At 39.7% G+C, this 144,179-nt stretch overlaps 2 protein-coding genes and 1 non-coding gene across 3 annotated transcripts; 2 read left to right on the top strand and 1 right to left on the bottom strand.

The window, feature by feature from the left end:
- Nucleotides 1–25,202: 25,202 nt before the first annotated feature.
- Nucleotides 25,203–25,330, bottom strand: LOC127674248 (small nucleolar RNA SNORA17). The gene has a single exon (XR_007975309.1). It is a non-coding gene; the product is annotated as a small nucleolar RNA SNORA17 (small nucleolar RNA).
- A 39,154-nt stretch (nucleotides 25,331–64,484) lies between these two features.
- Nucleotides 64,485–106,025, top strand: Soga3 (SOGA family member 3). The gene is made up of 6 exons (XM_052169575.1): nucleotides 64,485–65,582; nucleotides 66,046–66,270; nucleotides 68,112–68,270; nucleotides 99,243–99,314; nucleotides 103,259–104,434; nucleotides 105,915–106,025. The coding sequence occupies exons 1-6, from the start codon at nucleotides 64,485–64,487 to the stop codon at nucleotides 106,023–106,025; spliced, it is 2,841 nt and encodes a 946-aa protein (XP_052025535.1).
- An 11,524-nt stretch (nucleotides 106,026–117,549) lies between these two features.
- Kiaa0408 (KIAA0408 ortholog) lies at nucleotides 117,550–134,577 on the top strand. The gene is made up of 6 exons (XM_052169576.1): nucleotides 117,550–117,674; nucleotides 124,117–124,369; nucleotides 127,962–128,306; nucleotides 128,403–128,482; nucleotides 130,341–131,523; nucleotides 133,585–134,577. Exons 2-6 carry the CDS (start codon nucleotides 124,196–124,198, stop codon nucleotides 133,747–133,749), a joined length of 1,947 nt encoding a protein of 648 aa, XP_052025536.1. The 5' UTR covers nucleotides 117,550–117,674; nucleotides 124,117–124,195; the 3' UTR covers nucleotides 133,750–134,577.
- The last annotated feature ends 9,602 nt before the right edge of the window (nucleotides 134,578–144,179 follow it).

The following is a 144,179-nucleotide window of genomic DNA, read 5'->3' as shown; positions in this document are numbered from 1 at the left end:
CAGTGGCTTGAACAACCACTAACCATTACTCACATTCTTAGGCATTTGTATATTTGGTGCCCAGTTACTAACACTCTTTGGGGAGGCTCTATGGATATGGCCGTGCTGGAGGGCATGCAGCACCAGAGGCAAGCGTTGAGCTTTCAAAGCTTCCTACCATCTCCACTCCATTCTTTCATGTTGGTGGCTTGATATGTGAGCCCTCAGCCTCTGGTCTCAGCTTCCAGCTCCTGGCTCCACCTGCCTGCTGCCATGCTTTCTAGCTGTCATGGTGACAGAGTCTTATCCCTCTATAACCATGAGTCACCAAGTAAACTCTGCCTTTTATTGGATGCCTTGGTCATGATGTTTTATTTACAGCAATACAAAAGTAATTAAGGCAGTTATATGCATGACTTATTTTTTATAATATAGGCAGGAATAACTATAGGGTTCCCTCTAGGACTATTTTTATCGTATGAAAAAGGTCTTGCTATATTGTACTCCATTTCTGTTTGAATTTAGGAGCTTTTAAAATGCGCCACATATTGCTAACTTGGCCCAGTATATTGGTAATCACCATGTTTTTGTATCATTCCTCTTGTTCTTGATTTTTGGTTTCATTCTCTTGTAATTTTACTATTTTTAGTTTATTAAGATATGCTCTATGGCTAACAATTTGATATATTTGTGAAAATTATCCTTGATAATAGCAAGAATATATATTCTATCTTTGGTGATTGATTTATTCTGAAGATAATTATCTTAGTAATTAGACTTACATAGACTTGGTAGTATTTACTGTAGTTTAAATTTTGTATTTCTCAATTATGCTTTTGTCTGGATGATTATTCTGATTTGCCGTCTATCTATTATCTTAGCAGACTGTCAAAATTACATACTACCTTTGTTTGGGGGCTGATCTCTCTTTTATGCCCTATACATACTCATACACCCACATAGTCTGACCAAGCCCAGATAACTGTCTCAATCAACTCTACAAATGTTCATGCATCCTTATGTACATACAAATAGACCTATACATGTCCATATAAATGAAAGGACATATAGATATATGCATTTGGATGGATGGATGGATGGACGGATGGATGGGGAAGAGACCCCCCAAGCCAACAACCTCATTTCTTTCTTTTTATACATCCTTTTTATACATACTTAAACAAAAGACGTTTAGAAAATTACCTCAGATAAGATGTTACATAAAATAGGAGTTACAGAAGGATGTTGATATTAAATTCAAAGTAATGTTTCATTCTATATGCTCATTATAAGTTCCAAGCAACAGTTTTCATATGGCTTTGCCTTATCATAGTTCACACCTGTGGCTTTAGACCTGATCTGGAATGAATGTTTTTCCTTGATCACAAATTTGTTGCAAGCCTATTTCTCTTTTTAGTGTAATTACCAAAGCTCATTCTCTTCCTTAATATGCAGCCTTTGCTTACTATTATGAATAGTGTGGACATTCTATTCTTGATTCTAACAGTATTCCATCTTTCTAGCAAACAACCAAAACTATCATATCAAATGTGTTCGAAAATTATTTGAATCACATCAGGAACTCTATAAAATCATTAGTGCATCTAAACAACATTAACTCATAAAAGTTCATCTTTACATCTACAGGAAGACTGCTCAATAGGGTGGGCCCATGCCCAGGAATCCTTAGCCTATGTAAGAGTGATAGGGGGAAAAAAGCATATCAGCTACAAGAAGCAATCCTAAAGGGAAGTCTCTTGGGACCTTGCCTCTTAGATCTTTCCTAGATGGCTCCTGACATCTGTCCTCTTCTTTCGTGCCTTCTCGGGGCTGGATTGCCAACTTGGGGGTCAGTCTTCCCCATTCTTAACATATGCATAAAGGTTTATGAAAGCCTGGACCATGGCTGTAGTAAGATGTAATTTCTTTTATTGGACCAAAGTCACGTGATATGGCCGCAAGGAATTAAATCAGGCCAGTTGGAGGGTCTACTGCAAAACTGAGGTTGTGGCAACTTTATTGATAGCAATCAGACTTTTAAATATCTTTATCAGAAACAGAATGTAATGGCAATTGCCAGGATCAATACAGATGTAGTTGCTATGGTACAATGATGTTTACAAGCTATGCAGAGTACACAAGATTAATGTCTAAGACCAGTTGTCCTATTAAGCTACCATGCTTCCTTGACTTCTAAGTGAACATAGAGAGAAAAACAAAGATGTCTGAAAGTTTTACTGCCTGAGGGAGTACATCCATCTCTCTGAAACTAGAGGGCACATTGTGCCTCAGGAGCCATGGATTATAATAGCCTAAAAAACTTGTGTATTCATACTGCTCAAGGAAGCTAGGCCAGACCAACTTCACAGTTCTCCACAAACTAGGAGGGTAGTTTAGTTGCAAAATATTCCCTACAAATGTTTGCAAGTCCAAGAATTATTTCTCACTTTCCGTGCAGAAAGAAAAAGGAAAACTGTAGCAGCTGCATCAAAACCAACACAGATATAGAAATAGTAAAAATGACTGAAGGCAACAACCACACCACTAATAATGATGATAAGAAGAGGTCAAAAGTAACAGAACAGACAAAATAGAGTTAACATTGTAAGTTAAAATTAATAAAAGTAACAAGATCAATGAGGAAGAAGAGAAATTACAAAACAAAACAATCTAACTGAGAATGGAAAATACAAGGTTGGAGTCTACCAGATGCCATAATTTCTCTTGTGTCCCAGCAGTTGGAAGGATATGTAGGCTCAGCTCAGCCTTGTATTACCCCATGGGGTGTAGATGGTATATCCAGAGTGGGGCTGTATTCATTCCAAAGGCTTTTGCATGAATCCTTAGAGATGCTCTAACCAAACAGCTTTGAAGGGATGTGTAAGGCACCTTCAGACTGTGGGCAGTGATATGGGTAGTACTGGAGGCACTACAAATTTCTAGGAATTTCACGTCTTTTGGGATAGACACATGATCTCTGATTCCAGAGGCGCTCGCATGTGCAGCTGGGTCTAATATTCAAGTCACTCCATTTTTCCAAGTACACCAGAGAGAGGGTAAATAGAACACATCTGTGGTCTCTACACTAGGAGTGCAGCATGGGGGTGGCAGGAGCTCTCATAGCTATGATCCTCACCTTACTTTAATCTGGTGGAACACATCTCACTCCTGGCCACCATGTTGGAACACTGGCCATGGTGCCCACCACAGCCACATGCCCACATGAAAGTTCTGTTCCATGATATCCACCAGAGAGGATCCAGCAATATATTCTTTTCAAGATGGCTCCTGGTTCAAGCACTGTGAAAGGTGGTGAGCATCATGATACAGTTTTCTTGTCTGAATCTGGTTTATCATATAACAGAAGTTTTTTTCTGTGATCAAGACAGAGTAGATCTGTGGCTATCATCAGGACCCCTAGCATTTGATGACTTTCCTTATGTCCACAGCACACAAACACAGCCGTATCTGTAATTGTTGGTGAGTGACAATGAAGCTTGCTCCTCTTGACATAGTTCTATACCACTATAAAATGGCAACACGAGATTTGCTTTCCTGTTTTCAGAAGTATGCTCCCTCGTCCTTCTCGGGATAACAGCGACCACAGTACTTTTTTTTTATTATTTGATGTATTCTTTATTTACATATCAAATGATTTCCCCTTTTCTGGGTCCCCACGCCTCGCAAGTCCCATGAGCCCTCTTCCCTCCCCCTGTTCCTCCATCTACTCCTTCCCACTTCCCTGTTTTGGTATTCCGCTATACTGTTGCATTGAGTCTTTCCAGAACCAGGGGCCACTCCTCTGTTCTTTTTGGACATCATTTGATGTGTGGATTATTTCTTGGGTATTCCAAGTTTCTAGGTTAATATCCACTTATCAGTGAGTGCATACCATGATTGATCTTTTGAGACTGGGTTATCTCACTTAGTATGATGTTCTCCAGCTCCATCCATTTGTCTAAGAATTTCATGAATTCATTGTTTCTAATGGCTGAATAGTACTCCATTGTGTAAATATACCGCATTTTTGGTATCCATTCCTCCGTTGAGGGACACCTGGGTTGTTTCCAGCTTCTGGCTACTACAAATAGGTCTGCTATGAACATAGTGGAGCATGTGTCCTTATTACATGCTGGGGAATCCTCTCGGTATATGCCCAGGAGTGGGGTATAGCAGGGTCCTCCGGAAGTGCCATGTCCAGTTTTCTGAGGAACCTCCAGACTGATTTCCAAAGTGGTTGCACCATCTTACAATCCCACCAGCAGTGGAGGAGTGTTCCTCTTTCTCCACATCCTCACCAGCACCTGCTGTCTCCTGAGTTTTTGACCTTAGCCACTCTAACTGGTGTGAGGTGAAATTTCAGGGTTGTTTTGATTTGCATTTCCCTAATGATTAATGATGTTGAACATTTCTTAAGGTGTTTCTTAGCCTTCAGAAGTTCTTTATGTGAAAAATCTTTGTTTAGCTCGATACGCCACTTTTTAATGGGTTTATTTGTTTCTCTAGATTCTACCTTCTTGAGTTCTCTGTATATATTAGATATTAGCCCTCTGTCAAATTTAGGGTTGGTGAAGATCCTTTCCCAATCTGTTGGTTGACGTTTTGTCCTTTTGACAGTGTCCTTTGCCTTACAGAAACTTTGTAGTTTTATGAGGTCCCATTTGTTAATTGTTGATCTTAGAGCATAAGCTATTGGTGTTCTGTTCAGGAACTTTTCCCCTGTGCCCATGTCCTCAAGGGTCTTCCCCAGTTTCTTTTCAATTAGTTTCAGTGTGTCAGGTTTTATGTGGAGGTCCTTGACCCATTTGGAGTTGAGCTTAGTACAAGGAGATAAGAATGGATCGATTTGCATTCTTCTGCATGCTGACCTCCAATTGAACCAGCTCCATTTGTTGAAAAGACTATCATTTTTCCACTGGATTCTTTCAGCTCCTTTGTCGAAGATCAAGTGACCATAGGTGTATGGGTTCATTTCTGGGTCTTCAATCCTATTCAATTGATCCGCTTGCCTGACATTGTACCAATACCATGCAGTTTTTATCACTATTGCTCTGTAGTAAAGTTTGAGGTCTGGGATACTGAATCCCCCTGAAGTTCTTTTACTGTTGAGAATAGTTTTATCTATCCTGGGATTGTTGTTATTCCAGATGAATTTGAGAATGGCTCTTTCTAACTCTATGAAGAACTGGGTTGGGATTTTGATGGGGATTGCATTGAATCTGCAGATTGCCTTTGGCAATATGGCCATTTTAACTATATCAATCCTGCCAATCCATGAGCATGGAAGATTTTTCCATTTTCTGAGATCTTCTTCAATTTCCTTCTTCAGAGATCTGAAGTTCTTGTCATATAGGTCTTTCACTTGTTTGGTTAGAGTCACCGCAAGATACTTTATGCTGTTTGTGGCTATTGTTAAGGGTGTCATTTCCCTAATTTCTTTCTCAGTCTGCTTATTCTGAGTATATAAACGCTACTGATTTGCTTGAGTTGATTTTGTAGCCAGCCACTTTGCTGAAAGTGTTTATCAGCTGTAGGAGTTCTCTAGTAGAGTTTTTTGGGTCACTTAAGTGTACTATCATATCATCTGCAAATAGTGATATGTTAGACTTTTTCCTTTCCAATTTGTATTCCTTTGACCTCCTTATGTTGTCTAATTGCTCTAGCTAGGACTTCAAGAACTATATTGAAAAGATATGGAGAGGGGGACAGCCTTTCTAGTCCCTGATTTTAGTGGGATTGCTTCAAGTTTCTCTCCATTTAGTTTGATGTTGGCTACTTTTTTGCTGTATATTGCTTTTTACTATGTTTAGATATGGGCCTTGAATTCCTGTCCTTTCCAAGACTTTTAGCATGAAAGGATGCTGAATTTTGTCAAATGCCTTTTCAGCATCTAATGAAACGATCATGTGTTTTTTTTTCTTTGAGTTTGTTTATGTAGTGGATTGCATTGATGGATTTCCTTATATTGAACCATCCCTGCATCCCTGGGATGAAGCCTACTTGATCATGGTGGATGATCATTTTGATGTGTTCTTGGATTTGGTGGGCAAGAATTTTATTGAGTATTTTTGCATAGATATTCATAAGGGAAATTGGCCTGAAATTCTCTTTCTTACGTGGATCTTTGTGTGGTTTTGGTATCAGTGTAATAGTGGCTTCGTAGAAGGAGTTTGGTAGTGTTCCTTCTGTTTCTATTTGGTGGAATAGTTTGAAGAGTATTGGTGTTAAGTCTTCTTTGAAGGTCTGATAGAATTCTGCACTGAAACCATCTGGTCCTGTGCCTTTTTTGGTCGGAAGGCTATCTATGACCCCTTCTATTTCTTTAGGGGTTATGGGTCTGTTTAGATGATCTATTTGATTCTGGTTTAATTTTGGTATTTGGTATCTGTCTAAGAAATTGTCCATTTTCTCCAGATTCTCCAGTTGTGTTGAGTACAGGCTTTTGTAGTAGGATCTGATGATTTTTTTGAAATTCCTCAGTTTCTGTTGTAACATCTCCCTTTTCATTTCTAATTTTGTTAATTTGGATACTTTCTCTGTGTCCTTTGGTTAGTCTGGCCAAGGGTTTATCTATCTTGTTGATTTTTTCAAAGAACCAGCTCCTGGTTTTGTTGATTCTTTGTATGATTCTATTGGTTTCTACTTGATTGATTTCGGCTCTGAGTTTGATGATTTCCTGTCTTCTCCTCCTCCTGGGTGAATTAGCTTCTTTTTGTTTCAGGGCTTTCAGTTGTTCCGTTGATCTTCTAGTGTATGCTCTCTCGAATTTCTTTTTGGAGGCACTCAAAACTATGAATTTTCCTCTGAGCACTGCTTTCATTGTGCCCCATAGATTTGTGTATGTTGTGCCTTCAATTTCATTAAATTCTAAAAAAAAAATCTTTGATTTCTTTCTTTATTTCTTCTTTTACCAAGGTATCATTGAGTAGAGTATTGTTCAGTTTCCATGTATATGTGGGCTTTCTGTTGTTTTTATTGTTATTAAATACCACTTTTACTCCATAGTGATCTGATAGGAGGTATGGGATTATTTCAATCTTCTTATACTTGTTGAGGTCTGTCTTGTGACCAACTATATAATCGATTTTGGAGAAGGTAGTGTGAGGTGCTGAGAAAAAGATATATTCTTTTGCTTTGGGATGAAAAGTTCTATATATATATGTTAAATCCAATTGGTCCAAAAATTCAATTAGTTTCACTATCTCCCTGTTTAGTTTCTGTTTTCCTGATCGGTCCATTGAGGAGAGTGGAGTGTTGAAGTTACCCACAATTATTGTGTTAAGTGCAATGTGTGTTTTGAGCTTTAGTAAAGTATCTTTTATGAATGAGGGTGCCCTTGTATTTGGAGCATAGATGTTCAGGATTGAGAGTTCTTCTTGTTGGATTTTACCTTTGACCAGCAAGAAGTGACCTTCCATGTCTCTTTTGATGACATTAGGTTGAAAGTCAATTTTATCTGATATTAGAATGGCAACTCCGGCTTGTTTCCTGAGACCATTTGCTTGTAGAATTGTCTTCCAGCCTTTTACTCTAATGTAGTTTTTGTCTTTGACCTGAGGTGTGTTTCCTGTATGCAGCAAAATGTAGGGTCCTGTTTACGTAACCAGTCTGTTAGTCTATGTCTTTTTATTGGCGAATTAAGTCCATTGATGCTAAGAGATATTAAGGAGTAGTGGTTATTGCTTCCCATCATTTTTGATGTTAATTTTATACTTGTCTGGTTATCTTCTTTTGGGTTTGATGAAAGAAGCTTAATATCCTGCCTTTTCCAGGGTATAGTTTCCCTCGTTGTAATGGTGTTTTTCCCCTATTATCCTTTGTAGGGCTGGGTTTGTGGAAAGATATTGTGTAAATTTGGTTTTGTCATGGAATATCTTGGTTTCTCCATCTATAGTGATTGAGAGTTTTGCTGGGTATAGTAGTGTTGGCTGGCATTTGTGTTCTCTTAGAGTCTGCATGAGCTCTGCCCAGGATCTTCTAGCTTTATGGTCTCTGGTGAGAAATCTGGTATAATTCTGATAGGTCTTCCTTTATATGTTACTTGGCCTTTTTCTCTTACTGCCCTAAGTATTCTCTCTTTGTTTAGTACATTTGGGGTTTTGATTATTATGTGCTACTTGTATATTCTAGTTCTATGGGCTACTTGTATATTCATGGGCATCTCTCTCTTTAGGTTAGGGAAGTTTTCTTCCATAATTTTGTTGAAGATATTTGATGGCCTTTTAAGTTGTAAATCTTCACTCTCATCAATGCCTATAATCCTTAGATTTGGCTTTCTCATTGTGTCCTGGATTTCCTGGATGTTTTGGGTTACAAGCTTTTTGTATTTTGCATTTTCTTTGACTGTTGAGTCAATGGTTTCTATGGTATCTTCGGCATCTGAGATTCTTTCTCCTATCTCTTGTATTTTGTTGTTGATATTTGCATCTTTGGTCCCTGATTTCTTCCCAAGGTTTTCTATCTCCAAAGTTGTCTCCCTTTGTGCTTTCTTAGTTGTTTCTACTTCTGTTTTCAGATCCTGTAAGTTTTTGCTCAGTTCCATCATTTGCTTGTTTGTGTTTTCCTCTAATTCTTTGAGAGATTTTTGTGTTTCCTCTTTCATAACTTCTGCCTGTTGATCAAAGTTCTCCTGTATTTTTTAAAGTGATTTTTGCATTTCTTCCTTATTAGCTACAAACTTCTGACCCATATTGTCCTGAATTTCTTTAAGTGATTTTTGTGTTTCCCTTGTAAGGGCTCTAGCTTTTGATCATTTTTCTCCTGAATTTCTTTAAGAGATTTATTTATGTCCTTCATGTGTTCCTCTAACAGCATCTTTACCAGTGCTTTTAAATCCAACTCTTGTTTTTCTGGTGTGTTGGGGTATCCAGGACTTGCTATTGTTGGAGAATTGGGTTCAAATGCTGCCATAATGCCTTGGTTTCTGTTAGTAACTTTCATATGCTTGCCTTTAGCCATCTAGTTCTCACTGGTGTTAGATGGTCTTATTGTCACTGGCTGGTGCCACAACCTATTGTGGACCTTTAGGGTTATTTCCGCGACACTGAATGACTGGGTTTCCTCTGGCACAGATTACTGATATGCTGCCTTCCTCTTTTGTGCCTTTGGAGCCCTGCTCAGTCTTGCCTCAAGAAATATTATACTTGGGTTGTCAAGGTGAACCAGGTGTTCTCAGACTGCTCTGTTATGGAGCAAAGATGGTGAGTAGGGGATCACTCCCTCTGTTGATTCTCACGTAGGATACAGGCCCCACGACCGACCAACCGGCTTGCAGATAAACCGCCTATGTTCTCAGGTCCTGAGTGTAGGCAGACCCCTGGAGATTTGCACCCCCAGAGATCTTAAGCTCAGGATAATACAGTACCTAGTGATGTTTTTCTGCCCTGGCAGGCCACAAAGATGGTCATGGGAGTTGCTCCCTCTGCTGTTCTCCGCGAAGGATACAAGCCCCACGACCTACCAGCTGGGAGATGAACCACCTGTGTGCTCAGGTCCTGGGCACAGGCAGACCTCTGGTAGTTTGCATCCCCCAGAGAGCTAAAGCTAGGTGTGATACAGTACCTAGTGATGCTCTTCTGCTCTGGCAGGCAGCGAATATAGCCGCAGGGATTCTCTCCTTCTGCTGGTCTCCAGGCAGGACACAGGCCCCACACCTAGCAGACTGGCAGACCAACCGCCTATGTGCTCTGATCTTGGGTGCAGGCAGACCCCTGGTGATTTGCACCCCCAGAGATCTAAAGCTAGGTGTGATACAGTACCTAGTGATGCTCTTCTGCTCTGGCAGGCAGCGAATATGGCCGCAGAGATTCTCTCCTTCTGCTGGTCTCCAGGCAGGACACAGGCCCCACACCTAGCAGACTGGCAGACCAACCGCCTATGTGCTCTGATCTTGGGTGCAGGCAGACCCCTGGTGATTTGCACCCCCAGAGATCTAAAGCTTGAGGTGATACAGTACCTAGTGAATCTCTTCTGCCCAGGCAGGCAGCGAATATGGCCGCAAGGATTCTCTCCCTGTGCTGGTCTCCAGGCAGGACACAGGCCCCACGCCTGGAGGTCTGGCAGATGAACCTCCTATGTGCTCAGTTCCTGAGTTCAGGCAGACTCCTGGCAGTTTGCACCCCCAGAGATCTAAAGCTCGGGGTGATACAGTACCTAGTGAAGCTCTTCTGCCCTGACCGGCAGCGAATATGCGAACACAGTACTTTACATAATCTCTGCTTCAGTTTTCCCTCCAGCTTTGTTCCCTATGTCACACTGAGTCTTCAAAATTTTTGTCCTTATTTTATGGATACAGAAAGTGACACTTTGAGAATTTACATATCACACTGCAGGACATCAACTTGAGTATGTAAAGTTCAGAAAATATGGCCAGAGAACAATTTTTCTTAACCTTAACTGATGCAATAACTTTTTAAATTTTTGTTGTGTGAGCATACAACTCCACACAATATCACACAGTGATCCACAATTTAACAGGTGATACAAAAACTATGTCTTCGGAGCATATTAAGGATGCAAAAAAAAGAAATACAAAAGTGTTTCAAAATCAATATCCAATGCATGTGCTCCAGGTATTTCAAGTTGACATATTTTCTGGGCTGATTCTGAGATGGTGGTGACTAATGTAGTCATCAGTTTGTTCATTCATTTTAGCCTAGTTAGTAGGTACAACAGGGGAAGAGCAGGGAACTCGGTCATGAAGGCTTTGTAGCATCCTGCACATTCACTATATGATAGCCTACCACCATATCCAGCCTGGACTTTTATACTAAAATGATTCTTCAATAAACTCTATCACATCTCTTGCTTTGATGTAGCTTATGCACTGCCTGTCATTTAACAGGTGGCAAAGAACTAAAACAGACAAACAAAAACAACAATAAACAAAACAACAACAACAAAAAGTCCATGCATCTAAAATAGGAAAATGTTTCCCTTAGGATATAATATAAATAGCTGTAAACTTTGATGACATTGTTAGACAAGTCCTAAGAAAGATACCTTAATTTGTGCTGCCTTCCTCACTAAATGAGGTCACACGACTCGCCAGTACTCACTCTGCTGTGGTTTTGTAAACATTACCTTATGATGTATAAAATCATAAGGCTTCATGAAGCATTTCATGTGTGTAATACTCAAATACATTTACAATGTCCTGAGTTCTATCCCTATACCACTAAAGTAAATGAGTAGATGATACTTTGAATAACAGTTTCAGTGAAATCAACTTTTGTAAATTATTTTTTGAAACTGATGGGGGTTATTTCACTGGCTGTACCAATTTTTTACTTTTTTTTAAATTTTTTTAATTTTTTTATTCGATATAATTTATTTACATTTCAAATGATTTCCCCTTTTCTAGCCCCCCACTCCCCGAAAGTCCCGTAAGCCCCCTTCTCTTCCCCTGTCCTCCCACCCACCCCTTCCCACTTCCCCATTCTGCTTTACTGGGTCTTTCCAGAACCAGGGGCCACTCCTCCTTTCTTCTTGTACCTCATTTGATGTGTGGATTATGTTTTTGTGTATTCCAGTTTTCTAGGTTAATATCCACTTATTAGTGAGTGCATACCATGATTCATCTTTTGAGTCTGGGTTACCTCACTTAGTATGATGTTCTCTAGCTCCATCCATTTGCCTAAGAATTTCATGAATTCATTGTTTCTAATGGCTGAATAGTACTCCATTGTGTAGATATGCCACATTTTTTGCATCCACTCTTCTGTTGAGGGATACTTGGGTTCTTTCCAGCATCTGGCAATTATAAATAGGGCTGCTATGAACATAGTAGAGCATGTATCCATATTACATGGTGGGGAATCCTCTGGGTATATGCCCAGGAGTGGTATAGCAGGATCTTCTGGAAGTGAGGTGCCCAGTTTTCGGAGGAACCGCCAGACTGATTTCCAGAGTGGTTGTACCAATTTGCAACCCCACCAGCAGTGGAGGAGTGTTCCTCTTTCTCCACACCCTCTCCAACACCTGCTGTCTCCTGAATTTTTAATCTTAGCCATTCTGACTGGTGTAAGATGAAATCTCAGGGTTGTTTTGATTTGCATTTCCCTAATGACTAATGAAGTTGAGCATTTTTTAAGATGCTTCTCCGCCATCCGAAGTTCTTCAGGTGAGAATTCTTTGTTTAACTCTGTACCCCATTTTTTAATAGGGTTCGGTTTTCTGGAGTCTAACTTCTTGAGTTCTTTATATATATTGGATATTAGCCCTCTATCTGATGTAGGATTGGTGAAGATCTTTTCCCAATTTGTTGGTTGCCGATTTGTCCTCTTGATGGTGTCCTTTGCCTTACAGAAACTTTGTAATTTTATGAGGTCCCATTTGTCAATTCTTGCTCTTAGAGCATAAGCTATTGGTGTTCTGTTCAGAAACTTCCTCCCTGTACCGATGTCCTCAAGGGCCTTCCCCAGTTTCTTTTCTATTAGCTTCAGAGTGTCTGGCTTTATGTGGAGGTCCTTGATCCATTTGGATTTGAGCTTAGTACAAGGAGACAAGGATGGATCAATTCGCATTCTTCTGCATGTTGACCTCCAGGTGAACCAGCACCATTTGTTGAAAAGACTATCTTTTATCTATTGGATGTTTTCAGCCTCTTTGTCGAGGATCAAGTGGCCATACGTGTGTGGGTTCATTTCTGGATCTTCAATCCTGTTCCATTGATCCTCCTGCCTGTCACTGTACCAATACCATGCAGTTTGTAACACTATTGCTCTGTAGTATTGCTTGAGGTCAGGGATACTGATTCTCCCAGAATTTCTTTTGTTGCTGAGAATAGTTTTAGCTATCCTGGGTTTTCTGTTGTTCCAGATGAATTTGATAATTGCTCTTTCTAACTCTGTGAAGAATTGAGTTGGGATTTTGATGGCTATTGCATTGAATCTGTATATTGCTTTTGGCAAAATGGCCATTTTAACTATATTGATTCTTCCGATCCATGAGCGTGGGAGGTTTTCCCATTTTTTGAGGTCTTCTTCCATTTCCTTCTTGAGAGTCTTGAAGTTCTTGTCATACAGATCTTTCACATGTTTGGTAAGAGTCACCCCAAGATACTTTATACTGTTTGTGGCTATTGTGAAGGGGGTCATTTCCCTAATTTCTTTCTCAGCCTGCTTATCCTTGAGTATAGGAAGGCCACTGATTTGCTTGAGTTGATTTTATAACCTGCCACTTTGCTGAAGTTGTTTATCAGCTGTATGAGCTCTCTAGTGGAGTTTTTTGGGTCACTTAGGTAGACTGCCATGTCGTCTGCAAATAATGATAATTTGACTTCTTCCTTTCCAATTTGTATCCCTTTGACCTCCTTATGTTGTCGAATTGCCCGAGCTAGTACCTCAAGTACAATATTGAAAAGATAAGGAGAAAGGGGGCAGCCTTGTCTGGTCCCTGATTTCAGTGGGATTGCTGCAAGTTTCTCTCCATTTAGTTTGATGCTGGCTACCGGTTTGCTGTATATTGCTTTTACTATGTTTAGGTATGGGCCTTGAATTCCTGTTCTCTCCAAGACTTTAAGCATGAAAGGATGCTGAATTTTGTCAAATGCTTTTTCAGCATCCAATGAAATGACCATGTGGTTTTGTTCTTTGAGTTTGTTTATGTAGTGGATTGCATTGATGGATTTCCTTATAGTGAACCAACCCTGCATTCCCGGGATAAAGCCTACTTGATCATGGTGGATGATCGTTTTGATGTGTTCTTGGATTCGGTTGGCAAGAATTATATTGAGGATTTTTGCATCGATGTTCATAAGGGAAATTGGTCTGAAGTTCTCTTTCTTTGTTGGATCTTTGTGTGGCTTTGGTATCAGCGTAATTGTGGCTTCGTAGAAGGAATTGGGTAGTGTTCCTTCTGTTTCTATTTTGTGGAATAGTTTGAAGAGTATTGGTGTTAACTCTTCTTTGAAGGTCTGGTAGAATTCTGCACTGAAACCATCTGGTCCTGTGCTTTTTTTTGGTTGGAAGACTTTCTATGACTCCTTTTATTTCTTTAGGCATTATGGGACTGTTTAGATGGTCTAGTTGGTCCTGATTTAATTTTGGTATTTGGTATCTGTCAAGGAAATTGTCCATTTCCTCCAGATTCTCCAGTTGTGTTGAGTACAGGCTCTTGTAGTAGGATCTGATGATTTTTTGGATTTCCTCAGTTTCCGTTGTTATATCTCCCTTTTCATTTCTAAGTTTGTTAATTTGGATACTTTCTCTGTGCCCTTTGGTCAGTCTGGCTAAAGGTTTATCTATCTTGTTGATTTTCTCAAAGAACCAGCTCCTGGTTTTGTTGATTCTTTGTATGGTTCTCTTTGTTTCTACTTGATTGATTTCGGCCCTGAGTTTGATGATTTCCTGCCTTCTACACCTTTCAGGTGTGTCATTAAGCTGGTAATGTATGCTCTCTCCATTTTCTTTTTGGAGGCACTCAGGGCTATGAGTTTCCCTCTTAGCACTGCTTTCATTGTGTCCCATAGATTTGGGTATGTTGTGTTTTCATTTTCATTGTGTTCTAAAAAGTCTTTAATTTCTTTCTTTATTTCTTCCTTGACCAAGGTATCATTGAGTAGAATATTTTTCAGTTTCCACGTGTATGTGGGTTTTCTGTTGTTTCTGTTGCCATTGAAGACCACTTTTACTCCATAGTGATCTGATAGGAGGCATGGGATTAGTTCGATCTTCTTATATTTGTTGAGGTCTGTCTTGTGACCAATTATATGGTCGATTTTGGAGAAGGTACCATGAGGTGCTGAGAAAAAGGTATATTCTTTTGTTTTAGGATAGAATGTTCTATATATATCTGTTAAATCTAATTGGTCCAAAGCTTCAATTAGTTTCACTGTGTCCCTGTTTAGTTTCTGTTTTCCTGATCGGTCCATTGATGAAAGTGCAGTGTTGAAGTCACCCACAATTATTGTGTTAGGTGCAATGTGTGCTTTGAGTTTTAATAAAGTTTCTTTTACAAAAGAGGGTGCCCTTGCATTCGGAGCATAGATGTTCAGGATTGAGAGTTCTTCTTGTTGTATTTTTCCTTTGACCAACAAGAAGTGTCCCTCAGAGTCTCTTTTGATGACTTTGGGTTGAAAGTCAATTTTATCTGATATTAAAATGGCTACTCCAGCTTGTTTCCTGAGACCATTTGCTTGTAAAATAGTCTTCCAGTCTTTTACTCTAAGGTAGTGTTTGTCTTTGACCCTGAGGTGTGTTTCCTGTAAGCAGCAAAATGTAGGGTGTACAGAGCCATATTGGGGCAGTCTTGCACTTGGTCAGAGTTTGACTTTGGTCAAGGTTAACTTCTCCCAGTTAGCCAGGATTCTGCTCCACTTAGGGTGGAGCGCACGTAGTAAAGGTTAAGTTCATTGTTCTTCCTGGTATAGGGATTCCTGAATTAAACAGGTGACCCACCCAGCTGCCGGAGCAGTCAAGACGAAGACCTCCAAGAGAAGCTAGACAACTTCCACCGGAACTCAGCCTGGAGTCTGGGGGGAGGGTTTGCCCAAACTGTTAAAAGGTCCGGCGCCATTAAAGTTTACGGCTTTGATCAGTGAACATTGACTTAGCCGTACTTTTCGCCGCTCTTCCCTATGACCCCAAAATTCTCTCAACAGGTAACCCAGTTTACATGTAGCTGCTGGCGGCTACATAGTGGCGCCCAACGTGGGAAGACCTGGCACGAGAGAATTTCTTGAGGTAGCCCTATCCAGCGAAGCTTCGCAAAAAAAAAGGTGAAAATTAATGGTGTCCGCACGGTAAGCAACATAGAGGGCAAAACTAGCGCTAGTGAATTCGTGTCTATGGTTGTGAGTGCAGGAATGGATACAGTTTTTCAAGCATACTGCGTGGACCCAGCGCAGGACTGCTTGGGTTGATAAGATAGGGAAATATGGGGAAGGAATTTGGTAGGCATTTGCCCAAAGCTCGTAAGAGCTGATTTCTGCGAAAAGAAAGGGGTTTTTAAAAAATAGGCATATGTCCACAGCTTCTAAGAGCTGTTTAAAGAGGAAAATGGATGCAATTGCTTAACAAGCACGCTTAACTTTCTGTGTATCTTTCCGTGTTTGTCCCGGTGCACCGACTGTCTATGTGTATGTTATGTCCTCTCTGTGTCTTTGTGTGAATGACTGTTTCATGTTAAAAAGAAAAATTGGTAAAGATTACATCTGCTGGTAACCTCTTGAGCTAGCCACAGTTTGTGTGGGGATTGATTCAAAGCCACGCCGCGACAGCGCAGCTCACTCAAGAGGCAAACATGGCTAGGGAAAAAGCCGCTCTTAAAAGCCCAGAAACCTCGAGATTTGGGAAGACCTTGGTTTGGCTTGTGAAATTCATGTAGTCGCTTTATACATGTTTCTAATTGGTTTTAATGATATAAGGCTTTACATTTCTTGACTAAGAGTTATAAATTAATTGGTTATTATGTAAAAGGTATAGTGTTATTAAGAAAAGGTTAGTTTAAAACTGGTGATTCAGTGTTAGAGCTATCTTAACTAACTACACGTGGCCTAACGCCACTCATGCTTTGTTCTTGTTTATAATTGGATTTAAAGGTATATTTTGCATGTCTTGACTATAGAGTATTGGCTTAAGTCACTGCACATGATTTAAAAGGTATAATGTTATTAACAAAAGTCAGGTTAAGGCTGGTAGTTTAGGGTAGTCGCCATTTTGAACACGTGGCATGATGGTTAAGGCTGGTAGTTTAGGGTAGTCGCCATTTTGAACACGTGGCATGATGGTTAAGGCTGGTAGTTTAGGGTAGTCGCCATTTTGAACACGTGGCATGACGATTAAGGCTGGTAGTTTAGGGTAGTCGCCATTTTGAACACCACGTGGCATGACGCAATCCAGGAAATACAGGCCTTTGGGACGCTCCTAAATTGGCATGGTGTTTCATGTGAATCTTGGCCTGGAGATTAGACTTAATGAAGATTAAGATTTAAAATATTGTCTCTTTAATAAGTTACACTGTTATACACTTGAACATAAGAACTGGCATACAAACCTTGTGCTGTAAATATGTGTTTGCCATTAATTTTAAAGAAAATAGATTGTTTAAAATTGAGATTTGCTTCCAAAATTACAATTGTGCTCTAATATTGCAAGAAAACATTGAGTTACAATAAAAATCAGTGTGTCATTGGCTACAGTTTTCAGTTTGCAGGCTCGTAATTGTTAACATTTTGTAATTAAGATAATTTTGAGAGTGATACAGCTATGGGTTTTAGGGGCCCATTGCCACTTTTCCACAAGTTTATAGGCTACAATGGTAGGAGCAAAATTTAACCCTCCAAGATTAAAAAGGATATCTCTGTAGAAATGTATTTGATATCAAGTAGGTTCCTTTGACCATGAAATTACAGGTTTCTTTTGTTTAATCCTTAAATTGTCCTTGTAGGTTTGGGTCTGGTCTTAGATAAAAGGCTCAGATTAGAAGATATTTACATTTGAGGAATCTCATACAATGTCCTTGCCAAGGACTCAGGGTGGATCCTAGGGCAGAATTTTTACATTTGAGTTAATGCAAAGCTTAGAACTGCCTCAGGGGAAGCTAGTGAGAAAGCTTTCGAGAAATTGTTTCTGCCTTACAGGCCCCACCTAGGGAGTGTTTGGTTTTAAAAAAAAAAAAAAAAAGTTTTTGACTTATCCAGGTGTGGGTTAAAATGCAGTTCAAATCTATGAAAGGTCAAGGAGGCTATAAAAGCATTAACATTTGGCCTGTCTACTCCCTATAAAATTATTGTAAATTTAAAGGGTTGGTTTTTTGCTTTACATTCTGATAATTATAAAAGCATTTGCTTCTAATTTTAAAGAGACAACAAAACAATTTCATTAGAAAGTTTTGCCTCAAGGAATGGCTAACAGCCTTATGTCTTGTGAGAAAAAGTGTTTTGTCTCTGTTTCAATACTAGAAGTTAAGATCTTAAAATTTTCAGTGTATAATGTTCATAGAATGTTTGTTACAGGCCCTTGCTCCTATAGACTTTTAGAATTTTTAGGTAAATGGCTTTCAAAAGTTGTTAGGATATATTAATTGGCTTTATCTTATTTACCTCATTTTAAGCTTGCCACAAAAGGTCTTAAACCTCTGTTTTCAAGGTAGGAAACATTTGTTCCTTGCTTCAAGCAACAATCAAATTTATTATTAATGGTTGGTCTATTACATGACAAGCATTTTTAGGCAAAATTAATAATTGTTATCCAAAAGATAATTGTACTATCAGATCACATGTTTATTCCTTTAAGTTTCTCCCTGCTTCAACACAGATACCTGAATTGGGTGCTATAGCAGCTATTTTTAAGATGTTAAAGGTCAAGCTTTTAATAATAGTAGATATACATAGCTCATGGTTTATAATTGCTTAAAATTGGTCCATTTTTAATACTGCTAATTTTTAATTTCTACAGTTTATACAAATGTGATTCAAATTTCTAAGAACAAAGGATATGTTCTCTAAATGACTGTCCTTTAGGTATTTGAAATAATTTTATATTTTGTGCACATCAAATTGTAAAGATTTGTTCTTGATGTCCTCAATTTCTACCTCTACCACGTAATGGTGTTAATCCTAGAGGACTTAGTTATTACAGATAAATGATATTCATATTTCTAATTTAGAAGATTAAAAAATATGTACATGTGACTAATGATTCATTTTTAGGCTGTCTAGTTGCAACTGCTCTAACAGAAAAAGCAACTATATTTTATATAATTACATAGTTATTGCCTATGTTATGGTTTATACTTTGTGTTCCAACTTAAATTAATAAAACAATATCTTCTTGGAAGAAAGAAGAGAGGGGAAATTGTGTCCCTGTGCATATAATTTAAATTATGCTTACATGTTTTTAAGAAAATTTTAAAATTTTAAAATTTGGATGCCAAGAAACTCCTTGCTAAATGTATATGACATCTTGTAATTAGACATATTGATGTCTAGGTGAAATGAAGGAATTCACTTACTAACATATGCCATGATCCTGATTTAATATTGGGGGAGAAGGCATGTCCTCTGTTTTTTCCACAGAATGCTGCAGAAGATATGCTGACTGTGCTTGCTGAATGCCCAGACCATGGTAACATAAGAGCTATATTGGATATATGTTCTTGACTTACCTCAATTGTTAAATGTCCCAGGTTAGATAAATTGCCTAGCTTCAAGCTTTTAGACTTTGTGGGACAGAAAATAGAGACTGTTAAGCTAGCTTAGGAAAAATTAATCTAAAGAAGAGTTAAAATGACTCTTCTCCTTATTGTGTTCAGCTGACTTAACCATAGACTAGTCTAGAAATAATCCCAATATTGAAGATTCCAATTTTGAAGATGGCTAACAATCTTCAGCCAGCTGTGTTAATTTAACATATAGTCTCCACTTTTCCTGAGAAGTAACAGCTTAATTCTTGATTCACAAGGCTACCTCTCCCATCTCAGAGGCCAAGCCTTGGGTCCTTAAAGTTGTTAATTTACAACTGAATTGGATACTTCTGGGACAAGTTAATCCTATTCCACCTTTAACTCTTGACCTTGTCTGTTAAGCAGACTGGCTGTCTCCACCCAGGCTCACCTGGATGGAGAGATTACATGTCTGTTAAAGACACTTGCAGACCCCCCTGGCTTCAAAACTTACACAAGTGGATCTCCAAAGAGGGAGCCACATAGAACTCAGATCTATGTGTGTTTGTTTTTGAACAAACATGGGTACCAGCGAGACGTGCGAGGCAAAGCACTGCATGGGGAGGTGAATTTCTGCTTCTGAGTCCCCAGGAAGTACACCTAATTGCATAGGGGTTAACGTCGAGAGGCTGTCCTTAAAATAATAAGGGAGCCTATTACCCCTCCTCTGAAAAAGACGTTATACAATATTTAAGAGGAATTACGGTCAATGCTTCCCCTCCTGGTTAAGGCCCGCCTTCTTATGAAGGATATTTATCCACTTGTTTTCTACCTCCTCGTGTTCAAATTAATAAAAAAAGGGAGGACATGTACAGAGCCATATTGGGGCAGTCTTGCACTTGGTCAGAGTTTGACTTTGGTCAAGGTTAACTTCTCCCAGTTAGCCAGGATTCTGCTCCACTTAGGGTGGAGCGCACGTAGTAAAGGTTAAGTTCATTGTTCTTCCTGGTATAGGGATTCCTGAATTAAACAGGTGACCCACCCAGCTGCCGGAGCAGTCAAGACGAAGACCTCCAAGAGAAGCTAGACAACTTCCACCGGAACTCAGCCTGGAGTCTGGGGGGAGGGTTTGCCCAAACTGTTAAAAGGTCCGGCGCCATTAAAGTTTACGGCTTTGATCAGTGAACATTGACTTAGCCGTACTTTTCGCCGCTCTTCCCTATGACCCCAAAATTCTCTCAACAGGTAACCCAGTTTACATGTAGCTGCTGGCGGCTACAGTAGGGTCCTGTTTGCGTATCTAGTCAGTTAGTCTGTGTCTTTTTATTGGGGCATTAAGTCCATTGATGTTAAGAGATATTAAGGAATAGTGATTGTTACTTCCTATCATTTTTGATGTTATTTTTTTAAATTTGATTGCTTAACTTATTTTGGGTTTGATGAAAGGTTACTATCTTGCTTTTTCCAGGGTGAAGTTTCCCTCCTTGTATTGGTGTTTTCCTCCTATTATCCTTTGTAGGGTTGGGTTTGTGGATAGACATTGGCTAAACTTGGTTTTTTCATGAAATATCTTAGTTTCTCCATCTACGGTGATTGAGAGTTTTGCTGGATATAGTAGTTTTGGTTGGCATTTGTGTTCTCTTAGAGTCTTCATGAGATCTGCCCAGGACCTTCTAGCCTTCATAGTCTCAGGTGAAAAGTCTGCTGTGATTCTGATAGGTCTTCCTTTATATGTTACTTGGCCTTTTTCTCTTACTGCCTTTAATATTCTTTCTTTGTTTAGAACATTTGGTGTTTTGATTATTATGTGATGGGAAGTATTTCTGTTCTGGTCCAGTCTGTTTGGAGTTCTGTAGGCTTCTTGTATATTCATGGGCATCTCTCTTTAGGTTAGGGAAGTTTTCTTCCATAATTTTATTGAAGATAATTGCTGGCCCTTTAAATTGTAAATCTTCACTCTCTTCTATCCCTATAATCCTTAGGTTTGGTCTTCTCATTGTGTCCTGGATTTCCTGGATATTTTGGGTTACATGCTTTTTGCATTTTGCATTTTCTTTAACTGTTGAGTCCATGGTTTCTATGGAATCTTCAGCATCTGAGATTCTTTCTTCTATCTCTTGTATTCTGTTGTTGATATTTGCATCTCTGTCCCCTGATTTCTTCCCAAGGCTTTCTATCTCCAAAGCTGTCTCCCTTTGAGTTTTCTTAGTTGTTTCTACTTCTGATTTTAGATCCTGGATGGTTTTGCTTAGCTCCTTCACTTGCTTGTTTGTGCTTTCCTGTAATTCTTTAAGAGATTTTTGTGTTTCCTCTTTCATGACCTCAGCCTGTTGACCAAAGTTCTCCTGTATTTCTTTAAGTGTTTTTTGCGTTTCCTCATTGTTGGCTTTTGTATTCTCCTGGATTTCTTTCAATGATTTTTGTGTTTCCCTTGCAAGGGCTTCTAACTTTTGATCCATTTTCTCCTGAATTTCTTTAAGTATGTCCTTCATGTGTTCCTGTACCAGCATTATGACCAGTGATTTTAAATCCAAATCTTGTTTTACTGGTGTGATGGGGTATCCAGGACATGTTGGTAGAGGAGAATTGGGTTCAGATGTTGCCATATTGCCTTGATTTCTGTTAGTGATGTTCCTGCGTTTGCCTTTTGCCATCTAGCTCTCACTGCTGTTAGTTTGTCTTGTCAGTGCTGGACTTACCAGTGCAAGCTGCCCCTTCCCAGTTGGCCTCTGGTGCACAGCTTACCTCCTGCACTGCCTGTAGACAGGGTGCTGCTGCCCAGGCCGTTCAGATCCCAAAGCAGGCACCCGAAGGCTCCCGCTGGGGCCCGCTGGATTCACTGGAGCACACCGACTTCTCTCAGCTGGCCGCCCGGAAGCCCCTCTAGCCTCTTGCAGGACCTGGAGATGTGGTGCTGCTGCCCAGGTTGATCTCAGTCTGTCCAATATCTCTGGAGTCCGAAACCAAGATGGAGGTGAGCCTCTCCTAACTGGCGGGAGGCCGAGTTCTGAAGTGGCTTCTGTGCAGCAACAGGCACCGCAAAACCGCAGCTGCTTGCAGCCCGGCTGGTCAGCGAAGGTCAGTGGTCGTGGGCGCAGGGCCTTACTGGACCCTGTGTCGCCTTGGTTCCACTGCTGATGACCCTTCAGCTGGACCAGCCACTGCTGCACTGCCGCCGCCTGCCGCAGCTGCCGCCACTGCAGGGCGTCAATTTTTTAGTTTTTTACTGAATTGTTTCTTTCCTATATGATATGAAATTCATTTGAATAGGCTGGTTATTAAATTACCCCTACCATGAAATAATATTTTATATTTTCTGTTTACTCCTATAGAGATGTTTAAATGGTCATGAATTAATATTTTAATCTAATACATGAATTACTGTGTAAATAGTTTCTTGTAGAACTAAATTGGTCAATAAATTAAATAATATCTTTTGTAATATACCAAGTGAGTTAGAAGAATGAATTTATTTCATAAGGCGATTGCGGACTATAATTTAATGTGTTTGAATACATATGCTTCCAAGTTTATAATCCTAAAATCTGGCTAAAGTGATGTTGGCCTGTTTGTTTAAGAACTCCACAGGAAAATAAAGTTATATCTAGACTAAATAACGTATTAAAGTAACATTATTTTCTCACTGAGATAAATCGAGGAGTGTGTGCCTAAACATGTTTGCTTTCAGATGCCCTTACTGGCTAACCACCTCCAGTTCTATGCACAGGTCCTCTTCTTTTTCTATTGAAATTTGAAACCCTGTATATTTGTCTTTGGGTTTTATATTTGGATTTATAAAATATTGTGACTTAATTTTTGCCAAAAATATAAGAATTATGTTCACATTTTTGCCTATGAATATGCAAATGATAGTTGTCATATGGTCCCTGAAAACCTGTCTTGTCCCCAGTACCCATCGCCACGTGAGGAAACCTTTCCGGGGGTGGGGGTCCTCTCTACTTGCTGTCTATTCTGCTTCCATTCCTCTATGTATTATGCTGGAGACAACAGAGCCTGCTTACTACAACCTATGGGAGGCTTTACAGCACATGTTGAATCCTCCAAGACTGTTAATTTTTTCTTTTCCTGTTTTTTTTTTTTTTGCCTTTTATTGTATTATTTGTACTACATCCTTTCCATTAATATTTTAAAATTAGATTTCAGTTTTTTGAATCTATAGTTAATGTTGGGAAGAATTGTAACAATGAACCTTATGATCACTTAGTATAAAACACTGTTCCATTTACTTACATGTTTTTTTAGTTTGTTATCAGTTTTTAGTTTTTCATGGACACAATCACCTATTTTTCATTAGCTTTGAATGCAAGTTTAAACTTTGTTTAGTTATTTAGCACTGCAGTAAGTAATTGTGTGTATGTTTCTGTGTGTGTGTGAGAGTGTGTGAGAGTGTGTGTCTGTGTGTATGCATGTGCTCGCATGTGCATGTTTCCGAGAACCTCATACATGAAAAACAAAACAACAGTTAAAATAAAAAACGCTGTACTACTGGGCCACATACTCAGCCCCTAGAAGAGTACTCTCATTCACAATGGATTTTTTGAGTTGTCTTGCTGATGTTGTTATTAATGACCTTACTGAGGCCTACAGTTCTTGGATATAAAATGAAGCGCCCAGTTCAGCCTCTTGAGTTGCTGGGCAACAGGTGTATGCCCCTCCCCTTGTAGATGATGGGGCTCTGGGGAGGGAAGGGCTTTGCTTTGTTTTGTAAGTTTTGACTTGGATTGAATTTTTCAGACTTGAAAGTTCTATTAATTCTAAGCAGATTTGTTTTTTTTTTCTTATTATATTAGAAGAGGGTTTTCCCTAGGTTGTATATTGAAAGTGATAAAATTCAAAACATGGAAGTCAGAAGACAAGTTCTAAGCACTGTTTAATCCTTCCAAAACAGTAGACCTGTGATCCACTCAGGTCACCAGGGGTGGCAGACTCCTAATCTCACTGGTCTGATAAATGAAAGGTTTTAGTTTCTCCCTCATCTTAATAGGAAAGTGTCCTGTTTACACTACTTAATGTGTTGTGAGCTATAGACCATTTGCAAATATCTTTTATTAATTTAACTAAGACAGTTCTTCCTTTTCCAATTGTGCTAAGAATTTTATCTTAAATGTACATTAGATATATAAGGCTTTTTAATCACGAAGATTAATATGATGTGTTACATTAACTTTACAATGTGGAAATGGCTGGCATTTCTAGAATGAAGCCAGTTTAGTCATGGTGCACTATTTGTCTTTGGGAATTGATGAATCCAATTTGTTACCAGTTTGTTAAACACCTCGTGCCTTGTTCATAGAAAATGTTTGTACATAGGATCTTTTATTTCAGTGTCTTTTTCTGGTTTTGTAATTACATTAATGTCAAGATCATAAAATAATCCAAGAAATATTCCCTACATTATTTTTGATACACATTACAGAATATAATTATCACTCTTAATTTTGGATAGAATTTCCCATTTGTGCTTCATGGTTTGTTTAGTTTTTTTCAAAGGGATGCCTGCCTGGCCTTTGATGAGAACAAACTCCTGCTGCTGCAGGGCCATGGACCAGTGTGAGGTCCCCAGTGGCAGCAGAGGCCAGGAGCCCACCATCGTCCCAAGTGGCATCAGCAGCTATTCACATCAGACTGTTCCTCATCACACTCGAGTCTCCTGTTCTGCCTCCTTTCATTGTGTCCACATCCATCTGTTTCTCTTTATCTTCCATTTCTCCAACTACTTCCTCATCTTAGTGATTCCTGGAGTCTCTAAGTGTCTGGGGTCATCTCTGGAATGGTCTCAGGAGTATGATACCCTGCTTGTGCATTATAATGCTGGCCAAGGGTCATCTCGGGCATGGAGCATTAGACTGGTGGTGAACTCAGGCTGGCTCCCTGTCTGGGCCATATAGCACCAGTCTGGTGGTTGTCTTCAGTTCACTTCTCACCTGGCCCACCTGAGTGGTCTCCTGAGATGGTCATCTGTCTCAGGGTCACTCTTATCTGGGACCTATGGTTCCAGGTTGTGCTCCTTTAGTCTGTGACTTGTCTCTGTCCTGGGAGCCCATCTAGGTCTGCCTGGTACTAGATTAGTGGTCATTTTAGTCTAGCCTTTGTCAGGGAATGTTAAGCTTCTCATCTTTCAGATCTTCATAGGTCAGAACACTGAGTATAGGCTTAGCTTCTCTCCTGACACCTACTGACCCACATGTCACATAGTAGTTACGCATGCAGTGCTTTTAAGGGCAGACAAGAGTCTTATAACCACTGTTCCTTCTAGGCATGGATTTGTTCTTGGAACATGCTTTTGAGCCCCTCCCAGGTGTAGTAGAGAAGAGTGGTTTACTTCAGATTACCCTTGAAGTTACTATTAGATGAGATATTACTATTTAGATGAGAATTTTAAGCACGAATTGTCCTCATGACTGTATATAGCCTAAACTCATGTGAACACACCTTGCCCATGTGACTGTATACAGCCTGAACGCCTGTGAATTTGATCACGTGATCGTGCTTCACTTTCAGAAGACCCTCAGTGTATAAATTGTCTGATGCCCTGAATAAAGTTGAAAATTGCATGAGACTTTGGTCCAGTGAGATTTTAGGCTCCACTCCCCCTGCTTTATGCTTGCAGTTAGGGTGGTGTCAGTAATTTATGTCTTCTCTCAATCTTCCTTGTGTCCACAGTGCTAGAGGCTTATAAAATTTGTAAACTTTCTTTTCATGGCAAAAACACAAACAATGGTAGAAATAAAAACAAGAAGTCAATTGAAAAAATCTAGAATATGTATAAATGAGACAACGTATTTTTAAATAAGACTGGAGTCACAAAAGTCTCAGGTAGGTGGCTCAGTGGGTAAAGGCTCTAGATGTCTCAGTCTGATGATATGACTTCAGCCTCTGGAATTCATGTAAAAACTCAGATGCATGGCATACTCCTGAGATCTCAGCATGTCTATTACTACACACTGACAGCGATTCATTTCTTTATAAGGTGTAAAGTGGGAACAAAACCCCAAAAGTTGTCCTCTGACCTTAACATGTGACCCTTGCATGTTTTATTATTTTTTATTCAAACAAAAATGAAAATGCAGTTTATGAACATTGATGGGATACAATAATTGAAATAAATCTGCAGTTTAATGCGTGTATTAGAGAAGTAGTTAGAAAATACCTAAAATTAATAGTTTTTTGATACTCTAGAAGCTAAACAAATGAGCAAAGTATTTAAGAATGTCTTTCATCTCTAATGATATCTGTCTTAGTTTGCTTTCTATTGCTGTGACAAACACCATGACTAAAACCACAACTTGAGAAGGAAAGGGTGTATTTTATCTTACAACTCCCAGGTCACATTCCCTCATTTATGGAAGTCAGGATAGGAGTTCATGGAATGAGCAGGATTAAATGGGGTAGAACTATGCCCATGTGCAATAGTGGCACAGCGTCGTCATAGTAACCTAACACTTCCTCCTTGGATTTAAGGCTCACTCCACAAAATGAAACTCAGGCTTGGTAAAGGTGACTGGGACAAAAACCTGCAGCTGGTTAGGACATATGCCCTAAAGGAGAAGTAAACACTATTAATCTCCTAAAGGGACATAGTAATCATCTTGTCCCTAAAATTTTTGTACCCCTAAATTAATTCTTCTATCAATCCTCCCTAGAGAAATGCTTTTTTTCAGTCAATTGGGATTAATGTAGAGACCTACAACCAGCCAACATGCAGAAAATGAACGACAGTGGAGTGCTCAGCACTGCCTCCAAGGCTGAGGCTTCGTAGTGGGACGGGGCAGAAAGAATGTAAGATCAAACTGCAGTACATGTCTGCTGCAAATATAATTCTCTGGATCTGGCAGGGCTATTGCATTCATGAACTCACAGAAGCTATGGCATCATACACAGGACCTGTTTAAGATCAAACTATGCAAGAACCCATCATGGACAAAGGAGGGAATCATGAAACCCCTCAGATGGGAATCTGAGCAGGTATGGGCAAGTGATGCCTGCTAGGGGGTGGAGGGGGCAGATTCAGTTTTCTTACAGAAATCAGCCCCTGGGAAGCTACACTCAGTCCAGTAAATGCTCCTACATCCATATACATACAAGAGGCATTAAGTGGACTCCATGGATTTTTTCAAAAATACGTGAATGTGAGAGACAAAGGTGGTAGGGTGGAGGACAAGGAATGGGAGGAGATTTGATTACAATGCATGTATGAAATTCTCTAACAAGTGGGAGTTGTAATTTTATCCTTGAACCACTAGGTGGGGGTAAGTTACACAAACAAAAAACAATGTTTAGATAAGTGACTTACTTCTTTCCTAGCAATCTTGAATTAACAGGACTATCTGATCCCCTCTCCAAACCAGGACAACAAGTATAAACAGCAACAACAAAAAATAATGTTGAAATGAGTGAGAGATTTGGATTTTAGAACCACAATGTTATAGAGCCATATACACCATAAATTTTAAAACACTCATTGTACTAAACTGAGATTCAACCTGGAGACAGTGATTTGTTCAAAATAATGTATTGGGTCAAAATTAGAATGGGACTCAGTATGTCGATATTATAACTCTTTCGTCTAACACTTTTGTTTGCACGATTGTTGCTTGTGTCTGTGGACCAGTCAGGAAAGCAAGCCACAGGTTGTGGCCAGGTGGAAGAACTTGCAGAGTATAAGCAAACCTTGTCCTTCAGGAAACAGATGCAATATTAACACTCCCCCACCAACCCCCAGAAGGAGATCCACAGCTGTATTCCTGAAGTAAAATTTCCATCAGTCTAGGAAGTTACCAATAGGCTATACCTATGGTGCTACAATCACTGTCCTTGATGAACAAGTATTCTGTTACATAGAAAAATCATGACTTGATAAATTACTGCAGTTTGACAGTTCACAGCTGTTGAAGGGGGAGATGATATTTGCAGCCTATTAAAATGTCATAATTCCTTAGTAATATAATGGCTTTAGTAAATGGAGTTGCTATACAATGCAGGGGAATCAGCATAAATGTCTAATATCTTTGGATAGAGAAGAAGCAAGCCAAGTGTCCCTATACTGGAAATACTTGGTAATATCACAGTTTTAACACAGTCACAATAATACGTTAATGTGAAAATGACATAGAGAAAATATTAGATAACTTTTGTAGTTACTTGAATGACAATACCTCCCATAGGCCCAGATATTTAAATTCTTGACCCTTAGTGGGGAGGCTTAGAAAGTGTAGACTTGCTGGAGGAAATATGTCACCAGAGTTGAGTTCTGAGTGTAAAAATCCTTACCTTCTTCCTGTCCACTAGCTCTGTCTTGTGCTTGCAGAGAGGGGTATGAGTTCTCGATATTTTCCCAGCTACCATGCCTGCTGTTTTCTGCTATTCTTTCCTGCTACTGTGAACTCTTATTCTTCTAGAACCACAGCCCAAATAAATTCTTCTTTATAGCTGTTGCATATATATATATATGTATTTTATTTGCATTATATTTATATTTTACATATTTCTTCTTTATAGAGTTGCATTGCTCATGAGGTTTTGTCATAGCAACAGATCTACTTTTACCTTAAAAGGCTAAGAACTGTGTCATAGAAATCAAGAGCTATTGAGTAAAATAGGGAAAATGTGGAAAAGATTCAAAGGATGAGATGATAGTAAAACTATGTTAGGGTAAGAGACCAAAATGCTAACTGTGGAAATTATTGAAGGAGTAAAATGAATATAAAATGTATTTGAAGAAATACCCAAGAACAAAGATAGGGATACACTGGAATAGACTAGAGCATTCAATTTCATTTGAAAATTTGAACCAAAGCTAAAATAAGACAAAGATTTTACAAATAAAAATGTCTCCTTTTAAATGAGAAATGTATTTAACTTATACAAAAATTATGAAAAATTGGAATATTTTTATCATACAAAGGGAATGCATCTCCCATACAAAATGAAAAAGAAGTTCATGCATAAAGGAGCTAGGGAGATCCTGCAGTTGGTGAAGTGCTTTTTATGCAAGCATTAGGCTTGAGTTGGGATCTCCAGCACCCATGTAAAAGGATCAGGCACAGCAGCATGCATATATAACCTAAGCGCTGGGGAGGCAGAGAGGAGGAGCCCTCTGTTCAGCCAAGATTCAAGTTCAGAATATAAAGAATAGCAAGGAAGACACAGGAGGCTCACCTCTCACCTACAAATCTGTGCGCAAAATGCATGATCACATACATGCATCACATATGCATGCCTATGCACACACACACACACACACACACACACACACACACACACATTCAGTTATAAACTTTTTGGAAGAAAAATTATCTCCCCTGTATTTTATTTTCCTATGAATCTCATGGGATATTATAGGAAACTGGCTTGCCAAAATGTGATTTAAGCAAACATTATCTTTTACTATGATAGATACAAAAAACCTAGGTATAGAAACCGTAGATTAGAATAGCAAGTCTTTGGAAATAAGAGGCATTGATATCCACAAACCTATTGCCACCTCACTGGAAAAACATTGTTAGGCAAACAACAAGAGTATCATCTGTTCTTATTTACTATTTGGTGTGACTTAAAGTAAAATTTTTTCTTTAGGACTGCTCCTTATCAACATAAAAGAAGGCAAATTAGTCAAAATTATTTCAATAGCACATATTCAATGTCTTAGTCTTCACTTCTTCTGGAAGGTGACAACATATTTATATTTATAATATTACTTTACAAATACTGTTCTTATAAAATGCTAATTATGCTTAGTAGGGTCATAGTTTAAGTATTTAAGGTGGGAGCTATCTTCCCCCCCCCCCCACTGTGGTGTTAAAATTTTCAGCACATTTGATTTGTCTTTTATTTATTTTATTAATCATTTTATTTTACATTTCAAATGATATCACCCTTCCCAGTTACCCATCCACTGGCCCCCATCCCCCCTTGCCTCCGTGAGAGTGTTCCTCCACCCACTGAACCACTCCTGCCTCACCCTCTCGCATCCCCTTACACTGGGTCATCAAGCTTTCCTCTCTTCCCACTGATGTCAGATAAGGCCATCCTCTGCTATGTATGCATCTGGAGTCCTGGCTCCCTCAATGTATACTCTGGTTGGTGATTTACTCCCTGGGAGCTCTGGGTGGCCCAGTTCATTGATACTGTTCTTCTTATGGGGTTGCAATTCCCTTCAGCTACTTTAGTTCTTCCTCTAGCTCTTCATTGGAGTCCCCAGACTCCGACCAATAGTTGGCTGTGAGTATCTGCATCTGTATTGAGAGGTGTTGGTAGAACCTTTCAGGGAACAGACATGCCAGGCTCCTGTCAGCAAGTGCTTCTTGGCATCAGCAATAGTGTGGGGGCTTATTGTCTGCCAATAGAATTGATCCCTAGGTGGGGCGGCCTCTGAATGACCTTTCCTTCAGTCTCTGCTCACAATTTTTTGTCCTTGTCTTTCCTTTGGACAGGAACATTTCTGGATTTAAAATTTTGAGATGCATGTGGCCCCATCCCATAACTGGAGCCTGTGCCTATCTATTGGAGGTGATCTCTAGAGATTGTATCTCCCCTTTGTTGGGTATTTCTGCAAAAGTCATAGACACTGGCTCCTGGGAGCCTCTCACTTCCCTGGAGTCTGGGACTTTGTAGTGGCTACCCCAGTTCCCCATTCCCCTTTGCAACATGTTTCTATTCAATATCCTGAACCTCTGTACTTCTCTCCTGTCCCTTCCAATACAAGATACCCCATTTTTCCCTCCACCTCCTCTCTCCCTCCAAGTTCCCTCTCTCCCTCTAGCTCCTGTAATTATTTTGTTCCACCATTCTATGTAGAACTGAAGTATTTACACTTTAGTTTTCCTTCTTCTTAAGCTGCAAATGGTTTGTGGGTTGTATCCTAAGTATTCTGATCTTTTGGGCTAAAATCAACTTATCAGTGAGTGCACACTCTGTGTGTTCTTTTGTGACTAAGTTACCACACTCATGATGATATTTTCTAGTTCCATCCATTTACTCAAGAATTTCATGAAGCCATTGTTTTTAATTGCTAAATAGGTCTCCATTATGTAAATATACCACATTTTCTGTATCCATTCTTCTGTTAAGGGACATCTAGGTTGTTTCCAACTTCTGACTATTCTAAATAAGGCTGCTATAAACAGAGTGGAGCATGTGTCTTTTTATATGTTGAAGCATCTTTTAGGTATATATTCCGTAGTGGTACAGCTGGATCTTCAGGTAGAACTATTGCTAATTTTCTCAGGAACTGCCAGATTGATTTTAGGAGCTCACAGTCCCACCAGCAATGGAGGAGTGTTCCTCTTTCTCCACATCCCCACCAGCATCTGTTGTCACCTGAGTTTTTTAACGTAGCCATTCTGATTGGTATGAGATGGAATCTCAGAGTCATTTTGATTTGCAATTCCCTGATGACTAAGGATGTTGAACATTTATTTAAGTGCTTCTCAGCCATTTGAGATTCCTCCATTGAGAAGTCTTTGTTTGGTTCTATACCCCATTTTTAGCAGAGTCATTTGATTTTCTGGAGTCTAACTTCTTGAGTTCTTTGTATATATTGGATATTTGCCCTTTATTAGAGGTAGGGTTGGTAAAGATCTTTTCCAAATCTGTGGGTTGCTATTTTGTCCTATTGACAATGTCCTTTGCCTTACAGAAACTTTTCTATTTTATGAAGACCCATTTGTCAATTGTTGATCTTAGAGCATGAACCATTGGTGTTCTGTTCAGGAAATTTTCATCTGTGCCAATGTGTTTGAAACTCTTTTCCACTTTGTCTTCTATTAGATTCAGTGGAATCTAATAGAAGACAAATCTATTTAGATTTATGTGGAAGTCCTTGATTCACTTGGACTTGAGCTTTGTACGAAGGGATAAGAATGGATCAATTTGCATTCTTCTCCACGCTAAATGCTGGTTGAACCAGCACTGATGAATTAGAATCTTCAATTCTAATTCATCAATCTACGTGCCTGTCTCTGTACCAATGCCATGCATTTTTAATCACTATTGCTCTATAGTACAGCTTGACATGAGGGAAGTTCTCCTATTGTTGAGACTAGTTTTCACTATCCTGGGTTTTTGTTATTCCAGATGAGTTTGAGAGTGACTATATGTCTGTGAAGACTTGAGTTGGAATTTTGATGAGCATTACACTGAATCTATAGATTGCTTTTGGTAAGTTGGCCTTTTTACTATGTTAATCCTGCTGATCCATGAGCATGGGAAATCTTTACATTTTCTGAGGTCTTCTTGAATTTCTTTCTTAAGGGACTTGAAGTTTTCATCATACGATCTTTTACCTCCTTGGTTAGAGTCACACCAAGATATTTTATATTATTTGTGACTAGTAAAGGGTGTCATTTCCCTTATTTTTTCTCAGCCCATTTATCCTCTAAGTAGAGGAAGGCTACTGATTTGTTTGAGTTAATTTTATATCCAGCCACTTTGCTGAAGATGCTTATCAGCTGCATGATTTCTCAATTAGATTTTGGGGAGGTTATTTATGCATGATATTATATTATCTGCAAATAGTGATATCTTGAATTCCTCCTTTCCAATTTGTATCCCTTTGATTTCCTTTTGTTCCCTAATTACTCTGTCTAGAACTTTGAAAACTATATTGAATAGATAGGGGGAGAGTGGGAAGCCCTGTCTAGGCCCTGATATTAGTGGGATTACTTCAAGTTTCTCTCCATTTAGTTTGATATTGGCTACCGGTTTGCTGTATATTGCTTTTACTATGATTAGATATGGACCTTTAATTCCTGATCTCTCCTATATTTTTAACATGAAGAGGTGTTATATTTTGTCAAAGGCTTTTTCAGTATCTAATGAGATGATCATGTGAGGTTTTTTTTTCTTTGATTTTGTTTATCTAGTGGATTATGTTGACAGATTTCCATACATTGAACTATCCCATACTTGATCAGGGTAAATGACTGTTTTGATGTGTTCTTGGATTTGCTTTGTGAGAATTTTGAGTATTTTTGCTCTCATGAGCGAAATTGGTCTGTAGTTCTCTTTCTTTGTTGGGTCTCTGTGTAGTTTAGGTATCAGTGCAACTGTGGCTTCATAGAACATATTTAGTAGTGTTCCTTCTGTTTCTATTTTATGGAATAGTTTGAGAAGTATTGGTATTAGGTATATTTTGAAGGTCTGATAGAATTCTGCACTAAAACTATGTGGTCCTTGGCATTTGGGGGGGGGGGGGAGGTATTGGTAGACTTTTAAGGACTGCTTCTATTTCCTTAGGGATTATGGGACTGTTTAGATGGTTTATCTCATCCTGGTTTAACTTTGCTACCTGATATAGGTCTAGATTTGATCTAGATTTTCTAGTTTTGTTGAGTATAGGCTTTTGTATGATGATTTTTTTAAATTTCTTCAGTTTCTGTTGTTTTGTCTTCCCTTTCTTTTCTGATTTGGTTAATTTGGATACTGTCTCTGTGCCCTCGGGTTACTCAAGCTAAGGGATTATCAATCTTGTTAATTTTCACAAGGAACCAGCTTCTGGTTTTGTTGTTTCTTTGTATAGTTCTATTTGTATCTACTTGGTTGATTTCATCCCTGAGTTTGATTATTCCTGCCATCTACTCCTCCTGGGTGCATTCCAAGGAAGCTTATGTTTATCTCAAAAATCATCATCAAGAAGGGATCCCCGTAGTCTCTGCCATCTTGGCTCCCTGATGGACCAGACAGGCAACACCAGAAACACAGAGACAACCCGAGTATAACATTACTTGGGGCAAGGCACACCAGGTCTCCAAAGCACCCAAAAGTAGGGCAGCCCATCAGCAATCTGGTCCAGGGGAATTGTACTGGCTGGTTTTGTGTGTCAACTTGACACAGACTGGAGTTATCACAGAGAAAGGAGCTTCAGTTGGGGAAGTGCCTCCATGAGATCCAGCTGTGGGGCATTTTCTCAATTAGTGATCAAGGGGGAGGGCCCCTTGTGGGTTGTACCATCTCTGGGCTGGTATTCTTTGGTTCTACAAGAGAGAAGGCTGAGTAAGCCAGGGGAAGCAAGCCAGTAAGGAACATCCCTCCATGGCCTTTGCATCAGCTCCTGCTTCCTAACCTGCTTGAGTTCCAGTCCTGACTTCCTTTTGTGATGAACAGCAATGTAGAACTATAAGCTGAATAAACCCTTTCCTCCCCAACTTGCTTCTTGGTCATGATGTTTGTGCAGGAATAGAAACCCTGACTAAGACATCCAGTCATCCAGAGGTGCAGAAATAGCCTTACAGGCTCACAGGAGGTTCAAGCACCAGCCAGTGACAACAGGGGCAACTAACGCCAGAGATAACCAGATGGAAAAGGGCAAACGTAGGAATGTTACTAACAGAAATCAAGGCAAATCATGGCACATCCAAACCCAATTCTCTGACATCAGCAAGTCCTGGATACCCCAACACAGCAGAAAAACTAGATCTGGATTTAAAATCACATGTCATGATGCTATTAGAGGATTACAAGAAGGACATAAATAAATCTATTGAAGAAATACAAGAGAACATGAATCAAAAGGTAGAAGCCCTTACAAAGGAAACACAAAAATCATATAAAGAAATTCAGGAGAATATGGGTCAACAGATAGAAGCCAATAATGAGGAAATGCAAAAATCACTTAAAGAAATAACTTGAATCAACAGGCAGAAGCCATGAAAGAGGAAACACAAAAAAATCTCTTAAAGAATTACAGGAAAACACAAACAAACAAGTGAAGGTACTGAGCAAAACCATCCAGGACCTAAAAACAGAAATAGAAACAACTAAGAAATCACAAAAGGAGACAACTTTGGAGATAGAAAACCTTGGGAAGAAATCAGGGGTCATAGATGCAAATATCAACAACAGAATACAAAAGATCGAAGAAAGAATCTCAGGTGCCAAAGATACCATAGAAACCATGGACTCAACAGTCAAAGAAAATGCAAAATGCAAAAAGCTTGTAACCCAAAACATCTAGGAAATCCAGGACACAATGAGAAGACCAAACCTAAGGATTATGGTTATAGATGAGAGTGAAGATTTAGAACTTAAAGGGCCAGCAAATATCTTCAACAAAATTATGGCAGAAAACTTTCCCAACTTAAAGAGAGAGATGCCCATAAACATACAAGAAGCCTAAAGAACTCCAAACAGACTAGACCAGAACAGAAACACCTCCAGTTACATAATAATCAAAACCCCAAATGTACTAAACAAAGAAAGAATATTAAAGGCAGTAAGAGAAAAAGGCCAAGTAACATAAAGGAAGACCTATCAGAATTATACCAGACTTCTTACAAGAGACCATGAAAGCTAGAAGATCTTAGGCAGATCTCATTCAGACTCTAAGAGAACACAAATGCCAGCCAAAACTACTATACCCAGCAAAACTTTCATTCACCATAGATAGAGAAACCAAGATATTCCATGATAAACCAAATTTACACAATATCTTCCCACAAACCCAGCCCTACAAAGGATAATAGGTGGAAAACTCCAATACAAGGAGGGAATCTACACCCTGGAAAAAGCAAGATAGTAACATTCTCTCATCAAACCCAAAAGAAGATAACTACTCAAATATAAAAAAAAACATCAAAAATAACCAGAAGTAATAATCACTATTCCTTAATATCTCAACATCAATGGACTCAATTCTCCAATAAAACTTCATAGACCAACAGACTGGATACTTACACAGGACCCTACATTTTGCTGCATGCAGGAAAAACACCTCAGTGTCAAAGACAAACACTACCTCAGAGTAAAAGGCTGGAAAACAATTTTACAAACAAATGGTCTCAGGAAACAAGCCAGTGTAGCCATTCTAAAATCAGATAAAATTGCTTTCAACCTAAAGCCATCAAAAGAGACAAGGAAGGACAATTCTTACTGGTCAAAGAAAAAATCCACCAAGAAGAACTCTCAATTCTGAACATCTATGCTCCAAATGCAAGGGCATCCTCATTCATAAAAGAAACTTTACTAAAGCTCAAAGCACATATTGCACCTAACACAATAATTGTGGGTGACTTCAACACTCCACTCTCCTCAATGGTTGGATCAGGAAAAAAGAAACTAAACAGGGACATGATGAAACTAATTAAAGCTTTAGACCAACTGGATTTAACAGATATGTATAGAACATTTCATCCTAAAACAAGAAAAGAATATTCCTTTTTCTCAGCACCTCATGGTACCTTCTCCAAAATTGATCATATGATTCATCACAAGACAGAACTCAACAGATATAAGAAGATTGAATTAATCCCATGCCTCCTATCAGATCACTATGGAGTAAGAGTGGTCTTCAATAGCAACAAAAACAACAGAAAGCCCACATACTCATGGAAGCTGAACAAAACTCTACTCAATGATACCTTGGTCAAGGAAGAAATAAAGAAAGAAATCAAAGACTTTTTATAATTTAATGAAAATGAAGGCACAACATACCCAAATTTATGGGACACAATGAAAGCAGTGCTAAGAGGAAAACTCATAGCCCTGAGTGAAGGACTTTCGGCAACAAGATGAAGGGGCTTAAAACGGGGGAGTATAGGGGGTTAGGTGAGTGTGGCTAGGCGGCGTGGGGGAAGGTGTCCAGGCGGGCCCTTGCCTGGGCACTTCTGCCCCTGAGGGACTACACACACACAGACATGGTATAGAATAGAGTTTATTGGGAGTTAGTGGTAGAGAGAGGTAGAGAGAGAGGGAGAGAGAGAGAGAGAGAGAGAGAGAGAGAGAGAGAGAGAGAGAGAGAGAGAGAGAGAGAGAATAGAGAGAGTGGAGGCTGGCCATGACCACATGGAGGGGGGAAGAGCTCAAGGGGCAGAGAGGTGAGAGAGTGTGGGAGAGCAGAGAGCAAAGAGGGAGAGGAGGAGCAAGTAGCCCCTCTTATAGTGGGCCAGATCTCTGGGGCGGGGCATACCTGGCTATTGCCAGGTAGGTGTGGGGTGGAGCTTAGACAAAACCCCAACACTGAGTGCCTGTAAAAAGAAACTGGAGAGAGCATACACTAGCAGCTTAAAGGCACACCTGAAATCCCTGGAATAAAAACAAGCTAATTCACCCAAGAGGAGTAGAAGACAGGAAATCATCAAACTCAGGGCTGAAATCAATCAAGTAGAAACAAAGAGAAACATACAAAGAGTCAACAAAACCAGGAGCTGGTTCTTTGAGAAAATCAACAAGATAGATAAACCCTTAGCTAGACTAATCATAGGGCACAGAGACAGTATCCAAATTAACAAAATTAGAAATGAAAAGGGACATATAACAACAGAAACTGAGGAAATTCAAAAAAAATCATAAGATCCTACTACAAAAACCTTATCTCAACACATGGAGAATCTGGAGGAAATGGACAATTTCCTAGACAGATACCAAATACCAAATTAAATCTGGATCAAATAGATCATCTAAACAGTCCCATACCCCTAAAGAAATAGAAGTGGTCATTGAAAGTCTTCCAAACTAAAAAGCACAGGACCAGATGGGGCGTTCTTTGTGGCCACCTATACATCTTTCTTCATACCGCCAGGCTCAATGATGAGGCTGACTCACTCCAATGGCTTTGCCAAGGTCCAAGGGGGAGTGAAGGCAAACAGTTTCCTGTCACACCTGCTGTTCAGGCTCTGGGCTCAGGGCCAGCACAGGAGCTGCAAGCTCTAGGAATGGCTCTCTTTCAGCCACACCTGGCTTCTCTGAAAGCCCTAAATTAGGCAAACAATTCAATCATCAGGGCACACCTCTCTGCAACAGAGAAATGTAAACATATCAAGCTGGGGCTACAATTGTCCAGGCCTGAGGCGAGCTTAGTCTTTTACACCTGCACTGTTTTATCAGTTGTGCCTTCTGTGAACAAATTTTCAAAGCTTAAGTTCTTCCCTAAACTCACTAATACAGCCTTTGGCGGTTGAGCAGTTTACCCCCTCAGCAACTCTGTTATACACAAATCTTGTCACATTTGGTTTTGATTGACATAAGCATACTCCATTACCTTTTCTTTATCTCCTCTAGATTGCCTTCATACTTTACGAACTGGATCTATGTGACAACATTAGTTTACATGCTGGTCTAAGTAATTAGATCCCTTAGAGCAGTGGTTCTCAACCTGTGGGTCATTATCCCTTTGGGGTAGCATGTCAAATATCCTGAATGTCAGATTTTTTTACGTTACAATTCATAATAGTAGCAAAATTACAGTTATGGAGTAGCAACAAAATAATTTTATGGTTGTAGGGGTCAGTACGATGAACAGTATTAAAGGGTCACAGCATTAGGAAGGTTGACAACCACTGGCTGGGAGACATTTCTACCTTTTATTTATTTATTTATTTATTTATTTGGATTTGGTTTTTTCGAGACAGGGTTTCTCTGTGTAGCCCTGGCTATCCTGGAACTCACTCTGTAGACCAGGCTGGCCTCGAACTCAGAAATCTGCCTGCCTCAGCCTCCCAGAGTGCTGGAATTACAGGTATGTGCCACCACCACCCGGCTACATTACTACCTTTTAAACACTAAGACTTACCAAAGGATTCAGCAAAGCCATTAATGTTTCATACTAATCTCCAAGTCCCTGCAGAGTGAACATTTTTTCTTAACTCTCTGATGAACACAGCTCAAATTGATCCCTTCTGTGCCTGTATTCCATATTGTCACAAGTCAAGTGAAAATATATACTCACAGTTCTTCTCAACTCAAGCAGGTCAGAGGCAATATATGTGCCTGACAACCCTAAATTCTTGTGCTCGACCATTATGAAGACCCCTGTCTTCATATTGAATAATGTTTTCATTTCCTCTGCATTAAAAATTGGACTTTTTGTCACATTTGATTTATCTCTTCTTGTTTTTTAATGATCCACTTCTCACAGGTTCCAAGTTTGGTGTGGGGGGAGGATAACACAGCTATATCTTATATTTGATTTTCCTCTTAGACAAATCAACACCTCTATTTTATGCTCTTCTTTATAGAATCTACTGCCAAATCAGAGGCTAATGTGCAGGATGCTAGCCACATACCTTTTCCTTTGTGATTTCTCCCTCAATAAGGAACTTCACACTGAGCATCCACGGTGGCCTCAGTTGCATATCTCATGACCTGTAACAGGGACAGTGCAACAACTGCCACATATTCCCATTAGAGCTATTCTTGGGGACTTCAATACGTTCTATTCCTTTGAATGTTTCAAGGTGACCACATACTAACATGAAAGACTCTTCTCAGCAAGAATTATGCCACAATAATTCACACAGAAGAATACAGTCACCCTAGAATGCTCCCAAGGATGCTCCACTTTCTGATGGCTCTGATTTGGTTACATGCCTTCCTAGCAACATGTTCTTGCAACTGTTACTATAGCAACACGTCATCATGGCTGCAGAGATAGCTCAGCGGGTAAGAGCACTGACTGCTCTTCCGAAGGTCCTAAGTTCAAATCCCAGCAACCACATGGTGGCTCACAACCATCTGTAATGGGGTCCCATGCTCCCTTCTGGTGTGTCTGAAGACAGCTACAGTGTACTCATATAAATAAAATAAATAAATAACAAAAAAAGACATGTCATCACATACTACGTGGAAGAAGACAACTGTCTCCACCCTCAGACAGTTCAACCTCAGTCACATAACTTGCTACTGAAATTAAGAACCATAAAATCATTAATTGTAAAGTCATGTTTGCTTCTGTGTTGAATTTCATAGCTGCCTGCAGCTATTACGAACTGGGTTGCTGGAACAGAAGCTGGAACAGATGGATGGGGAAGGGGTGAAAAAAAAGAAGGGCCAGGACAATGTTTCACTGATCGAGGCCAAAACTTTAATGTGGTCAGACTTTTTAACAGTTTGGGCAAGCCCTCCCCCCCAGACTCAAGGAGATAGCTGAGAAATCCTTGGCTCCTCTTCTCAGCGGGTCACCTGCTGGGATTAAAGGACTTCATGTCTTACAGGTCCCAGGATGTTTCCAGGTGAGACTGCCCTGAGCCTGCCTTGATTTCCAGGTGAAAGCAGCTGCATGGTCTCAGAAGAACAAAGGCCAGGGAAAACACAAGCGGAAGGCTGGGTGTGGCCAGGAATGTAGCAGACTGATTGAATGGGCTGAGAAGCCCAGCTCAATGCTGTGGGGGAAGGGACACTTCTGCAGTGTTCCAAGTTGGGCACCAATTTGTTGAGTTGACTTCTCCTGGATAAAATGTCCACAAACATCTGTTCATCACAATTGATTACAGACCACAGTAGAATGCCATAAAAGTCTAATTTGGTAAAGCAATTAATTTATTGGGCTTGCTTACAGAGCACAGTGGGAGGTTACTTACAGAAGCATGGGACCCCAAACCTCTACATCACCACAAATTTCCCTCATCATGAATAATGACCTTTAAAAGCTTCATGATTCAATCCCACTTTCTATTAACCATTTGTTCCTTACATACTCAATCACTTGCATTTAGGAGGTATGATTAAGGAAGATGGAATTCCAAATGAGGGTCTCATTTCCACTTTTCCTACATCTCCTAGCGAATGTCTGTAGCTCTGTTGCTATTAATTTATACCTGATTATCGCTGTATTTATCTTTTCTAGTTGCCATAGCTTCTGGTCAAGGTAACATATACTGTAAGACAGCATTATAGCATGAACACGGGCAAAAATATTACTACACATCTGGCATAGTAAATCATTCCTCAATAAAGGGAGAAAATATGACTACATTGTGTTAAAGTGTCTGTTTGACATATGAACTCAGAGTAAACTCTCTGGCTAAGGCCATGCGGTGTAATGTAACTGACCCTATCTCAGAAGAAGCATCTCGTGCTGACATGTACAATGAACAAGTTCATTGTCGTCATACTGACCTAACTCTGACACCCAACAAGACTTTACTTCATTCTGAGGCTCACCAATTAAATTCCCATAGCAAAAAAAAATTTCACTTACAATGTGATTTGTGAAAACCTCAACATCTGATTCATTTAATATTGTATCAAAGAGAAAAAGAATGTATTTCTGAAAAATGTTATAGTAAAATATATGCTATTTTAGAAATAGTATATTTTTTCTTGTTTTAAAAAACTTTTTTTTGAAAATTTTATTTCAGTGTCTCCTCCTCTGGCTCCAACTACTTCCATGTCCCCATCAATTTTCTTCTCAATTCACAGTAGCTTCTTATTTAATTAGTGTTGTTGTACACATACAAATAAACACACATACATACACACACACACACACACACACACACGAGCACACACAAGCATACCTACACACTCATGCAGGTATATGTAAACACAATCTGCTGAGTCCAAGCAGTGTTGTTTGGGTGTATTTGTGATTAGATAATGGACCTCAGGTACCTACAGATAATATATCTAATTAGGAGATTAGATAACCTATTGCAGGCCTTGTCCCTGAAGACAACTCTCAATCTCTCTGAGGCTATTAATTCCCTATGGCTCGTCCTCTAGAATGGAGCCTTCTAGAATGGATTCCTCCCATTTACACTGTCATGCCAGTCTGTATTTCCTTTGTGCATCTCCTATCTAGGCAACCACCTATGTGAATTTCATAGGTTCAGCTTCTCTGTTATATATAGAAGACACTATGTCAGAGCAGCTCTTCTGGTCCTTGGGCTCTTTGACTGTTCCCTTTCCTCTTTAATGTTTTTCCTGAGTCTTTCCTGTAGGAGTTGCATTTTTGATGTATCCATAGGAGTTGGGCCCGCCATTGTCAGCCGTTCTCTGCATTATGACCAGTTTGGGGATTCCGTAATTATCTCAATCTGATGCAAAAAGAAGCTTCTTTAATGAGGGGTTGAAAAAATGTACCCAGTTATTAGTGGGTACAGGGGTAAGCTCTTAGAATGCAGCTAACTCAGCTAACTCATACTGGTTTAGGAAGGTAGTCACGGTAGGCTCTTTTCTGGGCCCTTGGCCTCACCCCCTCACTTAAAATAGGCAAACATTTGTACTAGAAATTGAAAAACCAAATGTATGGTGTCGTTTATCTCTCCCAGAAGATTCTGTAGCACATTTGAAAACATAACACTTGAAGTCAATCATACAAAGTGCTCCAGATGGACAACCCCTTAGTCACAGAGACAGGTAGATATGGAGATATCCTGGGGGCATAACCAAGAACATGCCAGTACTATCTACAAGAAGCTTCGAGGGTAAACTGAGAGATCAAGGTGTGACACATAAATTCTATGGTTGGGATAGAAAAGCTTTAAAAATATATAATTAAAGAATAAAAACAAGAAACTGTAGATTTAAAGTGGAAAGAGATCATTGTCAACCAGACAGAAATAAACAAATGGACCAAGCGTGCAGGTCTCTTGGAGACAGCTTGAGTCCCAGCACTCTACGATGGATACTCTTTCTAAGTAGGTGCCTCTCTAGAAACTTCCATCGTCACCAGCATATGAGCAGCACTCCCTGCTTTTCTCCTTTGTGTTTGCTCAGAAGTGTGAGTCAGTTTCTCTCCATAATACAAGTTGATAGCCAGTAGTTAGATGATCTCATTTAAATTCCTTTAAGCTTCTGAGTCAATGCTTTTTAAAAGGTACAGAGTATTCTTCAATATTTGAGGCTGCCGTACACTGCTGATAAATGCTTCTTAGGAACAGGACGTGGAAGGGTCTTTCTGAAAGTTCATAAAATGGTCTCCCTTTGGAATGTATATCTGTTACAACCCAACAAAGGAACCCATTAAGTGTTCAAGAGAATTAACAAAGGTGCCCATTTTAGTTGTGGGACAAAAGGCAGGCAGTATAGCCACTCCTATTCCCTGTGTACAGAGAAACTGGCCATGGAATAAACACTACAGAGACATGCCACAGTATTTTAATTTCTTCACATTTAGAGCACTGCCAATGCCTGACAGCTCTATCCCTTGATATTTGGTCAGAATTGTGTGTTCCTCCCTTCTTATTAATTGTAGGAAGCCATTAGAGACCCTCACTTTGGCTGACAGGGCTAAGGCCCTGAGAAAAGCAAACAAGAGCCTCTCCCATGGGTATTGGTTTAGCCATTGTCTCAAGATAACTGCAGAATGATCCTGCCTGCGTCAACATCGACGACTCCGGGTATCTTCATCAGATAACCTCCTCTTCTCCTGCCGTAAATGCCAGGAATACCTCTGCCCCTCTTTGTCCTTGCCTTGGGGTACGCCCCTCCTGAAAGCCTTAAAACCTGTGTACCCCAGAACATTAAATGAGGCTTTGACACAACTCAGATTGGCATGTCATTCTTGGTGCTTGGCCTCCGTCCCTCTCTCCACCCCCTTCTTGACCTGCAGGTAGCACCCCTTCGGAACCCTGGAATAACTGACCCGCGGGACGGGTTACAGTGGCGCCCAAACAGGGACCCGAAGTACGGTCAACTACCGGAAGACGGAGGAGAAATCCCAGGAAAAGGAATGAAGGACGCCACAGACCGCATTGCTCGTGCGTCGCTGGAGGGGCAGGTAAGTGGCCGAACAATTGTCGTCCGATTGTCATGGGGGAACAATTATGAAAAGAGGCTAAAGAGGCTTGATTAATAGGAGAAATCAAGCAATCATTCAGGGAGAGAGGAGTAAGAGTTAAGAAAAAAGATTTAATTAAGTTCTTTTGTTTTGTCATGAAAAATGCCCTTGGTTAATTTAAGTGGACCTGATATTCACCCACTAACTTGAGATAAGGTTGGCAAAGAAATTAATAAGATTTTTAAAACAGGTATAGCTGAACCAATGTTTGATACATTCTTTAGTTCCTGGAGGCTCATTCAGAGTGCCAACGAGGACCCTGCTGAATATTGCCTCCGCCCTTTGTCGCGGGCAGCTTCTGTGACCTCGCTTTCCCCTAAAAAGAACTCTCCAAAACCTTCCTTGGTCGTTATAGACAGGTCTGAGTCCCCACCATCCGCTCCTGTAACTTCTCTTTATCCTCCGCTCCTGAGGGACCCATGCCTTGCTGATAGGTCATTAAGTTTAGAGACCCCCTGGGGAGAAAGCCAACTTGGAGGAGAAAAGCTGCAGAGAGCAAGCAGTCCTCTTAAAGGAGCTACAAGGGACAAATGGTCATTCTAACTTCAAGATTTATTTCAAAGTCAAATGCCTAGAAAAAGCCAGAGCCAAAACAAGCCCCTCCACGTGGCCCATCACTCTATACCCTGCGATAGGCATGCAGCGCGGGTCCTCTCAGCCAGATCCCTCAGACCTTAACTGGGTCCAGGCAATCACTAGAGATCGTCCTATACTCAGCCTTAAAATAAATGGTAAAAGCTTTGAGGGCATCTTAGACTCAGGTGCCGATTCTATTGTGATCTCGCAATGTGCTTGGCCCCCTGCTTGGCCTATTGCAAGCCTCTCTGACCCATCTGCAGGGGATTGGACAATCTAAAAATACTCTCCAGAGCTCACAGTTGCTGACTTGGGAGGACAGTGAGGGAAATACTGGCTCTACTCAGCCCTTCGTGGTCCCTGGTCTGCCTGTTAACCTCTGGGGAAGAGACATTCTCTCTCAAATGAAAGTCCTTATGTGTAGTCTCAATGAGGTTATTGCTCAACAAATGCTCTCCCAGAGCTATCTCCCTGGACAGGGACTAGGCAGAAATGGACAGGGGAGACCCATGCAGGTAGAAGTCAGAGACTGCTGCTGAGGCGGCCAGAGAAAAACCTCTCACGGGCAGCAGAGACCTGGACTGCAGAGAAATTCCTAGGTTCTTCTTCCCTCTCCACAGGTGTGTGTGTTCGACTAGGCATCCTCCTTCCCCCTTGTTAAATCTTAAACAAGAGAAAAAGCAGGTTTCAGAAAAGCAGTTTGTCCATGTGTAGGACATGGTATAAAAAAAAAATGGTTGGAAGCTATTTCAAAACTCTCCTGGTGAGGACAGGAAAACGGGAGACGTCCTGTTTTCTCTCTGAAACCTACTGGAGAGCTCTTTAGTTCAGGTTAAGATATTTGGATCTCTTTGGGACACCAAGTTCCCTCGTTGTCTGTTGTTTGTCTTTTGGTGCACCAAAACTTGTCTATATGTGTGTCAATTTGTGTTGTCTATTGTTTTGTTTGGCTGAATGATTGGTCGTTTTTATGTTTTATGTTAAAAAGAAAAAAAATGGTAAAAAAGCTTTATCTTGCTGGCAGTCCTGCCAATTGCAGTTTACACAGAGGAGGCTAATTTGAGGTGCCTCACATTCATAAGTAGGAGTAAAACGTAGCTAAAGGAAAAAAAAATGTGCAGCAGTGGACAATGGTGGCGCACGCCTTTAATCCAAGCACTTGGGAGGTAGAGCGCAGGGCAGCGCATGGCGCTCGGGGCACAGGCAATAATGGCGGCCGCCAGAGAGAGCCCGGAACTCCGTGGGCCACGGGCAATTGGCCCTGGCGAGCGGTTAAAGGCAGAGTGCTAGGGCCTCAAAGTTACTTGGCCTTGCTCCGGCTTGGAGGGGACCCGGAATTCTGCGGGCCACAAGCCGGTAGACCCGGCAGCGGCAGCGTACTCAACTTTTTCTCTTAGAGAACCAATAACCTCCAGTTTGGGAAAACTCTGGTTTAACTCATAAAATTTGTGTAATCGCTTTATTCTTGTTTTTAATAGGTCTTAAAGGTATAAATGTTTTACATATCTTGGCTATAGAGTTATAAATTAATTGGCTATGATTTAAAGGGTATAGTGTTATTAAGAAAAGGTTTGTTTAAAACTGGCGATTCAGTGTCAGAGCCATCTTAACTAGCTACACGCGGCATGACGTAACCCAGGAAATACAGGCCTCTAAGATGCTTCTAAATTGGCATGGTGTTTCGTGTGAATCTTGGCCTGGAGATTGGACTTATAATATGATTTAAAATAATGTCTCTTTAATAAGTTACACTGTCATACACTTGAACATAAGAACAGGCAGACAAACCTTGTGCTGTAAAGATAATACGCTTGCCTTTGATTTTAAAGAAAATAGATTGTTTAAAATTGGAATTTGCTTCCAAAGTTGCAGTTGTGCTCTAATATTGCAAGGAAAAATTGAGTTACAATAAAAATTGCCAGTGTGTCATTGGCTGCAGTTTTAAGTTTACAGCCTTGTTAAAGGCTCATGATTCTTAACATATTTTGTAATTAAGATAATTTTAAGTATGATACAGCTGTGGCCATTTTAGGCCCATTGCTACTTTTCCACAAGTTTATAGGCTACAATGGTAGAAGCAAAATTTAACCCTCCAAAATTAAAAGGGAGATCTCAGTGAAAATTTATTGGATATCAAACAAGCTCCTTTGACTACTATGAAACTAGGATCTTTCCCGGAATCCTGAAATTGCAGGTTCCTTTGGTTATTCAATCCTCAAGGTGTCCTTGCTGGACTGGACTGGCAGGTTCGGGTCCTAAAAAGCTCAGATTAGAAGGTGGTTAAGTTTGAGGAAGCGCATGTAAAGTCCCTGCCTAGGACCCAAGGTGGGTCCTTGGAAAAAAAAAAAAAAAAGTGGAATTTACATTTGAGTTAATGCAAGGCTTGGGGCTGCCTCAGTGGAAACTTGTGAAAAACTATTTTTGCCTTACAGGCCTCATCTAGGGAAAGTTTGGCTAAAAGGACATTCCTTACATCCTTATCTGCGTGTGGTTTAAAACAGCAGTTAAACTCTATAAAAGGTCAATAAGGCATTAACATTTGGCCTTTCTACTCCATACAAAATTATAGATTAAAGGGTGTTTTTTGCTTTACATTCTGACAATTATAAAAGCATTCGCTTCTAACTTTAAAGAAGCAATAAAACAATTTCATTAGAAGGTTTTTTTCTTTAAGGAATGGCGAGTAGCCTTACCTTAAGTGAGAAAAGATATTTTGTCTCTATCTCAATACAAGAAGCTAGGATCTTAAATTCTTCAGTGTATAATGTTCATTACAGGCCTTTGCTCCTAACCATAGGCTTTTAGAATTTTTACATAAATGATTTTCAAAGGTTGTTAGGATATATTAATTAGCTTTATCTTATATTAACCTCATCTTAAGCTTGCCCGTGGAAGACCTAAACCTCTGTTTTCAAGGTAAAAATCGTTTGTTCCTTGTTTCAAACAGCAATCAAATTGGTTATTACAAAACATTGATGGTTGATTTATTACATGGCAAGCCATTTTTAGGCAAAATTAATAATTGTTATCTAAAAGATAATTGTTAAAAATATGCCTCTATACATATTTTTTATTGTTATAGATTTATACATGCATCCTATAAAAGTGCATCTACTATGGGAGCAAAGCTCATATAATTAGATCACATGTTTATTCTTTTGAGTGTCCTCTTGCTTCAGCACAGATAATTGAACTAGGTGCTGTAGCTGTTCTTTTAAAATGTTAAAAATCAAACTTTTGATTTTTATATTAATAATATACATATATAGCTCATGGCTTTCAATTGCTTAAAGTTGTTTCTTTTTAATGATACTAATTCTTAACTTTTACAATTATTTATACAAATACAATTCAAAAAATTAATCATAAATATACATATGACTATTGACAGCTTTTCAGGCTTTCTAGTTATAACTGTTTTAACATAGAAACAAAATATAAAATTAGTCATTACATATGTTATTTTTAATACTAAATGTTCCAAATCAGATTAAGACAAATATTATAACTGATTATTATAATCAGTCATTTGAGATGTCTTATTAACAATTTGATATTAGTCATATTACTGAGATTCCTCATAATTCGCAAAGACAAGATATTATAGAACAAGCCCATAGAACTTTACAATATTTTTATAATAAAAGAGGGGAGAATCACATCTCTATATACCACAAAAATTTAAAAATTTTAATGCCAGGGAACTCTAAGTGTAGAGAAGAGGTATGTTTGTGTTCTTTCTACAGGATGCTGAAGGAACATGCTAGCTGCCAGAGTATGCTGATGCTGAGATTTCGCCCTGGCTTTCCACCTTGCTCTCCAGCCTTTTGGGGCCCCTCCTGGGTCTTTTGTTTCTTTTGTCATTTGGCCCCTGGGCCTTTAACAGGTTAACCAGTTTTGTTAAATCACAGATTTATTCTGCCTTGACAGACGCTGTAACCCGTCCCGCGGGTCAGTTATTCCAGGGTTCCGAAGGGGTGCTACCTGCAGGTCAAGAAGGGGGTGGAGAGAGGGACGGAGGCCAAGCACCAAGAATGACATGCCAATCTGAGTTGTGTCAAAGCCTCGTTTAATGTTCTGGGGTACACAGGTTTTAAGGCTTTCAGGAGGGGCGTACCCCAAGGCAAGGACAAAGAGGGGCAGAGGTATTCCTGGCATTTACGGCAGGAGATGAGGAGGTTATCTGATGAAGATACCCAGAGTCAGCGATGTTGACGCAGACAGGATCATTCTGCAGTTATCTTGAGACAATGGCTAAACCAATACCCATGGGAGAGGCTCTTGTTTGCTTTTCTCAGGGCCTTAGCCCTGTCAGCCAAAGTGAGGGTCTCTAATGGCTTCCTACAATTAATTGTGTTCCTGTGTGAGTCAGATTTTAGGACTTGGATCCATCATACAGCAAACAGATAAAACTTTGCAATTTCTTATCCTTCCCCTGCTATAACAAATGAAAGCAAAAATTATAAATTTCACCTAAAATGGCCAACACAGTATACTGCTGGCTAGGGTGGCTCTTGTTTGTTTGTTTTATTTTGTTCTTCCCTCTTAACATATCAGAGGGTGTGTGTGCATGCACACACATATGTATTTCAAACAATATCTGCCTTAGTGTTTTGCTCTTCAGCATTCAAGTACGTTCACAGTATAAGGCGGGTTTTTATTTTTTTTAAGGAAACTGAAGTTGGTGGCGTTTAATGGTGATGTTTCACTTTGAGTCACACACTCTTCTGTCATTTAAATGTTGACATCATCATGACAGTGTAAATTGGCCTGGCATTTCCTTATACTTTATCATGCAAAAGGAAAAAACAAAAAAACAAAACAAAGCACAGCAAAAGAAAGGAATCATCCCACTGAAGGAAATTAGTTTACACATACACCACCTCACTCATCAGAAAATATGAGAAATGATAAGGTAGCACGTGAGCAGAGTTAAAATAACAAATACATCCTGTCGATGTAATTAAGTCGAAGGAAAGAGGTTGATTTAGTTTCCTAGCTCTAGTGATGTCAGTCCATGGTCACTTGACCCCTCTGCTTCTGGCCTGTGGCAGCACATTACATCCAGGGTGGCAGCATACGGCATTGGAGACTTCTCATCTTATGGAAAGCACGGCCTGAGAGAGGAACCAGACTGCTAAGCATGCTCTTCAAAGACATGCCCCTGTTCCAACTCACGACACTAGGCCCTGCCCCTAAAAACTCTACTGTCGGAAAACCAAGATCCTGGTATCAAACTTTCAACTTTAGGCTTTAGTGATTCAAGATTCAAATTTACAAGTATATTCAGATATATGGTAGAGTTAGAAATCTAGCAATAGTGGGATACAGTAGCTCATGCTAGTAATCCCAACTATTGAAAAGGCAAGGCAAAAGAATTACAAATTCAGGGCCAGCCTGGGAAACATAGAGAGACATTGTTTCAAAATATATACAAATAAGAGTAAAGGGCTGGTGCTAGGATAACCCAGTGATGAGATACTTACTTAACTCAAGGCCCTGAGTTTAATCTTCAGTACAATCCAGAAAAAAAGGTATCCAGTTATAGTTTCAATAATTTGCCATTATAGAAAATAAAATTTAAAATATATACTGTATCCATTTGGAAAAAAAGTGTACTAATGGCCAAAGAAATATGTAACAATGTAATCTCTCATTTCAAGCTAAATGAATATGTAATTTAAAAACCTGAAACATTATTAAGAAATATTCAAAGGGGGCAAAATCAGTAATGTTCTTATAAAAAATAACATACTATGACATAAATATATGTCATAAATATATGACATAAGTATAAAATAACAGCTGTGAGCTCACATTTCGATCCACAAGTAGGAAGCAGAGAAAGGCTGCAAATGGTACAAGTCTTGTGAAAACCTAAAGCTGCCCCCAGTGGCAAAACCCCTCCAACAAGACCACACATCTTAAGCCGTTATAAATAGTTCCACCAACTAATGTCCAAGTATTCAGCCATAGGAGCCTATGTGGGGACATTCTTACTCAAACAACCACAAATTTGCAGTCATTTCTATCCAGAAGAGAAGTTGTCCCAGCAAATGGACTCACAGGACTAGTACAGGATGGACAATGCCATGACTGGCATGAATGCTATCCCTCAACATCTGAATATCTGTTCTGATACAAACATCATTTTACTGACTATATAAGCAAGCCATTCAGCTCATTTTGTGAGCCTGTGCATCTTGTGCTGTCCTGTAACCTTAGAACAAAGCCTTTCTAGTCCCTGAAACTTGCAGGAGATCTGGAGCTATAGAGGTAACAGCTGCTATGAAGAGCTGTCTGATGTTGGCTGCTATCAGAAGCCAAGGGTTAACCAGGCCTGAAGGTACAGATTTGTAATCCTAATGTGTGAGAAGATTTGGCAGAGTAATCACATGTTCAAGGTCAGCCTGGGCTAAAATGTTAGACTGTATTAAAGTCGGAGAGCATAGTTTATCAAAAAGTATTGCACATTCATGTATCAGTTCTGGAAGACATTCTGCCTGCCTATCCATGACACCTACCCCAGCAGAGCAAACAGACTTCAACCAGTTGACAGCGATATTGCTACCAAAAGAAGTTAAACTTTACTTTTTGAATCTGACATTTACCATTTCTACCATGATATAACTGTAAAAACCGAGGCATAGAATATGGTGCTATACATTCAACCATACTCTGAATAAATCAGCTGCTGCAATCAAAATCACTAAGATCTAGGATGAAAGTTTTAGCTGCTTTATAGTTTTCTTCCTTTCTCCCCACCCATCTTCCTACTCCTGCTCCATGTATACAAAAGTTGGAAAACCCAAAATCGTGTGTTCAGGTAGTCCTGGCTATCTCCCCAAGTGATAGGTGGGACACTAGCCCTCTCTCTGAATATTTGGGACCTGCTTACTTAGCAATGTGCTCCATGTACTCCCCAGGCCTTTAATGGTTGCATCAGCTCAACTTCTCTGAATGTAAATCGATATCCCAAGTCCATTTCATCGCTTGAGAGCATTGAGCTGTCTGCTTTGTATAATGGTGTAAGCCATGTGAGTAGTGTGGATTCTGGTGTCCCCTGGATTTCTCAAGAGGCCTGATCTTTCCAAATTACCACAGCTTGCTCCAACTTAGTTCAGATTTTAAAGTGTACTACAGAGGACCATGAAAGCAGATAATACATGGTTGTCTTTTACCTGGTAAGTTCATTTCAGTTCTCTACTGTGCATTGTAAAGACTCCCATGATATCAATCATGGCTTAAGACCCATTTGACCCTGTGATGAGAAATGCAGATGTTTTTTGCCGTGAGACTGAAGTACCTGTGCATTTTTGGAACATCTCAGCAACACTTTGCCTTTCTTTCAGTTTCTGAATTAATTTTTCTTTGGAAAACCATCAAGCCTCCATCTTATTTTCATTCACTGATGAAATTTTTCTTACCTATGAACTTGAATTGAACCATGTCACAAATCTAGGCGAGACACTTGTGCAGAGACACAACCTGAACAAGGGTAGATGTATGACAATGTCGAGCAATGAACACTGGAATTTCATAGGAGCTACTAAGAAACTGAACACATCTGCCAAAAATCTATAACTCTGGTTAGAAAACAGTTCCTTGTAATCATGACACTTCCTGAGTTAGAAGCAAACACAAAAGAAAATATACATTTAGAAGAAAAAGAGTCATCAGGAGGATCAGTGTTGAGAACTGAATCTCATCCAAATCACTTATACCTAAAGTCAGTTCTAACCGTGAAACACCTCACTGCTGCATTAACCACTAATCAAAATTTTGTTACATTTTTCTCTGCATATTTAATTTCTATGCATATATCCTAAGTCATATATTGTTTAATTTTCCTAATGGAAATCCTTACATATTTAAAAGCTTTGGCTATTTGTTTTGTGGTTTATTCATTTTGTTTAGCACTTGTATCACAGTATTTATAGATATTAATTTATTTCCACTGCATTATAGTAATACATTTGGTGAACTTATTAATATTTTATTACTCATTTAACTTTGATGATTTTTAGATTACAAGCATATATCAGGATAAATATAAAAGAAGCCCTCATGGTTAAAGAGGGTACTAGATGTAGAAACTGGTACTTTCAATATTTCTGCATAAAACTACAATTTATTAAAGTGACTGCATTGTTATGCAGGGCTGCCAGTTACATAAAACATCTTGCGACATTTTCAAGTCAGCATTACATTTTATCATACCTTTTCAATCATTTTTAAGTACAGTACAAGTGATGGGGAAATTTATTCCCCTACTCTTTTTACCAGTTTTAAAGTTTTACTTCCACATTAAGTCAAAGTCTAGTGTTAAATAAATTCTAAAACTGGAGTTGTTTGAAGACAAGACCTAACTTTGCAGTTCAGAATTACCTGTTCTCTCAATGATGTCCAGGCTTGTCTTGACCTCATGGAAATCCTACTGCCTCAAATGTATAAGTGCTAGTATTATAGATGTGCACCATTACCCAATTTATGATGTTATACCGTGAAACATAGTTTTCATTTTTGTAAATTTATTCATTGATCACAGAACCATTTAGTTTTACAACTTTTAACATTTAGTGTATATATATATGTGTGTGTGTGTGTGTGTGTGTGTGTGTATGCTTATATATAATATATGTGTATATATATGTATATGTGTGTGTGTGTGTGTGTGTGTGTGTTTGAGTGCATGCATTGAGTATATCATGCGCCAAAATGTCCCAGTGAAATATAAAGTATTGTGATGTCACCTCCCTGGGTCTGCTGTGTTCATTTTAAAGCATACTAATTATTCATGAATGTCAAAAGCTACAAGAGAATATAGAGAAGGTAAGAGAAGGGTCATTAAAATATGTGTGCAAAGAATCAAGGTAGTGAATTGATAATCTACTAATAGCAGAAGAAAAGTTAATGGTGATCATAAATATATATATATTATGTGATAAATATTAGACTTGTTGAACCCCTCCTACTAACATGAAGTTAGGATTGAAAATGAGACTGGATTGAAAATAGTAATTTGTCCATACTTTAATTCCAGTAAATGACTAGACAAGAGTGCTGAGCTACCAAAATTGAACGTATACAATCATTTACAGAAATAAATCAGTATTTGGTTATGTAAGACCCAACTGCAACAACAAACAAGAGCAAAATCATGAATAATTAAAATATTCATGCTATGTAGCAGTTTGTTGTCTCAATTCAATGTATGCATTAAACTAAAAATTGAAATCATAATGCTAAATTGCAACATGGTGCTGCATGCCTGTAATCCATCCAGAATTTGGGAGTCTAACCAATCCTTCTTGACAAATAAATTTACAACAAAACAAATAAGTGATGACAAAAATGGGACATTTATCTAAGTTTGTGGCACAGCTCATAATCCCAGTTCTTGGAGGTAGAAGTGGGTGGCAGCAGGATTTCAAAGCTATTCTCTATTATGTAAAATTTGAGGCCAGCAATAGCTACACAAGACCCTGACTCCCAAAGAATGCAACAACAAGAATATGTGTGTACATTTGATCAGAGAGGAAATAGAATGGCCTTTATTGAGATGCCTAGAATCATGCTGAATTCGATGTAATACGATCTGAGTAGCCTACTTAGAAGTAGAAAGATGAATCACGATGTCTGCAGCTCAAGGACACTGTGATTTGTTATTATGTAAAGTATTGTCCACAGAACAAATTTGCTGTGTGACCGCATACACATGCTAGTAAAGGTCGGGACAATGACACATTTCCCAGCTAAAGTACTCTTGAAATAAGTACCGAATCCCACAAAAACAGCCCTTTTCTGATAGGATCCTTCTGAGGAATTTTTCATATGCTAATAAATTTTATAAGCAAATTGCATATGCTAATCAGCTTCCGGTACACCACTCTTCTCCTAAGAAAGTTTTACCTTAAGATATTTACCATCTAGATGGATGACCACAAAACACATCAAGATGCAGTGTGGGCCTCCGTCAGCATGGCATTAATTTTATAGAAATTTAGGAATGGGAACACTTAGCTAAAGAAACATGGTAGTGGTAATGGTAAAAACTAACAGCTAATATTTCTTCATAGCACACGGTACAGTATGCACTACGTTCACTGTTGTCTTTTATAAAAGATAAGGAGAGAAAAGGAATATGTTTTTGATGGATGCGTAGCCAGTTGTGGGGAAGAGGGGTGCGCCTTTGCTGGCCCATGCAGAGGCATCCCTTGCCCCTGAGGGACCAGCCACATGATAGTATAGTATAGAGTTTATCAGAGGATGGGGAGGAGAGTTGAGAAGGTAGTAGAGACAGAGAAAGGCAGAGAGAAAAGGAAAGAGAGAGAGAGAGAGAGAGAGAGAGAGAGAGAGAGAGAGAGAGAGAGAGAGAGAGAGAGAGGAATAGAGGCTGGCCATGAGAACACAGAGAGAGGATAGTGTGAGATCAAGAAGGCAAGAGAGCAAGAGAGAGCAGAGCGAGCAAGCAGGCACCCCGGCTGTTACCACATAATTGTGGGGCAGAGTTTAGACAAAATTCTAGCAGTCACCACTTATCAACTGCTATGCACATACTGTGATAAGAACTTCATTTCACAAATTTACAGCAAGAAAAAGTTGTATGCTTGCCATGCAAATATGTGGACCCGGTTTCAAGCAGCAAACTCACATAAAAATTTCCGAGAAAGGGAAATGAGAGGATCCCTTGGGCAATAAGACACTGTATTGATGTTCTTCCAGTTTCGTAAGAGGCCCTCTTTCAAAACAAACAAACAAACAAACAAACAAACAAATAAAATGAGATGGAGAGAATTTGACCTAACATATTCTCTCCTTCACCATACATATGCACCTAACACACACACACACACACACACACACACACACACACACACACACAGGGCTCTAGACGCTTGGGGAGGCAGAACACAGGGATTTTTACTGCGCTTACCCCACTCAGTTACTGGGCAGGTGTTGGGCACCACATTCTGGGGTGCAGAACAGCTGGAGCTGGTTTGGGGGTCCAACACCCTGCAATGAGACTTGGACTATCTGGTTCTTAGGCTCTCGGACAGACACCCAGGTGCTACTGGGAACTGCAGAAGAGCTGAGAATGGAGTGGGGGCCTGAGGGCTGGATCTAGCCCAGGGCCAGGGGAAAAGGGGGAGCTCTGGCTAGTACCACAGTGATTGTCCATGGCTTGACCGCAGCAGGCTTGATGGTGGTTGTGGCTGGGAGTGCGGAGAGGTCTTCTATGGGAGATCAGACAGTGGCTCTGTAGGCAAAGGCCTTCTCCATGGCTCCCACAGTGGATCTAGATGAAAAGAGACAGTCTGGGCTTGGGGTTCCCCCCTTTGGGTGAGAGGATACCACGAGGAGAGGGAAGAAGAAGAGGGAGAGGAGAAAGAAGCCATGGGTTGGGAGTCAAAAAACCATGGTCCCGAGGGCTGGCCAATTGGAGTTAAGAATAGCTCAGATCAAACATAGTAATAACTCAAGGTTATTGATAGGAAATAGGTTTTAGTAGCATAGAGGGTAGACATCTGACTAGCTTGTAGTGCTGATTAAGGCTTATTGTAAATAATCAAAATTGTGTCTTTTATCTGGAAACTGAATAATCAAAGATAGGGTAGAGATTAAGTATTTTCTACAATCTGGCCTCTTTTCTCATCTATAAACTTATGACTTTTTGTAAAAAAAAAATAAAAAATAGAGAAAAGATTGAAGGAGCTGAAGGGGTTTGCAATCCCATAGGAAGAACAACAGTATTAACCAACCAGGGCTCCCAGGCTCTAAACCACCAACCAAGGAATACACGTGGAGGAACTCATGGCTCCAACCCTATATGTAGCAGAGGATGGCCTTGTCAGGAACCAATAAGAGAAAAGGCCCTTGGTTCTGTGAAGGCTTCATAGACCAGGCAGGAGTGGGTGGGTGGGTAGGGGCACACCCTCAAATAAGCAGGAGGAGGAGGGATGGGATAGAGAGTTTCTGGAGGCGGGCGGATTCTCGAAAGGGGATAACATTAAAAATGTAAATAAATAAAATACCCAGTAAAAATGTAAAATAAAAATATAAAATAAATAAAAAATAAAATAAAATAAAATCTCACATGCAACATTAAGAGGTATGCTCACACTCAGAACCGGTTCCCTGATCACCTGGTGGCCTATAAATATTAAGAGTTCCTTTGATTTTTTTAAAAAACTTTGTTTCTCTTTTCAGCCTGTACACTTAACTAGTGTACTCATAAACACATATCCAGGTATAGATACTGAGACAGAAGGGACTCTGTAAGTCGGATACTAGCGTTTTATTCTCATTTACTAAGAAGGTCTTTTAAGTAAAGATCAGCACACCAAAATAAATTTTACTTAAGCAAAAGCCAACTAAATGATAGATAGCATCTGTCTCTTGTCTTTCTTGAAAATCTCACACTGAATCCCTGCAGTGTACACAGCTACCATTGTTCTGTCTCCTCCTCCTCCTCCTCCTCCTCCTCCTCTTTCTCCTCCTCCTCTTACTCTTCCTCCTCCTCTTTCTCCTCCTCCTCTTACTCTTCCTCCTCCTCTTTCTCCTCCTCCTCTTCTTCTTCCTCTTCCTCCTCCTGCTCCTCCTCTTTCTCCTCCTCCTCTTCTTCTTCCTCTTCCTCCTCCTCCTCTTTCTCCTCCTCCTCCTCTTACTCTTCTGCCTCTTCCTTCTCCATTTTCTCCTCCTCCATCTCCTTTTTCCACACTCATATCTGTTGCAGGATACTTGGTTACACTGTGAACCTGAAGATTGTGTTATTTACTAAAAAAACTTGTTGTGGTGAGGCTTACCCCTAGCACATACTTTTTATATAAGAACTTTCTGTTTACTTTTTAAAAAGTACTTGTGTGGCTCAGCCTTTGCACACACCTTTAATCCAAGAGCAAATTAAGCTCAACCCTACTCAAGAGACCAGAGCAAGCAACCAACTGACATGGAGGGAACTTAGTAAACAGAAAGGAGGGCCATTAAGCTGGAAGGTATCTAAGACAGTGTGAAGAAGAAAGAGTTTTGGGGCCCAGCGTGGTGGTGCACACCTTTAATCCCAGCACACCTTTAATCCCAGGAGGAGGAGGAGGAGGAGGAGGCAGAGGCAGGCGGATTTCTGAGTTCGAGGCTAGCCTGGTCTACAAAGTGATTTCCAGGACAGCCAGGGCTACACAGAGAAACCCCATCTCAAAAACAAAAACAAAAAACAAAAAACCCAAACAAAACAAAACAAAACCAAAGAAGAAGATCACCTGGGCGGGCGCTTTCTCTGCCTCTCAGAGAGAATAGGCTCTCACCACAGTGTCTGGCTCCTGCATTTTCCTTGGGAAAATTCAGCTGCTGGGAATTTTCTTTTCCACAATAACACATATCAGTATTAAAACCATTTGATTAATAAACTCCAACTTTGTATCATTAAAGGAAGAAAATAAATCTTAGTAGGATAGAGAGCATTACTGTAACTGTTAGGAAGTACTTTTGGTGCAGATAGGGATGACACATTTTTTTGTAGAGACTTAAGAAAAGTATTTAATAAAAATGGGAAAAGGAAGTATTAAGCATATCATTTTATTGTTCTTTCTTGGTGTGTATATGTGTGTGTGTGTGTGGTATGTTTTTAAAGACAAAGTCTAATACTGCCATCCATGACTGACTAGAAATCACTATATAGCCAAAGCTGGCTGTGAAATCATAGTGGTCCTTCTTCCTCAGCTGGAAACACAGGTGTGGACTCCCACACACTGCTTGAGCATTTATAACTTACAAGAAGAAGTATTTGTAACTGTATATATTCTACAGACAAGTGGATACTAAACCAAAGGAAAATGACATAGGAATGAAAAAAAGCAGTGTTTAGTGAAAAAAAATTATAAAAAATGGTGCCTTCATTAAGTTGGAAGTAAATAAACAATGTTAGATTCTTTTTCTAGAGTAAACATAGAATAGAATTGTGGAACAGAGAAAAATTTCATATAAAATTAAATACCTTTGCCCACAAACTTCAATATTTTACAAATAGGTAGACGGAGCTGAGATATAAGGAGAAATCAGCCTTAGACATGCAGATATTTAAATTATAATAATTTCAAGACAGGTGGTTAAGACAAATAAGAAGCATGCCTGATAATTAAAGGACTAAGTTTGAGTTCTGATAATGAAGTTGAAAAGGTCACTTAACTTCTCTGGAATAGGGGTATATTGTCTTATACCAAAGGAAAGGAAGATTATCTTTTGAGTGATTTGAGTTGAAAAAAATGAAAATCTAGTCAGCATTAAAATATGGGGCCTCACTAAAGTCACGAAAAATTGAAGATTCACATTTTAGCTATGTGTCTAAGGATTTCAAAGTTGAAAATTTTGGGTTGTTCCATGGACTGAAGGTCCATTATTTTGCTGTGTTATAGAAAAGATGATTCGGGATACAGAAAATGTGGTGCATTTACACAATGGAGTACTACTCAGCTATTAAAAACAATGAGTTCATGAGATTCTTAGACAAATGGATGGAATTAGAAAATATTATGAGTGAGATAACCCAGTCACAAAAGAGCACACATGGTATGCACTTGCTGATAAGTGGCTGTTATTCCACAGGCTCGGAATACACAATATCGTCACAGATCATGTGAAGCTCAAGAAGGAAGACCAAAGTGTGGATGCTTCAGTCCTTTTCAGAAGTGGGAACAAAATACTCACAGGAAGAAATATGGAGACAAAGTATGGAGCAGAGACTGAAGGAAAGGCCATCCAGAGAATGCCCCACTTGGAAATCTATCCCATATACAGATACCAAACCCAGACACTATTATGGATGCCAACAAGGGCTTGCTGACAGTAGCCTGATATAGCTGTCTCCTGAGAGGCTCCGCCAAAGCCTGACAAATACAGATGGGGATGCTCACAGCCAACCCTTGGACTGAACGGGAGTCCCCAATAGACAAGTTAGAGAAAGGACTGAAGGAGCTGAAGGGGTTTACAACCCATAGGAAGAACAACAATATGAACCAACCGGATCCCCCCAGAGCTCTCAGGAACTAAACCACCAAGCAAAGAGCACACATGGAGGGGGGACCCATGGCTCCAGCTGCACATGTAGCAGAGGATGGCCTTGTCAGACATCAATGGGAGAAGAGGTCCTTGGTCCTGTGAAGGCTCAGTGCCCCAGTGTAGGGGAATGCCAGGATGGGGAGGTGGGAGTGGGTGCGTGGGTGGAGGGGCACCCTTACAGAAGCAGGGAGAAGAAGGATGAGATAAGGCCTTTTTGGAGGGGAAACTGGGCAAAAGAATAATATTTGAAATGTTAATTAATAAAATATTCAATAAAAAAAAGGAAAAAGGATTCATTATTACAAGTAAACAATAAAAGGTCAGTTGGTAAGCCTGCTTTTTGAAACAGCAAAAATAATGCCCAAAGCCTTTCTGGACTATGAAGAAATCTGCATACTCATCTTTGCTGTTTGCTTAATTGAATATACATATTTTCAAATTCTTATTTTATGTATATCTATGCCTATATATGTGAATATATACATATATATATATATATGTGTATATATGTATTTGTGCCATGTGTGTGTAATGCTACCAAAAGAGCCTGTCTTGTCCCCTGAAATTGGTTTTACAGCCACTCGTGGATTGTTTTGTGAGAGTTGCAAATGAACTTAAGAACCCAAAATCTCTCCAGCCCTATGAAGAAGTATAATTTTTAACCAGTAAATAATAGGAAAACCAAAACACAACTCTAATTAAAACCTTTAGTTGAAAAGACATGTCCCTATTATTGGCATTCATCCCATATTGCCATGGCTGACAGCACTGAGACTGCACAATCCTAAAGTAGAACACTATCCTCTTGGGCACATAAACTATGATGTAAGCATTCTTGATTTTATTAGATGTTCACAGAATAAAAGCTATTGTTGGCATGGAAATAAACACTGAACTGGATATGTCTAAGCAAGTTTTCAGGCAAGCAGAACTCTGTTTTGTGTTTCTAGATTACTTTTATAAGACTGCTTTATTTATTAAGATTAGCCTAAGAGATATTTTATCCATTTTATTTGTTTTCATTGAGTGGGTTTCAATGTATTTTCATTGATATGAATCTTAATTTTTTAAAAAAAATATTGAAATTGAGGAAGTTGAACATGGTCCTCCACAACTTCCTGTGTTCAGGAAGCAGGTGCATTTGAGGCCACCCAAGCTGAGCTCCAGGTTACCTAGTGCTACATACTGAGACCTGCCTCCAAAGGAAAAAATCGTGTGCACGTGAGTGCGCGCGCGTACACACACACACACAGAGTACTGCAATTTATATTGTGGTACATAATGAGGAACTGTTCAACACAAACTCAAAATAATGTGTAACATTGTGGCTTCACTTTGTTATTCTAATCAACGATGCGAGTCCTATCGTAGAAATCATAGGATTCACTTTTATAGCTTTCCACATATTCAAGAATAAGAACAATATCTCGTTTACCTCAACTGTTGCCAATATGTTTGAGTCTTCTCAGCACAGAGATGGTTTCTCTATTTTCTTTGTCTCGCCAGCACCTTGGACAGTGCTGGCCACAAACCACTCCACAGCAACAGTTTGACAGCCTAAATTATTTCCTTGTGATACTTGAGGTACACATTACCTGGGTTTAAATATGCTTCCATTTCAGTGCTTCATTGCAAATTACCCCAAATAGTCATTTCACTTTTAAGACAGGATTTAGTTAAAAACGAAGTTTCTTGCTCTAAAATTAATACTAGATTAGATACACTGTTGCAGTCTTTGCCCCCACAAAACCACCACAATGAAGTAAAAAAAGTTTAATGTCTCAAAAATGCCCTTTAAAGACAGATTTATGTATTCTGACCTGCAAACTTACAAGGAAATTTCTATGGGTTGAAGGAGGTCTCTCGAGTCTACTCTCTGAAATAAAATTGGGAGGAAAAAGAAGAAAATTCCCCTCAAACATTAAGAGTATTATTACTGTGATTCAATATGGATAAATGTAAACTGGGAACGCATTTTTCTTAATTCACTGTCAAATGATTATTTATTGATACATTCGTCCTGACTACTATTACATGCACAACAGTATATAAAAAAAAGTGGACCCCCGAAATTACCAATTTGTTTTCACTGAAAAAAAATTGACCTTCATTGAGGAGAGGGAGAAATATGGTTCCCAGTGCTACTTAAATGTCAGCAAACATCCCTGGAAGCGTATATTTATTCAGTTTGCTTTAAATTAGTCATTTCTTCTTATCTTCTCAAGAACCCTTTGTTTGTGGGATGGCGGGTCTGAAGAGCTTTGTCTATTCGCGGAAATGCCATCCCAGGACTCCGCCCGAGCTGGGGGTGGGGAAGGAGCCGCGCGTGGGGAGATCGACTGAGCATTAAAGTGAGTGAACAAAGAGAGGTCCCGGAAGCGCGCGCCAGCGCTGCTCAGAGCTGCATCTAGAGACTCCGCTGGGTCTGGCTGAGGGTGCAGGCTGCTCCAACCAGCCTCACAAGGAAAAGAGCTCAAGTAAATAATTGATGGAGATTGATCCGACCTGAGACAGAGCTTTGCAGGAAACCAATGCATCCGATTTTAAGCGGTCTTGGAGTCTTCTGCCAAGTACAGGAAATGGAAATGGAGAGAGGAATCTGATGAGCCAGGCTGCTAATTCTGCATCTCGGGCGTGGCCCTGACCTTTTTGCCTTTTTGCCTCCCACCCGCTACTTCCCCGGTTCCCCATCCTTCTCTTTCCTCTTTAAGCAACTACTCCAGTTACTTCTCTCCTGTCCTCCCTTCGATCCCGCCCTCTTTCCAGCCCAGTCCGGTGAGGTCAGCTCATGAATACCGCTGCACTTCCTGGGGAGAGTCTGGCACAGCTTGGCACCCCGGGGATTGCCTGCTGCATTTGCAGCCCCACCAGCCAAGCACCGAAGGCTGGGAATCAACTCCCAGAGCTCTGAGTCTTTGTGGTTATCGCCTTTGTTCGGAGAAACCGAGTGGGTGTGGATTCAGTGCAAGCAAGCGTGCCCAGCGAGAAATTCGCCTATAGCCCTACGAAGTTGAACTTTCTCTGAAAGATAGAAAAATAAACTCGGAGGTCTCCGGAAGACCAGGAAGAAGGCAGTGCTGTTGGTTTGCATCAACTTCCTGGAAGCCAAAGCCACTACAGAGAAGTGAGATCTGGATTTCTAAAGAGATGACGATGAGAAACGGGGTGGGTCCTGGGACAGATAGGATTTGAGATGAAAAGGATTGGTTTGGACCTTGCTATAATTGCTTGGATGGAGATTTCCACTGCGGAAAGCTTTGAGATACAGTGCCTTGTTACTTTGTCAGGGAACTAGTGACAGACACTAGGTTCCTTAGATTGTGGAGTTAATTAATGGAACCCAAGCCTTCTTTGAGGTTATAGTCTGGGCGGGTCAGGCTTCAGCTCATGGCTTTCTGAGTTCCCGCATGGTTCTACTGAGTTAAATATAACTTTGTGTTGTCAGTATAATTAGGTTGGCTGGCCCGCATTCGTCTGACCCACCATAAAGTAGGCCAGACTTTTTAGCAGAGGGTAACTTTGTTTCTCCTTCTGAAGTAGTCTTTACTTATCTTTGTATTACAAAGGGAGTTGAAAAGAGATTACAGAGGGAGAAAGGAAGGTGGCGGAGTTTTGGGCACCTTTCTTCTATGAAAGGACAAATGATTACATCCTCAAAGAAGATACTTACAACAGACAAGGAGCATAATGAGAGGAAGTCATGTCTCCTAAAAGCTGTGTGTGTGTGTGTGTGTGTGTGTGTGTGTGTGTGTGTGTGTGTGTGTGAAAGAGAACATTTGTTTAGTCTCAATCTTCCTGTGCTTTACTGGTAAATAAGGTTCTCCTGGAAAGAGGCCAAATGAACTAGCTGTCGGAACCACTAGTAAGGAAAATCCACAAGGCTTTTCTGTTCTCTAGTTTAAAGTGGTATGTTTATATTAGAAAGCTAACACAATGTCTCTTACCACCATAAAGGAAGACATACAGCCTTTTGGTTTCATAGTGTCCCATTGTTCTGTTTCAGCATTTGGCTCCATAGGAATGAGTGAGCATTTTAACATTTTTAAATTTAAATTTTATTTTATGCATATGGGTGTTTTGCCTGAGTGCATATTTGTGTGCCACATATGGGCCTGGTGCCCAGGGATGACAGAAGAGTGTGTCAGGTCCCCTGGAACTGAAGGTACAGAAAGCTGTGAGATGTCACTTGAGTGCTTGGAGCAGACCCTGTGTCCTCTAGAAGAACATCCAATGTTATTAACTACTCTGCTATTTCTCTGGGCCCACGAGTGGGCATTTTAAAGCTTACAGTCAGTCTATTATACACTATCTAAAGAGATGGCTCAGAATAAAACTGTTTTCTGTGTTGTATTTGCAACTCAGGCCTCAATAAATGCAGAACAAGAAGAATTGAGTGTAAATTCATCACTAAAACTTCACAGCCTGTAGATAAAGCTCTTCATCAAAATTTTCAACATATATTTTTAAGCTACTAAAATAATCTCTTTGGGATTGTCAGTGACTGGATTTTATACCTAATTCTTAGTATCAGCTTTTTCTTGAGCCTGGGATTGAATTATACTCATTTTTTACTTGTTTGTGTGTGTTCCATTCTAAAGGAAGTTGGCTAAATTTTTCTAAAGACATTAAGGGCTGAGGATAAATGGGAAAACTATCTTTTATTCATGGTAAATTGTCTCCAGGATCTTACATCTTAACCTTGTTTCTTTAATTGGCAATTGGGAATACTAATTAAATAAAACTCGCCCCCCAACACACACACACACACACACACACACACACACACACAACTAGGTTTGATGTCGAAGGAAGTCGTTAAACAACTATAATATCTAAATATGAAGCCTCTTCCACATTTCATCCCCCCTCCCCCATTTCCTCCTCATTTCTCCCTCATTTCTTTCTGAATCTGTGCCTCACCCTTCCCTGGTAGAGGTTACCTAGGGAGTGCAAGTTTTAGCTGCCTTCAAATCCATTTGGCTGAGATGGAGTAAGATGGAGACAGCATCACTTTGAGCAAAGTTGGAACTTACAGCTCTGAATATTTTACCTAGTCAAAAGCTTCCATCAACGTTTGATTTCCGAATCTGATAATTCTCTCTAGTTTCTCTTGCACTTCAACAGTGTAAACATACTGTATAATTTTCTTTCTTTTATTTCCATCCCAGCTTGCACAGGAAGGTTGGTGGCAGAAAGAAGAGAAGATGATCTAGAGATGGACGCTTCCAAGTGGCATCCAGTGGGTTCTTTCTAAATTGCCATGAGTCAGCCACCGTCCGGGGGCGCTGCCCCAGCAGCAACCTCAGCTTCTGCCTCCGCCGCAGCCACCGAGGCTCGCATGCACCCGGAGGGCAGCAGCAGAAAGCAGCAGCGAGCTCAATCACCCGCTAGGCCTAGGGATAATTCTCTTCGACAGACCACCGGCGCCACGCGGTCCCCGCTTGGGGTCGGCCCTAAACTCAATTCTGTTCGGCAGCAGCAGCTGGTGCAGCAGCAACAGCAGGGTAACAAGATAACAGGTCGGGGCACCTCCGGGACGGGCTCTAGAGGATTCGGAGGCGGGGCGGAAAAGGCGTCTCCCTCGGTACCCAAAGGGGCTGCTCCCGGAGCTGTCCAGCCCGCGCCTGGTGCTGAAGGGTCCCCCGCGGCGATCCTGGCCTCTGTGAGCTGCAGGAGGTCCGGACAGCCCGAGGAGCCACCCCGGGAGATAGAATCGGGGCCTTCGAAAGTCGGGGAACCCCCTCTGCTCGGGGGAATAGGAGGGGGCGGGGAAGGAGGAGGAGCCGGTGGTGGCCCGGGGGACCGGGAGGGGGGCGCTCCGCAGCCGCCGCCGCCGCCCAGGGGTTGGCGAGGAAAAGGCGTCCGCGCATCGCAGAGGGGTAGCAGCGGCGGGGAGGGAGTCTCCCCTTCGCCACCCACCGCTGGTACGAGCAGAACCCCCGGCCCAGGAAGCAGAAACTCTGGTAGCGGCAGCGCAGGGAGCGGCAGCGGTGGTGGAGGGAGCTACTGGAAGGAGGGATGTCTGCAGTCTGAGCTCATCCAGTTTCATCTCAAGAAGGAGCGGGCGGCGGCGGCGGCGGCCGCAGCTCAGATGCACACTAAAAACGGTGGCGGCGGTAGCCGCGGTTCCCCAGTCTCCGGCGCTCCTGCCATCTGTGAGCCCCTTGGGGTCCCCTCCTCCTCCCCAATGGCGGCTGCAGCCGAGGGCCCCCAGCAGAGCGCAGAGGGCAGCGGCAGCGGCGGGGCCATGCAGGCGGCGGCTCCCCCTTCGTCCCAGCCGCATTCGCAGCAGCTCCAAGAGCAAGAAGATATGCAGGAGGAGATGGAGAAGCTACGGGAGGAGAACGAGACTCTCAAGGTGAGAAAGAGAGGGGTGGGACCCGAATGGGGGAGGGGAGGTGTGGGGCCTCTGATGATTAGGGCGTTTCCCGGCAGGTTTGGAAGGCTGCTAACCTTTTAGGACCACAGGAAGGGAGGGAAACTAGGAAGATGGGGGAGGGCGGGGGTGGTCCATGGCCTGCTCCTAATTATAATCGGAACTAATATCAATATCGTTGTGCTTAAAACTAAATCTAGGCCTTCGTTTACCCAATTACCATGATTTGCCCCACTTTCTCACTGGCAGGGAGAGCTAAAGTAATAGAAAGAAAGACGGGCCTAAACTAGGCCTGGTTTGTAGGTTTTTGCTATCAGCTCCCTGCCACTCCTGTCTGGTGCAGAGGGCGGCAATAAAACTAGGAATCGGGAGTAGGGATGGGATGTACAAGGTGCGGATCTGAGTGGCAAGACTGGTTGGGACCCATGACCTGTCACTTTCTCAGAACGAGATCGATGAGCTGAGGACCGAGATGGATGAGATGAGGGATACTTTCTTCGAGGAGGATGCCTGTCAGCTGCAGGAAATGCGCCATGAGTTGGAGAGAGCCAACAAAAACTGTCGGATTCTGCAGTACCGCCTCCGCAAAGCCGAGCGCAAAAGGCTCCGCTACGCGCAGACTGGGGAAATTGATGGCGAGCTGTTGCGCAGCCTGGAGCAGGATCTCAAGGTCTGCCGCGGGGTGGGGGTAGTGTGGGGTGGGGGTGGGGCGCGAGGGCAAGGGCCAGGGCGCGTGAGGGTCTATGGGTGGAGACTTCGGAGGGCTCTTTGCATTGAAAGGTCCTTCACTGAAGGATGGCAAAGGGATTTAGTTCCCAAGCGTTCACCACAAAATCTCAGCATCTGGGAATGGAAGGAAATATTCAGTTTAGTGGGAGGAGGGTCTCCTGGAAGAAACTCTATCCGAAGTAGTAAGAGGGCACCTCCCTCCTGGGCTGAAACAAGGCCATGAAAGCACAGGCTCTACAGGGCCTGGACTCCAGAGGTCTGGCTTCCGGTGATGCACTTCCTGTGAAAGCCATGTGCAATCAGACATTCAGGAGTAGCCCTGTGGATTCCTGTGGAGCACTGACATCCAGAATAGGGACAACAATGAGGAAATAGTTACGGTCTCTTTCTCAGCTTTTTGCCAGGACTCTTTCCCATCAGCACTCATCACGTCTATAACTCCAGAAATGCAGCCTGTCTAAACAAGAAGCCATTTGAAGGAGGAGAGCAAATCAGAGGAAAACACCTTGTTTTGAAATGAAGTTGCCCATTCAGAATCTATCCCAGAGGACAGACTACCAGACAGCTCAGAGCTTGCAGTAGACTCCTTCATGGGGTGCTCTGTCTTCATTTTGAAAACAGGCAGACTTACGAAGCAAGCTGGACACCACCATTGACAACTAAATATACTTTAACGGTATAACTTCATTGATATGCAAGTAGAGTTAATTACCCTGGACGTGTTTCAAAGAATGCTCTTGGCAAACATGAAAGTCTTTGCTCCGTTCTTTTGGTTTGCTTTGGAATACGTCATGATTCATCAGAAGATGTAGCATTGTTACATATAATATTGACTGATTTTGAGGAAAACTTGAGGTAGAGACTATAAAAGGAGCTACTTAATAAGTGCACAAATGGTACTTTTTGTTATTTTGCCCATATGTATGTCTGTGCCCCACATTAGTACCTGGTGCCCTTGGAAGCCAGAAAAGGCCATAGCATCTAAAAATTGAACAAAGAGCCCTCTAGAAAAGCCTTCAGTGCTCTTTTCTTTTTCTTTTCTTTACTTTACTTTTCTTTCTTTCTTTCTTTCTTTTTCTTTTTTTTTCTTTTTTGAGACAGGGTTTCTCTGTATAGACCTCCCAGAGTGCTGGAATTACAGGCTTGCGTCACCACTGCCCTGCTAGCATTCAGTGCTCTTAACCACTTAGCTACCTCTCCAACCACAACCAACAGCACTGTTTACATAACTTCTGTGCATACACATGGGCTTTGTAAAGTTGGTGTAAAAATGCATACTAGTGAAACAAGAGGGAATCTCAAAAACTAGAATGTTCCTAAACCTAAGTACTTGGAACTAGCCAGAATAAGGCAAAGAGTGAGCCTGACTACCCAGAAGTTAAAACTGTCTTTCTCCTTGTCTCAGTGGCAGCCAGAGTGGTAGCATGTAGCTCATGGTGTCACTGTAAAACTAAAGCAGATATCTTAAATCTGTCTACAACTGAGCGTGAAATAAAACGCATACCACTCTGAGGTAGGGAAGTTAAGGGACGAAGTCGGCCCAGACTGTTAATCGTACACCCTTGAGCGTCTTCTTTAATACTTCCTCCCTCTACAAAGCAGGTAGAGCAGTAGTATCTATTGCATGTGAGTGCTGTGAGAATTAAGTGATTGCTGTAGGTGAATGGCTTAGAGGTGAGGTATTGGGAACATTGTCACATAGGAAGTACTCTGGAAATACCGGCTCTTAATGTCTTCAATAGGAATAAATTGTACTTTTTCTTTATAAACACATCATTTTAGGTTGCAAAGGATGTATCCGTGAGACTTCACCACGAATTGGAAAATGTGGAAGAAAAAAGGACAACAACAGAAGACGAAAATGAGAAACTGAGGCAGCAGCTTATAGAAGTTGAAATCGCAAAGCAAGCCTTACAGAACGAACTGGAAAAAATGAAGGAGGTTAGTATCTGGTTATTTCAGGGTTAACTTTATTAGTTCCCCCTTTAGGACAGAATCTCAAGGATGGACATCACCGATAAAGTTGTTCTTTCCTAATTACAACGTGCCATCCCACTCAATAAAGTGAAGAGTTCATTCTAACAAGTGCTGAGTAAAGAAAACACTCTGGCCTGGATTTTCATTTAACTCACTGTGTGCTACAAGCGGCTACAAGCTGCTTGTGTTATTGGAATGTGTGAATCAGCTGCATTAAATATTACACACACGATAGAAAAAGATAAGGATTAAGTGATGATTTTGTTAGTTGAGGGGAACAGTTTTGTGAGATTATTCTGTGTTCCTAGAACAATAAAGTTCTGGAATGGGCAGGGCTGTAAAAGCCGTTCAGTTTATTCCAACCATTACTTGGGTTTGTCTACAACAAAATCTCCCAAATTGTTTAGTGCTTAGAATACTATCCTGAAACTCTTCCATACCAGCCAATTCAATCCCATCAGAGTTCTGGTGAAAGGGTTTCTTTGTTTCCAGTTGAGACCTACACAATTTTACCTCAAAGTGATTCATCTTGGTTCTGTCTTTTAGGGTGCAGGATTTAATGTTCTCTTTTTTTCATGTTGGCACTATGAATGTCCCTGCTTTATTTACCATCCTTCTTCTGAAAGAATAATGATATAGAAATAAATGGAGAAGAAACAAAAATAAATCTATCAATAAGTAATTAGAGTCATGACGAACACACTCACTGAACTAAAAGCATTTATATACTACTTGAGTTATTGGCAGTGTAATGTGTAAATAGTATGAGTGAAAATCAGTGAAAGCAGAAATGGTCTACTTGGATATATAGAATTCTAGAGAAAACCTTAGTCTTTGAATGTACTGACTATTGACCCCTCATGTGTCTGCCATTCACAGTAAAAATATCAGCAGTGTCGTTAAGAATCTATAAGTGTAGGAAATCTGAAATATTATGTTAGTGGAGCAAACTATTCTTTGTGTTCTTTGTGTTCACTTATATTACCTTAACTTTCAACACCTCTTTATTTTTTTTAAAAAAATATTTCATTCTTTAATTTTTTGAGATAGGATCACTTTGTGGGGGTCTGAAACTTTCTACATAGTCTAGGTCGGCCTCAGGCATCAGTCTCTGCTTCCCAAGGTCTGAGATTGCAGATGTGTGTCACCTACACTTTACCTAAACATCTTTTTAAGGAAAGTACTATTTTTGAGATATGTGTCTTGGCCACCAATTTAGAATGCCTCTGTGTTACAGCAGAAAAATACAGAGATTGAGAATCACACAACATGTTTTCATCAGTAACTAATGGGGTGACCTTGAAAGGCTTCTAACTTCTACTTTTCTCTACTTATTCTAAACTGTAAAGATCATTTCAAATCTCTCCTCCTTGGATGTATTTTATCATGCGTCCCAGAGCACTGCCATTTAGAGAACAGCACATACCTTTTTCCCCCTGAAGTTATAAAGTCAAACATGAAATTAGTGTATGCATAAGTATGTATTGTCTTAAGCAATAATGCACAGGTAAAGAATTTCAAAGCTTTATTGTGTTTCTGGGGAAGGAGGGAATGAAGTAGGTTTAAATTTCAAGGACTGCATTCATAAAATACCAGATAGTTTACTTTCTCACTATCCTGGAGGCCAAAGGTGCAAGGGCAAGGTTTCATCTGGCCTAAGCCTCCCTCCTTAGACTGTTGATAGTCAACTTCATGTCCCATGGCAGCCTCCCTACAGCTACCAAGAAGGTAGCTAACAGGGTCTGTGTGCATGCCCCACCTCACTCACTATACTCTCTCTCTCTCTCTCTCTCTCTCTCTCTCTGTGTGTGTGTGTGTGTGTGTGTGTACATTGTATAGATATTTGTGGAAGTCAGAGGTCAACCTTAGATGGAATTTCTCGTTTCTCAGAATCTGTCCACCTTGTTATTGAGACAGGCTTTCTCACTGCCAAGGACTAGTCTAGGCTGTCTGGCCAGGAAGCTCCCGCGATCTATGTCACTCTTCCTCCTCAGGGCAAGGTTTGCAGACATGCATACCACACTCAGGCTTACCATGTGATGCTAAGAATATAACTCAGGTACTCAGGTTTGCAAGGCAATCACCTTAGTGTCTAACATATTTCTCCAACGCCCAATACTTCCTATTTAAAATCATATTAAAGTTTACACTTCTTTACTTTCAATTGATTACCTTTGTAAAAACATTATTTACAAATAATTTCCTCCAACCTAGCAATCATCTCCTAACTGGGGAGTAAGATTTTAACATGCATTTGAAGAAGGTAAAGAAAGATCACATGATCGCTTAGTGTGGTCAAGTGAGAGTCCAGTGTCGTTCTCATGAGGCCTCTTCCTGTTTATATGTGATTTTCCCCCTTTGGGAGGGAGCACTTCCTAGTCTCTCTCAACACCTTCAAAAACATTCAAGTAAAAGCAAACCTTACTTGATTGCCAGAGATAAAAGAGAAATATCTTGCAATTTGGTGTCATGTGAACATTTCTCAAGTGGATATTCTGAAACTTGTGTTTAAGAATGGCTTAACTCAGGGAACCTGATGGAGATGCAGGCAGAAGAGCTGTAATAGTGGAACAGGATTGCAACCCCATTAGACGAACAACATAGGCTGGCCTGACTACCCAGCTCTCCCAAAGTCTAGACCACTAACCAAGGAGTGTACCTGGAGGGATCCATGACTCCAGATACATATGTAGCAGAGGACGGCCTTGCCGGCCAGTAGGAGGGGAGGCCGTTGGTCCCAGTGAGGTTGGATGCCCCAGAGTAGGGGGATGTTGGAGGGGTTGGGCCGGGTAAGGGAGCACTCTCTTACAGGCAAAAGGGAAAGAGGAGGACAGATGTGGGATGGGGGGTTGGTGGAGGGGTAACTGGGAAGTGGGATATCTTTTGTGATATAAACTAATGAAATGATTAATAAAAAAAAAAGGCTTAAGTTGAGGAATTGAGAGATGGCTCAGGGCATGAAATATTCACTGGATAAGCATGAGGACATGAGTTCAGATCCCCAGCACTGCTGTAAAACCAAGCAGGCCATGACATTTTTCATGCATCTGTAACTCCAGTAATCGGGGACGCAAATTCAGATTGTGTCAGGCTTGGAGACAAGTGCCTTTATCTCCTAAGACACCTTATCAGCCTGGAACTCAGTTTTAACATTATGCTCTTTGATGATAAAAAAGTTATTATTTCAAATACCTTATTTGGATAAGATGTTTCTAACTTTTAAACTATGTTTCTTACAGGTTTCTTTCTTTCTGCAAGATAGTAGCTTCCTTTTTTATTATGTGTGGGGTCCATATATTTATGCTCACGTGCATGTAGGTGCATTCGCCTGCATTTGTGTGTGCATGGAGGTCAAAGGTCATCGGGTATTTCCCCTTCTTGATCTCTAGCTTAAATTTTGAAAGAGTGTCTCTCGCTGAATCTGGATGGAACTCACTCTTTTGCCCAGACTGTCAGAGGCAGGAGGGCTCTGAGGTTCCTTCCACAAGTGCTGAGATTGCAGTTATGTGCTGCCATGCTCGGCTTTTATGTAGATGCTGGAGATTTGAAATCAGGTTGCTCAGCAGACACTTTAGTCACTGGACAATCTCCCAGCCCAGGACATTAGCTTTTAAAAATACCTTTATACACAGATAAATAGTATTAGAAAATGTGCACTGAGGGGAGGGAAGAAAAGTTGATATTAGGGAAATACGCATATGACATATGGAAATGTAGAGAATACTAAATGTGATAAGGAAAAATAAAAAAACTATCAGGCGGGCAAGATCATCTGCACCAGGCTGACCTCAGAGTGTCAGGAAAAAGCACCTGTAAGAAACGTAGTTTAAAAGTCAGAAACATCTTATTCAAATAAGGTATTTGGAATAATAATGTTTTTATCATCTAAGAGAACAACGATAAAGCTGAGCTCCAGGCTGGAAAGGTGTCTTAGGAGATAAGGGCACAATCTGAATTTGAGTCCCAGTAACTCACATCTTAAAAAGGGGAGGACCAACTCCCTAAAACTGGCCCCTGAGTTCCACATGTGGGTTATGACATCCACCCTAAATAAATAAAATGAATAAAAAGATAGATAAATGAAGCAATAATGAAAGTAAACAATTATAAAATGGAGCTATTAGCCACCATCTTTCTTTTTTGTAAAGTGAAGATATTTAAATCCTTACTGAAAATTAACCATGTGAACTAGAAGCCTTTTGTGTCACTCTGCCCACAGAGAAAAACAAAACTGTGTCAAATTCTGGTGAAAAGACACTAGTAATAGAGTAAAATCGTGAAATGTTAAATAGAAGCAGTATTCTAACCCTAAGATTTTAGCTGCATGTGTATAAATTCTGTATAAATTCTAAACAGTGCTCCTAAGAGCAATAAACCATCTGCTAGAGTTTGGAACCGTTTGCTAAAACTTTAACTAGCTTCGGGGGTATTGACCAATGGCTCTCAGAGCTGGTGGCTGCACACAGTCCCATGCACCTGCATACTTCCATCTGCTTGTTGTCTCCCTCTGAGAGGTTGGAGTGCACACTTGGGATTAAGAACTGAGAAGAAGCAGGATGAGGGTAATTGGTTTAAGCTCTTGCAATTTGTTCCTTATATTGAAACAGCTGATATTCTGCCAACTGTAAGCAGGAGGGACCTCTTAAAATTCTGCCTTCCAACCTTAATAGCATTCTCATCCCCATTATGAAACATCGATTTGCCTGTGGCAGTATGTCTTCTTCCTGGAGTAAAATGCTTTTACCTTTCTATAACCAAGAGAAAGTGGCAGGCTGACGTTCAGCATTATAAAGCATCCTGGCAATATAGAGTTCTCTGAAAGTTATTGCACACAAACAGAGAGCTCTGTCACGATTGGTTTATGCACACATAAGATCAAGTTAGGGATTTTAGGAGACACTGTATATGTTCTCTGGGTTGGATGAGACCCTGTGAAAGCAGTTCCTTCCCTTCATGGAGTTTTCCTGCTGCTATTAGAGGTAGCATCATTTTTGGTGCTTCAAAGATTCTTAACTTCATCATGAGAGAGGAGAACTTCCTAAGTCATTTTTAATGGCCACTGTTTTGAAAACAGTTCATGATAGAAACTTGAAGGAAAGTCATTTAAAGAAGAACAAAAGAAATGAACTAATGGTGTGCAGTGTTTGCTGCATCTTTACATTTCAGAACCTCTGTTATCTTTGTTGTCTCTTCTCTCAGTCTTACATAAGAAGCTTAGAGAAAATAATTTTCTTAAAATCTTCCAGTTTTGGCTCTAGAAGACGCTTAACTGCCCAGCTGCAAGAGCATCATCTACCTTGGGGACTTTTCTGTGTGTTTGGTTTATATATCCTATCTATTATAATGAGCGTTCATCCTAGAACACAGAAATAATAAGCGCTATAAATTTTAGCAGAAGCATCACTGTTCTTTTAGTAAGTGTGATCATAGCCATATATCTGATGATTTTAACACACGGGGCATTATAATAGATAAGTTTATGCCCTATATGTTTACAATAAAATTAGGTTCTGCTATAATTGGTTTTGGTAAGTCATGTTTACCTAAGTTATACGATGAAGAAAGCAATTCTAACTGACAAATCACTGACAGGATAGCCCATGATGCAGTTTTAATGGGGGAATTCATCAACATGTGATTTGTTTTTTTCTGCTTGTTTTGGTGGCTTGTTAAAATGAGGACAATGTGGGCCTCTGAAAGGTCTCATTGGTTAGGAGCACCGGCTGCATTTGCAGAGGATTTGGGTTTAATTCCCAGCACGCACATAATGTCCACAATCACCTATAACTCCAGTTGCAAGGATTTCACTGTACCTCAAAGACAAAGGTCTTCTGCACATGGTGCACATACACACGCATACTCACACACACACACACACACACACACACATACATATACACATACACATAAAATAAATACCTTTCACACTTAACGTTGTTGAAGTGCCCATTATTTTTAAACACATGAGTTCTTTTTCTAATCACAGTGAATAAGTTGTTGAACATAGAAGTCTATGCTGGGGAAGCATAGTCTTCCACAAAGCTACTCTTTGCTGTCAATGCGTCTTTTGTTTTTGTTGTTATTGTACTTTGTTTGTTTTGTCCTCTTATGCGTATGCACATGCTCAAGTCGTAGCACCAAGCAGAGGTCAGAGGACCACTCATGAGCATTGATTTTCTTTCTACCACGTGGGGCCCAAGGATGGAACTTCTGCCATCCGGTTTGGCAGTAGGTGCCTTTACCTGCTGAGTCAAGTCCCACCCTTGTAAACAAATTCTCAAAACTATATTTATTGAGGAATTATCAACTTTACTGAATCTTTTGAATGAAATCACCTATGTAGTAGCGTATACTCAGAGGAAATTTCCAAACTTGGTCTCAGTCAAGTGAGTCTTTTCCTAGTTGTCAAGCAGAAGCAATGTTTGTTCTTAGATAAGAACAGTACAGTATTGTATGATTATACTGAATATTTCAGTTATATTTTGTATTTATATATAAATTACAGAATTTATGTGTAAAAGTTATGACTATTTACAGAAAAATACAGGTCAGCACTAACCCCACATCTCTAAGCATACACCAACAGTGGATCAATTTCCAGCTCCTTTTTTGGTTGAAGTTTTAATCGTATATATGGGAAACAGTAAAGTTTTGTGTAAACACAATGTTTATGGACTAATGGCATGACTCAGCGGCAAAGCAGTTACTCCTTGTGCACAAGATCCAAACATCACAGAAAGGGAACGACTAGGAAGGGAGGAAAGGGCAAGGGAAAGGGAGAGAGAAGGGAAAGGGAGGGGAAGGCATGGGAGGGGAGGGGAGGAAGGAGGGGGAGGGGAGAGAAGGGGAGGAGAAAGGAATTTCACCTGATTCAGCACACTCTTTGTGAACGCTCCACCACTTTCTATCTAAAATCCCCATCGACCTGAATGTTTAAAAACATAATAGGTGACCTTACGAGATGGCTCAGTGCTTAAGAGCACCGACTGTTCTTCCAAGAGGTCCTGAGTTCAATTCCCAGCAATCACATGGTAGTTCATAACCATATATAATGGAATCCAATGCCTTCTTTTGGAATGTCTGAAGACATACTCACAATAAATAAATAAATAAATAAATAAATAAATAAATAAATAAATAAATAAATAAATAAAATTTTTAAAAAATTGAAGTTCAAAACAAAAAAGGCTAGAGTTTGGGGGAAAAAAACATAATGGACATCATCATGCAATAGCTGTGTTTGAAGATACGCTGAATAAAAGATGTATTTATGAGCCCCAACTCTCTGTTTCAGACCAGTTTGATACATTCTAAGAGCCCTGAGCTGTGCTTTGCATGACCCACCCCTGAGAGGGCAAGTCAGCAGTTTGGCTATAGAAAAAACTCATTACAATAACTAATATGTTTATAGTTGAAGGCTGTTTACAGCTCTGACTTCTACATCCAGGTTGTTTTTTATAGGTAAATTATAAGTATCACGAAAAAGCTTGAAACAAAGGTTTAAAAACAAAAGTTCAGAGAAGATGAAAGTAAGCTTCACCCAAGGGATATGCACGGTGTGAGATGACTCTGAGTTTAGTAGCAATAAAAAAAAAAAAAAGGAGAAAAGTTGAAAGGACTTCTTTCCCAGCCATGGCCAGATTTGGAAGCAACATTTAGGTGCTAAGAACTGTTGATTGTTTTACATAGACTTGATTATAGCCAGTATGGATGGATGAGCTTTCTAGACAATGCTCGCTGTAGGCTCCATGATCCTTAAATTAGGAAATAAAAGTTTTAAGAAAATAAAATCAGGTATCTTCTTATGACTCACTAACTTGAGTATGATTGATTAGAAAAATGCATATGTTCTGGACTCTGGAAACCACATTTCTTATGACAAATACCTGAACTTTATAGAGCTAGATCTCTTTATTCATAAGCACACAAGTTAAACTGAGTATTCTCAAAAAGTCCTTATAAATGCCCCTTTATAAAGAGGGCCTCTTATATTTTGTCAGCTATACATCTATATTCTCCTTGGAGGTACTATGATCATTGGCAAAGCTGAATCTATTTCTGAGTTAGTGACTTTGCTGTGACAAAGCATCCAACAGAAAATCACTTAAGGGAAGAGTGGTTGACTTTTGGCCTATGCTTCTAGGGAATACAGTCTGCAATGGGAGCTCAGGTTGGCAGGTCACAGCGCATCTATAATCAGAAAAAAAGAGAGTAATGGCTGCTCATGCTCATCTTAACGTTCTCCTTTTTATCCAGTTCAGGACCATAGTTAAGGTGTGGCTTCTCAGCCCAACCGAATCTAGATAATTCCTCACAGGTGTGTCTAGGGCTTGCCTTCTAGGTTTGTATGTATAACAAACATACACTTTATATAAAATAAAATGAGCCTCTATTAAGAATCTCAGTCATTATCTATTGAATTCCAAGTCTATAACTAAGACCTACATAGTATAGGTGGTGCCTTTAGACTTTTGGTCAATATTATGGTCTGGATAATGGTCATGGTCCCCCACAGGCTCATGACTGAATGCTTCATCCATGATTGACAATGTTATTTGAGGGAATCTGGAAATGTCAGAGAGCTTAAGCCTGGCAGGAAAAATTAGGTAAGGGGGAAATTATGTTTCAAAGTGATCCATGGTTCTCAGCCACCTCCTCCTCACGTGCTACTCTTCGTGTGCATAAGACTAAAAGTTTCCTGAGCCACACACTTCGCTTCCATGATGTTCCCCAAGCATACCTAGCAAAGCATCCATGAGCTGAGCACTCTGACAGTATAAACTCCAAAAAATCTTCCCTCTCTGGACCTGCTTCTATAGGATATTTTGTCACAGAAAATAACGGGCAGTAATTAACAGTATTGTTCTCTACTGTATCCACTTACCATGGTCAGTCTTGCCACCAAAAATTGCTTTTTGTGTATTACTAGAATGGTCAGAATGTAACATATTGTATATCTTTAATCCTTTTGGATATATACAAAACCCATACAATTTTGATTTTAATTTAACAAGCATGAACTACTATTATATATGCATGTATGTGTATATATACATATATACATAAAATATATATTTATAAGAACCATCAAATATTGTCATCATGGAGATAGCTGTGCACTCAAGTTAATTATTTTATGGAATAAAATAATTATGAAAATGATAATTTTTCAAGACAGGGTTTCTCTGTGTAGCCCTGGCTGTCCTGGAACTCACTCTGTAGACCAGGCTGGCCTCAAATTCAGAAATCCACCTGCCTCTGCCTCCCAAGTACTGGGATTAAAGACATGTGCCACCATTCCCTCTCTGTGAATAATAATTTTTAGTGGCTGGTGCCTTGGCAGCTAATTATTATACCAAATTATTTGATGTTCATGATCTCAGAAGATTTTCATAAGAACTTCCAGTTTGAGTTCTCTGAGATCAAAGTCCAGACCTGTTTTTTTCCTTATAGATTAATCAACACCCAGTTTGATATCAAGATATCGACAACTTAACCATCTTTGTTTGTAATATGATAACTTGTATTTCATAGTTGTTATCTCTTTTTGTTATTGTTGTTTTGAGACCATGTTTTATATACCCTAGGCTGCCTTTAAACTCACTGTGTAGCTGAGGATGCCCTTGAGCTTCTGATCCTCCTATTTTCAGTTCTTAAGTGCCAGGATTAAAAACATGTAATAATCAGCCTGCTTATACTTAATTTTAACATCTATTTCCCACATGTTGTACTATAAATTCCCTCAGACTTGGTTGAGTTTATCTTCATTATTGAGCAACCAGAGAAAAGCCTGACACAAACTTGATGAACAATAAGTAATTATGAATAACAAAAATTATAAAATTATAATTAGGAGAGATATTTGTTTTTTGGATTAAAAAAACAAAACTGAAAAAAAAAATAACGTCAGAACAGTGAATCAAAACACAACTGTTTCTATGGAGCCTAATACGATTAAACAGGATGAGAGGGGAGCTGGTGGATAAATGCAGCCTCACCTCTTTGCTCTTCGCATGTGAAAAACAGAGTAAAGTGCTGCTCATCAAATGTGCTAGAGCGCAAGGTGTGCGAGGTTGTTCTGGAGTGTTATTGACTCCACAGCTAAAGCCTTAGTTCTGTGAATTTAAGACCATATTTCTATTAACGTGATGCACGGATTCCATATTCGTAAAACCGGGGGCTAAAGAGGAGAGTCTTGATGCCATAGGAACATCTTGTTATCTGTTGAAATCAGAGTTCACTTGGTTCTTTGGTCCCTTAAAAAATCCACGCTGCTTTGGATCAGATAATACACAATTTCATTGTGTATTGGGGAGTATTTTCTAAATCAAATATCCTATTGTTTTGTTGATTTTTATATTTGACTGCATTTTAAGAGATATACAATTATTTATTTGACCTTCTAAAATATAATTTAATTTTTTTTTTACATTCTATGGTCATTTAAAGTGATCTTTATAACAGACGGTAAATGACATTTTAAGATGACATTTGAAGATGCCATTAAGCTTCCCTCCTGACATTTTCCATTTTATACTTACATATTTCAGTTAATAGAGCCATTTATATTCAGCACAATTCAACTTAGAAACACTGAAAATAAAAAATTCAAATTATTCTGTGTTCATCTGCTGCTTGGATCAGTTGTTTCCAATGGTCCAACCAGTTAATCACAAAGGCCCAATACCCCATAAAATTATCTCTGTTATATATTTTCTCCAGAGTTTCCTGTAATCCTATTGGCCAAGAACCTTACATTTTAGCATAAATAATTAGACAGCCCATTTGCATTGCATTGCATTGCTAAATATTGATCAGTTTGTATGAAGGTATATCCTTCGCCTCCTTGCAAATGGAAGAAAAAATTCAGACCATCATCCATTTATTCAAACTTAGGCAAACCTCACATGGAAGGTATTCTCATCCACAGATATAGCTGTCAGAGGTGCAGTTATGTGTGAATGAAAATAATTGTATTTTATAGGGACTGTATTGGTAGTTATCCTGTTTTTAATTCTACTGCTATTAACTCTAACAATTTTGGTTTCTTGTAACATATATGTATGTAATTTTCAGCTTTCTTAATTACTGAACTCAAAAATGAAGTGAGGAATTTAAAAGTCAGTTCATTCAGACCCTGAGACCATAGGCTAGACTTCATTAATACAAAGAGAAACCTAAGCTAAGCTAGCTAGTGCTAAATTCTTCACTGTTAGAGTACATGGCTTCAGTTTCAAGCCGTCTTTGCATTCATATGCCGTTATATAGCCATCTAAATATCCTATGTTTGTACTTAATGGCTTTCAACCACATTATCTGTATAACTGAACTGTAAACAATAATGTTGCATTTGTTTTCCGGAAAAACTAAGGGACATTATCTCTTCTGGGACTCTGACTTTTAAAAGTTGTCATTGGTAAACATCGTGCAGAATTAGTATCCTGAAATTATTGAACTAAAAACAATGGTTCTCTTATTACTGATTCTATTTTGTTTTAGCTCTGGGATTGTGTTGTAATAAGCAAATATGAGTTTATTGATGGATGCAGGGTTAGAAGAATCAAGCACGGCTTGGCAGGCATTTGGAGAAGACCAACAGCACATTAACACCATTGCCATTCTGATAGATGATTGATTGATAGATATAGATGGATGAACAGATAGATGTATGGATGGATAGATGTATGTATGTATGTATGTATGTATGTATGTATGTATAGGTGGGTGGGTGGATGGATGGATAGATGGGTGGGTGGATGGATGGATGGATAGATGGGTGGGTGGGTGGATGGATGGGTGGATGGATGGGTGGATGGATGGATGGATGGATAGGTGGGTCGATGGATGGATGGATGGATGGATGGATGGATGGATGGATGGATAGGTGGGTGGGTGGGTGGATGGATGGATAGATGGATGGATGGATGGATGGGTGGGTGGGTGGGTGGGTGGATGGATGGATGGATGGATGGATGGATGGATGGATGGATAGACAGATGATAGGATGAGCAATCTGTGGAAACAGCATTACAGATGTAGTGGCAGCTGACTTATGGAGTGTCTACCTGGTAGTATCTGTTGACTGATTAAAGGGGACTTGGTTTTTATGTAGTATTGAAAGGTTCAAGACATGAGAAATCCCCTGCATCACATCACCTCCCACCTTCTTTTTTTCTTTAAATATTTTTATTTTCTATATTCTTTGTTTACATTCCAAATGATTTCCCCTTTCCCGGATCTCCTCTCCCCATATGTCCCATAAACCTTCTTCTCTCCATCCATTCTCCAATGACCTCCCTCCTATTTTTTTCTGTCTTTATATTCCCCTCCAATGCTAGATCAATCCTTTCCAGAATCAGAACCTTCTCATACTTCTTCATGGGAGTCATTTGTTATGCGATTTGTGCTTTGGGTATTCAGGGCTTCTGGGCTAATTAATATCCACTTATCAGAGATTGCATTCCATGTGTATTCTTTTGTGACTGGGTTACCTCACTTAGGATGATATTTTCCAGATCAAACCATTTGCCTAAAAATTTTGTGAATTCATTGTTTCTAATTGCTGAGTAGTATTCCATTGTGTAAATATACTACAATTTCTGTATCCATTCCTTCTTTGAGGGGCATCTGGGTTCTTACCAGCTTCTGGCTATTATAAATAAGGCTGCTATGAACATAATGGAGCATGTGTCTTTATTGCATGCTGGGGAATCCTTTGGGTATATGCCCAGGAGAGGTATAGCAGGGTCCTCTGGAAGTGTCATGTCCAGTTTTCTGAGGAACCGCCAGACTGATTTCCAAAGTGGTTGTACCATCTTACAGCCCCACCAGCAGTGGAGGAGTGTTCCTCTTTCTCCACATCCTCGCCAACACCTGCTGTCTCCTGAGTTTTTGACCTTAGCCATTCTGACTGGTATAAGGTGAAATCTCAGGGTTGTTTTGATTTGCATTTCCCTAATGACTAATGATGTTGAGCACTTCTTAAGGTGCCTCTCGGACATCCGAATTTCTTCAGGTGAAAATTCTTTGTTTAGATCTGTACCCCATTTTTAATAGGGTTATTTGGTTCCCTGGGGTCTAACTTCTTGAGTTCTTTGTATATATTGGATATTAGCCCTCTATCAGATGTAGGGTTGGTGAATATCCTTTCCCAATTTGATGGTTGCGTTTTGTCCTTTTAACAGTGTCCTTTGCCTTACAGAAACTTTGTAATTTTATGAGGTCCCATTTATCAATTCTTGATCTTAGAGCATAAGCTATTGGTGATCTGTTCAGGAACTTGTCTCCCGTGCCCATGTCCTCTAGGGTCTTCCCCAGTTTCTTTTCTATTAGTTTCAGTGTGTCTGGTTTTGCATGGAGGTCCTTGATCCACTTGGAGTGAAGTTTAGTACAGGGAGATAAGAATGGATCAATTCCCATTCTTCTGCATGCTGACCTCCAATTGAACCAGCGCCATTTGTTGAAAAGGCTATCTTTTTTCCTCTGGATGTTTTTGGCACCTTTGTCAAAGATCAAGTGACCATAGGTGTGTGGGTTCATTTCTGGATCTTCAGTTCTATTCCATTGGTCCACTTGTCTGTCACTGTACCAGTACCATGAAGTTTTTAAAACTATTGCTCTGTAGTATTGCTTGAAGTCAGGGATACTGATTCCCCCAGAATTTCTTTTGTTGTTGAGAACAGTTTTAGCTATCCTGGGTTTTTTGTTATTCCAGATGAATTTGAGAATTGCTTTTTCTAACTCTGTGAAGAACTGAGTTGGGATTTTGATAGGGATTGCATTGAATCTGTAGATTGCTTTTGGCAAGATGGCCATTTTAACTATATTAATCCTGCCAATCCACGAGCATGGCAGATTTTTCCATTTTCTGAGGTCTTCTTCGATTTCCTTCTTCAGAGACCTGAAGTTCTTGTCATATAGATCTTTCACTTGTTTGGTTAGAGTCACACCAAGATACTTATATTGTTTGTGGCTATTGTGAAGGGTGTCATTTCCCTAACTTCTTCCTCAGCCTGCTTATCCTTTGAGTATAGGAAGGCAACTGATTTGCGTGAGTTGATTTTATAACCAGCCACTTTGCTGAAGTTGTTTATCAGCTGTAGGAGTTCTCTGGTGGAGGTTTTAGGGTCACTTAAGTAGACTATCATGTCATCTGCAAATAGAGATAATTTCACTTCTTCCTTTCCAATTTGTATCCCCTTGACCTCCTTATGTTGTCTAATTGCTCTAGCTAGAACTTCAAGTACTATATTGAAAAGATATGGAGAGAGAGGACAGCCTTGTCTAGTCCCTGATTTTAGTGGGATTGCTTCAAGTTTCTCTCCATTTTGTTTGATGTTGGCTACCGGTTTGCTGTATATTGCTTTAACGATGTTTAGGTATGGGCCTTGAATTCCTGTTCTTTCAAAGACTTTTAGCATGAAAGGATGCTGAATTTTGTCAAAGGCTTTTTCTGCATCTAATGAGATGATCATATGGTTTTTTTCTTTGAGTTTGTTTATGTAGTGGATAGCATTGATTGATTTTCTTATATTGAACCATCCCTGCATCCCTGGGATGAAGCCTACTTGATCATGGTGAATGATGGTTTTGATGTGTTCTTGGATTCGGTTGGCAAGAATTTTATTAAGTATTTTTGCATCAATATTCATAAGAGAAACTGGCCTGAAGTTCTCTTTCTTTGTTGGATCTTTGTGTGGTTTTGGTATCAGTGTAATTGTGGCTTCATAGAACGAGTTAGGTAGAGTTCCTTCTGTTTCTATTTTGTGAAATGGTTTGAAGAGTATTGGTGTTAGGTCTTCTATGAAGGTCTGATAGAATTCTGCACTGAAGCCATCTGGTCCCGTGCTTTTTTGGTTGGGAGACTTTCTATGACCCTTTTTATTTCTTCAGGTGTTATGGGACTGTTTAGATGATCTATTTGATCCTGATTTAGTTTTGGTGTCGGATATCTGTCTAGGAAACTGTCCATTTCCTCCAGATTCTCCAGTTGTGTTGAGTATAGGCTTTTGTAGTAGGATCTAATGATTTTTTGAATTTCCTCAGTTTCTGTTGTTATATCTCCCTTTTCATTTCTAAGTTTGTTAATCTGGATACTGTCTCTGTGCCCTTTGGTTAGTCTGGCTAAGGGTTTATCTATCTTGTTGATTTTCTCAAAGAACCAGCTCCTGGTTTTGTTGATTCTTTGTATGGTTCTCTTGTTTCTACTTGATTGATTTCGGCCCTGAGTTTGACAATTTCCTGCCTTCTACTCCTCCTGGGTGAAATAGCTTCTTTTTGTTCCAGGGCTTTCAGGTGTGTCACTAAGCTGTTGGTGTATGCTCTCTCCATTTTCTTTTTGACCTCCCACCTTCTTACCTTAGCAATTCTGACATTGCTTTTGTTGGTTGAATCCAAGTTAGAGTGACTGAGACTGTGTACCCTTTCTGACTTCCAGTGAACCATGCTTAGAGTATCTTCCTGTAACACAGAACAGTGCAGAGAAAGGGCAAGACATATCTTAATAACTACAGAGAGAATCACAAGGTCAGAGATTAATGTCTGGGCACATCTGCATAATCATCTTTACTGATAATATGTCTAAAACATGCAAGCTCTAAATCAGAAAGCATTTATTCATTTCAATAAAAGCTTTGTGTTAATATAGGCTTGGTCTATTTTTTCTTCATATGCTCTATATTTTCTTCTTAGTATTTACTTCAGTAACTCTGGACAGCTAACCTCTTATCCTTTTGCCTTTCATCCTTCTCTGTATCCCTAGGAAATTTATCAGAATCTCAGAATCATTGTATCAGTTATTTGCCATATCATCATGTCTGCTTTATAAAGACATCCAGATGCCGGGTGTTGAATTTTAGTGTCTGAATTATCTTATTCCCAGGCGTCACCTAGCCATGCCCTAGACTTACCAGTTCAGAACCTCTTCTAGATTTCAATCCATAGAGAATCTGTGTTATTTTTAAAAGTACAGTGTTGGCTAAAACTGCCTTCTTTTTCTCAGAGTGAGTCAATTTCAGAAATCCACTTGATTTCAGATTGTTTGATTGCCTTTTCTTTTCCTCTTGCTAATTTTTTAAAAAAAAATCAACATGATAAATTTTATTTGGTGCTTGAGGTATACTTTAAAGCCATAAATTCTCAAGCCATTCCATTTCTTAGGTGTACAGTTTAATGGGTTTTAGTACATAGGGGTTCAACCATATCCAATCTTAGAATATTTAAACCTTTCCATAAACATCCCACAAGGAAACTTTGTATTTACAATTTGCCCTCAGCCCCCTCTTCCCTAGCCTCAATCAAGACACCTACCACTTTCCAAACACTCTGCTGTTCTTAATGTTTCATATGATTATAATCATACAATGGGTGACCGCATATGGCTTCTTTTAGATAGACTTACATTAGTTATGTGGTTCATCCAAGTGATACCTTAAAATACTCTCTTTCTTTTCAAATTACTACCTATGTGTCTACACTTTTGTCTATTCATTTATTAGAAATTAAATGTTGCAAATACTTTTTTTTGATCTGCTGGACTGTAACCGATTAGGTAACCTAGGGTGTCCCCAGACGCATGACAATCCTATTGTCTTGGCCTCCAGTGAGTGGCAACACACCTGAAGAACTATGCATATTTCCCATTTTATGATTAATGTTGCTGAGGACAACAAATTTTTGTGTAAATGTCTGTTTATATTATTAAATGGAAATCCTATGTCACACAGTGAATTTATTTCTAACTTTTAAGACTAACAGTGGTGGTGCACGCCTTTAATCCCAGAACTTGAGAGGCAGAGGCAGGCAGATTTCTGAGTTCGAGGTCAGCCTGGTCTATGGAGTGAGTTCTAGGGCAGTCAGGGCTACACAGAGAAGCCCTACCTCGAAAACAAACAAAAACAAAACAAAACAACAAAAACAAAACAAATAAAGCAAAGAAACAAGCCTCTAACAGCTGCTTTCCAGAGCGTCTGAATCATTGCCCTTCCCAGCATGTATATCATAGCCACTATTGATTGCCTATCGAATTCTTGTTGTAGCTACATTGCTAATTTTAAACAAAATACCATTGCGGTTTAAATTTGTATTTCCTATGTTGTGTATCATTTTATATTTATATTGTCCGTTTGCTTGTTTTTGCGGTATCTATCTATCATCTACCTATTTATTTATGTCTATTTTTAGTTGCATTTTCTACATATTTTTGAAGTTTAATTTAGGCTTCTTTTACCTTTTACATACCAGATTTTTGTCATATAAATGATTTGAAGTTTTCTTCTATTTTAAATGTTTTTGTATTTGTTGTTACTGTGTATGTGTCTGTCAGAGTTGGGGATAGGTATATGTACCTCTCTGACATCATGGGAGCCAGCGGAGGCCACAGGCATTAGATCCTCCAGAAGCTCACTGGACTTTGAGCTGTATGACATGGGTGCTGGGAACAGAACTTGAATCCACTGCAAGAGCAGCATGCATTCTTAGGAACAGAGCCATAGCTTTTCAGCAGCCTATGTGTTATTATTTTATATTTTTTTATTTTTTAATTGCTATACAAAGTTTGTTCTTACAAGGCATTTTATTGTACTTTGATAAATATACTTACCATTTAATTATCAAGTCAATGTAGTTAGCATTCATAGCTAATTTATAGCTCCTTAGAAATGATCAGTTCTCTGTGTTGGGAAACTTGAAACTCTTCGATTTACTTTGAAGCACATAACAGAGGTTTATAGACTATTAGGTACACGACCGTATCATAACTTATTAGAACTGATTTCCCTGCCTATTCTAGTTATCCAATGCTGTTTTCCCCTCTGTCCTTTCTAACCCTCAGTTGTCGTAGTTCTACTCTATATTTCTATATAATCAGAAGTTTTAGCTTCCCAAATAAGCCAGACAGTGTGAGGCTTATCTTTTTGTGCCTAATTTTACTTTACATAATGCTTTCCAAGTTTGTTTCCATGGCTGACAAAATTTCATCCTTTTGTGGGCAGATATTATTCCGCCTTGTGTGTGATAGTTTAACTGACTTATAGTTTAACTCGACTTAATGTATAAAAAATGCTGATGGGATTAGGAGACTGAGGGCTCTTCCATGAGAGAGGACATCTTGGGCTTTCTTATGGTTTGATCCATTAGTGGGTTCAAAGTTGGAATATTCTATTGGTATCTGGTAGAACTGAAGAAGGAGGAGCCTGACTGAAGGAAGGAAGTCTTTGAGGGTGTGTCCCTGTGGCATCTTTGTGTCTTCTCAGTCTTTTGCTTCCTGTCTGTCTTGATATAAGATATCCCTGTGCCTTCCCTGCAAGACAGAATGAAACTTCTGGGCCTGGGAACTAAAATTCTTCCTTCCTTAATTTGCCTTTGTCAGATGATACAAAGGTAATTAACAGAGTAGGTACATTACATGCTTTAATCATTCATTCATCTATGGACATCTTATTGATTCCATATCTGGATTATTTTTGATAGCCGTGCAATAAGCACGAGTGACCAGGTACCTCTTTAATGGGATAGATTGTTTCCTTTAGATCTTCATTTTTCAGTCCTATGGTAGTTTTAGTTTGAAGAACTTCCCTACTGTTTTCCACAGTGGCTATACTAATTGAAGTTCCTAAAAGCAGTATGTAAGAGTTTTCCTTTTTTGTCATCATAAGGATAGATTTACAAGTACTCATGTTATATCCATTCCTTATCAGCTTCACATTTTGGAATAGCACCTTCAGTCATATTTGTTACAATATTCTTAAACAAGTGCACTCACATTACAATCACCACATTTGTGACTGTAGTTGATTGAGACATCATGTAGTAGAGACTGGAGTTTTCATTTATTTATTTATATTAGATATTTGCTTTATTTACATTTCAAATGGTATCCCCTTTCCACCTTACTCCTCTGAAAATCTCCTAGCCCATCCCTCTCCCCACCCTGCTTCCTCCCCCCCCCCAATCTCCCGACTTGCATTCCCTTATTCTGGGGAGTCAAGCCTTCACAGGAGCAATGTCCTCTCCTCTCATTGATATCTGAAATGGTCATCTTCTGCTACATATGCAGCTGGAGCCATGGGTCCCTCCATGTGTACTCTTTGGTTGGTGGTTTAGTCCCTGGAAGCTCTGGGGGTACTGGTTGGTGCATATTATTGTTCCTCTTGCAGGGTTACAGACCTCTTCAGCTCCTTGGGTCCTGTCTCTAGCTACTCCATTGAGGACAAAATGCTCAATCTATTGGTTGGCTGTGAGTCATGGGTATTTTGATCCATCCTCTAATAAGTATCAAAGTATCCACACTTTGGTCTTCCTTCTTTTTGAGCTTCATGTGGTCTGTGAGTTGTATCTTGGGTATTCCGAGCTTTTGGACTACTATCTACCTATCAGTGAGTGCATACCATGTGTACTCTTTTATGATTGGGTTACCTCACTCAGGATGATATTTTCTAGATCCATCCATTTGCCTAAGAATTTCATGAATTCATTGTTTTTAATAGCTGAGTAGTACTCCATTGTGTAAATGAATGGATACTTTGGTTCTTCATAGAAGGGGGAACAAAATACCCATGGGAGGAGATATAGAGACAAAGTATAGAGCAGAAATTAAAGGAAAGACCATCCAGAGACTGCCCCACCTGTGCTTCCATCCCATATATAGTCACCAAACCCAGATATTATTGTAAATGCCAACAAGTGCTTGCTAACAGGAGCCTGATATAGCTGTCTCCTGAGAGGTTCTTCCAGTACCTGAAAAATGCAGAGGTGGATGCTGTCAGCCATGCATTGGATTAAGTACAAGGTCCCCAATGGAGGAGCTATAGAAAGGACCTAAGGAGCTGAAGGTGCTTGCAGCCCCATAGGAGGAACAACAATATGAACCAGTACCCCCAGAGCTCCCAGGACTAAACCACCAACTAAAAAGTACACATGGAGGGACTCGGCTCCAGCTGCATATGTAGCAGAGGATGGCCTCACTGGACATCAAAGGGAGGAGAATCCCTTGGTCCTGAGAAGGCTCAGTGTTCCAGTATAGGGAAAACCAGGACAGGGAAGTGGGGGTGGGTGGCTTAATGAGCAGGGGGAGGTGGGAGGGATGGAAAAGGATGTTTGCAGAGGGGAAACCAGAAAAGGTTACATTTGAGATGGAAATAAAGAAAATATCCAACAAAAAGAAATGTAAATTAATTAATTAATTAATTAATTAAAGCAAAATGTAAAAGCACCACCAAAACCCACTGGGTGTTGCTCTGTTCTGCAGCATGGTTGATACACATAATAACATTCCATTGGACAAAACTATCTTTCTATTTGCCATCTAGTATCAGTTGCAGACAGTTTTGTGGTGAGGGGTTGGAGCCTCATGTCCACTTTCCCCTCTCAATGTTGGAACCCCGTCTTGCTTGAACCTCTGCAAATTTTAGGCATATTGCTATAATCTCTGTGAGTTCATATATGCAGCAATACTGTTGTGTCTGGAAGGTGGTGTTTCTTTGGAGTAATCCATCACCTCTGGCTCTTAAAATATTCCTTGCCCCTCTTTTCATACATCAGTGGGCATTGAGGAGAGGGATTTGATGCACACATCTAATTTAAGACTGAACGACCCAAATGTTCCCACTCTCTGTAAAGTCTCCAGGGGTTGACAGATTTTAACTTGAAAATTAGATCTGGGAAGGGGTCACTATAAAGATGTGCACATAATTCCTCCCTGAAGATGAAGAATGAAAAATAAGTTCAAATAGAAGAAACATTTTAAAGCTGTGTGATATTAGTCAAGCCCAGTAATAAGTGTGAATGTTGGATTTGTTTCTTTCACTCTTAACTCAGATCACACCTTTGGTGCTAATTAAAACACTTATTAAAAGATGCATTTTCTGTTTAGAACTAGAAGGTGAGATTTTTCAAATGATTTAAAACTTTCCTTAAAAAGTATTTTCTGGAGTCAAATATTGATAAATGTCCTAGAGAAATATAATAATGAGACTGTTTTAAAAGGCTAGGTGTGGTGTTTCATGCCTGTATGGCCAGCACTCAGGAGGATTAAAAGGGGATCACCATGAATCTGAAACTAGCTTTCATGGATCACAGAGTGACTCTATCCAATATTCCCAGGATTAATGTTACTGAATCAAGATCTGCTAAGGGCTGTCTGTGAGTTTGTGAAACTGGGAGATTTACTGAAGAATGCACTGACCTAATCACCCTGACTTCTGCCTCTCTTATTCACAGTGTCCTTTAAACACAAATCATGCCTTGGTCTACAGCCTGGGAACTTAACCCAGCCTTATAGTGTGAGAACAGACACTATGGACAGCAGAGGGGGAGACTTGATCTCCCAGGCTTTCTCATGGTAGTGAAGACAAGGCTGACATTAGAGACAGGAGGTCCTTTTGTATGCCCTTCTAAGGCCTGGTTCTTTGGTTTCTGTTTTGTTTTGTTTTGTTTTGTTTAGAGATAAGGTCTCCTATAGCCTAAGCTACTCTCAAATTTGCTATTAGGCTAAATTGGCAACCTTTAATTCCTGAATCTCCTGCCTGCTTCCTAAATGCTAGAGAAAAATCTGCTGCCAAGACCAGATTCCAAGATGTAATTGAGACAAGTTCCTGCTTCTTTCAGTTTCCCTCCAGCCTTTGGTGGTGTATATCTAGACCGCCCTCCAGTGTTGACATAACAGGTGCTTCAGATTATGAGGACCAGTGTGTACATCACTTTTGTTGTGTAGGTGATGGAGGATACAATACATCTATGAACTATGTGTAAAGGGGTTCACATGTTTGCGCAGCTATACTCTGAAAGCACAGAGAACTAATAAAGCTAGTTGCTAGACTGTACTTCTGTTTCTGTGCATCACAGTATGTATGTAGTTATTCAGAGCAAGAGCTCGGAAACTGGCTATGTGAATGCTGGTTTGACATCTGCCAACTGGGTGGTTGATCCAGTTGTGATGGCATGATACTGAGACTATGGTGTCAAACGCAGAGCAGCAGACAGACTCAGAGAGGAGGTATACATAAAATGGTGAAAAGGACATAACCGTATTCATTGCTCTGTAAAAATCACAGGCATTAATGTACTTAGTTCATTGATTTAATCACCAGGCAAAGAGATCTCGCTTTATATTAGGATACACATAATATATCTTTCAGTGGCATCTATCGGGGTTCACTTGTAACCCCAGCACTCAGAAACTTTGAGGTGCAGGAGGATTGAAGATAGTCAACAGCAGGGTGCAGAACATAGTGAGTACTAAGCCACAGTGAGTACTATGTAGCAAACTCTTTGTTAAAATAACCAAAACAGGACAGGAGGAAGCAGAAGGAGACCAAATTTCAATTGGAAGAGCCATCTTCTAGCACTCTGAGAACATAAACAATCCACTTTATATAATTGCCGTGCAGACATAATTATTGGCAACACTCTTGGCCTTCCATGTGGGAGAAGGCATAGCAGCCTTTTTCAGACAAGTTATGTCTGAGAATGCAAAGAAAAAGTGAACAAGAAATATTTCCCGCAAACATCTCTGCAGAACTGTTTAAAGTGTCCATGCTGCTACCCTGAGAGGTGGTGTGAGATGCTTGTTGTCACTGGCCAAACTGATTCCTCCCTTACACACACACATACATTCTTACACATACACACATGCACATACTTATACACCACACAAATGCAATACATAATACACATATAAACATCCAAATATAAATACATGCACACCCATGTATACACATATACACATATATACACATACACATGTGCACACACATGTACATACACATACACACACAGGCATACAATGTGCACACTATATACAATCATCTACATACATACATAAGGACAGAGAGACAAACAGACACAGACACATATATACACATGGATATAGACACACAGAAACTTCTAGATGAGCAGAATAGCAATAGCAGAAATGGAGAGATACCATTACTGTAACTTTCTCTATGCCTATCAGTCTCCTACCTTTGTTTTATAGATATCAGAAAGTTAATGAAATCATACTGGAACATGGCTAGATGATAAATATTTATTGATAAAAATGAATGTGATACTTACTTTTACTTTAGTTCCACAATTTTCTTAAAAGCAACCCATCTTTATTTCAAGGGGAGTGATTTTGCACAGAGTTTCATTTAGCACCATATTTGAATGATATTTAAATGAGGGTAAAGTACAAGGTGCCCCCCAGGAAAAGAATCCCCTAGTTTCAGCATTTCTCCAGGACTAATTCATCAGTCTTCCTTTAACATTGGCTACAGGACAATGTTAGCTTTCTTAGCTCTGAAAGCAAATCGATATCTTCCTTTTCTTCCCTCCTCTGTCTTCAGGTTTCCTGCTTCCATTTTTTCTCCTCTGAAGTTAATGTGTCTCTAGATATACTCACCTCTCTCTACATCTTTCTTTCTGCTATTCCTGCAATTTAATTTTGCAAAATCCCTCAACAGTCCAGCTTCCTGGATAACTTTGCTGCAATTAATTCCATTCTGGAACAATAGCTTCTTCCATTGTCCTGTGTCTTTCATGTGCCATTCAGTTGTTGTCTTTAGAAAACTCTGTTTAGTGCTTTAAATAATTTTGTCCTATTTTGAATCAATACAGACCACTTTAGAAAAAAATTATTTTTAATAACATTTGTTTACACTGTTCTTGGTACTGACTTGGTACTTGGCAACCCAGGGGAGAAAGGGTTTTATTTTGTTCATGGTTCCCAGTTTTAGTCCATCTGTCACTGTGAGGAAGTCCAGACAATAGGAACCTGAAGAAGCTGGAAGAGGCCACAGATAAGAACAGGAAAAGAATGAATGAATGAATGCAGGCTTGTGGTTGGGGACCTTCTCTCCACTCATTCAGCTCAAGATTTGTTGCCTAGAGAATGGCTCCAGACAGGCTGGGTAAGTTTCCCCAGCTCAGTTAATATAATCAATACATCCTCCACATCATAGGCATTCCCATAAGCCAGTCTAATTTAGACAATCCATCACTGATATTCCCTTTCCCGAGTGATTCTATAGTTTCCAGTTGCCAATTAAAACCGAACATCTCATTACATATGTGAAATGCATGAGACAGAAAGAACAAACAATATTTTCAGAACTAGAGAATGTTTTCCCCCTAACTCTTGTACAATCTGCCTGTCATCTTGAAGCCATTTGGGCTGCCATCTGTGTGCCTTTGTATTTCTGAACTGTGATAGTCCAATAACACCTTTTTCCTTTAAAAGCTGCTGCTGCTTCTAATTAAAGCAATTATTTGACACCAGTGAGGTAAAATCCAGACCTCGTTCCATTTCTTTCCAGATCTGACTTGGGTCACCAGGTATCTAGGGTCATGCATCTCCTTTTCCCTCACGCCCACACTGAATTTATGTTTCTCAGAAATATATCTTATTTTTACATAAAAGCTTTACAATTCCTTCTCTCTTCCTTCTTTCTTTCCACCTACCACGGCCTGGCTACTTACATATCATATTCAATATGAGACATTACCTCATTTTAAAAATCATGCCTGCATTTCCTCACTAGGTCTAGCCACAGACTGGGTTAATCCTTTCTCCTGTGTAATCTAATTGGAAACAATTAGTAGTCACAGATTTGGATCAGAATATGATTCTTCTATTTACCAAGTTATTTTTTTTACATGTATTTACTGAGGTAGGGTGATAGTTGCATGTAGAGATATTCATAGATGTTTTATCTTTATGATATCACTTATCATTTATGATAAAGTGCAGGAACCAGATCTTTCCTTCTACCATGAGAGTCCTGGAATCCCATTAAGCTGAATAATCATCTGTAAGCGGATGATTTGGTTGCAGAGTAAAACTGAGATTTTCCAGGAAAGTGAGAAGAAATGGAGGAGCAGAGGTGGGAGGGATGGGGTGAGTCAGAGGAAGTGGGCGTGGAGTTGGTGCAGAGAGACTATTCCCACTGCTGGACTGCTGCATCACAATGAGCTAGCAGAAGCAGGAGAACACCAAACGACAGAAAGGAGAGAAAAATACAGGACTATGGTTAAAGAATTGTATCTGACCTGGGGTGAAGGAGTTTCTCCACAGTGCATGAAAAGTTCTTCTCCAGATGTATCAGAGAACAAACAGAACAAATTGTGCTGTTTGTGCGTGAGAGCCATTGGGAGAAACTTTGCATTTGGTTTGGTTAAATGGTGAAGATCAGAAAGTAAAACATTTAATAGACAGGGCAAGAAGGAAAGAAGTAAACAAAGGGAGGAATTTAGGGTGGGAGGAGCAGGAACCCCTTACCTAGGAGGAGGCTTGAGACTGAATCTTTTTATGTTCCCTCATCTCAAACCAGGTATGAGTATTAGTGTAGAAGAAGCACTAGTCATGGAGGAGGGCACAAAATCCCATCATTAGCAGTATTCAGATCTAGTCTCCTTTTCTTTTGAGATACTGCAGCAAGAAAGGAATCTAGCTGGCGCTGATGGATGTTAAGCTAATCTGAGATTTCTCAAAGGACTTTTCTGAGAGCTGCCAAGACAGGTTAATTAATTCAAATAAGAATTCTGTCCAGTGATTTTAATTCTGAGTCCTTAAAACAATACCTAGAGTGGCAAGAAGACAGATAAGTTGGACTTATGTCCATGTGAAGTCATGGTTCACGTGTCACCTGAACTGCTTTCAGGAGTTTGGGGGTGCCAATCTCCGTAACTGCTTCAAGCTGACCTAAGTTGACAGTTTAGCAGGAACCATCTAAGGAACCATGATAAAACTTGACAAAGACCCAGAAGATAAGTCAGGAGGTAAAATTGTACAACTTTTTGAGGACAAAGAAACAAAGCAACAGCTTTAGTCAATATAAACTGAAACATAAAGTTAACAAAAGGTAAAATCCAACTGTACAGTTGGCTGGACCATGCACCAGAGTCCTGTAGGAGAAGAAGGTCCTAAAAACTGCTTGCTTACATCAGACTCCTGCATACAGAGCAAGACTCTCGAGGCTTTGTAAAATAAGTCCATTAAAGTCAGCCTCTAATTGGCAATTTAAAAGAGAAATAGAACCTATTGTCTTATTTTTATAGGATTGTCTAGAAAAGTCCCAAAGATCCTGCTTTTATGTTCTGAATAACATTCCAAAGCTCTGAGTTTGAAGACAGAGTATCTGGCAGCTTCCTTTAATCAGGGAATTGTTAGGGTATGAACCCTGGATTTAGCTTTGACTAAAAGGAAAAATTGAAAGTCAGGGTAAACAATTTGGCCAATTGAACTATTTTGAAGGTCCCATACTAGTCAGGTGGGAGGCTTAGGTACACGATTCTCCTGTTCACAGCATCTTCATATATCAGTACAGGGGACATTAAAGGCATAAAATTACTAGTGTCCTCCCTCTTGAAACATTTAGAATGTGGGTGCAGACTCTCAGATCCTGCACTGGGAAAGAATCCATCCCCCTGTCATATGAGACATGAGGAGTAATTCATCTGTTCTGTAGCTAAGGACAAGGTTTTATGGCTCTGGCCTACACAGCAGGAGCACCTCAGGCCCACAGGCAGAAGAAGCAGACTTCTGGCATGTATTCTTTCCATATCTCAATATTCTATAATGGGGCTAACATGTAACTTACTCTGGTGGGATTGTACCAGCCAAGGAAAGAATTTGGGCCTATGGGAATCTTGCCATGCCAGCATACGCAAATTAACCCAGTTTTCTCTAACACTCAACTCTTCATAACCATTTTTGTAAAAATATATACCTTATTTCGAATCTTACTTTTCAAAAAACAGATTTTCAGTTAACTTTAATTTTGTTTTGAATTCCTTGCTTTAGGGTTAATTTTAACAACATATATAGACAACGACATACTGAAAGATATAAATTGGTCTCTTCCTCCAAGCTTATCTCTATAAATAAATTACACCTGTATTTAGTGTGACTGCAAACACAGTTCTGAGACACATTAAAGAATGTGATTGTTTACAAGTGACTTTCTATATTAACTTTTTATATTAACTTGTATACCTTAACTATCTTTGATAATTTATAAGTTAATAGCTTTTATGAAACTAGAATTTCATAATTTTATCCCTGTTAAGTTTGAGCCTTAAAAATTATATTCTTAAAATTACATTCTTAAAAATTAAAGATCCTTTAGTATCAAAATAAACTTTAAATCACAAATACATTGCACAGAAAGACTGGAAAACTTATTTTCCTGATTCTTTTATAGTGTACTTTTACAAAACATAACTGTTTTTATATGACTTAGTTTCTCTAAATATTTACAGAAACTTAAGCGATTAGACAACACTTGTAAAAAAAGCCAGTTTCTATTAGCTCAACTGGACCATTATAATCCTAGGAATTCATGAAATTTAATCATCAGCTATGGTGTACTTTAGCCCTATTTTCTATAAACCTTGTTCACACTTCTGTCCCCACCACTTGCATGACAAAACTCAACATATTAAAAAAATTCATACTTATCCAAAATAACTTGGAGCCCTTGTATCACCTTCTTAATCCAGGGAAAATATTATAAAACAATCATGAAACAAACAATCCGAAGGCCAGGTGCTGCCTTCTTAGTCTAATGAAAAGGAAATTTGATGATAACCAGGAGTACCACCATAATTGGTTTATGCCACAGGGTCAGATTAACCAACACAATGGTGAACTCACATCGCATGCCTTCTTTGAAACCTTAGTAAAGATAGTGGCCAAGTCTCGTGACTGCTTTCATCTTGATGAGGTCACCAGCTAATATGACCGCCAATCATATGATTGCATCTATCTTGCTGAGGTCAAGATGGCAGCAAGCTGTATGACTGCTCTTTATTCAGGTAAGCCTAACTCACCGAGCAAGTGATCCTATCAAGCATACCTGTTTTGCTTGTTTGTTTGCTTGCCTTTGCTGTAGGAAACGTCTATTTTTCCTAGACAAGTGTAGAATACATGTTACATATGACACTGGTTCAAGACACCCCAAGACAAAGTTCTGAGCACAAAGGAACTTTATGTGCACCAGAGGGACAAAGGGCAAGGAATAAGAAACAAAGACAGGAGATAGAGAACCAGGAAGAAGGGGAAAGGGAAAAGGAGAGCAGGGAGGGGTATTTGCCCTAGACAGACAAAAGGACTGCCTCTGGATAGAGAAAAGACGGGTGCTCATAAGCAAATGTCAGTTTATAATGGGGATGGGGGGAGTGGGGGGTGGAGAAGGTTACCTCCATGTTAGGTGAGGTGTTTAACTTTGATTAGGCATGCTAATTAGGTTAGCCAAAAGGGGGCTTTTGATTTCTGGACTTCAGTACTTTGGAAGCTAGACCTTGGTGGTCAGCCTCAAGAGGAAGAAGTGGCCACATAAGGAAATGGACCTTGGTGGAATACACTCTAATGGTTTATCAAGATACAGGGGATGGGGAAGAAGGGTAAAAGGTGAAACTTTTTGATGGCATGTTTGTCATGCTAGGGCCTGTTAGAACTCTTCAACATATATGGTATACTGTAGCAAGTTAAGATTACTTATAGATGGACTTCTGTCTATTAATTCCTTTTTGTGACAGCTTTTAAATTAACTTTTTCCCCTGCTTTACAGCCTTTTAAACTATACTCCCAATGGTTTTACAGATCCTGAGATAAAGAAAGTTCTCATTTCAACAAAAATTTTCAAAGATAGCCACAACCTTGAAAATTTTAGTAAGCAAAACCAGTCTTAGGGTTTCAACTGCTGTGAAGGGGAACCATGACCATGGCAACTCTTATGAAGGAAAACGCTTAATGGAGGCTGACTCACAATTTCAGAAGTTTAGTCCATTATCATGGTGGGAAGAAGCATAAGTTTGGCAGCATGCAGGCAGACATGGTGCAGGAGAAGGAACTGAGAGGTCTACAATGAGCCATTAAGCCTGGCTTGATCTTCCAAGACTTCGACAAGACCATACCCACTTCAACAAGGCTACATCTCCTAGTATTTCCATTTCCTGTGGGCCTACAGGGGCAGAGGGGTGTCATTTTTATTCAAACCACCAGAATCAAAAGTAGGTTAGCATGCAGAGCACTAAGAGGTATAGTTCGGCTTCAGAGGGGGCAGAAACAAAGGCAGGCCTGTAAGAGTCCATTATTCACTGAAGAATAATACCCCAGACTCAAAGACTATGCAAAAGCAAAGATCTTTTTATTCTGCACAAGTACTGCATGCTGGGCATCTACCATCTACCAAGATGGAGGCACCCCCAGTGAGCTCGCAGGCCCTATTTAAAACTCATTAGGGGAATTCTGGGGAGGGGTAGGTGACCTCTATCTTAATCTGTTGGCTCTATCTCTAGGGACATTCCAGAACCATTGCTGGAAACTGTTGCTGGGGAAGCCTGGAAACTGTTGCTGAGAGAGTCTGGAAACTGTTCCTCACCCAGCTTCTGAAGGCAGAGCAGTTTCTGACTGGTTACCTGATGCCTAGGGGTTTCTTTGATAACTGATTTGCCTAGATTTGCCTGGACTTGCCTGGTTCGTGGAAACAGAGATTTAGGCCTAGTCTCCTGAACTGTCAATACGAAGCCTATCATGAAGTCAGCTTAGCCTGTCTTAGGCCAAAGGCATAAGGCAAAAGGCATAAGGCAAAAGGATCCTTCCTATCTTGTCTCAGGAACTATAATGATAAAAATCCAAAGGACCAGCAGAGGGAGCAGTAGTTTCCTCCTACTGCTTCTGAATTGAGCAGGAAAACTTTTAGCAAGAAACTCTTATTCTATAACCAACTTAGTTTACTCTAAGAATTACATTTGAATAGCAACATGCACCACCCATTGACATCTGTGGCTTGAATTTTATCTGAATAAAAGCAGTTGCAGTCCTATATTTTCCCTCCAAGGAAGGCAGAAAGAGATACCTTCATTTACTACTGGATAGCATGAGAAATTTTTATATGTAAGATTTAATTACAGTTCTTTGTATTCACACAAAGCTTCTTGTTTTGAGAAGTTATTTCTGCTTTCATTGTCTCTCCATTACTATTCTTCTCTTGGGCTTTGGAACTTAGAATTTTTTGTTTGCTCATTTGTTTAGCAAATACTTTCCATTCTTTGCCAAGTGGTAAGCATTTTTGTCATGGAAGTGATGCTGAAATAAGAACAAAATTCATGCTTCCTAAGCCTAAACATTGCATTTTCTACCACGTAATTATTGGCTTCCTTTCTTCTTTGTCTAACTTAAGTCTCTGCTGGTATATGTCGTACCTAATTGGACTTTGATTCTGAAGTTCAATATTTAATGTCATGGAGTAGTAGCTAGTCACTTGTGGATAATTAGTATTTACACAGGTCATTCTTATTACGTTAGAGAAAGAAACGGAGGTGAGCACCAATGACTATTGACACAGTCTCTAGTTAGTATTCTGTGAATTACTGTTTCAACTAGCCAATCAAATACGGGGAACTTTACGTAATGATCCAAGCTTCCTGGAGGCTTCCAGGCCACACACTCCAAGAGATGGAGAACTCCCATCTGATTTCTTTCTTCCCACTTCCCACTGCATGCCATGGGTATTTATTTGAAGGGGTATGTGGTTACAGGACAAAAATATGTAAATTCTACATGAGTCCACTGGAAGTGTCTTGGAGAGTTGTGGTAACCTAACCAACCAAAGAATAATTAACTTAATCTCCTCTTTTCTTTTGCTTATCAATGAAGAATGCTAACAGGGCATTCACCTGCTTGTGAACTCCATAGCAAGTTGAGTCACTGATCTGTAGTTTGCCTGAGTTGTTTTTCTGAATTTCAAAGTACATGGCTAATTGTTAGGGAGAGTTTACTGTGATTTATATCTCTTATTTCCAGTGAGATAGTATCCGACTGTGTCTTGGGAATTTTTACTTCTTTTGGTGATTGATTTATTTGTCTTGGTTTTATATGATGTTAGGGTATTTAAAAACAGATAGTGTTAAAAAACTATCATTTACCAAACTCATCATGTTCTTGCTTTGTTTCAGTTATCCTTAAAAAGAAGAGGAAGTAAAGATTTGCCAAAATCCGAAAAAAAGGCCCAGCAGACACCCACAGAGGTATGTCAAAATAAACATTTAAAGTATGCATGGAGCATGTCCAAATGCGCATGTTAACAAGCCACATTTATAAATAGACATCATGACAAATAGTCTTATGTGAAGCACATCAATCATGCATCTCAATTATGTAGCTGTAGACTAGGTGGTAAAATACGTTCAGAATAGTTCATAATAAACTAGCATGCCTATCTTGGGCTGCTTCGTGATGAGTCCATAGAAACCCCTAGTGCTTTCTGTGAGTGCTAATCTCATTCCCTCATAATTAATGAAGTCAGTGGAATGACTGTTTCTATAGCATCTTCATAATAAAGGAAAGGATGCTGTAGGAAGAGGTAACAGGTGAGAGCCTGCAGCTGATGACACCATTCCTGGTACCAGTGACTGGGGAGACAAAAGGAAGGAAAGAAAGCACTAAAACTAAGCTTAAAAAATAAACTTAATGTGGGCTCAGGAACATTGAATAATGTTAATGGATAAATTAGTTTTAATGTAGTAGTGGGCTCCCAATCAGATTCATATTCTCTGCCACTTAAACAATTAAAGGGCAGGAAAAACTTTTTTTTTTTTTACAATAACTATGAGTGCTGTTTTTATGGCCAGTTTTAGGCACAGCCTGTACGTAGGCTGTAAGACAAGACATAGAAAGCACATTGGCATGAAGAGTTCTTAAACTCCCAGAATTGCATAAGATAGGCACAGTTTGTATCTTTAGAAGACTTAGCCTCTAATAAGCAAATAAATTGATGTGCCCACCTCCTCTCGGCGCATCTCCTTCAAAATGACTTTGTCACATAAAGGATATTTCCAAGTCTTAAATATGTTTTTATTCCTTTGGGTAGGAGAGTAGATGTGCATACAAATCAGATATGTTTCTATCCTTGAATTGCTTGACACAGCAAAGCGCAGAATTGTTCTGCTCCATTCCGTGGTTTGTATCAAACCAACTGTTGTGCTAATTAGATTAAAACCACTTCATGGGCTAGTGAGATGGCTCAGCAGTTAAAAGCACTGACTGCTCTTCCAAAGGTGCTGAGTTCAAATCCTAGAAACCACATGGTGGTTTACAACCATCCGTAATGAGATCTGACGCCCTCTTCTGGACTGTCTGAAGACAGCTATAACGTACTTATATAATAAATAAATAAATCTTTTTAAAAAACCCACCACATAATATATCATTATAAGAAAGGTTTTCCTGTAATAAAAAAATGAAGTTTTCTACTGTATAGCTGATACTACCCAGCAACCCAGGATCATCTAATTGCACTTTCCAATAGAACGTAGCCTGTGAAAAGGTACATTTGATTCTGATTAGTCAGACACGCTTTCTGATTGTTGGTTTTCATAACCTGCCAAACCTTTGAGCATCTCCCATCCTTGTGCCCTTTTCTTCTCATGTTTTGTTGCCTCCAAAACTGTTACAATAACTTCATCCATCATAATAAGGCACCATGTTCTTACATTCTTCAATCAAAGAGAAGCTTTCTATAATTCTAGGAACATGCCTATTGCTAGATGCTAATACAGTCTCCATCCAATGCTGCCTCACAAAGACAGCATTATAAACACCTAAGGCCATATTCTTCACTCAAAATTTGTTCATATTTGTTCTTTCTGTCCCTGAAATCATCAGTAGAATCCACCAAGACCCTGTAGTTCAGAACTTCAGGCTATTTTTGTTTCTTTGAGCGCTGTGGTCTTAAACATTGCAAGGTGTCCTTGATCCCAGGAGTTTCCTACGTGGCTGCTTCTGTCTTCTCTTGTGGAATGGCCTCCCCCATGGAAGCTTGTGATGGATCCTTTTAGCCTCCCCTCTCTCTACTACGAAATTTGTTTCACCTCAGGTCTTTGTGTCCCTCCCCATGCTCAAGCCCTGAGGCTTCTCAAGGAGAATAGAGGGGTGGTGGTGCCTCCTAGGGCTTCAACTTTGCCCCACTGACCTAGATTGCTCGTTTCTGCCTTCGTGCTAGGAACTTGAATACCATTACTTTTGCAATCAGCCTGGTTACAGACTCTGCTCGGTCATGTGTTAACTGTGTTCTGTCATGATAAACCTTCTCCTCTGTAAAGGGTCAAAAATCCAGCCGCTCTGATGAAGTGAGGCTCTAAAGAGAGGATTGTGGTGTTCTGATCTCCACCACTAGTAGCTCTCTAGCCCTTACTTCTCTTAAGGCAAGAGACTTGTAGTTTTCCATCATTGCTTTCTGAACCTCTCTCGCAGTGTCCCGCCCTCCGTATGGCTTTATCAGAATGCACCTCAAAAGGGATGCTTATTTTAATCTTAGAAAGATTAGGGGTGTTATTTGTTGGTAGAATACTCGTAGAGCATTGCCAGGCATTAGATTCTATCCTCTCTATGTCAAAACTACCTATCTATCTATCTATCTATCTATCTATCTATCTATCTATCTATCTATCTATCATCTATCTATCTATATCTGCCTATTGACCAATCTATCCATTCATCTAAATAAGGAACCCCAAATGAACTTTGAAAAATAGTCTTTGGAATAAATATTCTTGGACATTGCATTAGCTACTTTTCTATTGCTGTGAGAAAATACCATGATCAGGACAAGTTATAAAAGAAAGCCTTTAACACAGCTTTCATCTTTAGGAGGTCGGAACTCACCACGCAGTGCCACGGCACAGCATCGGGAAGAGCTGCAAGCTCACGTCTCAGTCCGCAAACGGAAGGCAGAGAGAGCACATTGGCAATACCCGGAGTCTTTTGCAACTTCGAGGCTGCCTCCCAGTGGCACACCCCTTCTAACAAGGCAGTGTCTTTTAATCCTTCCTGATAGATTTATCCCTGGGGCCCAAGTGTGCAGACTTGTGAGCCTGTGGGTCCATTCTTCAAACCATCACAAATATAATATGAACGTAGGAGAGATTTTTAAAGAGATTTCGGTTTCTTTTTCAATACGTGTCAGTTTAGTTGAAGTAAGAACTTGTGAGAGGATGCTAACCAGGTCTACTTTACTTTTTTTTTAAACTTTTTTTTTTCAACAGGCAGAGACAACCCTATCCATTTTAGCAGATGGCAGCACATCCTATTTCAAAAACCAGGCAAATAGACTGCCTGCCAGTCCCCCCTTTCAGGGATCATTCTTCCCTTAAAGGGCTGTGAAACAATTCCCCCTCAATAGCAATGGAGGGATGATTGTTTCCTGACAGTGCTCAGGAGCTGTAGTTTCAGAGAGAAGAAAAGTCATATCACGTTTCTTCTCTTCCACTGTGTCCCTTGGACATCTCACTCAACACCTGCAAACCATGTAGTTTGAGGCCTCCGTTCTATTAAATCAAATCGTTTTTGTAAAGAGCTAAAGGATGCCTGCTTCCCACTCGAGCTCAGTAAAGTGCAGGGGTGAGTACAAGCACCTATATGTTCCTCAGAGCAAACAGATTTATACTTGGGGCACATTCAGAGTAAAAATAAAACTGGTAAGAAGTCCATGAAATGGTAGTTATTGGCGCATACAGCGATCCCTGAATAGTGGTGGTCAGACTTTCTTACCTTTCCTATCCTCTTTTTTTTTTGGTTTCCAGAATATCCAACCTTAATTTTTTAAAAAGATTTAGTCATTTACTTTATCCATGAGTATACTGTAGCAGGTATGCAGACTCACCAGCAGAGGGCGGTGGATCCCATTACAGAAGGTTGTGAGCCACCACCTGCTATTAGAAGTTGCTGGGGATTGAATTTAGAGCCTCCGGAAGAGCAAGCAATCCGTGCTCCTCACTGCTGAGCCATCTCTCCAGTTCCCCTACCCTAATTTTTAATTGGGCAAGGACTGTGAGCGATGTGGAGAAAACACAGATCTACGTGATATGTAATTACAAAGAAAATAAATCAGTTTTGTGGGCGGATGTCCTTTCTCGGTTGTTTTCTCTATTTGCATATAAATGATCTCCTCTTTTCCTCCTTTTCCCCTAATGAGGACGACAATGAGGATCTTAAGTGCCAGCTACAGTTCGTTAAGGAAGAAGCTGCCCTGATGAGAAAGAAAATGGCCAAGATTGATAAAGAAAAGGACAGATTCGAGCACGAACTCCAGAAGTACAGATCCTTCTATGGGGATCTAGACAGTCCTCTACCCAAAGGAGAAGCAGGGGGACCTCCCAGCACCAGGGAGGCCGAGCTCAAGCTGCGGCTGCGGCTGGTGGAGGAAGAGGCTAACATCCTGGGCAGGAAAATCGTGGAACTGGAGGTGGAGAACAGAGGCCTGAAGGCGGAACTGGATGACCTGAGGGGCGAAGACTTCAACGGCTCTTCCAACCCCCTCATGAGGGAGCAGAGCGAGTCCTTGTCTGAGCTGCGGCAGCACCTGCAGCTGGTGGAAGACGAGACCGAGCTGCTGCGGAGGAACGTGGCTGACCTCGAGGAGCAGAACAAACGCATCACTGCGGAGCTCAACAAGTACAAGTACAAGTCCAGCGGCCACGACAGCTCGCGGCACCATGACAGCGCCAAGACCGAGGCCCTGCAGGAGGAGCTGAAGGCAGCGCGCCTGCAGATCAACGAGCTCAGCGGCAAGGTCATGCAGCTACAGTATGAGAACCGCGTGCTCATGTCCAACATGCAGCGCTATGACCTGGCCTCACACCTGGGTATCCGGGGCAGCCCCCGCGACAGCGATGCTGAGAGTGATGCAGGCAAGAAGGAGAGCGATGATGACTCCCGGCCTCCCCATCGCAAGCGCGAAGGGCCAATCGGTGGCGAGAGCGATTCAGAGGAGGTGAGGAACATCCGCTCCCTCACGCCCACCCGCTCCTTCTACCCAACACCTGGCCCCTGGCCCAAAAGCTTTTCAGACCGGCAGCAGATGAAGGACATCCGCTCGGAGGCCGAGCGCCTGGGCAAGACCATCGATCGGCTCATCGCAGACACGAGCACCATCATCACGGAGGCGCGCATCTACGTGGCTAATGGGGACCTGTTCGGACTGATGGACGAGGAGGACGACGGCAGTCGCATCCGGGAGCACGAGCTGCTCTACCGCATCAACGCGCAGATGAAGGCCTTCCGCAAGGAACTGCAGAGCTTCATCGACCGCCTGGAGGTGCCCAAGTCTGCGGATGACCACGGAGCCGAGGAGCCCATATCCGTGAGTCAGGTACAGTTCTGCCTTTTGCGAGCCATGGCAATGGCGAGGCTGGCCCGTGGAGCTGCTGTCTCTCGTGGGGCATCATCTCCAACCCCAAGTTCTGCATCCCACTTTAGGGAACTTCCATCTCAAGGCCTTGCTGGTCTCGGGGCACCTGTATTTTCACACCATGTTCATCTAGGCAGAGGTTCTCGAAACCCGACTGATCATTAACACTTACTCTCCTTTTAGTTCTTTTTGAAGGGGAAATTTAACACGGACACAATCGGATTTTGCATAATGACTGATGGATTTTTAATGCACATTATCATTTTAAAAGGTCAATATTTTCAGCATTTCCCTAAAAGGTTGGCCAGCATAAAGGTTCTGAATAGGAACCTTCAGGTATTTATCTGAGGTTTGTGAGAAAGTCCGAATGAGTTTAGAATCATAAAAATTACGAAATAAGTCAGGGTAGTGGTGCACACTTTTAATCCTGGTGCTTAAGTAAAGGCAGGTGGGTCGCTGTGATTATAGATCCCTAGGGATTCATAGTGAAACCCTGTCTAAAAATGAATTTTTCTTTTATTAAACAAGGTTGATATTTCTGATAAATATACAAAATGGTAGTAAAAAAATATGTTCATGTGCTCAGAGCCTATGGATAAGACACAAACCAGCTACCCCTTTAGCTAAGCTGAGGTAACACGGGGATTATTTCTAGTTAAAATACCATCAATTCAATAATGGAGATCCGGTAGCGAAAAGTCTGTAGCATAGCTTGAAGGCAGTACTAATTGAAAGAAGTAATAATAAGTATTCCAGCACAGGGGAAAGCAGCATTTCCCTCCTGACTTGTAGAGGCACAGCGGATGAACTGGACTCAGCAGCTTTGGCCAGGTATGGTGGCCACTGAAAGATCAATGCATTTGTCCAAGTTAACCACGTAAAAGATCTTTATGAACCAAAACCAGGCAGGACTGTCCCTTGCAGCAGCCCTATGCCCTGTATCCATCGGAGAACCCACCGAAGTACAGCAGCATGCATGGCTTTGAACACACTCGAGCCCGCTCCACTCTGGTGTTTAAAACCCAGTTTATGTGCAGCAGCATGACGGTAGAGGGACTGGCTGCAGACCATGCTAGAAAACGTGCGCAGCCCTGTGGCTTCTCTTGCATGTTGCTGTGCTTTGCTGGGGCCGGGGAGGGGGATCATGATGGAAACCATTCTTCACGGTGTTAAATCTTTTCTACCTGGTATGTTTTAGTACTGGTTTTTGGTTTTCGTTTTGCAGGTTTTTGAATAGCGAGCATGTGTTTTCACCTAGACTCTTGGGTGGGTGTATAGAGTGAGAGAAAGTGCTGTTTATAACAAAGTACTTGACGAATTTGCAAGTGTAGGCTGGGGAATGCCTTTATTTAGGTTGAGTCAGAGTTTGGATGCATCGGGAGGGTGGTGTACAGTGGTTATTAACTGGCTTCTCTCTCTGTCTCCATATTTGCCTCCCCAGATGTTCCAGCCTATCATTCTGCTTATTCTCATCCTTGTCTTATTCTCGTCCTTGTCTTATACAACAATATTTAAACTTGTCTTCCTTTTTACACTGTTTTTTGTACTGTAAATTTTCCCTCATTTGCTGTTCATTGTAGCGTTTTCAGTTGTTTTTATTTTGCCCACCCTTCAAGACAAAACATAAAAGAAGTATCATTTCTGTAGTAACTGATGCTGTAAAAAAAAAAAAAAAAACACTGAAGACTGCATATCTCTGTAAAAAGACACAACTCATCTTACACTGTCAAATTCACTAGGAAACCCCAGCGACCAAAGTGTTTCAGGTAAGGAAAAGTGAGTTATCAGAGTTTTGTGTAACTCATATTTTTATGCCTTTCTTTTATGCCTTTCTTTGTTTTGCATTCTTGATTCATAGTTGGCAGGTTGACTGTAAAAAAAAATGGACTAAGTCTCATAATTATTCTATAGGAACTGAGTATTATTTGACACCTGGAAATTTTCAGTTGGTTGCATTTCAAAATTCATGTAGAAGAGGCATTAAATATAAGTCAACATAGATGATTTATAAATTATCTCTGATATAATTTATGTAGATTTATAAGTATGCTGTTACCCATGTTAGATCAAGAGGAAAACATCAGTGTCTAATAAATATCTGTTGAAAATATGAAATGATGAAATGTAGCTCTCTGGGAAAGTAAATAATGTTCGGACGCTGATATGCTCTGTCTTCAGAGATGTGTTTGGAAGCATGAGTCCAAATGACCTTTCATTTAATAAGAAACTAAATAGTCCCCTCCTATTGAATTTTTCCCACTTTCCACTACACCAGCTATCTCCACTTCTGTATCACATATGAAGCTGTGTATCACTGACTGACCATGTGGCTTAGAGTTCCTTCTTTGCTATATAAACTGCCACAGAGAACGCCCTTCTCTGCAGAAAACATGCTAGAAACAGCATGAAGAAAAGCTTGAGAAGGGAATAAACACAGGGTCCAGAATGTCCCTGAGTTACAACGCCCACCTGGAGCATCATCCCAGTGGGAGCCACGCTGCAGACCTACAGTTGCTCTAGTGACCCCTAGCACCCCTGTTTCCTTGTATATATCTGGTCACCTGCTTGGACTGTGTACTCCAGGTTCCTTTTTGCCCATCTTGTTGGTAACTTACCCATGGGAATCCCAAAGTACATGGGAATTCCAGCACTGGACCGAGGTGCATTTATCCCAATGGGAAGGTAAGACAAGAGGATTGTGAATTTGAGGTCAGCCTAAGCTATCTAGCCAGACCTCAAGAAAAAAGAATAAGAAAAATCATATTCTTCTCAGTTCATGCAATAGTCCATAGATAAGAAAACCCGTGATAAAATGAAGTATCTTGACAACAGGAAACGGATCCTGTGGGAAAGTTTCCCAGCTAAATAATGTACAGGTAGGCCTTTGGAATCCCGGGAATTTAATCTGCAGAAAAGTGTTTTCCTTCATCTCCCTCAGCTCCACTTTTTCTTTAAATATTAAATTTAGGAAAATGGATCAGTAGGTAAGAGAACTTGCTATGCAAGCATAAGGATTGGAATTCGAATCTCCAGAATCCATACAAGAGCTGTGCATGGCTGTGTACTGGGGGTGGGCATGCTTTAACGAGGCCAGAAGGACGAACGTAATAGAGGAGAACATTCAAGATCTTCTTCTGGCCTACGCAAGTGCTTGTACTCGTGTACACATATGCATGCACCACATACACACACATGCTACATACATGTACACTACCTACTACACACACACCACATATACACACCACATATTATACACACACATATACAAACATGCCACATACTACATACACACACATACCACCTACTACACACACACCATATAACACACATACAAAATAACACACATACCACATATATGCACTATACATACATATACACGACATCCCCTTCTGGCCTTCATAAATGCATGTACCTACATTTTCACATGCCTGCAGTACATGCACATACACATCACATACAACATCCTTCTCTGCCCTTCACTAGACACACATACTATATATATAGTATGTGTGTGTATGTGTGTGTGTGTCTATATGCTCACATATAATACCAGTATATACACATATATACACACTTTACATAACACCACAACACATTACACATACAAATCACAACACATAGTACACACAACACATACACTACATACCCATACACACAATATCCCCTTCTGACTTTTGTAAGTCCATGTACCTGCACACTCATATGTATGCAGTACACACACACACACACACACACACACACACATTTAAGTTTAAAAAGTTTCACAGCAGTTTAAAGGTTTAATTTAACTGCTTTTATTGTCTATTATCTTTTCTTTGCTTGGGATTTTTTTTTTACTTTGTTTATGTAATTATAATTATTTCTGGGGGGGGGGAAACAAAGTATTGTCTAATGAAGAGTTACCAACTTGGAATCAATCAATAAATAGATTTTGTTTGACTGGATGTTTTCTCTTTGCTTTCTCCGTGTTAGTAATAGAACCCAGGATCTTGTATATGGCAGGCAAATGCTGTACCTTAGAACTATATGTCCAGCCACATTTGGCATTTAATCTTGAAATTCAAAAGGCTAAGGATTAGGTAGGCTTTCAGATGGAAAGAAGAAAGAAGGGAGAAAAGTTCTGTACTTGATCAAATCGGTGGCACAAGCCTAAGTCAAAACATGGGCACCTGAAGCGGGAAACCACAGGAAGACTGAAGCTAGCTTTGGTTACACTTAAAACCAGCCAGTCATATAACAACAACAATAACAAAAACAGCACACACACACACACACACACACACACACACACCTTAAAAACTCAAACCTATCTGCTAGATTTTTGATACTTTTTTCTTTTTTTCCTTTTTCTTTCTTTCTTTCTTTCTTTCTTTCTTTCTTTCTTTCTTTCTTTCTTTCTTTCTTTCTTTCTTTCTTTCTTTCTTTCTTTCTTTCCTTCCTTCCTTCCTTCCTTCCTTCCTTCCTTCCTTCCTTCCTTCCTTCCTTCCTTCCTTCCTTCCTTCCTTCCTTCCTTTCTTTCTTTCTTTCTTTCTTTCTTTCTTTCTTTCTTTCTTTCTTTCTTTCTTTCTTTCTTTCTTTCTTTCTTTCTTTCTTTCTTTCTTTCTTTCTTTCATGTGGAGGTCCTTGGTCCTTGAACTTGCACTTCAGCTTTGTACAGGGAGATAAGAATGGATCAAATTGCATTCTTGTACCTGTTGACCACCAGTGGAACCAGCACTATTTGTTGAAAATTCTGCCTTTTTTTCCACTGGTTTTAGCTCCTTTGTCAAAGATCAAGTGACCACAGGTGTGTGGGTTCATTTCTGGGTCTTCAATTCTATACCATTGATCTACCTGCCTTTCACTGTCCCAAGGCCATGCAGTTTTTACCACTATTGCTCTGTAGTAGAGCTTGAGGTCAGGGATGGTGATTTCCCCCAGAAGTTACTTTATTGTTGAGAATAGTTTTTGCTATTCTGGGTTTTTTGATATTCCAAGTAAATTTGAGAATTGCTCTTTCTAACTCTATGAAAAATTGAGTTAGGATTTTAATGGAGATTGCATTGCATATGTAGATTGCTTCAAGCAAGATGGACATTTTTACTATATTAATCCTGCCAATCCATGAGCATGGGAGATCTTTCCATCTTCTGAGGACTTCTTCATTTTCTTTCTTCAGACTTGAAGCTCTTGTCTACAGATCTTTCACTTGTTCCTTAGAGTCACATCAAGATACTTTATATTGTTTGTGACTATTGTGAAGAGTGTCATTTCCCTAATTTCTTTCTCAGCCTGTTTATCCTTTGAGTATAAGAAGGCTACTGATTTATTTGAGTTAATTTTATATCCAGCCAATTCAGTGAAATTGTTTATCAGCTGTAAGAGTTCTCTGGCGGAATTTTTGTAGTCACTTAAGTATACTATCAGTATCATCTGCAAATAGAGATATTTTGGTTTCTTCCTTTCCAATCTGTATCCCTTTGACCTCCTTTTGTTGTCTAGTTGATCTAGCTAGAACTGCAAATACTGCATTGAATAGATAGGAGAGAGAGGGCAGTCCCTGATTGTTTCGTCCCTGATTTTAGTGGGATTTTTTCAAGTTTCTCTCCATTTAGTTGGCTACTGATTTGCTGTATATTTCTTTTGGTATGTTGAGGTATGGGCCTTTAATTCCTGATCTTTCGAAGACTTTTAACATGAAGGGATGTTGAATTTTGTCAAATGCTTTTTCAGCATCTAATGAAGTGATCATGTGGTTTGTTTCTTTAAGTTTGTTTATGTAGTAGATTACATTGATGGATTTCATTATAGTGAACCATCCCTACTTCCCTGAGATGAAGCCTACTTGATTGTGGTGAATGATTATTCTAATGTGCTCTTGGATTTGGTTGGCAAGAATTTTATTGAGTATTTTTGCATCGATGTTCATAAGGGAAATTAGTCTGAAGTTCTGTTTCTTTGTTGGTTCTTTGTGTGGTTTTGGAATCAGCATAACTGTGACTTCATAGCACAAATTGGGTAGTGTTCCTTCTGTTTCTATTTTGTGGAATAGTTTAAAGAGTATTGGTATTAGGCTTCTTTGAAGGTCTGATAGAATTCTGCACTAAACCCATCTGGTCCTAGGCTTTTTTTGGTTGGGAGACTTTTAATGACTGCTTCTATTTTATTAGGGGTTATGGAACAGTTGAGATCATTTGTCTGATCCTGATTTAACTTTGGTATTTGGCATCTATCTAGAAAATTGTTCATTACATCCACATTTTCCAGTTTTGTTGAGTATAGGCTTTTGTAACAAGATATGATGATTTTTTAATTTCTTCAGTTTCTGTTGTTCTATCTCCCTTTTCATTTCTGATTTTGTTAATTTTGATACTGTCGTTGAGCCCTCTGGTTAGTCTGGCTAAGTATTTAATCTATCTCTCAAAGAACCAGCTCCAGGTTTTGTTGATTCTTTGTATAATTCATTTTGTTTCTACTTGGTTGCTTTCAGCCCTTTGATTATTTCCTGTCATCTACTCCATTTGGGTATATTTGCTTCTTTTGGTTCTAGAGCTTTCAGGCGTGCTGCCAAGCTGCTAGTGTAAGCTCTCTCCAGTTTCTTTTTAGAGGCACTCAGAGCTATGAGTTTTTCTCTTAGCACTGCTTTCATTGTGTCCCATAAGTTCTGGTATGTTATGCCTTCATTACTTTCTAAATTGTCATTAATTTCTTTTTTTATTTTGTCCTTAACCAAGTTATCATTGAGTAGATGTTCAGCTTCCTTGTATATGGGCTTTCTGTTGTATTTGTTGTTATTGAAGACCACCCTAAGTCTGTGGTGATCTGATAGGATGCATGGGATTATTTCAATCTTCTTGTATCTGTTGAGGCCTGGTTTTGTGACCAATTATATGGTCAGTTTTGGAGAAGGCACCATGAGGTGCTGAGAAGAAAGTATATTCTTTTGTTTTAGGATGAAATGTTCTATAGATATCTGTTAAATCCGTTTGGACCAGAACTTTTGTTAATTTCACTGTATCTCTGTTAAGTTTATGTTTCTATGATCTGTCCATTAATGAGATTGTGGTGGTGACGTCTCCCATTATTATTGTGTGAGGTGCAATGTGTGCTTTGAGCTTTAGTAAAGTTTCTTCTATGAATGTGGGTGCCCTTGCATTTGGAGCATAGATGTTCAGAATTGAAAGTTCTTGGTAGATTTTTCCTTTGATGAATATGAAGTGTCCTTCCTTATCTTTCTTGATAACTTTTGGTTTAAAGTTGATTTTATTCGATATTAAAATGACTACTCCAGAATTTTTCTTGGGACCATTTGCTTGGAAAATTGTTTTCCAGCCCTTTAATCTAAGGTAGTGCCTGTCTTTCCTGTATGCAGCAAAATGCTGGGTCCTGTTTACATATCCATTCTCTTAGTCTATGTCTTTTTATTGGGGAATTGAGTCCCTTGAGGTTAAGAGATATTAAGGAACAGTGATTGTTGCTTCCCATTTGGTTTTTGTTTTTATGTTATTTTTATGTTTGTATGGCTATCTTGTTTTTCTTTTGTTGAAAGAAGATTACTTTCTTGCTTTTTCTGTGGTGGTAGTTTTCCTCCTTGTGTTGGTTTTTTCCATTATTATCCTTTGTAGGGCTGGATTTGTAGAAAAATAATGTATAAATTTGGTTTGTCCTGGAATATCTTGGTTTCTCTATCTATGGTAACTAATAGTTTGCCTGGGTATAGTATCCTGGGCTGTCTTTTGTGTTCTCTTAGGATGTGTATCTTAGGATCTTCTAGCTTTCATAGTCTCTGGTGAGAAGTCTGGTATAATTCTGATAGGTCTACCTTTATATGTTACTTTAATATTCTTTGTTTTGTATGTTTGGGTTTTGACTATTATGTGACAGGAGTTATTTCTTTTCTGGTCCAATCTATTTAGAGTTATTAGGTTTCTTGTATGTTTAGGAGCATCTCTTTCTTTAGGTTAGTGAAGTGTTCTTCTATAATTTTGTTGCAAATATTTCCTGGCTCTTTAAGTTGGGAATCTTCACTTTCTTCTATACCTGTTATCCTTGGGTTTGGTCTTCTCATTGTGTCCTGGATCTCCTGGATTAGGTTGGGAGCTTTTTGCGATTTGTGTTTCCTTTGACTGTTGTGTTAGTGTTCTGTGTTTCCCTCCCTCCCTCCTCCCTCCCTCCTCCCTCCCTCCCTTCCTCCCTCCCTCCCTCCCTCCCTCCCTCCCTCCCTTCTTCCCCCTCTCTCTCCCTCTCTCCCTCTCTCTCTCTGGACTTCTGAGATGTATGCAGACAAGCTTTCTTTGAGTGTATCATGTTTCCAAACTCCTGTGGGCTCACTGAGATGCCTTGACCCTGGGGAAGTTTTCTGATTCCACTGAGGCGTGGCCTCGGGCCTCTCTTTCATCAGTAGAACTTTCTCACCAACAACACCACAGTTCTTCCCACTCTCCATGATGGCCTCAGAACGGAGCCCCCAGCCCTGCTTCTTCCTTTCCTTCCGTCCTTGCTCCTCTTTCTCACCCGTGATATAATAATGAAGCAGGTAACTGTCCTACGCTGCCAGCTTGCTCCTTCCAGTCTTTTCTATATGGTGGTGATTCTCCTTTTCTGTGCTGGTATGTAGAACCAGCAATTCGCTTCTTATATCACTACCATTGTAGCAGACAACTTTTGGACACATAATGCTATTGCCTGTGAAATAGCTTTTTTAGAACCCTATGGATTATTTCCTGCTCCTCCAAATCACTCCCTAAATGGCCATCTGGACCTTAGAATTTACTAGCAAAGAGAAGTGACTCAGGTTTGCCATCTAGTGGCGAACACTAAACAGACACACTTAGCAGAATGCCCAGTTATGTTGATTCTTTGGTCATCAACAAGTCAGGAATCTATAAATAATAGAATTAGATGCTAAATACCAATTTGACAAACTTAAAGGGTTGTCTTTTTTAAATTTTAAATAACATACATTTCTTATGTGTTGTAATTTTACTCAGAATTTGGACTAGAATTTAAAATAAAAATTGGTAGTTCAAAAGTGTTTCTTTGGGCTATTTCTTACATCTGCAATCTGCTTGACTTAAATGTCTATTGCCATGCCACAAGACCTCAGAATAGAAGAAGCAAGTGTCCCACGATTCTCCAAAAATCCAACACTGGGAAAACAGTGCACTAGCTGAAATGTAATAGTCTAAGTATGTAACTTCTAAGGGAAAATGTTCTTAATGTAGCCATCCCAACTTTTACCCAGAATCAGAGCCTCATATGCATCAAAGTCATATTTATTCTCTTAACACACACTTAAAGCTCTGCTCTTCTAGTATGCAGAGAACATAAAACCATGTTAGATGGGGATGGAGGAGTCCATAGTGGATGAACTGATTGAAAAAGTTCAGTATAAACCTCTGAGCAGTGTGATCTCTGGCTGGTTGTAATCCTGACCCAAATCCCTCAGTTGAATGCTATACTGAATTATGAGAAAAGGGACTTGAGGAGTTGTGCTGCAGACCCCATTTCTTGGGCTCCTCACAATAGCTTTTGGAATTCATGAATTTGTCTTATTCTTCAAATCTACCCCCCACCCCCCACCCCCCACCCCCGAGTGTAACCTGGGATGTTCTTGCTATTCATCAATGTTTTATAAGTGAAATATTAACTGAAATACCTCAGATCTGTCTTCCTTTAAAAAAAATGGAGATACTTATTGAAGAGCTCAGCTAAACGGTGATGTCACATACCTTAAAGAAACTATACAAGGCAGACCTTGTTCTGGAAGGAAGGTGGGTGGTGGTCACACACGCCTTTAATCCCAGCACTTGGCAGGCAGGTTCAGGGCCAGCCTGGTCTATATAGTGAATTCCAGGATGGCCAGGGCTACACAACGAAACTCTGTCTTAAAACAAAACAAAACAAAACAAACAGCAATATCAAAAAGTGGCCAGTGGAAGGAATAACTGTCTGAAACACACTGCTTATAGTACGGCCTCCAACTTTAGCATGATGAGCTAAAAGGATGAGCTCCCTTTTCTCCTCCAACTTTATTCTGCGGTCTTGGTCATTTCCATGTCATTTTTATAGAAAACAGAAACACACTGTGAATATTATTGAACTGTAAAGAAGGAAGGGAAACTGTGCAAGCGTGAACTCAGATAGTCCCAGTCTCACAGCTCACAGCAGCCAGAGTTGTCTTAGCTTGAAGAGCAGAGGCCAGAGTGCAGCCTTGAGACATCAGCCCTCACTTATGCCGCATACACTGGCACAGGGCACCCGGTATCCGCTGCTGTGCTGTGCATTGCCAGCTTCAGGACAGTTCTAACCATGCCCCCTATCTTTCCATGGAAGTGCTAGGGTCACAGATGCACACCACCTCGGTCAGCCTTGAACACTGCTTTCAGGGATTAAAGCAGGTCTATTAAGCTTATGTGACTAATACTTTTACCCACTGAGCTCTTTATCTGATTAGCAAAACAAGCTCTCAGCTATACGGCGTTCTATGGCATGCTTGACAGGTAGATGATGGCCTCCCTTGATTGAACGCAGACAGAATTTGACAAAGCCAGAAGAGAAGCCAGCATTCTTCTCCAGTCACAGCCAGCATCCTTATCCACGATCTTAATTCTTGTCTCTTCACGTGGTTGAAATTTTAAATTCTGCAGCACTGCACTGGGGCTGAGAGGACTGGGATTCTATTCTTGGTGTCATTAGTGACCTTGAGCAGATGATCTCATGACAGGATCTCCCCCTTCACTGTAAACTGAGAAGGTTAACTAGATGACCTCAGAGGCTCTTTTGGGCTCTAAAGTCTGTGACTCTGGAAACACCTGCTCATGCCATTTATGTGTTGGGTATCGTTCTTCTACTTTTCCGAAATGGTCTAGCTTGTGGATTGTGTTATCATTAGTACAAATGTTTTTAAGCCCCTTTTATAATTTCGTGTATTATTTCTTATTAGTAGCTGGTCTTTATTAACTCTTATTAAGTATTGATATATTCTGTTTCACTTTGAAATTGGATTAGCAGGCATGCAATTGTGTGTAAATCTTTCTAAAATGGAGAGCAATGATTTGGGTTATTACTTTGAGATGAATTCAAATGTTCAAATGACTTAAAATCATCTGCATTACACAATAAATGATATGTTTTCTGTAAAATTATTGTTATTTTAACACATTAAAATGTCAAATCATTTAAGAAGTAAAAATATCACCGTAACTGAGGGACTACATACACCATCATTAGTTTTTTTTTCAATTTATGTATCTTGCGCACATAACAATAACCACTATTGTTAAAATGAATTGTTTGGGCGCTCTTGAAAGCAGTTTTGAACAGTTGTTGTCTTTATATCCTATAGGTTTGTTGATGTGCCTATGCTAGAGACAGAGGGAGGGAGAGAGAGAGAGAGAGAGAGAGAGAGAGAGAGAGAGAGAGAGAGAGCAAGAGAACATGTGTGCATGTATCTTTCTGTTTGTCTGTCTGTCCATCCATCCGTCCATCTGTATGTATGTATATTTACAAAATTTTTCAGCATAAAGGGCTAGAAGATATTCACATTAGTGTTAAATTTGAAGTGACTCACTGGTAAAAATCTACATACAATATAAGAAGCTAATGGAAAGGAAATGTAGTTCTTTTTTATTAGCATAAAATATTGAAATAGCCCAGGGAAGCCCAGAGACCATAGCACAACACAACTTCTGAGAGTCAGCCAAATGCTGTTTGACATTCGGATAGAATTTCGGAAAGAACCTTTTTTCTTTCTTCTCTTGGTTCTTGTTTGTGGGTTTATGTCTGTCTGTCTGGAGAGCAGGATCTCACGGAGCCTAGGCTGGTGCTGAACTCCCTCAGTTTCTGAGATCAGCCTTAAACTGCTGATCCTCCTTAATAAAACTGCAGAGACAGTTGCTAAGGTGGACTTAACACAGAGCTTTGCTTAAAGCAACACACAATGAAAAACTAGTGTTACTATTGTTAACCTTGATGCATTGCTGCTACTGCAATTATGAAGCCTAGCTCTTTAAACATAGGAAAGCATTTCTTTTAGTTATTCTGCATGTATAAAGAAGCTGAATTGGTGGCTCACGACCATAATCCCAGGGCTTGGAAGGCTGAAGGAGGATTGTACTAAATTGAGACCAGTCTGAGATGCCTAGCTAGCCTGTTCTGCTAAGTAAGATGTTATATATTAATTAGTCAGTTGACTAAATTAAATAAGTGTATGGCTACCCTGACCAGTTTACCATTATTAAGCAATTTAGTCACATATGAGATAGTGCTTGGAGGTGGGAAAGAAAACACAAAATTCTGACATGCTTCAAATAACATTGTAATATTATACAGGTGAAAAACTCCAACCTGAAGATAAGAGCTTATTACTTAAAATTCAGTGTAACTGATTTGCTATTTTGCCCTAGGGACTTTATTGACTAAAGCAAACCATCAGATGCCTGGAAACATAAGACCAAATAAATTCTCTGTCTCTCTCTGTCCGCCTGTCTGTCCGTCCGTCCATCCGTGCATGCATGTGTGTGTGTGTGTGTGTGTATGTGTGTGTGTCTGTTTCTCCCCCCCCCTCTCTCACACCCCCCCCCCCACACACAGAGCTCTTTCTATTTTACATAAAGGCAGGCATTCAATATGTTCAACACACAATTTGACTCATGCTGGTTTGTGTGTATATTTCATTTTTTTTCTCTCATACTACTTGATACTTTTCCACTTCATCCTGGCCAGACTTACAAAGGCACTGAAACTGCATCTCACTGCGGGGAAAGAGGGAGAGAGAAGGGACAGAGGAAGACGACAGCTCCTAAAAAAGAGTCTACTTTCCAAACAAAAGAAACCTAAATATGCCCATTATCATCATGTGCTGCAACAAGCAGATCTCTCTTGGAAAGTTTAACAAATGTGGGCTCCATTAAAAAAGTTAAATATGTCCTGGACCTGGAGTTGTTTACCCAGAGGGAGAACTGCTCTAAAGTTACAGAGCTCTGGTTGGAAGCAGTGGCCTTAAGGCCGCCTCCAAGTCCCTGACGTCACAGTAGCCCAGCTGCTGTTGTGACACTGAGCTGAGTAGCCCTTTGAGTTGCGATTTGTCCAGACCGCACTGTGGAAGATGGATGGACTTAAAAGAATCACTGAGACTGTTCTTTAAGACAACTAGCTCTCTGCCCCACCTCTTCCATTGCTAGACTGGCCACACAGAGCCTGATCCCCAAAGAGCAAGAAGGTATGTTTCTTCCTGGCAAACTTGAAAGAGCGAACTGGTTAGGGCAGGATACAGGGACCGCTTCTGCATCTTAGATTAAAGATGAGAGTTAAGTAAGTGCGTTTTCAGCATCTCCTGTGCTGACTATGCTTGTGTCTGGGCTTCAGAACAGTGGGCAGGGACCATAAGGGATTCAGCTGCCTTGGAGAAGAGGCTGTTCTGCTGCCGAGGGTGGATTTCTAAAGCTTGGACTGACAGCGACATCCTCACCCCGAGACTGTTTCTCCCTCATTCTCAGCAGTTCAGAAAAACTTTGTTCAGTGTAAGTTTCTATTAACTATTTATTAGAATGCAATCTGTGGTGGGATGTAGTTATTTTTAATATCTGTGATATAAAACTTACAACCCGTGAGTTCGCTGTTATTTGAAATTTGTAATTTAAAAAAAAAACATAGTTTTATTCAAGACTACTATTACATTCCAGGAGTACTATTTTTCTACAGTGTGAGCTCAGAGATACTGGTGTCTTCGAGAAATTGCAGAAGCATCTTTGCTCAAGGTTATTATTTAGATCTTTGCTTCCCCCAGGCCAAGAGTTGTTTTTAATAAAAGCTTGTATCTTATTAGTAAGGGGAACTAAAACTGATGTGCCTGTAGCTTAAATTGAGACTATGAGTAGATAGTTGGAGATCCAAGAATAAAGATGGTGATCCGATGAGAAAACAAGATTGAATTTTTTGGAAACCTTTGTGCTGCATTTCTTTGACCTTGCTAGAAAACAAGGAGTAGGCAGAAATAGCGGTGAACAGCAGTGATTTTTTTTTTCATTTTAATCTAATAAAACCAAATGGGAGGTCTCTGGATAAATGCATTTGCTGATGAACAGCACATAAGGAATATAATTCCTTAATTGCTTAAAATGGTTCCAGTGGTGGAAAATAACCTGGAAAGTAAGGGAAAGAATTTTGAAGTCAGGTGACACAGTACTTTGAGGTATAGGCACGGAACTTCCTAATCCCACAAAATTCATCAGGAGCAACTTATTGTCAGGCCAAATGATTTCTTTTAGGAATTTTGATGTTGGCAGTATTTCCTGTCTCTGACATTTCATCTGGAGTCTGCATCCTTATTTGTGTAAAGGACTTGAAATATAAGAAATGTAATATGCCCAGAAATTTAAAAAAAGAGAAAGTGATGGGCACAAACTCAGAGCAGAATTTTCCTAAATGCAGTAAGATCCGACCTCCTGACATGTCTTAGTTGGCTTGACTAAAATCGAGTTTCAGCAGGCAAGATGGAGTTTAAAATGGTCACAACTGTGATGTAGAAAGCACTGAGCATGCCTCGGATAAAGACGTGACCATGGCCAAAATGAGGTAGGTCTCAGCCGAAACTGCACCAGTAATCCTCGGCTCAACGTTATTACATTTATATCTTTGCTTCCCTCATCCAAAAGCCGTTTATAATCAAAGTTTGTATTTTATCATGTATAGTTCATGAAACCCCCCTCTGCTGTTCTTATATTTTGCTCCCTGGCAGGACTGAACCATCAGCTAAACCGTCTTGTTTCCTGTTACAGCAGGTGCACAACCTACTCTCAACCCTTTACAATCTTGGTGTCTGGCTTTGGGGAGAAGTAGATTAAAGGGAATTATGGAATGCTAGCGTAGGGTTGCTAGGGGTGGGGCATTTGTATGACTAACAAATGTGGCTACCTCTCTACAATTCCTCTAATAAACTTCTGTTCTGAATGAAATTTGGGAATGCCGAAATGAAACAGCGGGAGCTGTGGGGAAGGGGATGTAAAATGGACAAATCCTTTCTTCTCTCCACAGAGATGCCAGAGTCTGTGGGAGGGAAAGACTGGCAGCTAAAAACAAGGAGAGCTTTGATACTGGCTTCAGTGGAGAGCCCTGAAACCAGGCCTTCGAATGGCCGATCCACTTGGCCTTGAAACTTCTCACCACAGAACATTCTGTCCTCACAAAATTGATCATTTAGCCTGACATTCTAAAGACTCAATTTAGAACAATAACAAAAAAGCAGTTTTAAATATTTATCCAACTTTTTACAAGGGACAAATTGTTTTCCACTATATTTAACTTGGCCTATGTCTTTAAGAAAATTGAAAAACACCCAGGCAAGACAGTCAAAGAGAATGTCAGAGTTAACGCATTGAGATTTGATTCCACTGACGTAAAGTTTGAAATAATTAGTTTTACTTTAGAAAAAAAAAAGTGGTTTACACGGACGGACATGAGTGAAGGGAAGGATGAAGGGAAAGTGAGAAGATGTAAGGCAAGAGAAAGAAATCAGCACTTAGCAAGAACTTGTAGTCCTGGAGGGATGGCTCAGTGGTTAGGACTGCTGAGTTCAGTTCTTAGCAGCCACATGGTAGCTCACAACCAACTATGTGATCTTCTGCATTTAATTCCCTCTTTTGGCATGCAGGTGTATGTGCACATAGAACACTCATACATAAAATAAATCTTTAAAATTTCCTTATGATGAAGCAGTGTTTAGATTCTTGTTATGCATTCTCTCATTTGCTACTTAGTCTTCAGAATGTTTTATGCTCCCCCATACACCACTTTGTTTATAGAGTGTGATGCAACTGTGATGCATGTATTGAGGACAAGGCTGAGATCCTAGCAAAGCTAAGAAAATGCCCTTCCAAACGTATTCCCAGAGAAACAGTTGTAAATAAACTTTCAGAAAGCCTTCTTTCTTGTATGAAATGGCCATGGTTGGTTTTCAATCATAACCATTACCATTTAGGAACTAGGTTTTACTCTGGCTCTGGAAAGAGGGAGCTGTATAGATCCGCCCTTCACCAGTGATGAGTTTGACTCTGCAGATAATAAGCTCCGTATTCAGGTCCTCATGCCTGTTTTCCTGGGCTAACATATTTCTGTTATTAGTGACAACACTGATCTAGGGTATTTACAGATGATCTTATTGTAGATAAAAATAGGAAGTCTTGATCACTTTAAACTTTGAGGTGTTGAGGTGTGCCTGGTTCAAGAGGAGTTAGAAATGGAAGCAAAAACAAAAAAACAAACAAAAAAATCCTTGCACCAATCTGTTACAATGATGGTAGTAAATCCTTGCAAGAATGATTTTTGAGCAATTATAGTATTTAAACACAGTTGGGACAAAGCATGGGCTAATTTAAAGCCTCTTTTCTAAATATCCTGTAATTAGTCCACACCTTTTTTTTTTTTTAACAGTGTCTGGTTAAATATGTAGCTGATTCATGATGTCTCAAAGATCTCTGCTTTTGCTAAGAAGTCCCAGAGGCAATTCTTTCTAGTCCATGAGTTACTTTCAGCGCACAGTTCATTACAGATAGTTTTAAAGCTGTCTTCCATTCTCAACACAAACCCAGTCTGCGGTTCCATAGTGTAAAGTTTCTGTAAAGCAAAACAAAACTCCAAATTGGGTAAACTCTTTACTCTCTTCATTTTGTTAGATTTTCATGGTCTGGCTTATAAGTGGAGTGAGTAACAAATGAAAAATCAAACAAAAGAAACCAAAACCACAGAAACAAACAAACAAACAAACTAAAGGAAAATGAGGTTAGAAATATAAAGTGAATAAATGATGAAGGGTCACAAGAACATGTTTGTAACTAACTGGAAATTGCTTGCTTTTCTTAATTGAGTTAATAATGATACTATGAGTGACAAGGAATATGCAAAAGCTGTCAAAGCACCACTGATAAATGGTTTTTGGGGAACTGTAGACACTAACATTAGTAACGGTTTTTTGTTTGTTTTATAAAAAGAAATGAAGCCCTGTATAAAGAGCTATGTTTTTAATTCCTTGTAGTCTATAATAATTCATTCATATCTTGACTGGAGAAGCCTGACAAAAGTAAAGTTATCTTGTACAGTTGTCTAATATGTGAGGTATAAAATATACATCTGTTCTTACTCCATAATCATGCAGACTTGATTCTGCCAGAAACAGTACACATGGACTATTGATAGATTCGTGCATAAGTAACAGGAAGGTTGTAGCATTGTGGCCATAGTTTAATTAGTAATTATGCTAATTGATTAGTGAATGATTGAAAAGATATGGAGAGAAAGGGCAGCCTTGTCTAGTCCCTGATTTTAGTGGGATTGCTTCAAGTTTCTCTCCATTTAGTTTGATATTGGCTACCAGTTTGCTGTATATTGCTTTAACTATGTTTAGGTATGGGCCTTGAATTCCTTTTCTTTCCAAGACTTTTAGCATGAAAGGATGTTGGATTTTGTCAAATGCTTTTTCAGCATCTAATGAGATGATCATATGGTTTTTTTCTTTGAGTTTGTTTATGTAGTGGATTGCATTGATGGATTTCCTTATATTGAACCATCCCTGCATCCCTGGGATGAAGCCCACTTGATCGTAGTAGATGATCGTTTTGATGTGTTCTTGGATTCGGTTGGCAAGAATTTTATTGAGTATTTTTGCATCGATATTCATAAGGGAAATTGGCTTGAAGTTTTCTTTCTTTGTTGGATCTTTGTGTGGTTTTGGTATCAGTGTAATTGTGGCTTCGTAGAACGAGTTGGGTAGTGTTCCTTCCGTTTCTATTTTGTGGAACAGTTTGAAGAGTATTGGTGTTAGGTCTTCTATGAAGGTCTGATAGAATTCTGCACTGAAGCCATCTGGTCCCGTGCTTTTTTTTGGTTGGGAGACTTTCTATGACCCCTTTTATTTCTTTAGGGGTTATGGGACTGTTTAGATGATCTGTTTGATCCTGATTTAATTTTGGTGTTTGATATCTGTCTAGGAAATTGTACATTTCCTCCAGATTCTCCAGTTGTGTTGAGTATAGGCTTTGGTAGTAAGATCTGATGATTTTTTTGAATTTCCTCAGTTTCTATGGTTATATCTCCCTTTTCATTTCTAATTTTGTTAATCTGGATACTGTCTCTGTGCCCTTTGGTTAGTCTGGCTAAGGGTTGGTGAATGATTGATTAATTAGTAATTAATTAGTAAGCTGAACAATCAGGGTTTAGGTGTTTCATTTTATTCTCTTTTGAGTGTGTGTGTATTTATGGGGGTGGGGAAGATCAGCCCAGGGCTTAGATACGATAAGCATAAGCTTCTGCTAAATTACATATAAGTGTTTCTTTCTGCATAATTATTTTAAATAAAATCATTCATTTGTAAATATCTTTTTATATTCAGTACAAATATACACGATTTTATTAATGAAAACTTTCCTCAAAGTAAAAATTTTAGAGTCTAAATTATAAGTGTTTTTAATTTCTCCAATGACTGTGCATTTATTATACTGTCTAAAGTTCATAGTAACTCTATGGATATTGTCACTTTAAATAACATAGTAAAGTCTATAAGAGAATTATATATCTGGTCTTTTAAAGTTTATTTTTAACTGTGTGCATGTGTGTGTGTGTGTGGGTGTGTGTGTGTGTGGTGTGGGGTATGTGCATGTGTGAGGGTGGGTGCCCACAGGCTTCAGAAAAAACTTTTGGATTCCTTGAAGCTGGAGTCACAGATGGTTGTACGTCACCCATTACAGGGGCTGAGATCCAGACGTGGGTCTTCCATAAGAACGGTGTGCAATCTTAAGGTCTGAGCCATCGCTCTGGCCCCCATAGCTGGTATCTTAAATTGTCTCTTCAAACCCTAAATATTCATGTGCTGAATATTAGAAATCAAATTACTTTGGTCATTACTTAGTGTAACCTAAGAAAACAGCTTCCTATGGTTTCCATAACTATTTCCTATAGTTATATTCTAGACTTAAAATAGTTCAGGTGCAAGAGAAGAGGACATGAATAAGTTTGAACACATGTTAAGATTCTCACGGGACAATAATGATACTTTTGATTTTATTTGAGGAAGTAAAATAATGACCTTTTCAAATTTAAGATTAGGCTATTTTCTTGCTGAGACATGAGCCTCTTGAGGTGACCACGTGCTTTGGGTCTTGGTGCATTCTTCCCACTTGATATGGCCGTGATCTCTGACTGCAGAACTCAGTCATTCTGAACTGCCTCACAATCTTAAATTGTGAGCCTATGTAACTAACTTGTACTGCCACATAAGGAGTTAATTCCATTTTAACAGAAATCAGTACACCTAGGCAGATGCAACCATACAATTGTATTTCATATTCAAGCTCATGAATATTCATGAAGAAAGTATATTTTTAGATTACGCAGTTAAGTAAGGAGATATTTATATCATGCATGGGCACTTAGCCAGCTTGTTCACTATAATTTTCCTGTTAATCTCAAAAGAGAAGAAAAGGTCTTAGGACAACACTGCTTTATTGACTGTGTTCAAAAACAAAACCTCCTTTATAATCTGATTTTTGCTATCTTTTCCCTTCTTGTTTAGTTTTCTATAGTTTAATTATGTCATTGACTTTTGACAAAAATAAAATGGTATGTTGACAGAAAGCACACAAGCCTGGGACTCTGTCTTATGTTTATCTCAGGCTTTATTTTAAAGGCAAGTGAGATCTCTTCAAAGCAAACAGTTTAACACTTCCAAGAAACGGCTGAGAGAAAGAAGAGATGAGCAGCAATCCCTTGGCTGACACTCACACAGTTGCCGCGGACCTCCATGGGCAGTGGGAGGACACAGAGGCCAACTGGCATAAGGAAAAGATGGAGCTACTGGACCAGTTTGACAATGAAAGGAAAGAATGGGAGAGTCAGTGGAAGCTCATGCAAAAGAAGATTGAAGAGGTGAGGCTTGAATTATTTTAAATGTCCTGTGTTGTCCACGCTTGAGATGAAAGTCCTGCTGGCATTCATTTTATATTGAGACCTATTTTCATGTTTCTCCTTCCACCCAAGAACTAAATGTCTTGTGATATTTACTAGAACATAACTGGCTCAACCCCACCCAGTGTTATGTCTGGGACTACATTTATTTTATAGTCTTGCATGAAAATGAAGATTTTTTTTTCTCTTCCAGGAATCAATTTCTTATTCTCTGAAGTCAGATGCATGGTACTGAAAATAATGTATATATTCTGTATAAGTGTTCAGATACAGGAAACTAGGAGGAAAATGCAGGAAATAATTTATGGCACATATAGTATTAAGATTATAACTCGGCACTAGAATAAAGATCGTTCCTGAGATGGTATCTGAGTAATGTATACCAAAGAATGTGAAGTAACTCAGCAATATCAAAACATGTGCCATATGCCAAGTAGAAAGGTAGCAGTGGCCATCCACTTTATTCTGGAAGGGGGTCCTCACATGTTAGCACACTCACTAGGAAATGGGTTTTTAAAAAGACATGTCATGGCTCTGATATGGTTTTACTCTCCTTAATCATCTCCTAGTCATCCCATGCCTTTGCTCTGAAACATTTCTTCCTGCATGTGTTTCGGTGGGTGTGCATTCAAGGTTTCTCCAACTGAAAGTTAACTATATTTATTTTACTCTCTTTTGTTTAATATACAGTATTAAATTTTATGGTTGCTTTAACAGATGGCTGGGACTTTTTAAAAGCATATAAGCAAAGTAGGTGCTTTGCATGTTTGTAATGCAAACATACTTTTTTCTGACTGACAACAAATAGTTAGGTTGGGAATAAGATACAGAGTGAAAAGGTGATATACCAAAACAGAAAAAAAGAGGGAAGGGGATAGATGTTACATCCTTCCTCTAAAATAAGTTGAGACATCTATGATTAATGATTCCCTTGTGACCCTCTACAATTTGGAAAACCTTTTCTACTTGCTTCCTTCCCACTCCTCTTACCCACGGACTTCCTACCTGTGATTAAGACAACATAGTTGAGAGTATTCATACTGCCTGTAGAGACTATCTCAATCCCACAAGGGTGTCTTCTTCTGGTCATATACATAATGGTCTACAGTGTGTAGTGGTTGGGTAAAATGCTGATAAAACAGAGGAAATCGTTTCACAGGCTAAAGAAAGTAATAGACACTTGCCCTGAAAACTAAAAAGCAAAACAAAAACACAATCATGTGATTATTAAAGCATAGTGGAGTATTTTTGTTTAATGAATATATTGTTTAACAAATTAGCATTTTCATTTAAAATTAATTGGTTCTAGTTTTAAATTTTTTTCAGGATATTGAGCCATGTGCTAGAGAAGTGTGGATTCCCAAGTATGCACCTGTGAAATCAATGATGTTAAGTAATGATAACTCCTAGTGAGAGCAGCCAACACTGGGCATGGAGATGTTGCGCCTCTCTGCTGAGCCCACGTCCCCACTAATGGCAATTGCTATTGAAAATCCCGGATGTACTTACTCAGTACATTTGAAATTTGGAATAATCTACACGTTAACTAGGATTATGAATACATTGAATTGATATAATCTTATGAGTTTTGTGTTAACTTTGCAATCTTTTCTGTTTGAGTCGTTTATGCTTGTGTCCTATGTTAGAATGGTCATTTAGCTATTGACAAGGGCAGAGTATCAGACAAATCTCCTATACTAAGTAGTTATCCACTCATTACTGTGTTCTAGGGTTTTTTCCTATTTCTGAACCAAATATCCATGAGAAATTATAATGGCATAAAATTACATTTTAAGGTAAAGTAAGCCATAGCAAAAATTGAAGGCTGAAATGAGTAGAGTCAAGGGTCTTTCTAGGACCTAATATAGTTATCAGATGAAGAATGAAAAGCCATGTGTATGATCAGTAGTTTCCCTTGGGTTTGAAAATATAGTCATTTCCTATTTACTTAGGAATCCTTTGTTCTCTCTCTGTCTCTCTGTCTCTGTCTCTCTCCTCTCTGTCTCTCTCTCTTCTCTGTTTCTCTCTTTTCTCTCTTCTCTCTCTCTCTCTCTCTCTCTCTCTCTAGAGAGAGTTTCTTTGTGTAACAGCCATAGCTATCCTGTGGCTTGCTTTGTAGACCAGGCTGGCCTTGAACTCACAGAGATCTGTCTGCCTGATTCCCAAGTGCTGGTATTGATGAGCACCACCATATCCAACCTATTGTGGAATTTGTAGAAGAGGATAGCACCACCAATAATGTCCTTAAATTTATCATGGCACTTTGAGGGGATGTTCCTAATATCACTCATGTTGAACAGCAGTTCAGTACAGATAATTTATAGGCATAATTTTGTAAGCATCTAAACTTTAAGTTTACTGCTGTAGTTTAGTGGCTTCCTTACATTAGTCAATGAGATGAGTGATTAAAATTTTTATCAGTATTAGGGAACTAAAAGGACCATGTATTCTTAATGTATTAATTGTGTATGGTGCTTCTGTGAACTAAAGTTATGCATAAGTATTAAGTAAGTATATTATTATTATAGACCTTTATTGTGTTTGTGAACTATAGATGCATTTGCTTTCAAGTTATTTGACTGTCTGTTTTGAAATATGATGAGCTTGTCCAAGATGTAAGCCGCAGGGGACTCTGACTTCCTTCTTCACTTTATGGGTGAGCTAACAGAGTAACTTCTGATTTGCACAAGTCCTCCATAACAATCAGTGTGGGACTGTCTTTAACAAAGGCAGTAAACGGTCCAAGCTTTAAAGCTGTGTTTTATCATGTAGAGCAGTGATGAATTTGTTTTAATCACAATAAACAACTTTTAAAAATGAATCCGTATCATTGTTGCATTAAAGATATCACTATAATTTCTATACCTTAATAATATAGTTGACCCACTGAGGGGGATCATTAGGTAGAGGGGAAAATATGTTGGTTTACTATAAGATGTGGTTGGCTATTTAGACAGTTAATTTTGCTATATAAGAGTGTATCAGTAAAACATATAATTTTACTAATGTTAATCTCTTGTTAAACACTTAGTAGAGTCAGCAATTAGTTAAACACTAAGTGTAAAAAAACAGAAGAGTCAGCAATTGATTCGGCACAGTGTAATTTTGTGAATGTACTTTTGCATTCTATATAGATCCAGGCTTATTTTATTTTTCAATGAGTTGATTTCTCATCAGAAAAATAGAATGTAATGTCCATGTATTACCTTACTAAAATTAGTCTTTATGGTTTATGGTTCCCAAAGCTTTTCTGGCTAATCCCTATTTTAGAGACACTGCCTGTATGCACAAGCATTAACACCATATTGTATATTGTAATATTGCAAAGAGAACTCAAATGATTTGCTTAGTATTAAAAATATTAATCCAAGCTAGCCATACTGGCATACAACTTTATTTCCAGTTCTGAGACAGGTAGATCTTTAGGAGTTTGAAGTCACTCTGGACTTCAGAATTTGTTCTATGCTACCCAGGGCTACAAAGTGAGAATACCTTCAAAAGAATAATATACTGGTCAAGTGAATTAGGGAAAATAAGTTTTTAATTTTTACAGCTTTGCCAGGAAGTAAAGCTGCGGAGGAAATTGAACATGAATGAACATTCTAAGGTCATTGATCTCTGCCATGACCAAGATAAAACAGAATCACCTCCAAATCACCTCAACTCAGTGCAATGTGAATTCAGAGTGCTGAATCACCAAGATGATCCAGAAAAGGAAAAGAAAACAGAAAGGGGTTTCCTTGGGGAGAAAAGTCAAGCGTCTCAAGAACAAAATATACACAGAAAACCCAAAGTGGGGTTTCAGAATCCTTTGGCCACAGACAGGAAGGCATGTGAGACCTGGGCTGGTGAGAAGACTTCTATGGAGAGTAAAGATTGTTCTGTCGCCCTTAACACAGTAAGTAAGATGCGGGCAGTCAAGAGCGATTTCTAAAGAAGCATTTACCCTTCAGAATACTAACAACAGCTCTCTTTTATGTGCTTTGGTGTGAAGGCTCTTGAAGAACTAGCAAAAGTTAGTGAAGAATTGTGCACCTTTCAAGAGGAAATCCGAAATCGTTCTAACTACAGAAGGTGGGCTGACACATGTGATCTCTGTAGACTGGAGAATAGAAAAGAATTCTGTTTATAGTCTATGAATCTACAGTGACTCATCATGTATATCTTAGCTCATGATCCTTAAAAGTAATCTTCTAGTATGTTTCATAACTTATGTATTAGGAATATGGTACTGTATTCTTTAGGTAAAGTAGACTGTCTTTACAGAATGACAATATATCCTCTACTGAAATTCTCTCTCCCTCAGAGTTTTTGGCCAGATCAAGAACATACAAATAGGCAAACCCAGTTAAATTGGCTTTTGGACTGTGACAGCTTTAACAATGTGGTGTTTGAACACTGTAAGATGCTCTATTTAAACACCTTTATGGCTGGGTCATTTATTTCTCAACAGTGATGCATATAGGATAAAAGCAGATGCACATTTCAAAATAACACATTATATGGCTACATGGCACAAACTCTTGTTTTAGGTCAGAATCACGATGTAAGTTTAAGACTAAATTCTACCTAAGTTGAAAAAAATAGCAATTGGGAATTATGTGTATAGAAAATATGGATTATGCTTTATCAATATTTAGCTCATTGAGAAGTCTGATATTAGAATGCTACAACAATGAGATTCTGCATTATTCTTTAGCTGTCTGGAAACTGAGAATTTCTATACTGACTTGCAACAGAGTTTGTTAGCCACTATGCACTGCCTTCGCTCTGCCCATTGAGCTTTCCTGATGTCATTTGTTGGTACGTGCTTATTGTACATCATTGTAAGTTGTCAAAGAAGCTTTTCATAAGTTGTATAGTATGACTTATTTTATTTATGTGATTTTATGATTTGTTAGTCAACATTGTTGCTCTGTTTGTGTTTTATGCAGAGACTTGGTATTTTTCATTTACAAATCACATATGGTGCAAAGATCTCATGGTGAAAAAAGAATATGAAGTTGGGTGGGTAGGGAGGTAGAGAAGATCTGTGCTGTGGGAGCTGAGAGAAGATCAAAGAATATGAGTAAAATATATTGTTTGAAATTCTTCCAAAAAAAAAAAGCCAAGACCATTGACACATGAATGGTTCACAGTCATCCCCGTGACCCTAGAAAGCACTTCAGAGCCTCATCACGTGGTTTAAAGAGATTGTTCTAAGACTTGCCACACTCTAGTATTTCTGTGTCATTCATTCTCACTTTCTTTGCTCAGTGGGAACACTTCATCAGAGCTCATTTCTTTCATTAATAAAATATAATCTTATTTTCCTTTCAAGTTCAAATGACACATTGCATTTGGAGTTACCTAGCGCTCATGATACTACTTTGAGAGCATCATTCTCAATGTTATTTAAAACCCAAGGAGAAAAGTGATGCCTAAAGGGGAATTATGAGTAGGGAATAGAAATTGCATAGGAAAAGAGGAAGAAAATCCATGGCAGCAGAAAGACTAGAAATGGGAATGTCGAGAGCAGAAACTCAAGAGATTACATTGTCTAGTTTGAGTCTAGAATAAATTTCAGATTATAGGGAAAATGCAGGATGATGCTGAATAAAATTTAGGTTAGATCCATGAATGTAACACTGACAAGTTTGTCCTACAATAAAGAGGAGTTGCAGTAAGTAGTTAGAATATATATGTTTGTGTGAATGTATGTGTGTAAAACATATAATCATATTACTTCTTTATCATATTTATATATAACATTACTTATATATCACATTATATATGTATATACACACTATAAATGTATGTTTATGGATATATAAACATTTGATCAAATTATGACTTTTTTTCTATAGTAGTAATGCATTTTAAGATTATGGCTTTTCAAAGCTCATTTTGAACAGAAAATTGTCACTAATACACCTTGATTTACAATGTTTAGGATGAAATCAGATCCCATTCTCCAGGAAATGCCAAACATAATCCATGTTCTTCCTGAGGACTGCTTGATCAGCAATGGCCAGGGCATTATTCCAACCAATTTGGAGAAAGAAATGAAGAAAAAGAATCTGAGCTGTGCCAGAGGACTCCAAAACCATTCCAGGAACAACTGTGGAATTGATAGAACTGGTTTACAAAGAGGTGAAGCTCCACCAGCTCCCCCTCCAAGAAGCACCTCTCGAAATCTCCCCAGCTCATATTCTGAACAAGCCCAAGAAAGACTGAAAGAAAGTTTATACCATGCATGGGTGGCCCATGAGAGTCAAGACAAAACAAATAGCAATCCTCTTTTCCTCTTGAGGCAGTCCCCACTGTTTCCACAAGAAGGCAAGAGTTTGAAAGATAGTCCCATGTTTTCTTCCTCTTGGACACCAGAAGTCAAAATAGATAGAAAGAGTCCAGGTAACAAAGACATTGGACTTAATTTGTGGTCATGTGACACTGTATTAGGTACAAAAGAGAGCCCTTCCAGGCCATCTCAAAAAACCAGTTTTACCTCCAGTGGAGCAATATTTGAAAGGGTGTTCCCAGATAACCCTACGAAATTGCATTTTGATCAGCATGTGAAAAATGACTTTCATCCCTCAGTGACACAGAAGGTCCCAGTTAGAAGTTACAACTGCAATCTGGAACCAACTCCAAGGAATGAAAAACTGGCTGCAAAGATTGATGAGTTTAACAGAACTGTTTTCAGAACAGACAGAAGTTGTCACGCAGTTCAGCAAAGTGAAATCTATACAAAATCATCTGATAATCTTAATACCTCTGATATCTCCACTGCTCACAGAGCTGACATATCAGAAGGTGACAGAGGGACCAGTGTTCTGAAAGCTAGTGAAGATGTGCCTGTTCCCATGGAAAATGTGTTCAGTGATCCCACAAAAATATACTCAGCAGGCCTGGTCAAACAAATGCAGACATGTGAGAGTCCCAGCAGCTATCAGCTTACACTCCACGAGCACGATTGGAGATCCAACAATTTTTTGAGCAGGCCAAGGTCAGCTGATTCCAGATCAAATTATGGTGTTGTGGAAAAGCTGCTGAAAACCTATGAGACAGAGGCAAGGTCTGCACTGCAAAACTCAAAATGCTTCAGGGATAACTGGACCAAATGTGGTTCTGATGTAAGTGGTTGCATCCTATTGAGTCAACGTTTAGAACACATCAAATGGAGCATTTGCTGTATATGAAAAATCAACAAATGGGTCAAGGTGTAGATTCAAATAGGATTGCAAGTTGAGCAATCAAGGACTTCATCCATCTTTAGCAACAGCTTTGAATCAGTTCAGTTGCTTTATCATGTAGGTAGGATGCAGCCATATTTTGGCATCTTCCTAATGTCTTGGCCCTCTGTGAGGAAAGAACTTAATGAGCTAAGGATATGGTTTTTAAAACTTGAACTAGTACATCATTTCTTTAAGATAAATAATATTAGGAACAGTTGTGGTGACCTCTGCTTTCCAACACTCAGTAGGCAGATGTAGGGGGATCTCTCTGAGACTGGAGTGGTTTCTCAAATGGTTCCAGACTATCTGGGACTATGCAGTGAGACCAAGCACCTCAACAATAATAGATAGATAGATAGATAGATAGATAGATAGATAGATAGATAGATAGATAGATAGATAGATAGATGATAGATAGATAGATATATGATAGATAGATATATGATAGATAGATGATAGATAGACAGATAGGTAGATAGATAGATAGATAGATAGATAGATAGATAGATAGATAGATAGATGATAGGTAGATAGATAGATAGATGATAGATAGGTAGATAGATAGATGATAGATGGATAGATAGAAGATTAATATAAGATGCTTTCCAGAAACTGGGGAAGGTTATTTGTTTCCTTTGTTTAAAAAAGAATACAAAAGAAATACATATTCATTGATTTACAGAGTTTTACTCTAAAGTTTTATTATTACTGTACATACATAATAACTTTTAACTTTCTCAGTTATGCCTGGTTCATACTTTCCCACCTTTGACCCATTTCTTCATAAGGTTAGTCATATGAATGTGTGGGTAAAACAATAATTTAAAGCAATATCTTGTAGAACTCTTATGTTTGTGCCACTAAAAGACTGTCTACAAAATGCCGCTAGTCACAGATAGTCTTTACATGGAAATTAATAGAAAAGGGCACGTAAATAAGCCTTTATCCTACTGTTTTCATCCACTTAAAAGTGATAGTCTTCATTAATTGTAAAGTGAAAGGTCAAGCAAGTTATTTACTAAGAAGACTCATACAAAATGCCCCTTACTATATGTAACTTAACACGACTTATAAGATGTTGTATGGTATGCTATACCATGACTATAACATGAGTTATAAGATAACTATAACATGACTATAACATGATTTATAACATGACTATAACATGACTTATAAGATGTTGTATGGTATGCTATACCATGACTATAACATGACTTATAACATGACTATAACATGACTTATAAGATGTTGTATGGTATGCTATTATCATTGCAAGCATTTCTAATCCTTCCCTGGCCTTTTCACTTCACCAACAAATTTCTCCTGAACTAACAATAAATGCTGAGTGTTTCCTACTTTTCACTGATTAGGGATTTGTGAGGCATTATTTTGCTGTTGACTTTTAGGAACAGATTGTATTGCTTTGTTTCATTTAAAAAAAAAACAGTGAATTAAATTTAAGTCTCCAAAGGAACAATAAAAAAATTGAGGTTATTTCTTGTCTTTCAGTGAGATAATAGCATCTGAGTCTGTCCTTGCTGCCTTTCTCAGATGTAAGAATATTAGCTTTATTAGGAAGACCAATTGGAGGTGCTGGAGAGATGGCTGAACAGATAACAGCACTTGCTGTTCTTCCAGAAGACCTGAGTTCAAGTCCCAGTCACCACAGGGTATTTCACATGTGTCTGTAACTCTAGTTCCAGGAATCCATTGGAACTAGAAATCTAACCTCCTAGTCACATACATGGTACACATATATACATATACAGGCAAATTATCCATATAGAGAAAATGAATCTAAAAAAAAATTCTTGAAAAAGGCCTGTTGAAACCACAAGTATAAAATCTCATGAACACTTTTATTATTGTTACAATGATAATGATGATGATGATCAAAAGAATATTTCCTGGATAAAGGTAGTATATATTAAGAGATTACCACATGTATTTGTGTTTTAGGAATCCATAGCAGTGAAAGCCTCCAATGGAAAAGGATTTTCTCGACCTGCTAGACCAGCAAATCGTCGGCTCCCATCCAGATGGGCGTCCAGATCACCGTCTGCACCCCCAGCCTTGCGGAGGACTGCTGGCAGCTACAACGTCTCTCTGCAAACAGAAGCCTAGATGCTCTAGATCTCTAGCCTGGATTGCTGGATTACAAAAGTTCTCATACCTTTTGCCAAACTGAATATTCAGGATGTTTACAAAGGGTCCTTTTCTCTTTTAAGACCACTGGGACAGTGATCTAAATCCTAACTTTCCATCATCAGTCTTCAGTGTTTTTAATCTATAGGATTATTTTCTTATGTACTTTAATTTCTCTCATTAGTTTTTTTAATTGTCATCCTCATTGACTTTCCAATATGATTTAAGTTGACACGGTGTACAATATTGTATATTCTACCTTTCCTTGCAAATGCAAAAAACAAGGTTCTGTGCATGGCAATGTGTTTGTGAGTGCATGTGTTGTCATAGGAAGTATTCTGGTATGTCTTTAGGTAAAAATTTATGTGCTAGTGTTGACTATGAAATTATAACATGTAGACCTATGTATTCTTTGTGTTTATTTTAAAGCTTTGAAAATATACAATCCTATGTATATTTTGCATACCTTTTAACAGGTACCCACCTAAGGCATCTGACGTTCGTGTATCATTCAATGACTTCCTTGGCCACTAACTATATTGAAAAATAAGAATTATACACAAACCTAACATTATCAAATTTCCAGAAATCAATCTTAAATAGCATTTTAACCCATATGAAGATAACTGATACTATTGATTTTTTTGTTAAATGGAAATGTCACAGGTTTAGTATAACAGCCTTCTAGAGCAAGCATACGATGCTCACACATGCTTTTATATATCATCTGATAGTCTGATGTGGCTTTAACTGTGTACTTGTCTCTCAGAACCAGGATCTTTAGACTGCCTTAATATGACAGGACAAAGGAATGAATTTATTTTGTCATTCTTAGTAACAAACATTCTTTAAATGATATAAAGAAAGGCATCAAATTGTGCTGAATTTTCCTTTCTTTTAAAATTGTCCCAAGTTTTCAGTTGTCTATTTTATCTAGAGGTAAGTTGCTTGTTTTTTTTTTGTTTTGTATTTTATTTGTTTTTGTTTGTTTGTTTGCTTTCTTCCTTTTTTCTAATCATGTCCCCAAAATTAATAGATAAAAGACTAATTCACTTTTTTATGTATAGCAAGAATGAACAGGAACAATTTTTTTTGTTGACAACTCAATTATATTGTTTTTCTTATACTGTATAAAAAGGCCTTAAATTAAATTGGGCATTGATAATAACATAAGAAACAGAGATGTACATCAAGGATATAATCTTCTTACACCTGATGCATGAAATCTATACTGAGAAGTGGCCTAGAAGAAGTAGAAGAGTTAAGGTACTTAGACTTCTACATGGATGATCTTAGAAACAACTTTGCTATACAGTGTTCCCATATAAAAGCAATTATTTTTCATGCCTCCTTAAATATTCTACTTCACCCAAAAATGTTGAGAAATTCTCTTTGCCAAACAAAATCAGTGGGCTTATAATATCCTAGCCACTAAAGGGATTCCACCTTATTATACCATTCCCTGAAGTAGAGAAAATAACTTTTAAATCACAGATTGCCTTAAAAGGCTCGAGACAGTGATGGTGAGATTCACAGTTTACAGTAAGAAGACTTCTAGGGCTTAAGTGGTATTAGGTGTCTAGAATGTGAGTTTGGTGCAAATCACGGAGGTTAGACCCACTTTTCTCAGTCTTGCATACTTCAGGGATCTTTTCTACCACAGGAGATTACCCTAGATACCAGATGCTAGTTATAGAGTACTTTTCCACTAGAGAAGAGAAAACACTGGAGAAGTGGTTCCTTGGAGCATGAAGTGATAACCTAAAACTATTGCTGTTGTCACATCTGTTCCTCAGTGTCCCTGAATCCCAGGTAGTCTGGGAATGACCTGTAACCCCTGTCTTTATGTTCAAATCTGAATGTTGAGATCTTTTTTAAAAACAGGAACTCCTGATCTCATCCCAAAAATAATAAAGAAAGATTTCCAGCAGTGGGGACCTGAGATTCTTAGAGTCTTTAGTAAAACAGAACAATGTAATATTCGATGACCACACTGACACGGAAGCAGGGGCACTGAGTAGACCCTGACTGGGTTAGGACGTGGGTAGTGTCTTTGATCACTTAACATTTTCTTTTCTTATTAACAAGCAATTGCCTTGCAAGGCTTCAGAATCTTAAGCTGCCTTTTCTATTAGCATTTGACTAGACCAATGGGACCATTGTAACACCATATGTTAATATGAATCATAGACTATTAGAACTGAGAAAATTTAGCTTTTCTTCTGGCTCCTTGATTAGAAAACTGAAGAAACTAAAACAAATTGATTAGTCTATATTCCCTTTTAAAGTAGTTTATAAATTTTATGGGAAAGCTTACCAGGGAAGTGGAAGCTGTCACTGAAAATACTTTTTGAATTGTGATTTTTAACTGGTTCTTTTTCTACACTTGGGAGACATTTTCTTCCCTGAAACCTTCATTATGTAATTATCCTTAGGCTTGAGGTCTTTTAATCATTTACGGGAATATTTCATTAGGAATATATATTTAGAGATTTTTCCCAAGCAGATTTTGGAAAAAAAAGTCTTTTTTCATAGGGGATTATTGAAACGTTTAGCTGATCTCAGAACCAGAGTACTTGAAAATCTCTCTCTCTCTCTCTCTCTCTCTCTCTCTCTCTCTCTCCCTCTCTCCCTCCCTCTCTCTGTCTTCTTTTTCTCTTTCCCCTCCCTCCCCTCCTCCCTTCTTCCTCCTCCCCCCTCTGTGTTTGCACTTTCATGTACATTATCAATATTTGCCTTATATCCCCAAACCAAATATATAAGTGATAATTTGTATTATTCAGCACTTCAAACATGACCCATGTCTTTCACTTGTCCTTATAGGAAATGAAGAGAAGGTTTCATTATGCTGAACTTTCCCCCAAACATGATTTACTTCTATGTGAACGACTTAACAAGGCCATCATAAAGTCTTAAAACATCCAACCCCCAAAAGAGTATTAAGTTTCATTAAAAACATCTTTAAACTTTTGGATGAAAAAAATAATTATTTGATATTGAAGTCTTTAGCCATTGGAAGCTATTAAATAAAATAAGTTTGGAAACATTTACTGTTGTAGACATGATAATGTCTTTATTTTCTTCCTCCTGATACTGAATGCCGGTTGGGCCTTGAGTCCAGACTAAAATGCATCTATTGTTTAATTCAGCTGCTCCCAGAATAACCTCAGACTTTATGACAAACCTGTTGACAGCCACATACAACCCCTTATAGCTTTGTGTGCACATCCCCTGTTTCCATCTAAATGGTATTAAATCTCTGAAATATATGAACATATATGATGAAATTAAATTAGTTTTAGGTAGATAACAATTGTTTTGTATAGTATTCTATTGTCTTAAATTGTATATGTTTTCTGAAGTAGAATTTATAACTTATTCACTTCACTGAGAAACCATGCTTTTTTTAAAAAAAAAAAAGGGGGGGGGGGGCGGAGGGCATCCTGAGGCAAACAAAATAAATAAATTGCAAAGTAATTCTTTGGAAAACTTCAGAGGGATGCCTGCTCCTGAATCTGTTTACTTGCAATAGAAATTTATTTTTAAATAAATTTCACCTCCAAGTTGTGTTTAACAACTTCATGATGTTGTAACCAACACTCACATTAGTGTTAACACTCATATTAGTAAAATAAATGACAAGACTTAAAATGGACCCCATTTTGGGTAGGCCTTGGGTTCCTCTAGTCTAAGACTACACTGGAGGAATCTGTCAAGTTGGTGAAGAGTCCAGGTTTGGAAGCATCTTCAAGTCACTATCTTAGAAGAGAGCAGCAGATAGGATGGATATATACTAAGAGAGGATTTGTTAGCTTAACTGACATGATGCATTCTGGGTAGTTCTACAATGACTGGCTGCATGCTGGAGAGTCTAAGAACCTGGTCCCTGCTCAGTCCCTGAGGCTGAACTCCTCTGCAGTAAAAAAATCTGGTACAGAAGGAGGATCTTTCAAAGCTGCTGGTCTTCGGTTCACATTGGAAGGCTGAAGACAAGACATTGAGTGAGGATGTAAGACAAGGATATCAGGAGACACTGATGAGGATGTAAGACAAAGATATCAGGAGACACTGATGAGGATGTAAGACAAGGATATCAGGAGACACTGATGAGGATGTAAGACAAGGATATCAGGAGACACTGATGAGGATGTAAGACAAAGATATCAGGAGACACTGATGAGGATGTAAGACAAGGATATCAGGAGACACTGATGAGGATGTAAGACAAAGATATCAGGAGACACTGATGAGGATGTAAGACAAAGATATCAGGAGAGAAGAGATGGCATCAGAGAGCACACATACAGTGGGAGCACAAAGGGCGATAGCTTTTCCCTTGCGCTTCTTCAGAACTGAGGCACAACTAGAAGGAGCTGCTCACTTGGAGGAAGTGTCTCTCCTTTCATGTCATAGGGGAAATGTCCCCCTTTAGGAAGCACCCTCACAGACTTTCCCAGAGGCATGTTTCTTAGTTGACCCCAGATGTAATCATGTTGACAACCAGTATCAACCATCACAATCCCTGCCAACATGTTTCAGAAGTGTGAAATCTCTGATGCTACCCACAGCCCAAGAATGGAAAGAAGCCAAGCCTCGTTCTGGCTATCCACAATCTGCTCCCCTATAAAAATTGTCCCATGTGTGACTTAAAATTTGCCAAACACTTTCTTAGCCTATAATTTGTTTTCTTCTTATAGCAAATTTCAGGACAGACGTTGCAATTTCTAATTACAAATAAGGAATTAAATAGAGTAACGACTGGCATAAGTATCTCTTAAGATGGTGTTTACAAAGAGGAAGGGCTCCTGAGAAAGCCTCGTCAATCCCTTCGTTCCATTAAAAAAAAGTCAGAGGGGAAGACGAAAGAAGAGGGTAGACAGTGCCCCCAAACTGAGTGTTTGATTTCGCCTTGTAGTGTCCTGGGTATGATGCTCACCGCCAAGCTGTGTGTGTTTAACAACTTGATGATGCTATGACCATCACTCACATTAGAAACCTAATTTCCACGACTACTCTCTGCTTCTTATGTATTTCTGGATGGAGAGTATGAGACAGCACAGTAAGTGAGCAATCAGTCTCTATGCAGTATGAACTGAATCCTGGCCTTTCTCTGTCTTCAAAATAATCAGGGAAGTTTCACCCTCCATAACAACAAACTGCAGGGTAAACAGGGGCCTGCACCGCCACCAGCACTCTTAACCCTCCCTTCCCATTGTAACAAGACACCTACAAATGGGTAACTTGAGAAACAGAACTGTAGTTTTTACAATTCTGGCAGCTGTTGCTAGCAACCTGAGTGTCTGGTAATAGCATTCCTTACATCTAAGGCAGGATCTTGTGGCTGTGCCTTACTTAACGAGTGAGTGGTATCCTTCCAGATCAGAATACCAAAAATAAATAAATAAAAATAATAATAATAAAAATAAAAAAATCCCAATGGTAAATAAAGCTAAGGTTTCTTTCTTTAATCAGGCCACAGATTTGTTCGTTCTTGAGAAGGTCTCATATTATAAATGAAAATGCCCACCTTTTAACAATGTTGCAGTGAGATTAAGTTTTAATGTGAACTTTGGAGGGGCACATTCAGACCACAGCAATCAATTAGTTACCTCCAATTTGAATCTCACTTAAGTTTGTGCCCCGAGGATCATTTAGTTCAAGCCCCTTTTTCCAATTTGGGCTTGAAACCAGAACTCTGTAGGGGAACTCACAGTCTCAATGCTCAGGAGTGAGATGGGTTGCAGTTTTTTTGTCTTTAATTTTTGTTGGTTTGTTTGTTTTAAAAACGCAGTTCTGGTTTCTACTTTGTCAGGGCCCCAGTAGAACGGAGGAGTCCCAGGAAAGAACCAGGCAGATGCAAGATCAGTAACCTGGAAAGCAGCAGTAGGAAGTGAGGCCTGGTTTGTAGGCAACCAGGACAATAATCATACATAGTTCAAATAAAGGGAGAGGCAGTACACCTGGGATTTTAATATGGGACAGCTTTAGGACCTGGAAATGGCAGGATGCCATCAGAAAACATCACTGGGAAGCACTACAAAGCACAAGAACGAATGACGTGGTAGTATCCTTCTTTCTCTCTCCCTTTACTGTTATTTTCTTTTTATTTTATCCCTGGAACATAAATATTTCCCGAGAACACAATAAATAAAGTAGTCTATCCATGACTTCATAGAATAGATAAGCGAAAATTAGATAACCCAGAGACTACAAATTTCCATCTAATACATATAAAGAGACAAACTGTTTTAATAAGAACAGACTTCAGCCTCAGGGACAAACAAAGGCAATGTGGTGATATGCGAAGAAGGTGTAGCATCAATCATTCTGATAGTCGCAGTCTGACAGGAAGGGAACGGGGCTTCCAGGAACCTACATAATGGGATGTCAAGAGCAAGAATGCTCTGCTCTGCACTCATCCACTATGTCTGCACTCATCCACTATGTCTGCACTCACCCACTATGTCTGCACTCATCCACTATGTCTGCACTCATCCACTATGTCTGCACCCATCCACTATGTCTGCACTCATCCACTATGTCTGCACTCATCCACTATGTCTGCACTCATCCACTATGTCTGCACTCACCCACTATGTCTGCATTCATCCACTATGTCTGCACTCACCCACTATGTCTGCACTCACCCACTATGTCTGCACTCACCCACTACGTCTGCACTCACCCACTACGTCTGCACTCATCCACTATGTCTGCACTCATCCACTATGTCTGCACTCATCCACTATGTCTGCACTCATCCACTACGTCTGCACTCATCCACTATGTCTGCACTCATCCACTATGTCTGTATTCATCCACTATGTATGTCTGCACTCATCCACTATGTCTGCACTCATCCACTATGTCTGCACTCATCCACTATGTCTGCACTCATCCACTATGTCTGCACTCATCCACTATGTCTGCATTCATCCACTATGTCTGCACTCATCCACTATGTCTGCACTCATCCACTATGTCTGCACTCATCCACTATGTCTGCATTCATCCACTATGTCTGCACTCATCCACTATGTCTGCACTCATCCACTATGTCTGCACTCATCCACTATGTTTGCACTCATCCACTATATCTGCACTCCTCATCCACTATATCTGCACTCATCCACTATGTCTGCACTCATCCACTATGTCTGCACTCATCCACTATGTCTGCACTCATCCACTATGTCTGCATTCATCCACTATATCTGCACTCACCCACTATGTCTGCACTCATCCACTATGTCTGCACTCATCCACTATGTCTGCACTCATCCACTATGTCTGCACTCATCCACTATGTCTGCACTCATCCACTATGTATGTCTGCACTCACCCACTATGTCTGCACTCACCCACTATGTCTGCACTCATCCACTACGTCTGCACTCATCCACTATGTCTGCACTCACCCACTATGTCTGCGCTCATCCACTACGTCTGCACTCATCCACTATGTCTGCACTCATCCACTATGTCTGCACTCATCCACTATGTCTGCACTCACCCACTATGTCTGCACTCATCCACTATGTCTGCACTCATCCACTATGTCTGCACTCATCCACTATGTCTGCACTCATCCACTATGTCTGCACTCATCCACTATGTCTGCACTCACCCACTATGTCTGCACTCATCCACTATGTCTGCACTCATCCACTATGTCTGCACTCATCCACTATGTCTGCACTCACCCACTATGTCTGCACTCATCCACTATGTCTGCACTCATCCACTACGTCTGCACTCATCCACTATGTCTGCACTCACCCACTATGTCTGCACTCATCCACTATGTCTGCACTCATCCACTACGTCTGCACTCATCCACTACGTCTGCACTCATCCACTACGTCTGCACTCATCCACTACGTCTGCATTCATCCACTATGTCTGCACTCACCCACTATGTCTGCACTCATCCACTATGTCTGCACTCATCCACTATGTCTGCACTCATCCACTATGTCTGCACTCATCCACTATGTCTGTATTCATCCACTATGTCTGCACTCATCCACTATGTCTGCACTCATCCACTATGTCTGCACTCATCCACTATGTCTGCACTCATCCACTATGTCTGCACTCATCCACTATGTCTGCACTCATCCACTATGTCTGTATTCATCCACTATGTCTGCACTCATCCACTATGTCTGCACTCACCCACTATGTCTGCACTCACCCACTATGTCTGCACTCATCCACTATGTCTGCACTCATCCACTATGTCTGCACTCATCCACTATGTCTGCACTCATCCACTATGTCTGCACTCACCCACTACGTCTGCACTCACCCACTGTTGTCTGCACTCATCCACTATGTCTGCACCCATCCACTATGTCTGCACTCATCCACTATGTCTGCACTCATCCACTATGTCTGCATTCATCCACTATGTCTGCACTCATCCACTATGTCTGCACTCATCCACTATTGTCTGCACTCATCCACTATGTCTGCACTCATCCACTATGTCTGCACTCATCCACTATGTCTGCACTCATCCACTATGTCTGCACTCATCCACTATGTCTGCACTCATCCACTATGTCTGCACTCATCCACTATGTCTGCATTCATCCACTATGTCTGCACTCATCCACTGTTTGCACTCATCCACTATGTCTGCACTCACCCACTGTTGTCTGCACTCATCCACTATATCTGCACTCATCCACTATGTCTGCACTCATCCACTATGTCTGCACTCATCCACTATGTCTGCACTCATCCACTATGTCTGCATTCATCCACTATATCTGCACTCACCCACTATGTCTGCACTCATCCACTATGTCTGCACTCATCCACTATGTCTGCACTCATCCACTATTGTCTGCACTCATCCACTATGTCTGCACTCATCCACTATGTCTGCACTCATCCACTATGTCTGCACTCATCCACTATGTCTGCACTCACCCACTATTGTCTGCACTCATCCACTATGTCTGCACTCATCCACTATGTCTGCATTCATCCACTATGTCTGCATTCATCCACTATGTCTGCATTCATCCACTATGTCTGCACTCATCCACTATGTCTGCATTCATCCACTATGTCTGCACTCATCCACTATGTCTGCACTCATCCACTATGTCTGCACTCATCCACTATTGTCTGCACTTATCCACTATGTCTGCACTCATCCACTATGTCTGCACTCACCCACTATTGTCTGCACTCATCCACTATGTCTGCACTCATCCACTATGTCTGCATTCATCCACTATGTCTGCATTCATCCACTATGTCTGCACTCATCCACTATGTCTGCACTCATCCACTATGTCTGCACTCACCCACTATTGTCCAGTGGGAAGGACAGGGGCTAGAAGCAGACATTTTCTTGCACTAAGATTAATCCTCCTCATGCATCCACAGCCCCCCAGACAGTATCCCCCTTTCTTGGGCATCAAGTCTCTTTAGGATAGACACATCCTCTCCCACTGAGGCCAGGCAAGGCATTCCTCTGCTATATATGTGCTGGCAGCCACAGACCAGCATATGTATTCTCTTTGGTTGGTGGTTCAGTCTCTGAGACCTGTAAGGGGTCCAGGTTAATTGATACTGTTGGTCTTCCTATGGGGTTGCAATCCTCTTTAGCTCCTTCATTCCATCTCCAACACTTCCGTATTGGTCCCTGACCTCAGTCCAATGGTTGGCTGTAAGTATGTGCATCTCTCTCGGTCAGCTGCTGGCAGAGCCCCTCAGAGGACAGCCATGATAGGCTCCTATCTGCAAGCACAAAAATAGCTGCTTTTTTTTGCTAGGTTGACAATGTCAGTTATTTATTTTCAAAATTTTGACCATTTGATGCATGCATGCATGCATACAGGACACTATGATTATGTTTTCCCATCTCTGTTACTTGATCTTATTCACTTCCTAGCGGTTGTCCACGTGTCTTCTTTCTGCTTTCCTGTCTTTTCATGTGTTCTTGCAGGTGGTTATGGCTGCAAAGTGGCTATGACCGAGATGACCACGACATAGACAGAAGATAGCATTTCATAGTAATCCTCTTTCTCCAAATATATTCTCTCTAGTTCACAATGTTCCCTTGGACTTTAAAGGAATGATACTGGTGCCCTATTTAGGGTAGAGAACTCAACAGTTACTTAGTTCTCCTCATTTGGACCAATTATGACTTACTGCTTCAACTATGACAAAGGTGGTATCTCTGGCCAAGGCTGAGAGAAGTGATAGTTTATAGTAGAAACATAGACATTTGGAAAGCAGTTTAAACATATCCATTTAGTAACAGGTGAGTACTATAACCCCCTAGGGCCTGTGGCATCCCCAACTCTAAGGATTTTTTCAAATCAGGATTACAATGCTAGGCATGTATTTTTTCTTGTGGAATAGGACTGCAGTTCAATCAGAACATT

Source organism: Apodemus sylvaticus, chromosome 23 (assembly GCF_947179515.1).
Source record: "Apodemus sylvaticus chromosome 23, mApoSyl1.1, whole genome shotgun sequence".
Lineage (NCBI taxonomy): Eukaryota > Metazoa > Chordata > Mammalia > Rodentia > Muridae > Apodemus > Apodemus sylvaticus.
This window is presented reverse-complemented; position numbering and strand designations above follow the sequence as displayed.

Coding starts and splice junctions, on each gene's coding strand:
- Soga3 (XM_052169575.1), top strand. CDS start 64,485: ATGAGTCAGCCACCGTCCGGGGGCGCTGCCCCAGCAGCAACCTCAGCT. Junction 66,271..68,111: donor GCCTGGAGCAGGATCTCAAG/GTCTGCCGCGGG, acceptor ACATCATTTTAG/GTTGCAAAGGATGTATCCGT. Junction 68,271..99,242: donor AACTGGAAAAAATGAAGGAG/GTTAGTATCTGG, acceptor GCTTTGTTTCAG/TTATCCTTAAAAAGAAGAGG.
- Kiaa0408 (XM_052169576.1), top strand. CDS start 124,196: ATGAGCAGCAATCCCTTGGCTGACACTCACACAGTTGCCGCGGACCTC. Junction 124,370..127,961: donor TGCAAAAGAAGATTGAAGAG/GTGAGGCTTGAA, acceptor TAATTTTTACAG/CTTTGCCAGGAAGTAAAGCT. Junction 131,524..133,584: donor GGACCAAATGTGGTTCTGAT/GTAAGTGGTTGC, acceptor TTTGTGTTTTAG/GAATCCATAGCAGTGAAAGC.